The following is a 121,896-nucleotide window of genomic DNA, read 5'->3' as shown; positions in this document are numbered from 1 at the left end:
CTTGCTCTACCCCATAAGCTAAAAGCCCCTGAAGATCCTTTTTTACATCTATTCCCTCAACCCGGCGTTGTGTCAGCCAGGATGCAAATAAATCATATGCTGCTTGCCTGTCCATACCTGAATTTTTCCGTTGCAGCCTTTCCAGGTCTCGGCAGCACGTATCAGCAGGGTTCACCTCTTATGACACCCAGGGCGCGGGCTTTTTCTCTTATTTCAGTCGCCTTTCGCCGTCCTCGCTGCTTAAGGACCTGAACCACCTTCTCTGGTCTTTATCCTTCGTGGTGCCTTATACGTCCTTTGGCACGTATCACGTCGCGGTCACCATTTGTTGAAAGAACGCAGAGGGAGCCCAGCCATCATTTAATGCACAAAGACTCAACTTTATTAGTACTCACACTTCTTTTATATCTACAATAATTAGTTCATACATATTGCAAAAAGCGAGCTCCTTATAGGTTGCTAAGGTTAGATACCTTGGTTGCTAAGGTTAAATACCAATCCCACCCCTTATGATTTCTACAAGGCCTTCTACATAGACTTGCTTCTGTTCTTTGTTCTTCTTTGATACTTTTCGGTATTTTCCCATCACGTCGCCGTTGTCAGCAGTTCCTCGGTGCTGTGCCCTTTCTCACGTAGCCAGTTGTTAGCAAACTGCTCCACACTATTGTTGTGTTCAACCCTAGGCATCACCTTCGGACCGCTGTCAGAAACAGGATACTGAACTACACAGACCTTTGTCTGACCCAGTACGTCTGCTTTTATTTTCTTAAATATTCTTGAATTCTGTTAGGAAAAGGCTCTTCACTTGAAAGGGTGGTCAGTCACATAGTTATGGCGAGAGAAAGAAGGCATCTGCCCTTTCAGCAGCAGCCTTCAACTAAATTAGCTTAATCTGAACACAAATGTGTGGGAGAACCTTGGTACATTTTATTTTGTGCAGTCTAGAAGTGGGGCTTCACCAGATGACCAAGGAGATCTCTGCCAACAAAAGGGCATTTCTGGCATTTGATCTCTGTCTCCCTGCATTGTATGCCCTGGCCAAATCTGTTTGCTATAGAAATGCTAGAAATAGTTAATTTTCTGTGAAATTAGTGAGCTGAGCTGGCTCACTGAGAGGCTGAATAGTGCCAGACCCTGGGGGAAGCCCTGGAAAGCAGCGCCCAGGTGCACGGTGTCAGCTAGTGCGTAGAGCATTTCATGTCGTTTCAGACAGCACACAATTCAGCTCAGGTGACAGGCAGTAACTTTTTAAGCTGTTTTAACTTAATTACTTTGATCCATGTGACCATATTAAGGCTAAAAGCATAATTCCCAAGAGGTCTTTTGCTATGCTGAAACCTGTCTCTTTTATGAGAGGTGTCACTAAAATTTTTGAAGACCCAGCTTGATTATTATATTATTTTTATTGCATTAAAATAAATCAGCAATGGATTAATACTTAGCAGTTGTCAAAATCCAGTAATCCACAGCAGCACTGCAGGCTCAGAAAAGCATACCTCTTCCAGTGTCTAATTGTACCCTATCTGTATGCCAGCTTGGAGTGTTTCATTTTCCTGAGATAGCTGCTTTTAGGCAGGGTTACTGTTCAGACAGTGGAAATCTGGTTGTTCAGCTGGTCCCAAATAAACATCAAAAATATCAAAAGCCTGAACCACAGCAATGTCAGAGTGAGTAGCGCATAGAGAGGTTAACAGCTGCTCCAACAGCAGGGTGCTGGGTCCCAGCTCTGCGCAGGGCAGCGGGGGCTGAGGGCAGAGACTCAGCGTCGCAAACCCAGAGACCAGGTAGCTCCAGTGTTTAAGTGGCAGCAGCTGCTCCAGTGACCTGTGGGACTAGATAATCCTTGTCCAGGATTGCTGTACCTCATCGCTTGCTGGTGAAGTTTTTGCTGCATTTCCACTGTATTTATTTATTTTGCATATGTTTCTGTTTGACCTAGGCTGTCTTCTTGATCAGATGTTATGGGGCCTTGGGCTGCAGCAGAAGAACTGGATGTTCAGATCAGACATCCTGTAAGAGACGTGGAATGTCTCACAGTGCTACTCTTCAGAGTGCATGGGGAAGAATGGCGCTGTGAGTTTATGTAGTGCTGTAATTAGGTGTTTTTATTTGGGTGGGACAGGTATGTGTTAAACACCTTGCCTGTGAAAGTCCCACTGCCTTTAAGAAATGCAAAGCCAAGGACAAAGCCTTGACATGGTAAGATTGTGAGGTGTTTGTGTGATGCTCCTAAATTAGGTGTGTGCCCAGCCTACTGTTATACTACAGGCTAGAAATGGCAAAAGGAAAAAAGGAAAACAAAAAAAAAAAAAAGAAAAAAATAGTTTATTGTGACCCATTGGTGCAACGGGGTCTGTATCTCCTCTCAGCCTCTGAGAGAGAATCAGACTGCGCCGTGTTCCTGAGGATAACCCACAGTTGCTCTGATGCCAGTATCCTCTATAGCTGCAGTTTCCTCACTGTAAAGGGTGACAGTGGGAGGCTCTGCCAGCCCCTGTAGGGGACATTTTGTACAGGATGTTTCTGGAGTGACCAGGAAACATTGCTGTGATTCAAAGGGATCCCTTCCGAATTAGCCAAGGATGTTTCTCTTGCCAGCCAAAGGGCAGGCGAGGGAAGCAGCCAGGTAGTTTCTGCAGCCTCAGAGTGTTCAAGACAGGTGAAAATCTTCAAGAACTGAAAATAAAAGCAGATCTTCTTGCTCTCCCACCTGTTTCCCTGCCGTGTACTGTCTCATGGGGAGGGGCTGGTTTATGGAGTAGCTCTAATACAAACCACAGCCTACTTGTAGCTGCCTTAGTCTGAACAGTTTCAGCTACAGTTTAGCCTTAGCAGTAAAGGGGTGAGGGACAAGATGATCTGTTTTCAGAGTTCAGCAAGCTTGGCCCTGCTCAGAGATGGGCACAGGAACGAGTAGTTGCGCATGGGGCTGTTCTGTGCTCTGCATTCCTTGTGAGTAGCCGAGGAGGTTGGTAACAGCTCCTGCTCATGTGGAATTTGTTGCAGATCCTTTGTCTGCCCTAGAAGTACTTGCTGTGCTTTCAGCCACAGGCAGCCTGAGTTCTTATAGCAACACCTCACCAGTGCAGAGCCCAAGAATTGCTGTGGGTTAGTCCCTTTGCATGTTCAAATTGTTAATCTTTTGGGAAGGGGCAGAGAGATTGATTTAGAAAAGGGATCAGCCAAAGAAGTTTGTTACCCAAAGCTATGGGTCAAAAATGCCAAACATGTCAAGTCCTATAAAGATGGAAAGATGAGATTCCTGTAAAACTCTGGACATGGCAGAGACTGGTCTCTCAGCAAAGCAGCAGTGCTGTGTTGGGATCCCGTGGTGGCTGACAGCTTTGTGCAAGGGGCAGGAGCAGCTCACGAGGCGTTTGCTAACTTTGGGCCAATGCTAGATTAACGCCCAGGGCAGCGTTCACTCCCTGCTGGGAGGTGCAATTTTGCAGGAGCGTGGAGTGCAGGTGCATCTGCTCTGAGAGTCTGCCTGTGGTGTGAGCAGAGGGAGCTGCCGTTTGGCAAAGGCAGCAGCAAGGACCGTGCTGGGGCACAGTGTGGGTGCTGCTGTGGGTGCTGCAGCTGGCTCGCAGAGTTGAGCTCCAAGAGGATGCGCAGACTCTGGGATGTGAGCCAAGAAGGTGGGGTGTTTCTAAGATAACCTTGCAGCAGGGGAAGCCTTTCTTGGGTCCCAGACTGGAAAAAGATTTAGTAATCAGCCAGTCTGCATCTCTGTTGGATTTCTCACTGGCATTTTTCAGGGATGATTCAGCTGTGCTTGCTGCAGAGGTGGTGTCGGGGACAGGAGGTCTCCAACTGTGCCCTGTACTTGCTGTAGCCCCTGGGGGAGAGGGGGCTGCAGCAATCCCACCGCTGGGAAAGTGCTGAGGTCAGTGTGTCCCAGAAATCTGCCCTCAGGATTGCCCAGAAATAATCCAAACTCTTTCTGTTCCATTCTCTTTCCCTCTGGGAAGTCAGGTAATTTTTCCCAGTCTGATTTAGCTTCTTCAGTTTCAAAGCCAGCTTCAACCTTGTGGGTTTTCTGTGTGTGTATGTTACCCTTTTGCCTGGAATAACTGTCTAAGCACGTGTTTGGATTTGAATATCCAGCCAAAGGCAGATCCTGGTGCTGGCAAACTGAAATTTGTGATGGAGAACTGTGTTAAATTTTAAAAGAAAGTCATTAACTCCCAAGCCAACCAGCTGAATGTGCAGTTTGCTGGAGACTCTAATAGAAATGCAGGTTAAGGTCAGTCCCCTGGGGTTTGAATGTGAAGAGGAAAGTTAGAAGGAGTCAGTCCCTCGCTGCTTGGAGCCAGTAGAGGAAGGGGCCGTTGCCTGCGCCACTGCCACCATCTCTTCCCTGCATGCAATTTAGTTTGTAGCTTCCTAGTCCTGGAGCTCTGCTCACTTGGGACATTTATTACTGTTTCTTCCCCCCTCCTTTTTGGTGGTGCCAAGGTCAAAGGCTCGTGGCAGCTAAATCACAGCTTGAGTCCAGGACGTTGCTGGAGAGAGTGAGGGTCCCGCGTGGGAGTGATGGAGCGGCTGGGAGAGCCAGGGCTCACGCATCAGTGCTCAGGTGATTTCTTCGCTTAGTTTGCAGTTCTGTTCTGTCTCCTGGTGAAGGTTGGATTATGACTCTGCAGGTGCCTGGTTATCACCACTGAACCAGATCCTGGCTCTTGGGGGAGATGAGGGACTGTATCTCCCACATGCCCTTTGTGGGGTGTTGGAGATGCCCAGCTCCTTGTGTTTGATCTTGGGGCTCTCTGCTAGGGCCTTGCGCTGCAGGATGGAGCAGACTTGAGTCTGCTGGGTTTGAGAGTTAGGAGTGATTTTTGCAGACAGTGAGCCTCAAGCCCTCTGGGAGAATGGTGTGGGGGACTCCCATGGCCGTAGAGTCCTGAAGTCCCGCAGAGACTCTTCTTTACCTTTACTATTATTTTTTATTTATTTTGAAAAACCCTATCTCACAGGATTCTTTTACCAAAACTTGTGAGACTGCCTACTTTAGATAGACCTTTTACTGTTTGTTACTGCCTTTTGTTACTGTCCTGTTCATCTTTCCTCTTGCCTCTTAAAAGCATTTTGCAATAACGACATGGAGAGGGGAGGTTTTGTGTGAGCCTGGGGAGCTCCTAGCAGACAGGGTGGCATGTAAAAAACTCACCACTCACTGCATGTGCTGGGGAGAGCTGCAGGCTTGGCAGTGCTGGAGAGGAGCAACACAAGCCGTAGTCTCAATGCTGTTGTGGGGATTTGCAGTGGAGGAGATAAGGGCACAGCAAGGCTGGGCTGGTACACACTCTGCTTGCATCAACAGAGGTTTGGGGTACCTGGGACTGCTGAGTGTATCATTTTCTTGGTGTGGCATGTCCTGTGGGTTGAGATGTGCTGTGCTGGTCACTGGGAGCTGGGGATGTGCACTGAAACATGCAATCCAGACTGTATTTTTTTCCAGGGGTAAGTAAATTTTCCAGGATAAAGCTTTAATTTTGATGGGTGGCAGATGGAGATCACTGGGAGTGTCAGCAAATGGATTCAGCTGAACAAATGAGGGGAAGAGTTTCTGATAAGCCTGAAGGGAGGAACATTTTGAAGTGCCTTAGAAATTACCCTGTATCCCTGAACAGTGCCCATCCCACTTGTGTGCTGGTTCCTCATTGTCCAGGACAGTGCTTTGACACCATTTACGTGTGTCTGTGGTGCTCAGGCATCAACAGGGCTTCTGGAGGATGTGGCAAGGGATACATGGGTGATGGGAACAATAGCAGGGTTCTTCTTCAACCCTCCTGTCCAGGAGGTGACAGCAGCACTGACCGTGACCCCAGGCAGTTGGGGGCCTCTTTCCTGGGACCCCCATCTGCGATCTTGCTGTTAGACACAGCTATAAGAGAGGGGTTTTGAGCCTTTGTGAGGTTTCTCTGCAGATCCCAGGGCTGGGATGATGAGGGGTCCCCAGACCCTCCCTGTGGGGAGGAAGGGAGAGCTCTTGTAATATTCTGTAACATTGTGACTCAGTTCCTCTCCCAGGTTCATTGCCAGTGCTGCCTGTGAGGTCAGGGGATGAAGGTGAGGATGGCGTGAAGGTGTTCATCCCCTTCTCAGCTCTGTGTTCAGAGCTCTCTTGCATGCCAGCAGATGTGGTAGAGGATGTGACACCTCCAGTTTCAGGTTGTTACAGTTTGGGTGAGCTCAGATGTTGGTGAGCTCTGCTGGAGCTGAAGGCTTCCCTGCTGGGGAAAGCCAGACCTGCTCCGCTGGCTGTACCCATGCCTACGAGAGAGCACAGAGCAGGCCATGAGGACATGTTTGTATGCCAGGGTGAAAATATCTCCTTGGGCAGCTGGGACAGGGAACTGCAGAATGTTGTGGCATAGGCTGCCTGCTTGGCCAGGTCATCTCTTCACTGGAGAGCCTGCATGTGGTGTGTGGGTGTACTCCTGGCTGCTGGCAAAGGACCTGCTTCCTCTCTGGGACTCCATGTTCCCCTCTTCGTGTTTGTGGGTTTTGTTGACTGCATTAGTCCCTACCTCACACAAAGCCAGGTACTTGTTATGGGCAGAGATGCTTTTATCACAGAGCCCCAAGAGCTGGAGCAGCCTTTTCCCTCCTGTGTCCCCCATGTTCCACCAGGCTCGCCTGAGCTTGCTGCTTCGAGTCCCTGTTGAAGAGGCTGGAGCCAACAGCACTGGCTTCCCCAGCTGCCTGTGGGTTACTGGGTCCTGAAGGATTCAGGTGCTCTGAAGGCTCCTGGGAGCACTGGGGCCACCAGGCAGACAAAAGAATTTAGTTGGTGGCCCAGGCTTGCAGGGTTTGGACCAGTGTCACCAGGATGCATCTTCTGCTTGCCTCCCACGCCTCTGACATTGTCAGCCTTGCTGGGAAACTGGGATCCGTCTTTCCCCTGTACTCAAATCCAGCAGTATTGTGAGAAAAGACAGATGTGCTGGAGCTGCAGCTGAGCCGTGTGCCAGGGGTGACTCCCTCTGAACGCGGGTCTGTGTTCTGCTGTGACACTGCATCTACTGTGTTGCTATCACTCCTCTCCCTTCTGTGCACAGGCGGGGCTGGGCCGGGGCATGATGGTGTGGGACAGATGTGCCATGCTGCCAGCATGTGCCACGTGCAGGGCTGGCCAGGGGAAGCTCAGTGCAAGAGACCTGGCAGTGGGGTATTCTCGGGAAGGCTGGGGCAAGGTGGAGACATACCCCTGTGGCAGGTAAAACGAAGGGTACTATGATGTCCCCTGTGTCCCAGCTCCCCACCCTGCCATGTCCTGTTCTCATCTCCTCCTTTCTCCAGCAGGGACAGGGCAGAGTCCCCAGCTGCTGGATCTGGAGTGTCTGCCAGCGCTGGTGAAGGGGCGATGCGGGGCTGTACAATCCTCCCTGCGGAAGCAGAGGGGACCATTGGGGAGCAGAAGGAAGATCAGCCATGCACAAGTGAAGGGGAAAGGTAAGTGATGGGCATGTGAGAGGGGCTGTGGGCCAGCCAGTGGCTCAGCCCTGGTCAGGCCTGTGTGGAGGGGTGACCGTGGCGAGGAGTGGCAGGCGTGTGTGTCCAGCACCCTGGACTCTACAGGAGATCTTGTCCTTTTCCATCCCAGGGAGGTCACTATATTTAGTATTACTTCAGCTGGATGCAGGCTGGGAAATGGAGGTGCCTGCACAGCACTGAGAGCAGCCATCCACACTGGCAGTGCGTCTGCACAGAGCCTGCGCTGGGCTGCACCCTTGTCTCTCCCGACCTTCACTTGTCAGGGCTGAGCTCCCCCATTGCCCACCTCTGCCTGGGCCCAGGGCAGCAGGACCTCTCAATCGGCCGCTCTCACCCTGCGGGGCTGATCCAGGCTCACCACAGGCCCCCAGGTTGTTTTGGATCCTGTAGCCTCACAGCAGTGCCACGAGGAATGGAAGTCATTGAGCAGGGCGTTCCCTGCAGCACGGGGTGGTGTGGGAGCAGGTCCACTCTGCTGGAGATCAGTCCCCCATGGGGTCCTGTGCCGTGGGGAGTAGGGCTGCACAGGTCCGTGGGGGGGAAGCAGAGAGTCCTGGGACAGCCCAGCATTTGGGGAGGGTTTTTTTCAAAGACACCATCTCCATCATTCCTCCACAGTCTCCAGAAATTGTGCTCGGCCCTGAGTGCCTCCTGGTAAGCTGTGGCACAGCATCTGGAGGTGGTGGGTGCATCACCAGCTCCCAGGTGATGGAAAGTGCTGCTCTGGGGTCTTGCAGAGTGACCCCATGAGCCTGGGGGGGCTGCATGCCTCTTTCCTTGTTACATGAGAGCCAAGCAGGTAACCCCTGCCCTGCCATCCCTCCCTTTCTTGGCTCACCAATTCTCCTGCACCCTTTCCTTGCCTGTAATAATTTCCCCGCAGTGCTGTGAATGCCGCTGTCCCTTGTTGCTCTGGTGGGACAGTTCCCCGAGCAGCTGAGCATGTTCCAGCAAACCCGATGGCACTCACAGTCACGGGGATTACTTACAGCCTGGCACACTGCGGAGAAGAGGAAACGTTGCAAGGTTTTCCCTTTTTCCCAGGAGCTCATTCCTGGTGTATCAGCCGTGGGACGGGCGCGGGTCTCAGGCCTGCGGGTGAGGGCAGAGTGCTGCCTGCATCCTTGCACGTGGCTGTGGCGTGAGGCTCGGGCCTGTTTGCTCAGACAGGTGCAGTCCCCGTTCAAATCCGCGGGGCCGATGGGAGCTGCGCCGTTCAAACATGCGGCGGTTGGACGCGCGTCCCATGGAAACCCGGCTGCACGGCTGCCTGTCACTGCCTGCTTAAACGGCTGCTTGGCTCTCCCGGGCTAGGCAGGGCGGGCTCCAATTACTGCCTAATTAGAGGTGTCCTGCCATGGAGCCCGGCAATGTCCACAGAGTCTCGCTCTGCACCCACCAGGCTGCCCCCCTGGGAGCTTCTTTCTACCTCACCACCTTCGGTAAGCGTTGAGCCTGCAGCTCCGGGGAGCAGGGGGTGCACGCCGTGCCTGGGGGATGTGGCCATGGCCGTGGCCGTGGTGGCCGCCGGCAGCTGCAGCAGGTCACAGCCAAAGCCCGGTGCGGTAGGAACGGGCTGGAGAGCTGCTCCCCGAAGGCATTAACGCTGAGCGGCAGCCTGCTCGCTTCTGCCTCGCTGAGCCAGAATAATACGTGGCTCCATCGAGCTGGCGGGCTGGGGAGCGCCCTGAAACCAAGCTGCAGCCGCTGTGGCATGCTGCGGGAGTCAGCCGGATGCCCAATACCCAGGTTGTTTTGCCCCCTGGATGGGCACAAGCTGGGATGCTGTGTAGGGCTGGCCGGAGCTGTGGCCCCCATTACAGCAGAGCCCCAACTTCTTTCTTTGCTCCTTGTGGGTCTTTCTGTGGCTGCCTCAGTTTTGCCACATGGACTTGAAGGAGCCCATGGGCAGTGGTGGCTCAGCTCTGTGGGCTGGAGCCAGCCCAGCGATGGCTATGAACCCTGTACACCTGCCCTGCGAGCAGGGGAATTTGACAGCAAATGTCATGGCCATCACTTGTGGTATGTGATGGCTTGTCAGCAGCCGTCTTATGCAGAGGGAAGCTGGGTGCCTTTCCCGGGTGCCACTTTTTAAGCAGCAGTTTTCTTTCAAAGCTTCTGCTTGTTCTGGTGAGCAGGGCAGGCAGTCATGCAGTGTGATGTTAAAGAGGCTGCAGGGAAGCAGAGAGGGTTATGTGAGTGGAGAAGGACGTCCCTTTCCTGGGCAGCCGGGGATGCTGCTCCTTCCCCCCTTTGATTTGTAACCATCAAACTGCTCAGGACAGCCTGGAAGCTGAAATCCTCCTGTTTTTGTCTGTATGACTTATGCATGTCAAGTAATGTGAGTTTTGCGGTGCCTGTAACCAAGTCCAGGCCAAGCATCATCTCTGCAGCTGCAGTTCCCTTCATGGGGTGTTGAGATGTGACGTTGCGTGCTCTGAGCAGGAGAGCAGTGGCAGGACAGGGCCAGCACTACCCTTTCCATGTGGGTGACCAAGGAGAGGGTCTTCAGAAGGGCTGGTGCCAGGGCCCGAGGTTGCAGATGGTGATCTCGGGGTGCTCTGCCTTGTGCATGGGGACCTTCTGCCCAGGCAGTTATCTGACACTGCTTTCCCCTGTAGGAAACCCCCTGGTGTGTGCACTGATGGCTCTTGGCTGTGCCAGCCAGGGCAAAACCTGCATTTTTCCTACAATAAAACAGAAAAGCATTTAAAGAGCAGAAACCCAAATTTTCCATTTGTCGGAGATCATCAGTAAGAAACAGATTTTCCTGCCTGCTAGTTCTGCTCCCAAAGGACAACATTCACTTATCCCCTCCCTTAGCCTGGCAAACTTCTCTCATGGGTGGGAACCTGTTTGATTACCATCTTGTGCTTGTTCATGCCCTGCTCACCTTGTGCCAGCTTTGTTCATCAGCTTGAACTGCCTCTCCTGGCCCTGTGGATGGGGCCTGGGCACCCTCCCTGCTGCAGCCCTGTGAGCCCGGCTGAGCCCTGCTCTCTGTGATGGGGTGTGCACCCAGGAGCTGCGTGTGGGTCCTGTTGTGACATGAGCTGTCTGTTTTTTTGTCTCTCTCCGGCCCTTCTCTACACCTATTTTCATTCGTATTAACATTTATTGAACACATGTGACCTGGACAAGCTGTGTCAGGGCCTCTCTGCTGAAGCTATTTCCCTTAGTTCATGCTAGGGATGTATCAAAAGAGAGAAACCCAGGGGATAATGTTTCTCTGACCCTCTGCTCTTGGAGTGAGGTGGAAATGCAGCCCAAGAACTTGTCTTGACAGGGGTTGTGTTTCTGCCCACCCAGGTCTGGAGGAAGGTTACTGCTCCCTGCACCTGAGAAAATGCAACTGCTGCCACTGAGCTGGTCTGTCCAAGTGCAGATGTTGGTACAGCAAATCCCTTCCACCAGCTCAGGCTGGATCGGCTCTTTCCGACAGCAGCTTCCCTCTCTGATCCTGGCCCTGTACAAGCACTGGAATTGCTACAAAGCCAACAAGTGCTTCCCCGGCACGAGCGGGCTGGGACCCCTCTGGGGTCGGGCAGGCTGGCTGGGTGTGCGGGGTGTGTGATTTGTCCCTTCATGTGCTTTGGAGACGCTTGGGATGCATTAAGAGAGAAATGACATCTGTTGCTCATGGGAAGGAAAGGACCTTTCCCACCGACACTCCCAAATACTTTCTACTAGGGGCCAATTTATGGTACTTCTGAGAAAGGTGAAACTGCCCATCTTCTCCCTGCTCTCCTCTCTTTGGTGCTGGTGCAGCCTGCCCACAGGCACTGTCCCTGCACCAGAAGCAGCTCTAATTCACATGATGCAGGAGGCCGCGGTCCTGTCTGACCCCATCCCTCATCCTGCAGAAGCCTTGGCCCCTTGTGCTGCCTCGGGAGCTGAGCGGCCCCAGCCGCCCCCAGGCTAGGGCTGGGCTTAGCCTGCTCCCCCCCTGAATTACCCAGCACAAAAGCTTCCTTTCTCCTCCCCAGGGCCCATTCATTCCTGGGCTGACTCCTTTCATGCTTGGTTAGACAGGGGCAGTTTGCTTTCGTGTTGTAACGGTTGTTACAGGCTGACAGTGGAACAGCGAGAGGGTTCCCACAGCCTCAGAGATCTGGAGATAGCAGAAGGGTTAAAGCCTTGGTGCAAAAGGCACGATGAAACTGGGAGACAATATTGTCGCTGTTGTAAATCACTATTACCTTTAATAGAGCTGTCCTGATTTACCCCACCTGGCTCTTGTCTTTCTCACCTTGCTCTCACTTGCACAGGGATAAGTGCACATAAAGCCATGTGTTTCCACAGGTGCACAGACATGTGCTCTCAAACATGCAGATGCACACACAGACACCTGTGAGCTGGAGAGGGGTTTGAAAAGTTTCTGTTTTTTCGAGCGAAAAATGTGTTCTTTTGACTTGCTTCAGGTTCAACAATCCTGTAATATATCCCCACCCCAGCAAGCCTAAGCCCTTGGGTGTGTCTTTTGCAAAGTGGAATGTTGGTTTTTAGTTTGAAAGATATTTAGAAGTCTGTAAATGATATTTACTGTTTATTTTGTTTGTTGTGTTTTGTAAGCTGGAAAACAAGTGAAAATGGTATATTTTGCTTTGGACTAAATGAAACGTTAGGCTAATGATGCTTTCAATCTTTTGATTTTTGAGGAGGATTGAGAAATATTTAGTTTTGCGTTGGTCCAGAATTATTACACAAATTTCAGACCCTGCTTCACCCTTAAAATCTGCACATCCTATGCAGGCTGGCAGCCGGCAGCTCCCAGGGAACCTCTTGGGAAGGTGTTCAGCGGGGCAGAGCCCTCTGTGCCCGAGCGGGGCAGCGAGCCAGGGGCTGGCAGCCTGCTCTGCCCCCCCGACCCTGACAAATGCTGTCGGCGGAGTCTTTGTGCCAGTCTGAGAACTGTGGATAGATTTTTGCAGAGTCACTAGCGCATGGGAAAGCAAGTGCGTGACTAAGTAAGCTGGCAGAGCAGAGCTGCTGCCCTGGGACCCGTGTCCTTGCTCAGCAGGGGTTTACACGCGTGGCTCTCCCAGGCACTGGTCTCCTGTGTGCGGTCTATGACCAGTTGGGTTTTCAATGCCGGGAATCAGTTGCTGGCAGACAGGTCCAGGCAGTGCTGAACATCACAGATTCAACTGGATGAGCTTCAATAAGGCCAAATGCCGGGTGCTGCACTTTGGCCACAACAACCCCCAGCAGTGCTACAGGCTTGGGGAGGAGTGGCTGGAGAGCTGCCAGTCAGAGAGGGACCTGGGGGGGTTGATTGACAGCCGGCTGAACAGGAGCCAGCAGTGTGCCCAGGTGGCCAAGAAGGCCAATGGTATCCTGGCTTGTATCAGCACTAGCGTGGCCAGCAGGGACAGGGAAGGGATCTCACCCCTGGGCTCGGCACTGGTGAGGCCGCACCTCGATTCCTGGGTTCAGTTTTGGGCCCCTCACTCCAAAAAGGCCATTGAATGACTCGAGCGTGTCCAGAGAGGGGCAACGGAGCTGGTGCAGGGTCTGGAGCACAGGTCTGATGGGGAGCGGCTGAGGGAACTGGGGGGGTTTAGTCTGGAGAAGAGGAGGCTGAGGGGAGACCTCATGGCCCTCTGCAACTCCCTGAAAGGAGGGTGCAGAGAGGGGGGATGAGTCTCTTGAGCCAAGGAACCAGCGCCAGGACAAGAGGGAATGGCCTCAAGCTGCGCCAGGGCAGGGTCAGACTGGCTCTTAGGAAGGATTTCTTTGCAGAAGGGGTTGTTGGGCGTTGGAATGGGCTGCCCAGGGCAGGGGGGGAGTCCCCATCCCTGGAGGTGTTTAAGAGTCGGGTTGACCCAGTGCTGAGGGATCTGGTGGAGTTGGGAACTGTTAATGTTGGGTTCATGGTTGGACTGGATGATCTTCAAGGTCTTTTCCAACCTAGACAATTCTGTGATTCTGTGATTGCAGCTCCAGAGAAGAGCTGGGAGCTCAGGGATCTAACACGGGCATTTTGAAAAGCAGTGGGAACTGCAGGTTGGATTTGGAGCTGTGTAAGAGCTGAGTTTTATTCTTGGCTCTGTTTCAGAGTGGGCTGTGAGCAGTGTATTCTGCAGTTGTGGGTGCCGTGTTTGCAGGTGGTGACTTTGCCTGTCGCCAGCCAAAGGCATGTTTGGGATGCTCCTTCCTTCATTCTTTCTTTAGAAATAATCCTCCCATCTTGTCCGTGCACCTCTGCAGAGGGGTTTCTGGATTCAAAGGCCTGCCTGAGCGCCCCCTGCCTTTGTAGTCGGGTTTCAGCTGATCCTGTCCCAAGTAGACGAACTTCTCATGAGCACAGAGGTTGGATCTGCCCACATAGTCCACAGTGAGAGCAGGTCCCCACGGGGATATTCAGGCCGAGGTGAGTTACTCTGGTCTGCTCCCTGTGGAACCCTGGTCTGACACTTCCCTGGCTCCATCCCTCCCACCTCCTCTCTCTGCTCCAAGTCCTCCCTTCCTCTCTCTCACCTTAGGTAACTTAAAAGGCACTGATGGATAGAAACATTGCCTGCTGCCCTGCTGTCTTGTACAGGTGAGTGCTGCAACACCCATGAGGGACTGCCAGGTCCCACGGTGAGCTCTTGCTGCTGTGCTGTGCTGTGCCAATCTACATGGGGAGAATTCTCCTCCTGAAGGGCTGCCTGTGGAGTGGGTTAGGTCCCGGGTCCTCCTGCAACAAGTCAGATCAATCTCCTGATCCAAGAAAGATCCTATAATATGCTCCAGGCACCAAATCTTGGCACTTTGAGCTCTCTTTCTCTTCTATGTTATTCTCTGCCCCACTGAGGGGCAGAAGTGGATGCCCCTGTGCTCTCATTAAGATCTGCTCTTTTGGCCTCTTAATGACTGTTGGAACCATCCTGCCTTTGATCTTCTGACTGTGCTCCTTGCTCTGCTCATGATGATGATGGGCAGCAGGTCCCCTGCAAGGCTTGGCAGGCCTGGCAGCCGAGAGCTGGGCACCCCAGGCAGGCTGGCCCTGCTTCCCGGCTTGGTGGGTGGCTGTGGGTAAGCCAGTGCATCGGGAGCAAGGGTGGTCTCCATCCAGGCCAAAGTCATGTTTCTTTCATGTAGCTCCTCAAGGCTCTCCCTTATCACCACCTCCTCAATCAAAAGCTCTGGGTGCTGTTGTGCAGGGAGCCAGGCATTTCCCCAGCAGTGCTGTGTCACTGGGAACCAGGGGTCCTGCTTGGTCCAAGCCCCCCCAGGCTCTGTGGCAGAGGGATTGCAGGATTGTGGAGCACTGCTCTTCGCTGGGGCTTGGCTGCTCCTGGCCTCGTTGGCCACCTGACAATTGTTCAGTGTCAAAACACATGACTGAAACCATTCTTGTTTAATCCTAGATTAAAGGAAGTATTGACCCCTGTTTTTAGGAGATTACCTGACTGCTCACCAGTCCGTACTGTCTGGGTTCCCCAGGAAATGCAGGAGGCTGCAATGTGGGTGCTCTTGCTGTGCTTCAGTTCCTGGGGGCTGGGTTTGTGCTGCAAGCAGTGCTGCATTAGTCCTTGTTGTTGAGTCTTCTCTGCTCGATAGTGCCAGTGATAACAAACTGTTGCTGGATGTGACAGTCGGTGAAGGGGCTTTTAAGGCTTTCTTGTTTTCCTCAAAACCACCCTGGACAGATGAGACATGCAGTAGGGCAAGCAGGCGGGAGATGTGAGTGGAGCAGGGTCCCACAGCAGCGGATGGACAAAAGCGGGTTAGTGCCATGGCCCAGGGTCCCCCGGTGGGGCCAGCCTTGGCTGACCCTGTGCCGGCATGTTCCTGCCACCAAAGGCACCAGTTGTCCTTGGCATTTGTCCAGGCCGCCTGCAGCTTGGCCTGCTGTCACCTTCTGCAGGGGTGACAGCCCTTTGCTGTCAGGGGAGCAGCAAAGGGGAAGTTGAATCTGGGCTGGGGGCAGGATTTGAGCATGCTGCATCCCTCTTAAACAAGGGCTAATTCATCCCACAGCAACTGTTTCATCTTGGTGCTTCCACTTCCCCTCTGCCGTGGGCTTCTGCCTCCTGCCATCAGAGTTTGCTGTGTGCTAAGAAAACAGTACTCAGGTTTTCCTGGAATGTTTTTGCATCTGAAGCCGTAAGACATGGGGCATGTGTGCATGGGCAACCAACAGGAGGAGTTGGAAGCCATTGTGCAGTAGGAAAACTGTGACATAGTTGCCATCATGGAAACATGGTGGGATGACTCGCACAACCAGAGTGCTGCAATGGATGGCTATATCTCTTCAGAAGGGATAGGCAAGGAAGGAGGTGGTGGGTAGCCCTGTATGTTAGGGAGTGTTTTGATTGTCTAGAGCTTAATGATGGTGACGATAGGGTTGAATGTTTATGGGTAGGAATCGAGGGAAGGCCAACAAGGCAGATAATGTGGTTGGGAGTCTGTTATAGACCATCCAACCAGGATGAAGAGACAAACGAAATATTCTATAAGCAGCTGGGAGAAATCTCAAAATTGCTAGCCCTTGTTTTCATGGGGGACTTCAACTTACCAGATGTCTGCTGGAAATACAATACAGCACAGAGGAAACAGTCTAGGAGGTTGCTGGAGTGTCTGGAAGAGACCTTCCTGACACAGCTGCTGAGGGAGCCAACTAGGGAAGGTGTCCCGCTGGACCTGTTGTTTGTGAACAGAGAAGGACTTGTGGGTGATGTGATGGTTGGAGGCCATCTTGGGCACAGCGATCACGAAATGATAGAATTCTCGATTCTTGGAGAAGTAAGGATGGGGGTCAGTAGAACTGCTACCTTGAACTTCCAGAGGGTAGACTTTGGCCTGTTTAGGAGCCTGGTTGACAGAGTCCCTTGGGAGGCAGTCCTGGAGGGCAGAGGAGTCCAGGAAGACTGGACATTCTTCAAGAAGAAAATCCTAAATGCACAGGAGCAGGCTGTCCCCATGTGCCAAAAGATGAGCTGGTGGGGAAGAAGACCGGCTTGGCTGAACAGAGAGCTTTGACTGGAACTCAGGAAAAGAACAGTTTATGACCTTTGGAATAAGGTCATCCACTCAGGAGGACTACAGGAATGTTGTAGGTTATGCAGGGAGAAAATTAGAAGGGCCAAAGCCCAACTAGAACTTAATCTGGCTACTGCCGTAAAAGACAATTAAAAAGTATTTCCATAAATATACTAGGAACAAAAGGAGGGCTAAGGAGAATGTCCATCCTTTATTGGATGTGGGGGGAACATAGTGACAAAGGATGAGGAAAAGTCTGAGGTGCTTCATACCTTATTTGCCTCAGTCTTTAATAGTAAGACCAGTTGTTCCCTGGGTACCCAGCCCCCTGAGCTGGAAGACAGGGATGGAGAGCAGGATGAAGCCCCCATAATCCCAGGGGAAATGGTTAGTGACCTGCTACACCACTTAGACACACCAAAGTCTATGGGGATGGATGGGATCCACCAAGGGTACTGAGGGAGCTGGCAGAAGTGCTCAGCAAGCTGCTTTCCATCATTTATCAGCAGTTCTGGCTAACTGGGGAGGTCCCAGCTGACTGGGGGTTAGCAAATGTGATGCCTATCTACAGGAGGGGCTGGAGGGAGGATCTGGGGAACTACAGGCCTGTCAGTCTGACTTTGGTGCAGGGGAAGGTTATGGAGCAGATCACCACCATTGTGTGGCACGTACAGGACAACCAGGTGGTCAGGCCCAGTTCATGGGTTTATGAAAGGCAGGTCCTGCTTGACTAACCTGATCTCCTTCTGTGACAAGGTATGAGGTTCAACAAGGTTCAGTGCTGGGTCCTGCAGTTGGGTCACAACAACCCCATAAAACACTACAGGCTTGGGGCAGAGTGGCTGGAAAACTATGCGGTGGAAAAGGACCTGGGGGTGTTGGTCGACAGCCGGCTGAACAGGAGCCAGCAGTGTGCCCAGGTGGCAAGAAGGCCAATGGCATCCTGGCTTGTATCAGCAATAGCGTGGGGAAGTGATTGTGCCCCTGTACCCAGCACAGGTGAGGCCGCACCTCGATTACTGTGTTCAGGTTTGGGCCCCTCACTACAAGACAGACATTGAGGTGCCAGAGCATATCCAAAGAAGAGCAACAAAGTTGGTGAAGGGTTTGGAGAACAAGCCTTAGCCTGGAGAAAAGGAGGCTCAGGGGAGACCTTATAACTCTCTAGAACTACCTGAAAGGAGGTTGTAGCGAGGTGGGTGTCAGTCTCTTCTCCCAAGTAGAAAGTGATGGGACAAGAGGAAATGGCTTCAAGTTACACCAGGGGAGATTTAGATTGGATATTAGGAAAAAGTTTTTCACCAAAAGGGTTGTCAAGCATTGGAACAGGCTGCCCGGGGAAGTGATTGAGTCACCATCCCTGGAGGCATTTAAAAGACATGTAGATGTGGCAGTTAAGAACGTGGCTTAGTGGTGGGCTTGGCAGCGTTAGGTTTACGGTTGGACTTGATGATGTTAAAGGTCTTTTGAAACCTAAATGATTCTGTGATTCTATGACTTTTTTGGTAGCAGAAGACGTTTCCTCCCACCTCTTTCCCCTTGGCTCCCTGAGCGATGCCCCCATGCCCAGGGGTGGGGAAGCAGGATGGGTTTGGCCCCGTGCAAGCCTCAGAGCTGTGGGGTCCCTGTGCTGCTGAGTGCCGGCAGCGGTGGGTGAGCCCTGCGTCCTTCACTCTCTCCTCTCCTCTCCTCTCCTCCAGGCCAGCTGAAGCTTTCCATCGAGGTGCGGGGCCGGATCCTGGTGCTGCACAGTGAGTATCATCTTGGGGCGTATGGTGAGGTGGCCCTTGATGGGGACAGCACTTCTAAGCCTTTTCTTCACACTCTTTGGAGCTCTGTGGCAGCCATTGGGAACAACTCAGTGGTAGAGTGGTACGATTCAGGGCTCTTAGATTTAGAGGCCAAACTGAAATTTCCAGGTGACCACGGTGTGTTTTGTGTCCACTTGTATACATTTTTTTCTTTAACTCCATGTGAAGAGAAAAAAGGCAAATATAATTTGAAAAGGAAAACTTGAAGTTCTTTGTCTGCTCCAAAATGTCTTTTACATTGGCCAAAACTGTTTGCCAGATTTGCCAGGTTTTCCAAATAGTTCCATTACCTCTGAATGCTGCATTTTTTTAACACCAGCAACATTTCTTCAGCAAAAGTATTTCACCTGGCCCAGGCTGGGGTTGCTGCCTGTCAAGCCATGGCATGTCCCACTGGGGACACAAGATGCTTTTCTTTCTCTGGGCACTCAGACTTGGCATGATCTGGGAAACTCTCCATCGCAGCCATGAGGCAGGTCCCAGGGAACTGTGGCACTGCATGGTGTTCATTAGAAAGGCCAATGAGAGTGTGAAAACTAGCTCTTTTCTTTAGAAAAACCTGTCTGAAGATACTTAGGGGGGTCCCTTAGGATTGCTCCTGCAGTGAAGGATGTGTGTGTCCTGGTTTCCTGGCACAGAGCTTTCTACCAGAGGCTCATCAGGGCTTCATGATAAGTAAATGGTTAACAAAAAAGTTTGAAATGGTTAGAGCAAAAATTCCCTCCCTGTGAACACAGCAGGCTCGTTGCTGCCCAGGGTAGGGTGAAAGGAAACCAGGGCCCTGGGACTCCCAGTGCTTTTGGGGGTGGCTACCCTTTGTGGGGAAAGCACCCCTATCCCAGAGACCTGCACAGCAGGGCAGGAGGGATACAAAAGACTCTCTGAGCAACATCCCACCTTACAGCCTGGTCCCACCCTGCCTGGTTATAATGAAATGGGGGCAGAGGATGGCCTAGGCCTGGTGATGCTGCAGGGACCAGCCGAGCCCCACACAGCCCCTGTCCTCCGCTCGGCAGCCATGAGAGCTTGCTCCCCTTTTCTGGCTGCAGGCAAGTTTTTCAAAGAAACAACAGCAAAAAGATGTGGGTTTTATTTTTTTTCTTCTTCCACGCTGTGTGTGGTTCTGAGGGTCTGGCACAGGCTTTGCCCTAAATGCCTCCAGAGAGCAGCCCCAGTGTGAGCTGGGTGCGAGTCACTGTTTCGTTCTGATGCTGTCTTCAAAGGAGGGTCTGGGAAGAGGGAAATGGTCCAACAAAGAGGCAAAGGAGGCTCAAGGTCTGGAACTCGACATCCCGCTGCACATGCTGAGTGGTCAGGGTACTCGGTGTGGGCAGGAGGAGGCTGGGTGATGTGGGGTGATCCGTCTTACTTTTTCATTCTCCACCCCAACAGCTTTAAACCCAAAGCAGGTCTGGCTGGAGGAGGAAGCTCCTGGCGCAGCCTGTTCGGGAGGAACCTTGCAGACTGCTTTGTGAAGCACTAGAGGGTCTTGCAGAACCCCTTTCCCCTTATGCACTGGGGTGTCTGTTGGGCAGACCGTGTTTATTAGGAGCACATATCTGTATGACAAAGGCAAAGTCACTGCTGCCTTGCCAGGCTTGTTAGGAGGGAGCTTAGTCTCATTCAGGCAGCCCATCCTGGGCTATCCAGACTCCGCTGCACAGCTATTGCCTCCAGGCACACGGCTGGGGAGTGCAGGGTTCCCAGCTGTTGGCAGCAGTGCAGTGCTGAGTCCCTGCTGGCGGGGCTGCCATCAGGATGTGGCCATTGATATTTAACTTGATGATGCGTTTGGCTTCGGGGCAGGGAGCCCAGAGTTGTGTGAAGTCAGGCAAATGAAATGCAATTTGCCATCCGGATGCTGAACTGCATCTGCCACCAACCTCACCCACAGACGCTGGTATTTATAGCAAACACAATAAACTCCTTCACCTGTTTGTGGGTGCCCGGTGAGAGCGGTCTGCTGGGGAGGTGTGCGCGGGATCCTGTTGGGGCAGGAGGTGGGTTTGGTCCCACAAGGAGGGAGCACCCCGTGGAGCAGAGTGCTGCAGTGTAGGAGGATGCCTTCCCCGCTGCTTTGGAGCATCACCGTTTTGTTTCCTTTCCAGTCATGGAAGCAAAAGGTCTGATGGGAAAGGAGTACCGGACTTGTGACTCCTATGTGAAGGTGGGTTCTCCTGGGGCTTTGCTTGGGGAGCTTCATGCTTTCTTGGGATTTTGTGGTTGGGTCCTCCAAGCATGCTCTGGGCTGCCTGTCCCTTCCCTTTCCTCCTCTGTCCTGCTCTGGCTGAGCATCCACAGCATGCAGGGAGGTGGTTGGTCTCTTGCCCAGCGCTGGAGGGTTCACAAACCCCTCTGCATGGAGCTAGAAAAGCAAAGAACGGGACCCTGCTAAGGTCCGTGTCAGCCATTCATTGCAAGAGCATCCCACTGGGTGCCCAAGGACTGGTGGGGATAAGTGTTTGGCCAGCACAGTGTGGCTCTGGGCTCTCCTGGAGGTCACCTTGGCAGGCTGCTCCCACCGTGGTGTGCACAGTGCAGGCAGCATCACTCCTACAAGGGGGCTGCACATCAGACACCAGCCAGCAACATTTGTATGTATCAGTCCTTGACTTTTCTGCTCTTTTACTTCCCTTCCCTGCCCCGAGGAGTTTTGTAATACAATTACTTGACACACATAGTGTAAAGTGATCTAAACCACCCGTTAGCACAGGCTCAGCTGGATATTTGAGGCTTAGCCATCCATAAAAATGGCTGTGCCAGTCTCCTGCCACTGCGGCGGCAGAGCTAGTGTGTGCCAGTGCTTGCTTTGAGAGTGCTAACACGCTGCTTGTTTTCCTCTGTAAAGATGTCGATTGTGCCAGATGCTGACTGGAAATGCAGGCAAAAGACGAAGACTGTGCCAGACAGCAAAAATCCTGTCTTCCACGAGCACTTTCTTTTGTGAGTATGACAGCGCAGAGGTAGCTCTGACCCATCCACCAACTCCGTGTTCACACTGAGCAGTGAGGGACCCACGTGGCCGCTGTCCTGGGGTACCCTCTTGAAGCCAAGACCCCATGTTTGCTTTTGCATTATGGTCTATAATAAGCACGCATCATGCATGAACAGGTCTGCTGCTGAGATGAGGAGTGACAGGCATCATACTGCTGGTTTTTATAGCTGAAATGCCTTGAACTTTTGGGCAGAGCTCTGCAGAGGCTCACGAAGCTGTTAGCACACAGCATGGCAGCGACGTTCCTGCACGGTTGGACTTTCTTGCTGGTCAGGAGTTGGGCAAACACGCTCCATTTCCTAGACCTTACATCTGCAATAGTATGGGCATCGGTATGAATGAGGAAGGTAAAAGGATTTCCTTATAGCTACAGCATGTCTCTGCATGGGAAAGGAGCTGTATGGCTCGTGTTTCGGTAGAGCTGGTCACTGCTAGCTAACCAGTCTGTGTCAGATGTCTGTCCCCATGCAGCATTTAATCTGGCACAGGATGGTTGTTTCAGAGCATGGACTGTGGCTTGTTCCTTGCATTTACCCTTTGTTGTTGGATGTGTGTCTTTCTGCAAGATTATTTTTCCCCTTAAACCACCTGAGCAGTGTCCCCACTAGCTGCCCAGGACAGGTCACATCCCCTTGCAGTTGTCTGTCAGGAACGAGGGAATTAGTGCAACAGTAACTTGTTTGAGGAGGTTGCTATTTGGGGTGATGCTGCAGTGCTCTGTGCAGAGAATGATGGAGAAGACCCGGCTCTGAGGAGGGCGAGGGGTCTCCAGCCATGAGGGCAGCCCTTGCTGAGCCCTCCTGGGGAAGGTCAGTGCTCACGGGCTGTCCCCTCTGCTTGTTACAGCCTGGTGCAAGAGGAGCATGAACAGAAACGTCTCCTGGTCACAGTCTGGAACCGAGACAGAAATTCCAGGTAAGGGGCTGCCAGCCTGCCATGCAATCTGTTTCAGATGGGGCTGGTGTGGCAGTGAACCTGCCATCTGCTCTGGCCACCCCACGTGAGCTCGTCCAGCACCCAGGCCTCAAGGGCTGGCCCTGACGTCAGAGCTGCCCTGCATGAAGGCTGCAGGTCAGTGAAGTGGGGGGAGCTAAACAGCGGGGCTGGGACCTGCTGGCGGGGCGCCCCGGACAGGGTCATGCTCATGGGCAGCTCATGCTGGTGAGCACCACACCGCGTGCAGGCTGGCGGAGAGGAAATCCTGCCCTTGATGCTCTCTGTCGGCATTGCTGTGGCTTGGTAGCCATCAGCTGGACCGGTGTTTGAAAATTCTGAAGCCATTCATGTCTGCACTGCTGGATAAAGCCAAGTGGGGCTGGAGCCTGGCTCTGGGCTGGCCTTCCCTAACTGGGGGCAATGCAGTGAGGAGGGAAGCCCAGCAGCAAGGGGTCTGGCATCTCCCAGGCTGTGCTGCCTGCTCAGGCAAGTGGCATCTGCCTCCTTAGCCAAGCTCCTGCCAGCATCAGGTAGGCTGGGGGTGACCAGGATGCTTCAGCCCAGCTCCTCCTTGCCCCTGCTGCAGCTGAGCTGTGTGGTTACCCCATGCTTGCTCAAAGCATGGAGAGGGAGGCATGTCCCGGGCACTGCCTGACTCCTGGCGTGGGCAGGGATGTTTGTGGGGTCCCTTCGAAGGGGTGTATGTGCTGGTCCCTGCGGAGTTTTCACTAAGTGTGTGCTGACAGTCTCCATCTCTCCTGCAGACAGAGCGAACTGATCGGCTGCATGAGCTTTGGTGTCAAGTCCCTCCTGACCCTGGACAAGGTACCTCCGTGCCGGAGTGCAGCGCGTGAGGCTGGGGCCTGACTCTTGGGTCGGTGGGGGGGTGTAGTGCACCCGTGGGGCAGGAGCAGGCTTCTCCCACCCTGGGACAAAGATGCTCTGGAGGTGCCCAGGGAGTTCCCTGGTCCCATTCCCGGTAGGGATGGCCACTGGGAGACTGGTGTTGGTGTGGTTACTGGAGGCAGGAACAGGGAGGCTGTTAGAGGAGGGATCCTAGGACAGGGGATGTCACTCCCTGCAGGGACAGAGAGTAGTGGCAGCTGGGCATGCAGAGAGGTGGCCCCAGCGAGTGCTGCCTGCCCTGCTCGCAGCAGGGCTGCCTGGGGGACGGGAGCTGGGGCCAGCCTCGCCCAGCCGGCATGTGTCACATCTGACACGTGGCTGCTGGTGGGTGCGATGGTGGGGAGATGCTCCTCCTCCAAGGAGTCTGCCCGATTCCCTGCGTTCAGCAGCCAGGGTGAGGTGAGGTGGAGGTGGACAGGGGGCAAATGCAGAGGTCTTGGGCTGTTCCTGGAGGCAGCAGTGCTGCCAGGATCCATGGCCCCACTGCTGCGGATTTGGTCACAGTACTGCTGCCCCAGCCTGGCTGCTGCTTGGTAATACAGCTTTCACATCAGCTGGGTTTGCCTTCCTAAAGAAGCCTGCAAGGCTACTGCTGCAAATGACTCCTGCCGACCCACTAAAACATGGCAGTGTTTCATCCTAGCTGTCAGTGGTGAGGGATTTCACCCCTGGACAGCCCTGGTCATCTTCTCTGGACATCAGAGTATGTCAGCAAACTGAAAGTGTTTTCTGAGTGTTAATACATCACCCGAGGTGTGAAAATTTACTCCCTAGCAAGAGGTTAGAAAGGAGCTATTTGTGGCAATGACCTGAGAAGAGGGTAAGAGGTAGCTTGAGCATGGCCTCCTCTGAAATTTGGACAAGTGCAATGCAGCTTTTTCATAACAGTGAAGGTAATTAGGCAAAGCAGCTCTAAACTGCAGCTCTCCCCAGGAGGGGCCTCTGCTCTGGTCATATTTGGCCTCCACAGAGATGTCCTTTCCTTCTCAGATTTAGGCAGTGAGTTTCCCAAAGTGTCATTGTGTACAGAGAGGATGGAGTGTTCATGTGTACAGCACCCATGCACAGCACCCTACTCTTGCAGGGAAGGGAGGAGGATGCATGTGGTCCTCCTGGGACCTCAGGGGGGACTGAGATGAGCTGACCCTGTCTCCTGGGTGCTGCATGATGTTGCTGGATATCGCCCCCTTTCCTCAGTTTCCTCACTGTGGATTTAAAACACTAATTTTAAAATAGGCTCCTTTCTCTGGCCTTTGGGAGCATGGTTCCTGCAACCCCATCTGACTCCTGGCCTTGGTCCAGAACGGTTGGTCTCTCTGGCTTCTGCCCAGGGAGCAATGGGAGACAGCAGCAGCTCCCTGGAAGAGAGGCAAGGGATCACCAAGGTCAGCTCTGTCCTCTTGGCTGCCCTGGCCACATGGGTAGGGGACAGGGGCAAAGGCAGCCCACTGCAGAGCACCCAGCACTGGTGAAGGCTGGTTTGGGCATCCTCCTCTGGTGATAAGGCTGGAGCCGTGTGCTCCCCGTGAGACTGCCAGCTGCTGCAAACATGATATGGACAGTTTTACTGGAGAGTGTCTGCTTTTCTGCACCTTGTCTCCCTCTAAAAACCTAGAAGCTTGCTACTTCAGTGATGCTTGGTCCCTCCTTGCAGGGGGATGGAATTTTAGCTGTTGCTGCATTCTAAGAGAAGGACTCTGGGCTGCGCCTCTGTGTGCAAACAAGTCTGGGGCAGCCCCTGCAATGGGACCCCTCTGGGGTTAAGCGAGGGTGAGTATCAGCCCCTGCACTGACAGCTTCTTTCCTCCCACCCAGGAGATCAGCGGCTGGTACTATCTCCTCGGGGAGGACCTGGGCAGGACCAAGCACCTGAAGGTGGCCATGCGGCGGCTGAAGCAGAGCAGAGGTGTGTCTCCCCGCTGGGATGTCCCAGGAAGTGCTGGCAAGGTTTGGAAGAGGAGTCAACCTCGCGTCCGTCCCTGTGCTGGCATGGAGCAGCCCCATGGCCCCTGTGCTCCCATGGGCACTTCTCAGCCCTGTGATGCTCAGCGGGCACCGGGAACCCAAAAGAGCGGTGTCAGGGAGACCCTAGCTGGTTCAGCAGGCTCTGCACAGGCACCCAGCTCTCCCCTTCAACCCTTGCTCTGGCTTACCTGTGCCTGGCTGGGGCTCTGTGGGGATCCCAGTATTGCAGCCCGTCTCTCCCTCTTGCTTGTCCTTTTGTCATGCTGATTCCTGCCTCTCAGGCTTGGGGCTGAATCCTGTTGGCTCCTGGGCTCTGTGCAGGGTGGTGGGGAGCTTTTTCTCCTGCCTTGGTCTTGCTGTGCTGCCAGGGTGTGTGGAGGAGGACAGGCTGGCACAGGGCGGGGTGAGACAGCAGTGCCTGTCCCAGATGTGCAACCACCCCACAGCTGCTGCCATGCAGGGCTGCCCAGCCTGGAGGAGATGTGCCCATGACATGTAGAAATCTTATATATAGTGTTTAGATGCAGTGTGGAAGAAAAGGGATTGTCAGGAGGTGTGTGCTGTTGGGCTGATATGGCCTTTTTTTTTTTTTTTAGAGCCGATGCTGGGAAGTCAGAGTGCGGCGCAGGAGAGCCAGGATGCTGCTACCATGAAGCAGGTGAAGGTAGGTGTGACAGGGCTGTGACCCACCAGGGGCATGAAGACGTGGGGTCAGGAGCTGGCTGCCGGCAGAGCCTGCATGGAGGGGTTTCAAGCGAGCCAAGGGACAGAGTATTAGTGAAGGTGATGCTGAGGTGAGAGCTGTGTCAGTCTCCCTGTCAACACCATGATTTTTACAGGCAATTCATTAACCCGATCAAACAGCAGCTGATGGAGGTGAGTGATGTGGGTAGTAACCCCACACTCGCTCCCCATTGCCATATGGAGACCTCCTGTTTTTCCAGTATATTGCCACAGAGACAAAGCACCAGCCATTGACTGGGAGTAGTGGGGACTGTGAGCAATGGGGACGGGGCTGGCTGGCTGCCTGCCACACCGCATCAGTCCCTGGCCGGCTCCGTGTCTCCGTGGACGGGTGCGTCTGCTCCCCTCCTCCTTTCAGAGCCATTTGCTCTGGGAAGGGAAAGGCCCATGGTGGAGCCTTGGTGATTTATAGGAAAGGCAAGGATGGGAAATGGGAGCACAAACACATGGCTTGCATCGGAAATTGGGCTCAGCCGGCCCCGTGATTTATCTGTGCCGAATTCCGCTTTGCTGCTTCCCTCAGCTGCATTTTCAGTTATTTGTTTTAAAGCGTAAGATTGAGCAAGACAAACAAAGCCAGCGCCCCTCTCCTCCCTTCCTCTCCGGCAGTCGCCACTGACTTGAAAGATGGTGGCTGGGAAGGAAGATCGATCCTCCTTCCAGCTCAGCCTGGCGGTGCAGCGGGCTGGGACAACGCGCCCGGGCAGCCTCCAACGGCCCCGCCACGCTGCCCGGGCTCCTCGCGCTCCCTCCCCAGCCTCCCCTGGCCCAGCCACCCCAGCTGCTGTGCCAGGGAGCCCGGGGTTTGGGTTCTCTTGAGCCTCTCCTCTCTTTTCCATCCCCATGTAGGGGTGTGGAAGGTGCTTTCTTCTCCGTTGCAACCCCGTCTCTAAGGGGTTGCGCTGCAACGCTGGCAGTCGGGGCTGCACCGTGCAGACTCACTGAGTCCTGCTTTGCACCCTGCTGCTGGCTGTGTTAAGAGTTGCTCTTTGTCTTTAATTCCAAAATTACACCATGGGTACAATTCAATTGACCTCTCTGCTTCCCCCTCCGTGACTCTGTGAGCACAAAGCATCGGGACGTGCATATCCTCTGGGTCTGTGCTTTCAAAAACAAACTCTGCTTTTTCTTTTTTTTTAAATCCCTCTCATCCTTTACGAGTGTAACCAGTGCAAGCCGTCTTTTTAATGAAGTGAAGCTCGCACAGCCGGTGCCTGTGAAATGCCGCTTAAACATCCTCAAAGTGTTTGTGAGAACATTGCAATAACAAAGTGCTCCGTGCGGCTGAAGAATGCCGCGGGAACAAAAGCCACATCAACAGAGCAGGGACTAGGGAATACTAAAGAGTTGACAGGAATTTTAATATAAAACTCTCTCTCTTCCTTGTCAGTTAGGGGTTTCAGGAAGCCCTCTGGCTTATCGTAAAGCGGCATACAGCCCAGACAGGGGCTGGGGAGGTGAAAGGTGGCTTCCTGCCATTCTTCTCTGGAGCTGGGTTCCCATGGGCGGTCATGCCAGTTTGACTGTGGTTTGTTCCACACTTGTGTGATACAAGGAGATCGGGATTACGGCTGCTTCAGGGGACTGGATTTTCATGGGCTAACGGCGAGTTTAGGGTTTTCCAGCCATGAACCGCTTCAATGGACTCTGCAAGGTGTGCTCGGAGCGGAGATACAGACAGGTCTGTATCTCCCATGGAAAAAAATCCGTGTGCCAGCATGTGTGCGCGCGTTGCTGCAAGTCTCAGTTAAGTTTGAGTGTTTGTGGGCTTTCTTACCATTTTTGGGCTCTGCGTTTGCTGTTTCTAGGGTGTTGATTTGCTATCATTAATAAATGATAATATTGGGAATACAAGGAAAGCATCTTCAGATAGGTGTCTAGCTGATCTGCCCATTGCTGTAGTGTGTAAATGGGGATCGAGGGGGAGCATTTGCTGTGTACCTTGAGGATAGCATGCTGAGGATGAAGGTGCTAAGCTGTGAGGAGCTGTCTCAATCTACCACTCATTAGAGGAGACGCAGGCACAGCAGGCAGCTAAGGCTCTGCCAGGCTGCTGCTATCTCTTTTCAAAATTGTTTTAATGTGACGGTATTTGGGAATCAAGTGTTGCTTGAAGCTACTTACAGCCAACAGTGACTTGCTTTATGAGAAGTGGATTGCTGTGCTCCATAAAAGCTGGTGCAAGTTCTCTTGGACCCGCTCGGTGTGCAACGCTGGGTGCTGGTTTTACTTGTGCAGGTCCCAGTCTCCTACATTTTTGAACATAATTTTCGTCCCCATGGTCTGTGTTGGGGCTCCCAGTTTATGGTCAGCTTTTCTCTGTGCTCCTGTGCTAATCTTTCATGTCACGCTAAAGCTGTGGTGGGGGACAGTGTATATGGGGAATTGCACAAAGAACCAGCTTAACTAAAAATACCCACTTCTTGTCAGGGCTATTGTGACTGTCTCATGTAGGAATGCTGCTTTGCTTTGTATTAATGACAACTGACTGTGATTTATTTCTTAGACCTCCTCAATTCTCTATTTCAACAATTTCTTCTGCATTTTTTTAACAAAGTTATGGGTACAGTGAGCCTCCGTGGTGCTGGAGTCTCTCACCATCTTACCATCCACCTTCCAGCTTATGTCAGATGCTTGTTTCTTAGTTCTGTGCACAGCAGCAAAAATGGATGTTTGACTCCCTGTAACGGCTGTGGTGGTGGGAGCTGAGGAAAGTGAACCACCAGCAGTGAGAAACTGCTATTTAGTGGCACAGGGAAGGTGTCTCCCTCCGTTGGTGGTGGACAAGAGCCAGCCAGCTCAGGGAGAAGGAGTGGGAGACCTCTCGGCACAGGGGAGCTTTGGGCTGGGAAGTGACCGTGGAGTGTCCTTGGTGGGAGGGATGCTGGGCTGGCTCCCGAGGTGCCAATGGTAACACTTCTGCAGGACTCGGATCCCCCGGTGCTGAATATTTGAAATGTGAGGTTGGTTTGAAGGTGCAGAGCCACAAGCAGTCTCCTCCCCTGTTTGAGGATCCAACAAACTCCAGAGAGAAAAATACTCAGGGTAGTGGGACTGGACCTACTTTTTGATCCCGCCAGGGAAAGACAGTTTCTCTTTTGAAGCCTGATTTTACGCTGAGCAATCAAGCAGGGATGAGGTGCAGAGAAATGAAAGCTCACTGCATTTGCCCTCCCGTGGTAAAGGAGCGAGGAACCAGTTCCCCTCCTTGGCAGCTTCTGCTGAATTTCTTGTCTTCTCTCTGGCTGTTTGTTCTCAAAATAATACAGGTCAGATGTTGGATTTTTTCTTTTCTTTTCTCTGTCAGTAAAACAAGTATCTTGACAAATGTCTTGGGGGGATAATCAGGTATTTACAGGAACTGTCATGCTGAGCTGCTGCTGGAAGCCAACATCAAAAAAATAAATATCATTTTATTAATAAGCTCAATGCTTCTTGAATCAGGAGGAGAAATGAGCCTCAATTAACACAGCATCCATCCTCTCCAAACTCAGCAAGAGAAAACACACTCACCCCAGCTAATGGGGTGATGCAGACAGAGCCTGCTCCAGCACAGCTGCCTTGCAGACAGGAGTGTGCTGATCCTCGCAGCTTCCTCTGGAGCAGGGGAGTGCTGCTATTTCTGTACTACCCAACTGGAAATGAAATGTTTAAGTGACTTGCTTAGAGAAGTCGTGTTAGAAATCAGTGTCAGAGCCAGACTGCCACATTTTCCTTTCTAATGGCTTATCAGACCTTTCCTTACACTTGCAAGAGTCACGAGTGGAGACTTGTGTATGCTCCACAAACACTCGTTTTGTGGCATTCCTCTCTGCTGATCCTTGGCTCGATTTTGCATTGCTTTTTAGCACCCTTTCCACCCCTCTTTGGCTGCAGCAGGGGAGAGACCCATTGTCCATGGGGTTCACAGAGTGACAGTGTTCATCACTATGACGGTTCCTTTGGGCTCTGTGACCACTTCTAGAAATGCCGTGTGTCTGCATTTCCAAAGGCTGTGGGGCAGCGTGTGGGTGAAAGGGGGGATGCTCGCTGATCACACACAGCAGCTGCTTTCACACTTAACAGGGTGACTCCGGTCTCTCTCTTCAGATTACGATCCCTCGAGGAAGTGATGGGTTTGGCTTCACAATCTGCTGTGACTCCCCAGTCCGTGTGCAGGCAGTGGACTCTGGTAAGAAATCAGATCATTTTTAGCCGTCTTGATTTAAATGAATGACTCTGCTCCTTTTTTGCTTTCCAGAGCATGTTGTGATACAGAAGCTCCCATGCCTTGCAGGACTCTGGGCACCTCCAAGAAGCTTCACTTAATTAATTCTCTGTTGCCTCTAATGACGTCAGAGGCCACTGTGTCACTATTTTGGCAGTGTGTTGCAGTAATTTGCAGAGATTTTGTTCCCTTCCCTCTCCAACCTGAGGAGCTGTCTGGCTGGTTGGGAGACCTATGGGAAGCATCCAGGGGGGTGTTTCAGACAGGGGCACAGAGGGGAGCAGGATCAAGGAGCCCTCAGTTGCCTGACTAGATCCCAAGAGGATCTAGTCTAACCTGCAGGATGGACTTGGTGTCTCCATTGTACCCTGGTGCTCTCCACTGCACATGTGAAGTTCATGCAATAGCTCTGAGAGAGCTTTTATGACTTTGTCCTGGGTGCTCTGCATGTGTGTGCATGTTGGAAGGTGAAGCTGCAGGCTCTGCTAGCCCCACTTCATTTTCAGGTGTGGATGTGAGGGGAAACAGACTGGCTTTAGAGGAGTGAGTGGTGCAAGCTGTGAAGCAGTGCTATTTGGGTGTTCGCTAGCCCCAGCGCTTCTCATCCCCCTCATACTCTCAGCTCTCTGTCCAGCAGGTCACTGGTATTTGTCTCTTCTCTCTGCAGGTGGCCCGGCAGAAAAGGCCGGTCTGCAGCAGCTTGACACGGTGCTGCAGCTGAACGAGCAGCCTGTGGAGCACTGGAAATGTGTGGAGCTGGCACACGAGATCCGGTGAGTGTTCACCCAAAGCAACAGTGCAGGGCTCTGGGAGAGATTGTTTGAGGGAGCTCAGGGCAGGGGAGCAGAAGCTTTGAGTGGCTACAGGAAGGGGAAGGCTTTGAGGTTCAGGAGACTGAGAAGGGACTCTGGAGTGGAAGAAGAGAGGATACAGGGGCAGAGGTGTTAGAAGGAGGAAGGACCGCAGGGCTCATGGCTGTTTGAAGGACATGGGGTGCCTCACTCCCTGCTGCTCCATCTCTGACCTGCCCCATGCCATCTCTTTCAGGAACTGTCCCACTGAGATCATACTGCTGGTCTGGAGGCTCGTCCCGCAGGTCAAGCCAGGACACGAGGGCATGATCCGCAGGTCATCCTGCAAGTCTGCCTATGACCTCCAGTCACCACCCAACAAGCGGGAAAAGAACAGCACCATGCCTCCACGGCCTGAGCAGCGCCGGAGCTGCCACATACTGTATGACGGGACTGATGGGCTGGTGCTGAACAGCTGGGAGAGGTACACGGAGATCGGCAAGCGGAGCCAGAACACCATGCCTCCCCTATCCCGGGTCCCCTCCACGGCAGACCAGAACTACATCATCTTGGCGCCTTTGAACCCGGGGAGCCAGGTAGAGCTGCTTTCCAGCCCCACACTCAAGTTACTGCATGTGGCTGTTGGCTGTGTGTGCTGGATCCTCTCTTGGCCTGTGCTTCAGCCTTATCGAGCATCATCTCTAAATGTTTGCTAGAGCACATGCCATTTTTATAAACCCGTATCCCTTAGTGGAACTTTCACTAATTTCCTAAAACATTTACCACTAGGACTGTAGAGCTGGGGTGAACGACCTGCTGCCTCCTCTCAGGGCTCACTCAAGGAGTAATGATGTGGGAAGTGTTCCCACCGCGTAGACCACAGTGCAAGTCATTGCTCTTATTTTCTGCTGGCAATAGGGCAAAAATGATTCTCACCTCTCTAGAATGCTTTGGCTTTCTGGGTTTGGCATGCTAAAATTTACAGTTGGTTGTTGTAAAGTCTACCTCAAGCCTACTTCAGGTGACTGTGTCCTTTCTGGGTTGTGTTTTACAGCTGCTGAGGCCTGTCTATCAAGAGAACAACACTACTGCGGGTAAGTTGCCAATGTGCTGCAAACACTGCTCAGAGGAGCTAGGCATGGTCTTTCTAGCACTATCAAACCCTTGCCCTTAGTCCTGCAACAGAGTCCCTCATGTTTTGAGGACCCTGGCAGAAGCCTGGGGCTTTTGGGTACCATAATCTTCCTAGTCTCTGTGTCAAACAAGAACCCTACCCCTAGGCCCAGAGGAGAACACAGCTCCTAGTGTCACTGGATGAGCCTCACAGTGAGAAGGTCTCTGTGGGAGCTCGCAGAGCTGCTGAAGGGAGGCTGGTGGCAGGGACTTTCCATCAGGGGCGCGATGAAAGCATGAAGTGTGAAAGTGCTAAGCGCTGTTGTTGTGGCAGTTCCCCAGATGTGTCTGTGGGCCTGTCCGTGACGTGTTTCCCTTCTTGTGCATGATGGCAAGCTAGGGGAGTGCTGATACTCTGACCCCTGCTTTGAGGTTCATTTTATTAGTAAGGGAATGAGGATGGCCATGACAGGAATTTGTACAAAGAGTAGTGCAGGTTGATGTGCCAGATTTGGGGAATACTCATTTCCAGGGCTGCTGCAAGGTCTCTGGCAGTCTCTGGACCAGCTCTTCTCAAAAACCCTTGGAAGCATAAACTCATTTTCTGCGACAGGTATGCTGGGGTCTTCCGGAAGAACCAGGTATGGTTGGGCTTGCAGGAAGAGTGGGATGAGGTGTGTGGCAGGGCTGGGGACTGTATGAATCCAGGTCCATGCAGAAACGCCTGATCATTGGTTTGGGAGCTTTGGGAGGCCGCGCTTGCACCCTGGTCTGTTAGGATGCCCTTAGGATGAGCTGCATGGCCGTAGCAGAGGTGACCTCCCAGGCGTGATCTTGCAGGAGTGTCTTTAACTTAGCAGTCCCTCCCTGGTGCGGGCACAGCCATCAGCAGCGTTTCCAGCTAGAAAATATTGTGCTGCCTGTAAAGGTGGGGCAGCGTCCATAGAAGGCAAAGTGTGGGGCTGGCAAAGCCGTGGTGGGGATGCCGGGGGGCAGGGGGGAGCAGCGTGTGTCTGTGGCCCCTGTGCCGAGGCCTCTGCAGCCAGAAGAATTTTCCACAGCTCAACTGCAGGGGATGTTTTGTACCATGGATAATTGCAACTCTTTCCTGCTGCTTGTGGATCCTGTGAAAAGATGAGCTGGACCGTGAGCACTTGTTCTTACAGCAGGGTGGAATTTGAAAGACTCAGGCTTCTTCCCATAGCAACTTTTAGTGATTGTTTTCAGTTTATTTAATGTTAAGTCTTGAGAGGGAAGAATGCATTAGTTAACCTGAGCAGCGATTAAGCGCGGCAGTGCAGAGCTGGCCACCAGTCACACAGTGACAGGAGCTGATGCTTCAGGCAGGCTGGATATGTTTCTGTGCCAGTGTGCAGAAAACAGGACTTGTGCAGGTGATGAATTTCTCTGATAAAATGAGGTTATTTAGGGATAAGAGGAAAAGCAGATCCTGAACAACCCAGACTGATTGTATCTGTCCTGTGTTGAGCTGTCTCTCGTGCTTTGATTTTATCTGGCAGTGCAACCATGAAAAAGGGAAAAGAAAAAATGTCAGGATTATTGCACTTAGAGGTGGAAATAACCTTTTAGGTCACGAGGGCCACCCCCCTGCAAAGGCAGGCTGTTAAAGCAAGCAGTAAACAGCAGGTCTGGATTGCCAACAGAGCACGGTCTGGCTCTGCTGGTGTTTATCTGAAAGTAAATGCGCTATTTCCTGATACTTAATGGAATATGTAATGTTGGGTAGATTCGTATATTTGCTTTGGACGAGACCTTATCTGCTCCGAGCCATGTTCAGAAGTGTTTTGGCTCATTTCTGCTTGGGAAGGTTATGGGTATCCATTACAGTGCAAAGGCAGAAGCCACTGTGCAGAAGCCTGCTGTGGTGGGAGCAGAAACTCCTGGGGCTGGGTGGCTGGAGGGAAGGATGCTGGGGGGGTCTCTGCTGGGACACCCCTCTAGCAGGGAGCTGCAGGAGGGTTTGCTCAGGCATGTTCCTGAGACATTGCTGTGGGGAAGAATGGGCTAATGCTCCAACTTCTCACCGGGATATGTTAAAATCCAAGTGGAGAGGTCTGCCTGCTGGACCCGAGCTGGCTTGGTTCATCAGCTTCAGGAGGGAGGGGGGAAGGAAATACTTTGTTTTTTCAGTGCGGTTTCTTTTGAAGAAGGCATGAGGTTTTGGTTAAAGAGACATTCAGTTCCTGTTGGAGTTGTTTCCTGAGAGTTTTAGGACAGAGCACAGGTTGCAGGACATGTCTGGGGTTAAAGGCTCGTGGAGGACACGGACCTGTCCCACCTTCTCTCCCCAGCGTGGTAGGTCCTGTGATGGGAGTTTGTGTGTGGCAGGAGAGACGTGCGCTGTGGGCCTGGCGACATCAGGGATGGCCAAAACTGTATGCTGGGGTCACCAGAGAGTGCTGAGGCCCTTGGGTTTAATGGATTAATATCATTAACGGGAAATATTTCACAGCTGCTCCTCGCTCAGCAGCTGCGCTGTCCCGGCACACCTGAGAGGAGAGCAGCCCAGTGGGCAGCAGCTTGGCAGCTCCTCGATGGTTCTGGTCCTGTGTGTTGGTCTCATCCCGGCTCCATGTGATGGGTCTGGGGAGGAGGACGCATAAATCCATCCTTAGCACTGCTGCCTCCAACAGATCACCCACCAAACCCTCTAGTTGCTCACAGCGAGTTGTGCGCACTGGCAGCGGCTCCCAGCAGCCTGTGATGCTCTCACCTCGTTGTGCTGGTGCTGAGAAAATGGTACTAGCTTCTATCCAGGCAGAGCATCTTCAGAGAGCCCCACGTCCCGTGCCTGCACTCGTGAGACAATGTGCTGGTGGGAGCTTGCTGGATGTATTCAGAGGCATTCCTCTGGGCTGGGAGGAAAGGGCTTGGAAATCCTATATAGCAGCAATTGCCCGGCAAGAGGGGAAGGAAGGACTCACTCATGCAGCAGCTAGCAGGGAACAATGATAATTGTTGATAATTATCAATAATGCTTTTAATGACAGGATTATCAATTACATTAAAGATTCTGGGACTGGTTTGACATATGACCTAATGTCTCCTGGCCTCTAGTGATGCAGGTGTGGAGTGGCCGCAGTAGCTGGTGTTGGCTTGTTGGGAAAAGTCACAGCTCTGCTTGACCAGCTGAGACCAGCTGCAAAGGAAAGCTTCTGTGTAATCCCTCCTTTGAACGAGGATAACGGCTTTCTGCGATAAAGGACAGAGTGAAAAACCAGTCAGACTGCTCAGACTTTTTCCAGCACTGAAATGTAATGCTGAAAAACAGTGGATGATGTTGTGCCAGCCTCAAGCGAAATGAGATCATCCTTTATAAATACACCCCCAAGTCTGAGTAACCTGGGAGCGATTTGGAAAGGCCTGGATTGATCCCATGCGCATGAATGTATTTATCACTTCTGTCCCTTTCTCTGACACCTCCAATCTTAGTATCTTCTAAAAACTGTGATTAACCCGCCACCCAGTGCCCCATGACATGAAATTCCCACACTTTGCTAACTCCCATGCCCGGAATCCAGGGCAGGAAGGGCTGAGGTGGATAAAAACGTCCCAAGGTTTAAATTTCCAGTGTTGGTTTTTTCCTTCACCCTGAGTTAGTCACAAGATGGTTCTCCCCTCCCTGGAAAGGGAAGGGTTATATTTCAGTGGTGCAGTCAGGTATTCCCTGACGGTGGGAACCTCCTTGGTGCTTCTGTGATTTAAGACTGATCATTTAAAGTCATGTTTGGGGTTGTTCTGTATTTCTTATTTTGTACTTTCAGTACTGCATAGGGAGTTGCATATAATAGTACCACATCTCTTCCTTCAAAGTACTGTATTCATAAATTGTGCAGAAGGCGGCGTACACCCAAACAGAGGCTGATGTGCTGGCTTGCAGCTGAGCTTGCTGTGACTTCCTTGGGTGTTTCTTTGTACGTACATAGATGTGTTTGTGCTGCTGGTGTGATCCAGTTAAATCCTTGGTCCAGCAAGCGAGTAGCTCTTGAGCAGAAATGTCAAGGCACATCTTATTTTGCATTAGGAAAAATGAAGTCAGTGCTGTTATTTCATGAATCCCTGGGAAACTTTGATAGCAGGGTGACGAATGTCCCTGCAACTCTCGGCTCCAGCTATTCCCCTTAGGCTTTGTGTGTCCTCCTCCAGCCTGCGAGAGCAGGAACCGAGCTGGCAGCGTGCAGCAGCTCTGTGGGAGCTCTCTTCTGATTCTGTGTTTCTTTCTGCTTCCTCTGTCGCTCCAGGAAATGCAAGTAAAGGGAAATTGCACATGGGGTCTGGGAGAAAATCCAGGCTGATGAAGACTGTGCAGACGATGAAGAGCTATGGGAACTACCAGAACTGTACCATAGTGAGGCCACACGTCCCGCACTCCAGCTACGGCACGTATGTGACGCTGGCTCCCAAAGTGCTGGTGTTCCCTGTCTTTGTGCAGGTAAGTGCAGCTGGAAGTGAGGTGTTATGGATCTGATGTAATCAGGGCCCAGCCCAGCAGGCTGTATCAGAGCTTGCTGCTGTAGGTTGGGTCCAGGCTGTCATGGATATATTTCCCAGCAGTATACACCATGAATGTATGGATGCCCTGTCATCATCAGCTCTCTCCTCTGGAGCTGGTTGTACTCAGCACAGTGCTGGGTACTTTCCCAAAGGGAATTGTGTCCTGTCCAAATGATTCTCTGTTGGAGTTTTTTCCCTTTTCAGCTTTCAAATCTGGTCCTCAGGTGCTTGCTTGTCAGGAGGTGTCCCAGCTTCTGGGCTTCAGCAACCAGCTCTGTGTAATTGAAGATCAATATGGTTTCTTCCCGTGGGTTCTTTGTGCTGCTAATTATAGTGTGCAAATGAAAGTTTTTTAGTTTAGCTTGTGGCCAGCACTAAAATCGTGGATGAGGGTCCAGAGCAGTAATGGCTTAACAGAGGATGTTCTCACTCCTCGGTTCTATAAATGGTTTTCTTAAAACTTATCCCTGAATTTGGTGGTAGTAGCTCTAACTACCTCTGTGTCTTCCATTTTGTCCTTCATATGGCCAGAACCCCAGAAAACCTCATCTGATCCTGTATGTTTAAGTACGTTGGTGATGAATACCTTCATCTCTGAGACCGTGGGGAACCATCTGTCCTCCCCTGCTAGCAGCAATGGCACTGTCATGTCAGCTCAGACGGGAGATGTCCTTTGGGCTGAAACCCATGATCTGTGTTGTCTGTCACTCTGGCCTCAGCCAGCAGACTGCTTGGGGCACATGTGGGGCTGGGCTGGTGCTGGCGGGCAGCCTTATGCTCACCTCCATCCTCCCCAATCGCAGCAGGTGGCTGTTCATGTTAGCACCAGCGCATTCACCAGCCCTGGCTGCGTGCACAGCTTGCCTGTTGGTAGGAACACAGCTGGCACTTCTGCCTCTGCACTCCCCAAACTTGTGTCTTGGATTGAGTCTGGGGTGTTTCTGCCTCTTAAGGAACTGGTTTTTATGCTTTGCTCCTGCTGCCAGTCAGAGAGGGACCTGGGGGGGTTGATTGTCAGCCGGCTGAACAGGAGCCAGCAGTGTGCTCAGGTGGCCAAGGCGGCCAATGGCATCCTGGCTTGTATCAGCACTAGCGTGGCCAGCAGGGACAGGGAAGGGATCTCACCCCTGGGCTCGGCACTGGTGAGGCCGCCCCTCGATGAGTGGGTTCAGTTTTGGGCCCCTCACTCCAAAAAGGCCATTGAATGACTCGAGCGTGTCCAGAGAAGGGCAACGGAGCTGGTGCAGGGTCTGGAGCACAGGTCTGATGGGGAGCGGCTGAGGGAACTGGGGGGTTTAGTCTGGAGAAGAGGAGGCTGAGGGGAGACCTCATGGCCCTCTGCAACTCCCTGAAAGGAGGGTGCAGAGAGGGGGGATGAGTCTCTTGAGCCAAGGAACCAGCACCAGGACAAGAGGGAATGGCCTCAAGCTGCGCCAGGGCAGGGTCAGACTGGCTCTTAGGAAGGATTTCTTTGCAGAAGGGGCTGTTGGGCGTTGGAATGGGCTGCCCAGGGCAGGGGGGGAGTCCCCATCCCTGGAGGGGTTGAAGAGTCGGGTTGACCCAGCGCTGAGGGATCTGGTGGAGTTGAGAAGGGTCAGTGTGAGGTTCATGGTTGGGCTGGATGATCTTAGGGTCTTTTCCAACCTGGATGATTCTGTGATTCTGTGATCGTCCTGGGCTGGTTTTGCAGGGTTTGTTCTGCAGCTGGGACAACTGAACCTGTCCTGTTCTTCTCCAGCATTAAACAGAGGAGGTGCTGACTGGGGAGCTGGATAGGCAGCGTGGCATGAGAAAGGGCAGCCCCGTTAAAGTTGCTTTAACTTACTGCAAGAGTAATCCATAAAATCATGTAGCAAATATTCTTGCCTGAGGGACATGAAAACCTAACCTGCCACTGTTGTGGTTGTGTTTCCTGCTAAAAAGCACCCATAACCAAGCCTCTGTGCAGAACAGTTAACGTACAAAGAGGCAAGTGGCTGATTGTCTTTTTATAGATGGATCTGACGTAGGTGTTAAGCGTAAAGCTTTCTTTTTATCGTGTAGCTGGACTGCAGACTTTCTGTCCTTTTGAGCACAGTGTGGGGTGGCTTCTCCCTGAACGAGTTACAGCTTAAAGTGAAGACAAAGTGGGTTTGGTGGGCGGAAAATTTTTCTGACAAACCACACTTCTAGTGGAAGGTTTGACTGTTTCTTTTTCTTTTTTTTTTTTTTTTTTCATATGTAGCCCCTAGATCTTTGCAACCCAGCCCGGACTCTGCTTCTGTCAGAGGAGCTGCTTCTTCATGAGAGCAGAAGCAGGACTATACAGGTAAGACTCTTTCCGTGCTGTCTGAGCTTTCTAAAGGTGCTCTTCTGCAGTCTTATATAGTAGATTGAGAAGGGAAATACTGTGCACTACTTATGATATTTGGAAAAACTTGTAGTTTCATCGTGGATGGGATGAACTAAATATCAAAACTCTTCTCTGCTAGAAATCAACTTTTTTTCTTGTCTTCATGCTCACGAAGAAGAAACTGCACATGGCAAATGTGTGCCAGTCACAGCCCAGCAGTTGAGGCCACTGCTAGACTCAGAAAGAGGGAGTTTAAGGTTATTTTGTACCAGGTTAGAGAATTAGACAGAGAACTTGTTACAGGGGTTTTCAGAAATTTAGTTCCTGAAATGGTCACATGTTTTGTCCAAATTCCTCTCTTTTTTCTTACTTCAGCTTCTTTTCTGCAATGTTATTGGAGGGCTGTTAAAAATCTGGGGAAACAACTAAGCTTTGGCTGCTGAACCTGTGTATGTGACAACTTTCAACATCCAAACTGGCAGTTTGGACGTGTTGATATTTGCTGCTGGCTTCACTTGCATCCAACTGTAAAGTCTGCAAAGCCCTGGAATTTGGGACAGAGGAAGCAGCAGCTGGGAGAGCCCACTCATGCATTGCTCACTAGTGCTGGAGGAAACTGCAGTTTCTTTTGGGGCATTTTCAGATAATCTCACCACTGTACAGAAAAATTTTGTTTTGAATTTAGTTGGAGTGAACCATGTGTCATCTTCACAGAACCATAAAGAAATTTTTACTTGACTAATCTTAGTTTCTGGGTAGCACCTTCTGGGTGGCTGACAGCAGAATCTCAGAGACACGTCATACCGCTGCCCTGTACCAAACAGTACAAGATTATGTTATGTTAAGTGACTCCTCTCTCTTCCTGGTTTTCAATGTGTAATTCATCCCCTGCTTTGACTTGAATCACTTTTTTTTTTTTTTTTTGGCCAAAGTACATGAAAAATCGCATGATCAGTTTGGAAACTTGCCACTGATTTGTAAATAAAACTCTTCCCCTGTCTGTCCTGCTGTTCTTTATCGCTCAGGGTCTTCTGGGCACCTGCATGAATGAAAATCAGGTAAACACATGGCTGTGTATCACGGCTGTGCTGGGATGGCTTGGAAATATGGTGGTCAGCCTGAGGTCAGGATGCTTCTCCTGGGTGGTTTGGAGTTGTTTGCTTTCAGGTCAGAACAGAGGTCTGTAGTAGCAGCCAAATGGGGAATAATCATGAACAACTAATGCTGTTTGCAGCCTTGGGGGGAGCATGTGTGAGTATGGGGGTGTTCATATTTAGACAACGGAGAGCCTCAGGACGAGCATGTTTGGAAGAGGTGTGCTTCTGTCTCTCCAAATGGCCACATTAGCCATTTCAGAGACCCAGCTGTGGGTAGGATCAGAAGGATGTCTCAGGGAAAGGACTCTGCTTACGATAAGGATGAGCATGAGGCTGGAAGAGGATTTCCCAGTTGGAGCTGCTGCCAGGAAAGGCAGGATGCTGTACGCTGGCCAGGAACCTGAGACAGTGTTTGATGGTGCCTCGAGGCTGTGATGTCTGTGTAAGCCTGGCAGAGGGGCAAGGCAAGAGGTTGTGACTAAGCATAGTGAAAAAATAGAAGCAGTGAATGGGAACAAGCATGTGGCAGCATCTGCTTTGGAAGGCAGGATTCTTTCCCTCGGTGTGAACCCAGGCGTGGTGCTGAGCCCTGTATTGCTGGGAGCTGACTGTGTAGGTAGCAACACTGGGACATCAGCCATATCCCTGGAGAAGGGCTTTCTCTTGTCTGCAGTGTGTCACAGGGTCATGGCAGGATTTGCAGAGCTTCAAGGAATCAGCGCAGGTCTGCTTTGGTCCTGATGGGCTCTGAGACAGGAGAATCCAAACTTCTGAGGCCAGCAAGACCTAAAATGGCCTGGACACAATGAAGCTTCCACTGGTAAAGAAGGGCTCTGGCTTCTCTTTTTGCTGGACTTGAGCTCACTCTCTCTCCAGCCTTCTCTGCTGCCCGAACAGAGGCTGCCTTGTTTGCGGTTGGTCCTTTCTTCCTTGCTCCATGTGGTTTTCCATTTTCCCACGGCTCTTCCCACCCAGCCTCTCTCAGACTGAACTGCTGCTCCTGTGCTTTGCAGGACTGTTTTCTGTATGTTATTCTGCTTTGGCTAAGTGGCTTGAGAGAGTAGGGTACAGGTGCAGGGGCTGGAGGTGGAGGTCCCATTTAATTTTTTTCTCAAAAAACCAGAATTTTTTCCCCTTGGCGGTTTCCATGTCAGGCACTGCATCCTCATCACTGAGCAAACTCTCCCATCTCCTGAAGGAGTCAACCTATCTCTCTGGAGGCTTGCCAGGATCTGTCCTTTCCCTGACCTTACCTCTGGGGCAATCCTTATTCAGGCCTTAATCACATCCTGTCTAGACTTTGTTGCAATTCCCGCTTTTATGGTCTTCTGAAATCTATCCCTCCAGCCTGCCAAGTGCCAGAGGAACCAGTGTGGTGCAGGTGATTGTGCACAAGGTGTCTAACATGGACTTAGTCCTTGTTGGTCCATCTCTAATGTGCCTGGAGGCAACTTTCCAAAGCCCTAAGGTACCTTCACAGCATGGGCCATGCTCACCCCCTTCTCAGCTCTCTCTTCTGCCATCCTGTCAGGGTCTACAGATCAGGATGGTTCTCCCTTGAACTTTGAAAGCCCCCAGCTCTGTCAGGAGTCTGGAGGACATGGACTGACATGCCCAGGTTTTATGTTCTTCTCTGCAGAGCAAGATGCTCTTCTCTCTCATCCCAACTGTTGCCCTGCAAATTCCTGGCACTCCTGGCCTGGGATGGGGTTACCAGCTCCCTGTTTCAGTGGGTGGCTGAGTTTGGCCAATGCAGTGGGTTGACCAAAACCCTACTCCCTGGCACCAATGTTTCAAGATCTTGTTTTCAGCCTTTTTTAGACACTTTCATTTGGGTGAGAATACCAGAAAACTGCACTGACCTTCTCCCTCCACCACACTAGTCCCACTTAGTCTGTCCCTTCTTCTTCACTGCCTCTTAATATCCTTCTCTTCCTCATTTTTTACACCATTTCCCCATCTGCACAGCCACTGCTTATGCTAGCTTACCCCTTGAGGTCTTCAGTGCCTGCTCTCCCCTGATGCTTATGGTAGAAGAATGTTTGACTTGGGTAAGCCAAGGTGAGGTTCAAGGTTTACAGCTAAAGCCTTCACCACGGATCTCCTTTTGGCAAGTGTGGTGATGTATCTTCAGCAAACTCTAGCTGAGCATATTAACTCCTTCCTGAGTGTGTAAATTCCTTGCCAGTAATTCTGGCAGAAAAAAATGTGTGAGGTGGTAAAGGAGGGTAAATGCATTGTGGGCTAAAAGACTGCTGAGAAGCCTTGGAGAACATGCATTTAATATGGATACATGCAGAAGTAGAAATCCAGGAGCAAAGGAGCAGGTCATGCTTAGAGAGTTAGGGTTGTAGCATGGAAAGCAATGACTCAAAGGCTTCAGTGTATCACTGAAGGGTGGGAAAGTTTCCCTGACCTGGGAAGTTCATGCCCACCTTGGAAGTGCCATGCCTGTGTGTGTGCACCTACCCCACCTGCAAAGCCTAGACTGCTTCTCTTTTTAGGCTGGGGCTCAGCTGACTGAGATGCTAATGTACGAAGCTGTGGTAACTGGATTACTTGTAATCATGTTCTCCTGCTGCTGTGGTCTCTGTGAAAACTGAGTAACTGCCAGTGCAAAGCTGTAGCCAAGGATGTCACCACTTTGAAGCATACGATCAGGGGAGCACTGAATAGAAGTGACTGGGTGATACCACCCTGTATGTGGGGAGCTGCATCATTCTTGGTCTGATGAGTCCAACAGTGATGTCTGCTTCGTAGAGGATGCTGAGAATTTAGATGGTCTCACAAGAGGGCTACAAGGATAAATCAAGATCTGAAAAATTTGAGGAAGATTACGAAAGCTTCATCCATTTAGCTCAACTGAATGAATGGGGACACATGAGCTCTGCAGGTACAACCCTCTTACTGCTATCACTGGAGTTTCTCTTTGGGGTTGCACCCAATTCTTCTGGAGAAGAATCCAGTACTGGGAAATAGAAAATGTGTGTGGCTCAGTCCTAGGGGTGGATACCTGTCTTAAGAGCTCCCAGTCAATGATTACAGGATTTCTGTAGCCAGCTGCAGGCAGCATTCTCTGGCCAGCGATGCAGGTGATCATCACCATGTTCTCCTTTTGCCATCTGACAGCTCTATCATAAAAGACCTGCCTCTGCTTCACTCTGCTTCCTCAGCTCCCTCTGTTTTGCTGGGCACAGCTATGAGACTATTGCTCGAGAGAGAGAGGGCGATGTCTCGGAAAGCATTCACTGTCTCAGGCTTTTCCTCACGGGCGCTGGGACAAGCAGGCAGGGTTTGCTCTGATCCGTTTTGCCGGTGCCTCTGCTGATGTGCTGCTGCACTTGCAACGTGCAAACTCCTCCCTGCTGTAACCCAAGTGGTGGTGGCTCTCTGCATAGGTGAGCAGAAAAGGATGGGGTTAGGAAGAGAGTTAATTATTCTTAAGCTTGAATATGAAGGTACTTTGGCTGCAAGGCTTAATTTCTGAGCACCTTTTCATAATGTTTTTGTTACCATATTGCTTTACAAAGCATGGTTATCGCTTCCTCCTTCCTGTGGTGGGGCTTGGTAGCAGTCCCAGCGTTGATCTCCTGTTCTCATCTTGGGGAAGCACACTAACCTACTGCTTTCCACCTTCCCTCCTGGCTTTCATTTTCTCTTGTTTTCTTTTAGAAGACACTTTAAATGTGCCCCTTCCTTCTGTAACAGTGCTTTGCCAGTTATATTCTGTAGTTAGTTAAATCTATCAGAGAATAGGCTTTGCTGTTTGCCATGGTGCAGAGCACATGCGGATGAACATGTTCAAGACATCAGTGTCAGCCTCTATGATCATTTTTTGTTTCCCTGTAAAATCTATTCACATTCCTCTAAAAGGTCTGTGTGACAACTGCTCTAGCAATAACAACACAGGTGTGCCTATCTCTGTCTTCAGAGAAGTCCTTTCATCATGTCAGGTGTTTTATTTTTGATTTTTGGGGTAGAAAATTAGTTCTGGGAAATACACAAAGTTACTCTGACTCTCCAAGGAGCAACTCTGGTGGATTCTGTGTCTTGCCTGGATGAATTCAGGTGCTACGTTTCTCTTTTGTTTGCTCTTTTGCTGTTATGAGCCCTGTGATTTGTCATGGTAGATACCAGATCTGTTTGCAAAGGGCTGTTAGAGACATGTTACAGCTTGTCAGTGGTGTGATGGCAACTCTAGGCAGAGCTCCAGATTACTCACTCCAGCCCTCCCCTCTTATACCTGCTGGCTGCTGCCTTAGGGTCATCCATGATTCGAGTTTCCTGTGCTCAGCTCTGCAGGTGGGGTCCCTCTGTGAGCAGGGGCTGCTGGAGCCCTGGGCCTTGTGCTGCTGGGATGCTCTTGGCAGGCGCTGGCTGGCTGGGTGGAAGGGACACCCTTATTTTCTTCCTCCAGCAACTTGGAGGAGCAGAGGGACCTCTGTAAACTGTTTTGTGTGGAGCTGTTCTAAAATCAAGTATCTTTCTGGAAGCAGCATCTAATAGAGATGCTCTTATGTAACCCACACTGCCTGTGCTTTTATTTATCTACATCCTGAGTTCAATCAGTCCCATCTTCCCATAAAAGCACAATGTTACCTGTAAATACTTTTTGTGTATTTCTATTTCCATGATTCCCTATTTAAATCTGCTTGGTTTAGAAGTGATTTTTTTCTCCTGCTGCTCCTTCTAATCTTTTTCTACCCTTTAAACTTCCTTGTGTATTAGGTCTTAATTTTCTTTCCTCCATTTCCAGCATGACCACTTGCTGATCATGCTTTTATCTCCTTCACTTTGCTGAGCTGCTCTTCTCAAAATCCCTGAACATCTCTTCTCTGAGACTGAGGGACCTGGGATGGCACCAGTCATGTCCCAGAAAAGTTACCTTTTGGAATAAGATGGGTATGGGAGAAAGTTTATAGTGCAGTTTGTTATTCCTTCTATTAATAATAAGCTCAGAAATAATGAAGAGGGTGAATGTGGGCACTAGGCCAACTGTATGTTGAGAGCAGAGGAAGGGATTTTCCAAATAATACAGAGAAAAACAGACACTCCCTGGTTTCATTGTCAATTAAAGTTATGCCAGTAGCTTTGTGCTTATTAAGAATCCCACAAAAATGAATTTGCCCAGCAAGGAGAAATCCTGTGGCAAGGGCTTGATTTTGGTTTCAAAGCCAGATGCTGCTGCCGTGATGTGAGACTCACCACCATGAGATAAACTGTTACCCAGCTTGTCGTCCTCCTGATGTGTGTCTGTCGTGGGCATGGAGACAAATTGTACTGGCAGTGTGTCCCTGTAAACAGTGACTCAGTCCCTGTCCAGAGCAAAGTCACCTTTCAAAGGGTGGCTTGGTGGTGTCAGAGGTGCCAGCTCCCAGCAAGGCCCTGGGATTCTGAGATGTTTGCTTCTTTTGCAAAAGGTTTGCTAAAAGGCCACAAAACCTTCGTTGCTGTTGCTCAGTAATGCAAAGCAGCTTTCCCTTTGCTGTGCGAGGTTTTGGGGAGCATCTCTAGGAGCAGCTAAAAGCAGTGCTCATATGCTGTGTCCTGTGCTGAGAGCAGGGTGTGGTTTGGCAGTCCAGCATCCAGTATGCCCATGGGCATATTGCAGACACTTCCTGGCATCTTCTAATTTTTGCTGCATGCCCCCAAGTCCTGCTGGAGAGCAGGACAGGCTCAAACCTCGACTACCAGCATAGTGATTGCACCAAGCTACTCACCCCCAGCAGGCTTCTGGGTCAAGGATCTCCAGCACGGTGGAGAAGCTCATGCTTCTTAATGACGCTAATTTGTACTGATTGAACTCAAGACCTCAGGCAGAAGCAAAACAAAATCTACCTTTCGAGTTGTGAGCACTTACCACTGCTCCGGAGTAGCTCCCAGCTTCTAGGACATTTGAGTTGCTGCTCAAGCACAGAGCTGGGCAGACACTGGGTTCAGTGTTTGCTTTCCACCCGTCAGCATGGTTTAAAGGTGTCAAGTTTGTTCTCTGCAACTGCTCTCATGGGTTCTGCTGCTGTAAAAGCCGAACTGTTATTTTCTCAAAGGGAGCGAAATGGGGCGTGCAAAGACTGAGAATAGTGAGAAGCTCTTTCGTGAGTGTGTTCAGGGAGATCACGTTTGCTTTTAAGTTGCAACTTCTATAGTGTGTTGGGATTAGTCGGCAGCTTATTCCCTCCTCCTGGTCCTCTGATTTATAACTTATGTAAATGGGAAGTTACACGAGAGCAGAGAGGGTGTGTTTGTGTGGCGTTAGACTGTCGGGCAGGTTTATCCCTCTTGTCACGGGACTCCACAAGCCTCGGTAGGTGGCTGCCAAGTGGGGGGAGCCTCGTCTGAAGCTTGCTGGGAGCACCCTGAGGGGTGTAGCAGGAATCAGCCCCTTAGGGAAGGGGTGCCTGGGCTGACTGTCATGGCTGGTGAATCTCCCCAGGGTAGAGGACCTTTCCAGGACATGTCTCAGTGCCAAGAGATGAATTCCTTATAGCTGCTTTGCTGCTCTTGTGCTTCCAGGTGACCCTCTTTGTCTACTCCGACCTGCTGCTCTTCACCAAGGAGGATGAGCCTGGGCGCTGCAATGTGCTGAGGAACCCTCTCTACCTGCAGAGTGTCAAGCTCCAGGAGGGTGAGTGTCTGCAGCAGCAGTTGGAGACATTTGGGGCATTTTCTGGGCTGCTAGCTATAAGGGTTTCTGGCCAGCAGCAGGACAGCACTCCACTAACAGTAGCATCAGCACAGTAGCAACAGTAACGGTACCGTCCAACTGGTGCTGGCAGATTATCCTTCCTTGGGCTGCGGGGCCAGCATCACCCTTCCCATCCCTGCATTAACCCAGTCCCCAGGAGCTCCATCTCCTGGGATACCTCAGGGCACTCAGGTAGTGCCAATTTCCAGGACTTTTTGGGTGCGTGTCTCAGGGATTTGGGGCTGGCATTCCTCAGGGTCTTGCTGTGCTGGGCTGTTCCCCTTGCTGGTGTTACGCTGCCTACAGTGGGGGCTTGCCAAGGCTGAGAAAGGGAAGTGAAGTCTTGAGGTTTCCCCCATGGTGCCTTGAGAGAGTTCAGAGGTTGTCTCCAAGGGAGTTTGGCTAAGCCCTACTGACCTTTACTTTGCTACTTCTCCCTTCAACCACCCACGGTTTTCCTCTGCACTAGCATCCCTCCCCCACGCACACCCCACTGGTGAGGAAAGAGCAAACCCGGCCTTGGTGGGAGGCTGCAGACCATGCCCTTACTGTCTTCACCTTGGCTGGGCTTTCACATCCAGCTGAGGGAGTGCTTCTAAGGCAGGGGGGTGACTTGGAATCAGTTATTTCAGTTGAAATGCTGAGACTGTATAAAAGATGGCCTTTAGCTTCTCAGGGTCAAAAGAGGAACAAACCAATTGCTCTACCACATCCTATTTGCTATGGTGGCACCACTTCTTGGCCCCAGGCCCAGACCCACCGTGTTCCTTTTATGGTGAAGTTGCTTTTTGTGTATGGGCGTGTGTACTGTTGCTCGACTGCCTCAGCGTGGGCCGATGCCCTGGCTTCTCCTCGAGCCCAGGCAGCACCTATCGCTGGACCAGGACCCCACATGGGAAGTCGTGATTAGATATAAGGAAAAACTTTTCTATGGTGAAGTTGGTCAAATATTAAGTTGCCCAGAGAGGTTGTGGGACCTCCATCCCTGGAGGTGTTCAGGACTCAACTGGTCACAGCCCTAAGCACCCTGATTTGAGCAGGGGCTTGGACTAGAGACCACCAGAGGGGCCCCTTCCAACCTGAATTACTCTGTAACTGTATGAGCTGGTATCTTTATGCAGTCTCATAGCCCTGACCAAAAGGGATTAATCCAGATCTGGGCTGCTTCTCCAAAGGGATCATTTTCTGGATGAATTTTGCCACTTCCCATGACTTTCCCCAGAGGAGCTGTGAGCTCTGTGGATGAGCTGTGTCTCTCCACGTGCCCCACGTTGTTGTGAGCCTCAGTGCTGGGGATTTGCAGCGCTGTGCCAGACACCATGGGCTGCCTGTCAGTTGTTATTTCCCATTTTCAACAATGTTTTTGCTCCGAGATTTATTCACTGACCCATTTGGTGGGGGCAGAAACACAGTGAGGGAGACGGGGCACCACGGCGTGAGCCATTTAGAAAAGCCATTGAAGCTTCCCTGGGGTTTGTTGAGTTTGTTCTCAGCGCTGCTTATTTCTAAGAAATGGACAAAAGAAATTGTTCCTTGTTGAAGTGCTTGTTGGTCAGCGTCTGCTCCTGGAGTGCACGCGCGTGTTGCCCCTGGCTGCTCTCAAAGGCTGTTGAATAACCCTGCTCTTGTCCACCTCCTTGAAGAAACCAGCTTCCTCGGTGCTGGTCCCAGCTCCGTGCACGAAGGTCTGTTTGCAGCTTGGCACAGGCTCGGTGCCTCCTAACCTCAGTCAGAGCGGTTGGATTTTGGGAGTGGTTTTCTGCCACTTATTTCCTTGTTGCCATAATAACTTGGCTGGATCACATCTGGAATAGCTTAACAAGCCTCTCTGAAGGGGATGTTTGTCTCTGCAGCACCGAACCACCCCTTGTACGCTGGGAATCCAGCACAGTCGGTTTTCAGGCAGCTCACCCTCCTGGTTTGGGCAGGGCTGCTTCAAAGGCGGGTGGAAGGAGCAAAAAGATGTCCGTCCCTTTTGGCAGGGATTTTCTGTTGGTCTCCTAAATAACTGAATGGCACATTAATAGGAACAGGCGTATTGCTGAGTATAACAATTGAGACATCTCCGGTACACTGAAGACCATTGTGATGTTTCCTGTTTCTGCCGCTCGCTGCACTGTGCGAAAGCAAATCAGTATAATCTGCTTTACAATGCTCTGTCTTCCTGCTTTAGAAGCCGAGCATGGCTGATGAGCACCACACCAGCCCATGTTTCCAGTGTGACAGGGCTGGCTTCCTCACTAGATACAGTGGGAATTTCCACGTGAAGGTCGCCGCCTCGCTGGGATCCTGGCCCCCCTGGGCGGGTACGCTCGGCTTTGGGACAGAGAAGAGCCACTCTTGTTTTGCAGCCGGAGTGAGGACCCCCAGGCTGTGAGCCCCATCCCCAGCCAGGATCCTGCAAACAGGGACCTCTCATGTGCTGCTTTGCTGTCCCTGACATCCCAACCCACCATATCTTATAGCAAACAGCTCCAAGATAGACAGAGATTATATTATTATTAAAGTCTGATTCATGAGCCTTTTGCCCTACCATGGCTTCTCCCTGCTGCCCCAGGGATGCTGGGAAGCACCCAGGGCTTGCACCCAGGGACACGTGCCACAGAGTGTGACAAGCTCGCCCCATCTTGGCAGCCAGGTTTGGATATGCATAAGAGCCTTCCTCTTGCAGCCAGGGCCCCGCAGCACCCTGCCCTGTGAGCTCCTCTTTGGGTGCTGGATGCGGTCCCGTCCTCACTGAGCAGATGCAAGGAAGCAGGATACCTGCCCTTGCCGTGGGCATTGCCACAGTCCTCTGGGCCATGCGAGGAGCAGGACCATCTTCTCTCTTTTCCCATCTTTTTGACCCAACACCCAGCATGCACCACCCAAATCCTGCAAGCAGCGGGTGTTTTTCTTGGGTTGCACAGGGAGGTGGGCAGAGCCAGGGCGGCGCTGACAGCTGCTGCTGTGCCGGGAGCTGTGTAAGTGCCTGCCCCGCGCGTCAGCATGGGTGTGCAGGATGAGGCTTAGCCAGGGAGGGGGATGTGTCCCCACAAAACCTGCACCCTCCTCTTGTCTGTGCTGAGTGTACGCAGCAGCCTAGCCCTGGGGCAGGGATGGTCCAACTTACTCTGAAAGACAAGCCAGTCCCCGTCACAACACATCAGGAAGAAACTGAAATATTTTCAAGTGAGTTTTTTTTATTCCTGCTTATTTCCTTTTAACGTTTCACTTAATTTGGCTGAAAGTATGTGCTGTTCAGCTGTCAAAAAAGGCACGGATGTAGTGCTGCGCAGGGAATGGAGCCCCAGGTCAGCCTGGGCAGGTGGCTGCTATCTCCCCGGTGCAAGGTTGTGCCTCTCCTCTTCTCTTTCGTGGCCCCTGTGATCTGCGGTGCAGGAGATGAGCAGAGCACGTCACACGGCTCCGGGGCACAGCAGGCTCCGGCACTCCAGCCTGACCCTCCAGAGACTGGAAAAAGCTCCAGTGGAAGAAATCCTGGCAAACCTGGTTTGTGCTGAAATCTGCGCTCGGGTCTGCCTTTTCTGGCTCTGCCATTGCTCTCCTGCCTCCCCTTGTGCCTCGCTGGGGATGGGCACTGGCTCAAGCTCAGCTGCTGGGCTGGGCAGACAGTCTCTTACCTCCCATTTGTTTTCTCTGTGAAGGCAATGACTGGTAGAAAGCGGGATTTAAGCAGTTCCTTAGCTTAGGCTGGCTCCCTGCTTTGTGTCCCGTAGGCGCTGGGCTGCTTGGCCATGTGTAACAGTGAGACTTGGAGGGACAGGGGACAGGAGCTGCTGGTGGTGGAGGTTGCTAATGCCAAGATTCATAGCTCAACAGAGAGGAATTTGGAAGGGAACTTAATTTTGATGGTTTTGGGCTTTGTCAGGATCACTTGTTGTTGCAGAAGGAATAAACAGAGGCCCAGGAGAAGTGGGGTCATTCCCAGGGCTGTTACACTCTGACGTCACCTTTCTTTGCTGAGGGTGCGTGTCTCTAGAGGGTGACTTGTTCCTCACATCAGCCAGGAAAGCCTGGTTAAAGGTCCTGAGGGAAAGTGGATGGAACATGTTGGTCTTCTGCAATCTTCTTTGCAAGGCAGCCTGAGCTTTGGTCATGGTGCAGGGAGGGGCAGACAGCCTGGCTGAGAAGATGGGGTGGTTTGTGTACTGCTGACCACATGGGAAGCAGAAGCAGCAGAAGGGGAGGGTGGACTTGTGGTGTGCCGGCAGCAGACTCGGATCCTGCCTCCAAACCCTCCCACAAGGGGAAAAGCACTGGCTGAGGGGCTCCTATCAGAGGCTTTGGCTTTGCAAGGAAAATGCTACCTGATGGTCCTGCTGGGATTTACGGAAGAGGGTGCTGGGAGAGCTCGGGCACTCCATGGGGAGTGATGAATGGCTTTCCTGTGGTACAGGGGTGAGACATGGGCTCCCAATGAGGCGCATTCAGTGTGTGCTTTCAGGGTCCAGCATCACTCCCCTTCTGTAAGTGAAGATTTGGAGGGGCCCTCGGGCCAAGCAGATCCTGACCCTCACATTGCCCAGGGTGGAGCAGAGTGAAGGTTATGAAAACACAAAAAGGCTCCTCATCCGTGAGATGCACAGCAGTGCTCCTCGTGGTGCTGGACTCCGGCAGCTGATGTGGCATGGTGTTCTGGTGTCCCCATAGTGATGTTCCATATCCTGCAACGTGCATTAAACGTGAAGCTGGCAGCAGCAGCAGGCCTGCAATCCCCAAAGGGCAGCTGGAAGAGACATCCAGAAAATGGCTCCATGCCACTGCACTTCTTCATGGGTTTCGCATTGCCCATGGAGTGACTCAGGAGGCATCTGAGTCCCTCAATGGATCACAGCTCTTATCTTGACATTTGGGCTGCTGCCTGTGGCAGAAGAATTGCTTTCCTCTAGGGAACAGGGTGTTTCCACCACTGTACAGAGCCTGTTCCCATCGTTAGCGCAGCTCAGGCTGTTGAAATGAAGCAGAGCTTGTGCTGACACTGCTTTGAATAGGATCTGCAGCCATGCCCAGACTGCGGATCTGATCTCATGGCTGGGATAATGTCATTAAAAGGCTTATGAAAGCTGCACTCCAGCGGTGCTGCATGCTGCCAAGGGCAGAGCTGGTGCAGGGCATGCTGGTGTGAAGGAGCAAGCTGGCTCCAGGAGATGGGATGTCCTGCTTCAGAGCTGAGGTGACCCTGTCCTGTGGCAGCTTCGTGTCCTCCTGTGAGGCTGACGTATGCCAGGAGCTGGCTTCCTTGGGGCTGTGGCACTTGTGTCTCACCAGCTGGGATCGAAGACCAGGGCAAATCTTCCATTTGTTGGATACAGGGAAGGCTAGTCCTGCAGGAACCAGCCTGGTGGAGCAGCTGGAGTGTACCACATCCCCTGGGATAGCTTCAATAAGGCCAAATGCCGTGTGCTGCACTTCGGCCACAACAACCCCCAGCAGCGCTACAGGCTTGGGGAGGAGTGGCTGGAGAGCTGCCAGTCAGAGAGGGACCTGGGGGTGTTGATTGCCAGCCGGCTGAACAGGAGCCAGCAGTGTGCCCAGGTGGCCAAGAAGGCCAATGGCATCCTGGCCTGTATCAGCAATAGCGTGGCCAGCAGGGACAGGGAAGGGATCTCACCCCTGGGCTCGGCACTGGTGAGGCCGCCCCTCGATGAGTGGGTTCAGTTTTGGGCCCCTCACTCCAAAAAGGCCATTGAATGACTCGAGCGTGTCCAGAGAAGGGCAACGGAGCTGGTGCAGGGTCAGGAGCACAGGTCTGATGGGGAGCGGCTGAGGGAACTGTGGGGGGGTTTAGTCTGGAGGAGGCTGAGGGGAGACCTCATGGCCCTCTGCAACTCCCTGAAAGGAGGGTGCAGAGAGGGGGGATGAGTCTTTTTAACCAAGTAATAAGCAATAGAACAAGAGGGAATGGCCTCAAGCTGCGCCAGGGCAGGGTCAGACTGGCTCTTAGGAAGGATTTCTTTGCAGAAGGGGTTGTTGGGCGTTGGAATGGGCTGCCCAGGGCAGGGGGGGAGTCCCCATCCCTGGAGCAGTTTAAGAGGCGGATTGACATAGCGCTGAGGGATCTGGTGGAGTTGGGAACTGTTAATGTTGGGTTGATGGTTGGACTGGATGATCTTCAAGGTCTTTTCCAACCTAGACAATTCTGTGATTCTGTGAGGAGCCATACTGGGCTGCTCCAAGGTTTAGCAAGATGCGGATCGCAAGGTTGGTGATTGCATTGCCTCCAGCACCAACTCCTTTCCCAAAGTTGTGGAAGTGCACATCCCTTGACCAGGTGTCCTGAGTGGCACCACGCTGGTGGGACCTTGGGGAATTTGCTCTCAGCCCGATAGAGCAGGATGAGATCTCTCCCCTGCCCCATGTCAGCTGCTTCCCATTGCCCTGGGATTCAGCTCCACCTCCTTGGAGAGGCACCAACCCCAACCACTGGCACTGATGGAGGCTGGGACAGACAGCACTAGACAGAGATACCACCAGCCTTGCCAGGGGCTTGGGGCAAGAAGCTGGGAATAAACAAGGACATAGGAATAGGAGCTGCTCTGGTTAGTCCTCCTGGGAAGCATCCACAGAGGTAAGATGAGAGAAACCTGACCCCAGTGCCCAGGATGGCTGCGTGGGCACTGGCGGGGCCTCTGCAGCCCCCGGGAAGGAATTGGGCAGCACATGGCCTCTGAATGAAACAAACCTTTTTCCAAAAGGACAAGCCCAAAGGAGAATCCATGACCGTGCAGTAAGTCCATGCAAAATACCATGCAGTGCAGCCTGCCCAGCGCATGGCCCCTGCAGATGCAGCATACATCACTCCCAGATCACAGCCTGGTACTGTAGGATGACAACAATAAATATTCATTAAATGCTGTCTCTTAGCCAATTCCTCTGCCAGTGGCTCTGCTTGCAGAAATGAAGTTGTAGCTTAATTATGATCCTGTTTTTTCTTCTTCATAGGTTCAGAAGATCGGAAATTCTGCATCCTTTACCTTGCAGAGGTGAGTAGTGCTGTTTTCCACATTAACTTTCTAGTGGGAGCTGAACACATACTAACAACTCTGATCCTTTCTGCTGGGGCAAGGAGCACTGAACGGGCTGATTTTAACTTGCTTTTAAACTAATTTGTCAGAGATCTGAAAAGGAAATGTAATGGCTGTAGCCAGAATATATTAGCGAGAAGCTGCTAAAAGGAATCTGTGAATGGGGAGGCTGGGCAGCACTGAGACAGGTTTGCTTTTCCCCTTCCCCTTGTACACACATTCCTTGTGGCATCTCACTTTCATTTTGTCTTGGGATTCTTTCACCTGGGGGCAGATATCCTTGCCAATTGTTTTGTCTCTATTTTTTAGGCATCTTGCTTTTCTTGTCTTCAAGCACCCAGGTTTGAAGCCCTCAAATAAAATAAGGAAGCTCAATCTAAAAGATAATTATAACTCTAAAAACGTGTGGCTGGTACATGGCTAAATGCTCTAAACAGATTTGGAATCACTCAGACATTGGCACAGTTACGTTTGTGTCGTGAAGCAGCCAAGGAGACTGAAAAATTGGTTCACAATGACTGGACCTATTTATTCATTGAATATTGCGGCTTTTTTTCCTTTTCAAGTGACTTTACAGTGTTCCTGGTTTCAAGGCCTTGTATTTTCAGAGGTGGAAATTTGGATCTGGGAAAGATCCCCAGGGCACAGAGGAGAAAGGCAAACATTGCTCAGCAACACCACGAAATAATAAGCTATTGTGAAAGTTGGATGAAAATGTTCAGAATGAAAGTTGTTCACCTTGAGTGACTGGGATTTGGGCCAAAGCACGCCTTGCTGTGTAACCATCGGCTGATGAGTTCTGTCTTACATTTCCCTCTTGTTTCTTCCTTGTCTCCTCTATTTCTTCCTGGGGTGGTGGGGCGGGAGCTGCCTCCTCGGGGTTTGCTCAGTGCGTGTCCCAGTGTGACATCAGACTTGCATGATGTCTCCTTACCCAGCTAATCCTGTGCTGTGACTCAGAAAGGCTGAGATGGGTGTTTGTCAGCGTCATCCTGACAGTGGGATGAGGCACTCCTGCGTTTTCTCATGCATTTGGAAAAATGCATTTGGAGCCTGACGTTTAATTTAGAAGTTTTGGGCCTCTAGGTAGAAGTGACTGAAAGAGAGCTGGCTGTGTTTTATGAGATCCTGAGAGGTGAAGACTCATCTTTGTCAAGATGTAATGAAGTGCTTGTCTTACTTCTGAGGGGCTTAAATGGCTCTAATAGCTCAGGTGATTGAGATCTGTGACATCCATTGCGGTTGGAGTGTAGTAGTTTTATGGAAAATATGAAACATTTGCTTTCCTACATGCATGCTCCCCCGCAGAGGATAGTAGGTCTGGACCGGCCACGCTTACGGATTCTGCAAACCCCCTCTTGTTCCTCCTGTCTGCTCAGGGTGTTTTGGAGCTGGTCGCAAGTGGAGCTGGCACTTCCCATCTGCCACATGCCCATACCCCAGGAGTGGCTGCTCACACCCTGCGCTGTGCCAGCCCACAGCTTTCAGGGGACATCGGGGCAGCCCCTGGCTCAAAGATGGCACCCTGCTGAGCAGAACATCCTTCCCTCTCAGAGCCCACGGGGTTGCTTTGAGGCTGGTGGTCTGCACAGAGCTGGGAGATCAGGCTGATGTGAGATCCTGCCTGTGGGGAGGTGATTCTCCAGCTGCGTGGTTTGGCTGGGTCGTTGCCACAAGGATGGGAGAAGGCGGCTTTTTTGTGTGCGCTGTGAGTACACAGCACAGATAGAAACAGCCAGCTTCAAGGTTAAGGGGACAGTGCACTTCCAGCTGTAAGTCTCATCAGACTCTCCAGTAATGGGCAATTTTGGTTCAGAAGGGGAAGCTGAGACGCAGAGAGGGGGACATGCCTGAGAGTCAGCAGCGAGCCAGCGCAGGACGGTGTGGCTTCCCGACTTCCCTGTGGCTGTTCTGGGAAACAGTGACATGCAAGTCACAACCCTGAGAGCCACGTGGAATGGGTGACGAGGCTGCAAGGACACGGGCTAGTCGTTAAAGCATGAGAGCAGAAACCCCTTGCTTTTGCAGCGTGGGGGATTGTGTGACTCAGTGAACTGTCCTCAGTGCAGGCAGACCTCAGCGAACAAAGATGGGCTTTTCTTAAATGATGGGATGCTGTCGTAGGAGCCAGCCTGGGAGTATTTAAGCATCTTCTTCCTACAGGGAAGCTAAGAAGAGAGTCACCTTCAGGTCAACTGTCTTTTCTTCTTTCCATTCACTTTTCAGGAGCAAGGCTTTAGTTAAAGGGTTGTGGGAGTGTCACCAGGAGGCTTTAAGTCTTGGCAGCCTGTGGGAGGGGATGGTCCCCCTCAAAGGCATTCCTGCAGGCTGGCTGCACACAGAGGCATTGCAGGCAGCTTGGATACCTCGCTGGGCTGGTGCGAGTACCAGTTTGTGGTGTTAAGGTTACTTTTGCAGCAGGGGGGATTCAAGGCGTGGCCTGCTGTCAAACGAAAGCTGGGATTTGGGCCCAGTGAAGTGGCACTCTCCTGTGGGGCTGTTGCGGGGGGTCTCCGGGCCAGCCCAGTGTGGCTCTCCCCATTGCCTGATGGCTGCGGTGTCCACTGGGTGCCATGCTCCCGCCTGCGTGACCTCCTTTTGCCCTGGTGCAAGGCTCAGCCTCCTTCCCGACTGTGGGAATGAGACGGTTTCCCTCTGCAAGGATGGCTTCCCATGGCAAGGGGCTGGCTCTGCTTCGAGGCCGTGCTCGGGCTGCCGGGAGTTAGGACGGGGGGAAGCTTGGGAGGGCATCCCTGGCAGGGTGCTGGTGCTGGCACAGTCCTGGCACCCCGAGGGTCCCAGCGATGTGGTGCAGCAGTGCCCTGTGGCTGGGTCCTGCTGGCGGACGCAGCTGTCCTGCTGCCCACCCCTGCGACTGCTCAGAGCAGCTAGAAAGCTTTGTATAAGGATGGATAAGGGAAGGATGCTTGTGTGGACATGGCTTTTTTGTCCCATGTCACCCTGAGGGGTCTCTCCCCATCCTGATCTGCTCCTGTCCTGCTCTTTGCAGCAAGTGCTCCATCCCTGGGCTTCCCAGCAGCACTTTACCCTGCTGGGAGTGTTTTGCTGGCTCAGCTCTGCAGCTGGTCCTCTCTGGGGTGGAGGTGATGGGTCCGGGGACTTTGGTGATCATCATTGCCCGAGCTCTTCTGTCGCCATGATCTGGGCAGACGCATCCATTGTGCTGTCATGATGGGGCCTGGGAGGTTGGTGGAAGCTCTCGTTCTGCTGTTTCTTACCCACAAATCATCTGCAATGAGCAATGATGTATTTAGTGCTGCTGTGAGTTGAAAGGGAGCCCACAGGGCCGGGCTGACTTTGCGTTTGCTGTGGGAATAGCTCTCTGCCGAGGCCTTGTGCTGCAGTTTCCTGCTCCTTCTCATCTGGAAGGTTTGTGAGTAATGTTCTGACCCATAAAGTTGCATTTTTGCATTCGGATCTGTTGTGATCCAAAATAAAAGTATGTTTCCGTGTCTGTGAGTTGCTTATTTTAAACAAGAAAGAAAATTCCAACCTTCAGGGAAAGCGGAGTGTCATAAAAAAGCTACTGCTAGTGATCCCATCTAATCACATGTAAATAAATCACTTCACAGAGTTTAAGTCGTGTGCATTCTGGTTATTTACAGTCAGATAGCAAACAGTAATCTTTATAACTTGGTGTAGGTTACAGCAGAAAGGGTGTTTATTTTACAGGCTCTTCAGCATGTGAATTGCAACGCTTGGAGGTCCTGAGTGCAGGTGACCCTGATCCTGGTGGGGCACGTGGCCTTCTGGAAGGGAAGGGCTAAATATAGGTTGGTGTTGGAAAGAATGCAGAAATAGAGGAAGGTTCTCCCCTGAGCTGTCCATTCTTGGTGGTTTTGTTCCTTGTGGTGGTCATGGAGTAGCACATAGGCAAGCCAGCATTTTGGAAGTGAAGGTGGTACCTTTTGATCTGAGGAATAATGTGTATTCCTGGAAGCTTGCCTACTTTTTCTATTTGCAAATTGGTATGTGAATAAGTACTACTAATGCATGCAAACCTGGTCTAGTGTATGTTTCATTTCATTTTTTTGGGCTGATTCAGTGTGGGCCCATGTTTCTGCACCCTAGTGAATCTGGAGCGTGGGGGTTTGGCCCCGTTTCGCCCCTGCCTGCCTGCCATTCCTTGCAGCGCACATATACCTTCTATGATGCCATGTGTAAAACCTGTCAGAAGAAAACGTTTGCTGCGTGGTGGGAACTGGTAGCCTCACAGGGAGCCAGTCCAGAGATGTGAATGTGGTCTGGGGCTGTATTCACACCCTTCCCTGCTCCGGAAATATCCTACTGATAGGAAACTGCAGATCAGTGTTTTATTGCATTGTTAGAAGTTTTTTTATTTGAACCCAACATATTCAGACCAAATTGACTTAAAACCAAATAACTCAGTAAGTTTTTCATTTGAAAAGCACTAGCAAAATCGATCTTTTTCTCTGGAAGTTTTCATGTGCAGACACTGGAGTTTCTCTTGGGGAACTGCTCCAACAGAAAATCTTTCCAGTAGCAACTTCTTGGCCTGATGCAATGACCACACTTACAGACCTGAGCAAATTAATGCTGTAAATCTATGGTTGATCTTGTTTAGCCTTGGAGATGTGCATCCTAACTCTGCACAGGAGATGCTCTAGACAAGTATCAGAGAAATGACACTGTCCCCCTCTTTGGCTCCCCCACCCCCGGCCATGCCCTGGCTCTATGTGGACACATCCCTGCATCCCTGCACCCGTAGGGTCCTCCGTGGGCACCATTCTGGTTTGCATCCTCGAGCTATGTCCTGGCTGCTGCCAAGGGCGTGCTTTGAACAAATGCTCTTTAAGCTGGACCACAACTTTAGTGAGGGGCAATATTGTAGCTTGTGTCAATGTGCATAACTCCATAGTCTTCGCTGGAGATGTCCCAGCTTACTCCATAGGAGAGTTAATTTCCCAAAGTGTTCTCCTAATTTAATGCCCTTAGGGATGTGGCATTTCCATTTCTGTCTTGCAGGGAAAGAGCAGGAATAACAGGGGCTCCTGTCTCCATACATCAAATCTGAATGCTGGAAAAACAATTTACTGATGGTACTTTAAGTCTCAGGGACATGCTGTGACATGGCAGATATTATACACCTGTGTAATTTTGAAGTCAGCTGTTTTGGACGTGTCATCAGAAGAGTTTGCAAGGAGCTTTTTTGGGCAGTGTCCTGGCAGATCTAGAGGGCAGATGGTTTGGTTATAGGGAAAAGGGCAAAAGAACTGGCCAGGGGTGACATCAAACCTACGCAACCAACTGAACAGCTAAGGTGAATTTGTTTAGTAAATAATTAAAAAAGTAATTCTTAATGAAAGATAGATAAAGAGTACAGATGGAGCACAACTAGAGCAGACATCCTCACAGGCACTTGGCTTGATATGACACAACACTTGGCCTGAAAACCTGGAAAGACAAGAAATTGCTGTGGTGCTTAATAAATAGTTAAAAACTCTGGTCTGAAATCTCAACATCATCTTCCGTGAGCATTGCTCTGCCAGGGAGGGCTTGGGAAGCCTGGCTTTTGCTTAATTGCAGACAGTCATCATTGACATGGTAGTAAACAGCAAATTGTGCCTGATAAAGTGTGCACATGACTTGAAATTTGGGGAAGTAGGAGATAAGGAGGTGAGTTCACTGATAGAGCAGTGAGGGTTAGTTGTTAAGGTGGGTGAAAGCTGATCATGTGTTTTCGTGTGATCGTGGGGAAAAGAGGACTGTACACACAGGTCTGTGAGGGTCAGAAGTGACTGAGAAAGGCTTGTTGGGGGAAGGATAATCAGCAGCCATGAGCTCCTGCAGCGGAAAGACAGCATCAGTAATGATAAAAGTTTGGGATTCAGTCAACTTTCCCATTCCTCTGTTCTCTGACCCCAAAGTGATAGATTTGCATTTTGGATTGAATTTGTTTCCATCCAAAATGGGATGGTTTTGTCAGGAGGCCAAAACAAAGGAAGTTGTTCCCCTTCTCCTTTTTCCCAGCATTAAGGAGGATCTGGTGCCCTGGGCTGGGCTCTGCTGTTGCTGTTTCCCCCCCATTCTGGTTACTCTTCTTCTTAGTGGGGCTTGAGTAGCCTGACAGATGTTTTGATCCCTCCTTTTCAAATGCTCCAGCTATACTTTTGGTGCTTAAATACAAGAAAATACCCACAAAATGCAATGACAAAAAGGCCAGTTTAGAGACAGAAAACCTTGAGGCTGTGAATGAGACATGGAGCCAAGAACTGTGCCCAGCTCTGCCCCCAAAGCAGCGCTGGCCAAAGGACACGGTCTGCGAGACCCCAACACAACTCACTGCAGGAGGGGTTTAACCACAGCCACTTTACAAAAAAGAACAGTGATTTAGCAGTCACTCAGCCTGGCCAGAGCACAGAATCCTGAATTTTGTGCTGTGATGGTCACCCTGCAGATGCCAGAGCACCACAGGGTGGAAGTATAGCTGGGATTTAAATTCCTGGTAAGAGAAAAATCAAGTGTCAGCTGGCATTGGGTGCTGTGTTCAGGATGGGAGAAGGTAGAAGAGGTGAGCGTTTGTCTGTGAAGTGGACTATGTGCTCTGTTGAAATTGTATCTCAATTTCCTCTAATTCATTCCTCATAATAGGAAAAGAGATAATTGTCACATTTATGGACTGTTTTTGTCAGATGGGCTTGTACTGCAGTAAGGTGAAAGATCCTCTGGGCTGTAGTCGAGCGGGCAGTGCAGACGAGGCTAGAAGTGTTGGGATCAGTCATACCAAAGGACTTCAAGTAGGGAAAATCTAGACACAGTCCCTGCTGCCTGCTCTTGCCAGTTTTATTACATGAATTTGAAGCACACTGAGAGAACATGAAGTGTACTCCTCTGCATTCCTCCTCCTGTACCCAGTCCTATTCAGCATAAGAGGGGACTCCCTCTCCTCCAGCTGCTCTGCTGGTGGTGGTCAGGAGATGTTACCAGATGCCCTCTGACATTTCCTTTGCTTCTTCCGTGTCTGGCAAGCAGTGGCTCATTTCTGGGATGCGGGAGAGGTTCACCAAGCGGGGCTGTGTCCCGTGCTGCAGCGCACTGGCACGCGTTGCTTTGAGTCACCCAGCTCACGTGAAAACAGGACACACAATCTGCACACGCTGAATCCCCCTGCCGTGTCACGCCTACAGCAACAGCTTAACACTTTCCTGAATAGAGCTTTCCATTTTCCTCCATCCAAAGGATGGCAGGTCCCAGCCACTGGATTCCTCTGTGTGTGATGCTGAGAAGTCCCAACTGCAGCCTGGAGGCGCAGTGAGATAACATTAGACCAAGACCACCAACATTCTGAAATGTGCTTCTGAAGGATGTGACATGAGCCCATGTGCAGATTACCCCAAATGCCAAGGCATTCCTGAAATGCAGCCCTACCCAGCAGCCCCATGACATGCCTCAAATTTCAACCGCAACTGAAACGTTCATCTGGTTCAAGCCAGCACTCTAGTGGCACGTGCCCGGAGCCAGAGCGTGCAAAACGATGGCTCTGGAGCTGGTGGCCAAGCTGCTTCTCTGTGCAGACAAGCCCCCGGGCTCTGTCTCCTCTGCCAGCACACATTTACCCAGGTTGGGTGATGTGGAATGACACCAGTAGCAGAAGCCCTGGGTTAGCATAACCCACAGCCTGGGGACAGGGCAGCTCCTGGGCACTGACAGCTCCCAGTTCAGGTCTCTTCAGGCAGAGCAGGGAGTGTTTGTTCTCACTTGGAGAAACAGGTAAAGGGGGGGTGCTCTGCTTCCCTGGTTTTGTGAATCTTTACACAGTTCAACCTAAATATGAGTTTTGAGATGACCACAAAATGTGCTTGTTGGAGCAGAAATTCTTCATTTTTTTTCCCAGCTTTAATTCTGTGGTCACATTTCCCAAATGTTGGCAAAAATAAGAGCCAATATGATGCAGTTACAGTACTAGAGAGATTTTTAAAAGACCCAGGCACCAGAGAGTGATTTTGGAGGCAAACTGCTGTTCCCTGGGGCTGGCTCCACAGGCTGGAGCTTGCTCTCTTTGAGGCTGTGCTGGGGGAAGAGCCAGGGACAGCTCTGGGGCTGCATTTGCAGCGGGTGGGTAAGCTTAGTCTTACTGTTGCTGGGGCTGCTCAGCTCTGAGTCCTCTTGCCTGAGAGGAAAGCATGTTTGCAGAGTGGGAAGGTGGTGGACCTGCTCTCTGTTTGCCAGAGTGATGTTTGCAGTGGGAGCTCCATGCCTGGCTAGTCTCAGGGCTGGGGATTCCTGTGAAGGCTGTTATCTGATGAGCCACTTAAGGACAACCGTCTGGCCTGCGAAAACAGACCAAGCCCCGTGTCCTTGTTGGCTGCTCCAAAATGGGTGGAAAAGGTTATTGAGGCTGGCTTTTCCTCCTGGAGGCTTAGCATCCTCCAGGCTGTGCCATGAAACAGTGCTCCCGTGGCATTACTTCTCCATCTTCCCCCTCCTTAACAGTAGCATCTAAGTGCAACAGGGTCTGTCTGGCCTGGAGTGAGTTGGAGCCACTGGTGGCTCCGCACCATGACGTAGCAGGTCCACTTTGCTATCTTGGTGCCTCTCCAGATTCATGGGTGTCTGTAGGACAATGAAAACCCATTTCCTAAGAGCCAGCCCTTGGTGTCATGAGGAAGGATGGGCACATCTATCATTCATCTTCACCTATTAGAGTGTCCCTGGCCCGAAAACAAGCCACACAGCAGTGAGCGATGCTTCTCTGCCGAGATTGCTGTGCCCTGCAAACGGCAGCTCCGTGCACATCATCTGTGCAAGCACCTGTGAGATCCTGTCACCTTTTGGTCACCCCAGCTTTCAATAGGGCCCTGGCTGTTACTGCCAGTGTTTGGTTTTTGGGCACCACCAGTGTGTCCAGGAGTCCAAAAACCACAGGAAGAGACATGGTCCCCTGCACCCCCCAGCACAGCTTAGCACGGGAGCAAACTGAACTTTCTTATCAGACCTAGCTCTGTGCGTCTTGAAATAACCAGCCAGCAGTTGCCCATGTTTTGTGCACAGGATATTCCCAGGGCTTGCTGTTTCGCTGGTGGAAGGTTTGCTCTGCGTTTTAAAAGCTATTGTAGTCTGGAGCCCATTTCCGAGGAACTTCCCCTCTGGGATCTCTGCTGGGTTTGGCCACGGACCAATGCTCTGAATGTTCGAGGCCAGGGGCTGGGCAGAGCTGAGCCAGGCTGCCAGCCCTGTCCCTGAACCACTTTTCCATAAACCCTGCAGAGGAGAGGAGCCTGGGGAAAGGAGCAGAAGTGCATCCCCCTGATCTGCGGGGGGAACATCCACCCAAGGACCTGACCACCCCCTGGGAGCAAGGTCTGCTAGCACAGCTGGGGGAGGCAGTGGTGAGATGAGATAGCCCCAGGGCCAGGCTGGTCACCGAGTTCAAGGCATTGGAGGTGTCAGGCTGAGGCTAGCTCATTGTTGTTGTTAATCTTAGCTTTGCAGTGTCATGTAGAGCCACACTTGTGTACCAGCTGCTGTTGTGCTGGGTCCTGCACAGAGGGGCATGTCTGCAGTGTAGGGTCTTGCTACGTAGGGTCTGGAGGCCTCTCCTGCGGTGTGGTGCCATTCTGTGGGAGGTCCTTGGCTGATCTATGGGCTATGGAGCCAACAGTCTCTCTTTGGTTGGTGTCTGCTGGGGTACCCAGGAGCTCTGCTTGGGCAGACCCCTTGCCTGTTACCTCCCCGTGCTCCTGGATGCAGTGGGGCTGGGTCTCAGTCTGGGGGAGCGTCCGCAAGGGTGAGCTTTTCCCATGGAGCAAAAGGAATATTTTCCTGCAGATAATCCCTGGCTGTAGCAGGGCCCGTTTGGGGCTTGTGTTGGCTAGTGTGCGTCCTCCTCTGCGATACATGCCCTGTGTTTTCCTCCTGCTCTCCTATGGGCAGTACTGGTACTGGGTTTTGTGCTGGCGCAGGGTCTGGCACTGCCCCGGAGCCGTGGGCTCACCAGAGGCTCTCATGTCAGTCGGCACGCAACACCTGCAATAACATGTTTTTCAGAACGCTGGAGTGAAGGCAGGCAGAAAGCAACTGGCAGCCACTTCAGTCATTCGCTTTATCTAGTCGCAAACGCCCCCTTCACGCCATCTGCATCCTCCTTTCCCAGCACTGTGAGATTAAACCCTGTTTTCTCTTTGTAAATATTGGCAGGCAAAGCAGCAGCCTCCCTGAATGAAAACAATAGTGGGGAGGTCTGTTCCCAGAGTGATCCCTGAGCGAGGCAGCGTGCGCAGGACATGGCGCAGCCCCTGTGTTAGCCACCCTCCCTGCTCCAGCCTCCCCGGTGCGCCGGAGTGCTGAGCTGGGCAGGGGATGGGCTCCTGGGACACGTGCCATCGGTAGAGCTTTATCCCGTAGAACCATCAGTCCTTCACGTGTCTGCCCTCCGTCTGGCTGGATCCCAAAGGACTTTGCAAGCCGGAGCCTGTGCTTTAGAGGCAGCTGGGAGGTGCTCAGCCCCTGTGGGTTGGGCTGCCTCTTTCCCCAACTCAGCTGAACGTTACTGGGGGGAGCAGGTTGATAGAAGAGAGAGAAACAGAGCTCTTCCCCTGGGAAATGGGTGTTGGAGAGGTTAAGTATCACTATGAAGGCGTAAAGTGCTGAGGTCTCACTGCTGTAGCACAGAAATGGTAGTAAAATGTGTACAGATTGAATAAATGCAATTTTGGCTGTTCATGTTCCTCCTCAGCCTTGCCCAGGACACACGTTGGGCTAGTTGACTTTATCCTCTGACTTTTGGCCAGAGGGCAATCTCCTCTCCTGGCTTTAATATTCTGAGGCGGTTGGGGCCAGGGAGTCTCTCTGGCTGGCTGAGGCTGAACCAGGGGGAGAGAGGCACTTTGCTCTCAACAGCCAGTGCAGGCTGAGCACCGCTTTATGCTAAATTCAATCAAAGAGATGGGGACTGTAATTGAATCAGCACGGGGCTGCAGAGCAGGGGTAGGTGAGCTGTGCATCCGTTACAAGCAAGGGGATATGAGATGTCCTTGGAATTGCTTTAAGTCTCACAAAGGGGGAAATTGTAGAAGCTTGGTAGGGACAGGAGTGTGCAGTAGTTACAGCATCAGTGTGGACGCTGGACTCCTTGCAGCTGTACTGATCTTTTAGGGTCTGCTGAGACCTTGCTGCCATTCACTTCAGGCCCCAAGTGCGGGGCGGGGAAATGCCAGCCTGGATTTCCTCTGAAAGCAGGAATGATGAGGGACCTTCCTAGGGACGGGTGGATATTACAGTGGTACAGCTGGGACTGGGAGAGACTGAGACACCTGGAATGAGAAGGAGCACTGTGATGCTCTGGGCGATTCTCAGAGCATCACTGCAACTCAGGAGCTGGGGGGCAAGGGGCAGCCCCACCACCTTGTGTCCCTGAGTCACAAACCTCTCTATTCCATTTAGATAGTTCTCAGTAAGCCCAAGCATGCATCTTCTGTGTTTAAGAGTGTTTCGGCTGTAGGAATAGATGTGGTGATGTCCAGACTAAGAAAGGTCAAATCTTTTTCCTGGAAGTCTCCTTGGAGGGGAAAAGGACTGAACTAGAGGTAACATGGGAGGTTGCTTTATTTACTGCTTTAGTAGGGATTTTGGGTTAAATGTGAATGAATTAGCATCCAATAAAAACAGTGTTTTAAATGGTGTGACTAAAAGGCATTTCCCCTTTTGCTTGTGTTGTGTCTTTGGAGTCACAAAGCTGCAAGTTCCTTAGTTCTCTCTGACCTTTCTGGGAAAAACAGTCTATTGGAGACCTGCCCTTCTGGAAGGAAATCCTAGGGGGAAATGAAAGACCTTTTTCATGCCCCTTTAGTAGAAGACTTTTTTCTTTCTTTGCAGTTCTGTACTAAAGTTCTGCTTTTTTTTTTTTTTTTTTTTTTTTTTTCCCATATCTGGCCACAGAAGGAGATGATCCAGCCATGGAAATTTCTGGACCCTTTTTAAAGCAAAACCTGCAAAATTCCAGTGGGCAGCAAATGTTACTAATGCATAATTTTTAGCACAAGAGATGAGCGATATAAGGGCTGGGAGACACTTGCTGAGAGAAGTTGGTCAGAAAGTTTCTTAAATGAGTGGGATTTGGCCCAAAGAAAACTGTCCAAGAGGATCATGCCCATATCAAAAAGGGTGTGTGCAGGGAAGGGGCTAGGGCATGAGGGAGGTGGGCTCAGCTGGAATGAATTCCCATCATTTCTGTTAATTCCTTCCTCACTGCACGTTGCTCACAGACAGTGCGTGACCAGAGCTGGAGCATCATCCTCAAAACAACCCCTGATGTGTGCTCTAAGTAAGGAGCAGAACAGGCGAAGCTGGTCTGGAGCATCTCCTGAGGTCTGCTTTCCTCCCAGCCCCGCCCAGCCCAAAGGCGCTTGTTTTCATCAGTTCATGCGAAGGCGCCTCATTAATGTTTGTGTACAGCATGGAGCAATTTCCACCCTCTAAATTAGCTTAATAGACACGTTTCCACTGTGGTGGCAGAGGGTGCAGAATTGCTGGTGCTCTGCCCGTGCCTTACTACTCTGCTCCTGCTTATTAAAGCAGAAGGCTGCTGCTCTGCACCACAGCAGCTTTCCACCCTCTCTCTGGAGGAGATGCCACCGTGAAGCTGATTTCCCTTCTATTTTGCATTCTCGTGCCCAGAGCAGAGTACACTGGTGTGAGCTCTCCCATTATACTTACGTTCATCTGATACAGTGTGTTGGAAGCAAGTAGTTTGCAAACAAAGCCAGGCCCTGCGACACATAGCTAATGACCTTCTCTCTGCCTGTGTTTCCTTTACGTCAGAAGTCGGAGTGCTTATTAAGTTTGGAGGCTTACTCCCAGGAGCAGAAGAAGAGGATCTGCTGGTGTCTGGCTGAGAACATCACCAAGCAGCAACATCCGGCATCAGCTCCTACAGAGAACAAGGTAAGAGACCCATGCGGGAGCTTGAAAACCCCACTCAGAGCATTGCGGGGCTCTGCCTGTGGCTGGGGCTTTGCTCCAGTGATGCTCCGGCCAGCCAAGCTGCTCTGGGGGCTGGTTTTTTGCCAGGTGAGAAGCGAGTTTGTACTCAGGCACTGCTGCGTCTGCAGCTTCCTGCCCTGCTCGGGGAAGCAGATACTGCGTTTGCATCCGCTGACCTGAGTCGAGGCAGGCTTCAGTGAGCAGGCTGCTTCTGACGCCTCCCAGCATCTGTATTTGGACAGCTGAGGCCGTGCAACCCGGCGTACGGCCTTCCCCCAGAGCTCGGCTCTAGGGCAGAGGACTGAAGGCAGAGGAAGAGCTTCAGGCCGTGATCTCTGGGTTCTGATTAAAAGGCTGAGGTCATGGGATTAGTGGTGCAGAGATTTGCCCCTTCTGTGCACTCAGCTGGGCTCAAGCGTTTGATCTGGACCCCACAGACAGCCTCAAAGCACAGAAAGGTCGTTTGATGAGTGCTGTTTTTCATACCTAGCGAGACAGCACCAGCACTTTTCCCACACTGAAGAGCCTCAGCCTGGCCAGAGAGCTGCACTGGCAAGAGAAATGTGTGCGTGGAGCAGGTTTGAAGCACTGTCGGGCACGCCTGCCCTGCGTGGATGTAGTTAACACCTCCCATCTCCCTGGCTTTGGGGCTGGGGCTGCCACCACAGAGTTGTCTGGGACAGTGGCAATCTCTGCTGGAGTCATCTCATCCCCCAGGGATTGGGTTCGGACCGTTGGTGGGTGACCCTCTGCTCTGGGAGAAGAGAAACACCCTGTGCTGAGTGTTTAAAGAGCTTTAAGTGAGGCAGATGGGGATCTCAGGGGTAAAGGCAGCCGGATACGTCTGATGCATGGTGGTGAAACAGCTCCTGCCCCACGTTGATGGGTGGATGCAGCCTTGGTGCATGGTCTGTCTCAAAGGCAGGCGACTCACTCTCACCGTGCTGCGGGCAAAAGCAGGAGCAGGCGACTGCGTTGCTGCACAGGTCCGGAGGCTTTGGCTCTGCAGCGTCCCAAACTGGGTCAGCACAAACATCTCCGCAGGAGGCAGAGCCTCCAGATTCCTTTTCCTGCACGTTTCAGACATACTAAAATAGCAACAACATACAAAGCCTGAGAACCTCCTTACCAACCAAACCTCTAGAAATGCAAATAGCCCAGGGCAGCTAATTCAACGAGGTGACAAGACTCTGCCATCTCTCTTATTTTCCTGTGATGCATCTTGCTGCCATGACACAGTGCCTGGGCAGGGGTCCCAGGTGGCTCAGCACTGGGGGGGTGCCTGTGATGGGGCTGCTGCTGGGGGCTTGGCACAGCTCTGCTCTTGGCTGGGTGTGATCCCACCATGGGCTGGGGGATCCTCCAGGATGAAGCTGTGCAGGGACACGTTCAGATCTGAGCATCTCAAATAGATCCTAAACTGGGGGGATCTTGGCGACTCTCCATCTCAACACGTGCTCTGGGACCGTTTGGGTTTTTGGGTGATATTGCTGTTTGCTCTCCCCACCCCAGACCTGTGTTCATGGCAGGGTGTGGGATTTTGGCACTCTGCTAGACTGACAAGTGCTGTGGCTCACAGCAAAGCCCTGGAGAGTGTCTGCTCCCCACGTTATGGAAGGAGCCTGGCTAATGAACAGGTGACAAAATACTCTAGAAGACAACACAAAGCTTTTTAAGGCTTTTTTGTGCCTCAGTAGCCAAGAGGGTGCTCCTTGGGTGCAGTGGAGAGCTGGTGTGAGCCCTCTGAGGTTGTGACAAGGAGGTTTTGTCTCAGGTTACCAAAGCTGATGGAAATCCCACTGGTGGAACATGGCGCCAGGAGGGAGAAAAGGAGCATGAGAGCAACCACCAGGCACTTGAGTTCGTAGCACCATTTCCCATCCCAGCAAGGTACAAAGTGCCCAGGATGCAATTTTAAAGCAAACCTGATCCCAAAATGTGGGAAGGAACAGTGTGGGGAGGGAAGAGCAACCCTGTATGAGGCTGCAGCTCCTGAGTGGACAGGCAAGGATGCTTGGTGGGTGTGCAAGCTTGGAGTGGAGTGGGCGGCTGCTCACAAGGTCAGGCTGCGGACAGAAGCCTGACATGGGTGAGCTGCAGCTGGGGCTGCTGTGACCAGGCTGCACCGCAGCTGGTTTGTCAGGGCAGATAATCTTTGGGGATGCTGGAAGGCAAGAGCTGGGAAAATCAGTCACTTTTTGCAAGGGAGAAGGGGTCCATTAGCTTTGCTTGTTGCTTACAAGTCATTTGATACTAGGTCTATTTAAGGAAACAGAACAGTGTCTGTGCTCTGTGAACAGACAAATTAAGCTGGAAATACCGGCCTCAGCATGGCTGATTTCTGCTCCAAACAGGAATCTGATTTGCAAAGCCTTCAAAGCTGCTCCAACTTGGCAAGAGGCAGCTCATCTCCCCGCAGCCAGACCCCAGCTGAGGGTATGTGGGCTTTGCCGTGTGATGGGAGCGAAGGGCTGGCGCAGCCTCAGTGCCAGGCAGAGATGTGCCATGCGCCAGCTGTGTGCTGGAGCCAGAGAAAGGGACACTGTCTGAGCAGAGAGCAGCTCCTCAGCAGCCTCAGCAACTGCTGCGCCAGCGTGAGAGGTGGGAACGGCTCTGCCTTCAGCATGTTAACACTGCTGTTCATGGTGCCCCTCCGTCCTTCGCAGAGCAGACAGCTGCAGCGGGGCAGAGGACCCCCAGCAGGATGGGCACAGCTGGAGAGGAGGGTCTGGACTGGCCGAACTGAGGGAGGAAAGTTGTGTGGTGCCGACTTCTTGGAGCTGTGGGAAATCAGACAAATTTTGGGCTTTGGGATGGCACCTCTTGTTTTTCAAGGCCCCCTGAGCCATGCCCAGTTAGGGCAGCGCTAAGGGCAGGAAGGTCCTTCTGGCTCCAGGACATGGCTCTGCAGAGCTGTCACTACCTCCAGCAACATCTCCTGGGAGGATGGTGACAAACCTGGAGGATGCACCCTGTATGGGGCCCGTGTTGGCACGGCTGCTACTTTCAGAGCAGCTGGTTTTAGAGCAAAGCTGCTCATTTCTGGGAGACACAAGCATACGGTGAATGTAGCATCCACTTCTGGAGATGTAGGAAGAGAAAACCATGAGGGACACAGCTGTGATGGTCCAGCCATGCTCCCATTGGGCTTTTCCTGGCAGAGTCAGTGCAGGAGGAGCCCTGGGGATAACCGTGGCTGTCGGTGTGGTCCTGCTCTCTAGCCCTGGTGTTCAGGAGACATGGTGGAAGTGGGGCTCCAGTGGCTTCTCTGCTGCCCCTGTAAGACTTGGCTGAACTTCACTGAGTGATGAACTCATTCTGCCAGCTGCAGCAGGTCACAGGAGCTGTTCTGTGGACATTTTCTTCCTCTGCAGAGCCTTCCCCACTCTCATCTGCGGGTCTGGGTCTGCCCTGGGAGGCTACTCCCTGCTCCTTGGCTGTGCTGAGCAAGGATCTGTAAAACGCATCACCAGGGTGACCCAACTTGGTGACATATGTCCCCAAATGGGGAGGCGTGGAGCCTGGAGGTGGGCTGGGGCTGGTGAGGAACCACAGCGGTGGCAATGTGATTATAGTGAGAGCAGCTTTATGAATTAATCGAGTTAGTGAGGCTGCCTCCTTGGGCCAAATAATGACCATCTGCGCAGAGCATGGTGCTTTTTTTGAACCTTGCATCGCTGCACTGGTTCTGTTTCCAGTCTGGCCCCGTGATGAATTGCATTAGCACGATTGAAGAGATGGCAAACTGCAGAACAGGGGCAAGGATGAGATGCCGGGGATTGGAGCTGCTCCAGCTGGTTTGGCTGCCAGGGAAAAGATTAGTGCCACAACACCCTGCTTATAATGAACCTGCTACAACCATCTGATTCTCACTGCTTGTTTCTTTGTGTCTTCCACACTCAGAACGGCTGATTACTCTTCCTTCTGACTCCGTGACCTGAGATTACCTCGGAGATGATGGCTGGCTCTATCTGAAAGATATAGATTATCCCTAAACTAAATAATTACGGACGCTTTGTGCTGTGGACTTTGGGCCGTGGGAGTCCAGGACGGGCGCTCCCCTTGTTTCCCATGGGAGGTGGTGGATCCTCAGCACTTTTCAAAGCCCGGCTGCCCGTCTCTCTCCCATGGCTGCTGACGGTGTGAGCAGGCGTGGACCGATCCTGCGCCCCGGCCCTTCCTGGCAGCGCTGGCTCCGGTGCTGGGAATGAGCTGCCGGCGAGTGTGCGGCCAGGAGGGACTGGCCGGCCCCTTCCTGGCTGTTCCTCTGGTCAGGAAGGGCAGAGCTGTTTCTCTCACTATTTACAGTGTGCTTGACAAGTGCAAGTAAATGTGCTGTCAACAAGAGCAAACAGCGTGTAATCGAGAGATGATTGAAACCAGGGCCCGCGCGGTGGTGCGGGGAGGGCTCTGTGAGGGCTGCCGCGGCGGAGCAGCAGGCGGAGGAGTGGCTGCGCTCCCCCAGGTGCTGGCCCCAGCTCCTGCAGCGTGGGGAAGGGGGAGTGTGGGTGACCACTCTCCTGTCCCATGTCCTGCCTTCTCTTCCTCACCCCGAGCACCCTGGTGTGTCCCAGGCACCCACCCCGCTATGCACCCATGTCCCTCTGCAATCCCTGTTCCCCAACACCTCGCTGCCTTCAGCAACACCCTTTGTCTTTACACTGGGTCATTTCCCATTGTACGCCCTTGAGCTGGCACGGCCAAGGGACCACTGGCATTGGGGTGGCTGTGACAAGCACTCAGGCTGGGGACAAGTGGGGCGAACCTCTCTCTGATCCAGCGTTCACGGGGTGCTGTGCTCAGCAGGAGCATATTCAGAGTGCGATTGGCTGTTTGATGGGGAAGGAGGGGAAGAATTTGCACCTTCTCACTTTATTTTTGGCCCAAAGCCCTTCCATTTTGGGCTAGGAACCCGCTGCCCTGTCTGTGCCAGCTCTGCTTCAGAGAGTCCTGCTCACCTGCTGCTGGGGGGCAGACCGGGCAGGGCATGGCCAAGGCTGCAGGAAATGCAGAGCTTCCCCAGAATCTGATTTTGTTCTACAGTGACAGTGTGAGAGGCTGGGCAGGGCTAAGCACATCACAACAGCACCTGGAGGGCCAGCCTGACCTAGGCCATACACCCTCACAGCACCTCACTCATGCTGTCAGGGTGCCCCAAGAAGGGTTAAAGCATGAGCTGGCAGTACTTATGAACCAGGTTACAAAAGTAAAGCAAATAAGTGTGTTGTTCCATGCCAGTGAGCACAGCCCAGCTCTCACCCTGGGCTGGAAAATCTTGTTACTGAGGACAGCCAAAGGCTGCTTCAGTAACACTGTGAATTCGGGAGGGTGAGGGACCAGAGGCACTGTCCCCCTGTGAGTCAGACTCCAGTTCAGCTGTGTCCACTTAAATATCTAGAGGAAACTGTCCATGCCAGAGATCCCCCTGCCATCAGAGTGAATGGGACCCTTGAATCCACATTGGTGACCTCGATGCATGGTGGCATGTAGATCCCACCCTCGGCACCCGATGGGCCAAGAGAAGGACAATGTGTTGACTTTAATTCAGCTGGGACAGGAGTTGAAGAGGTAGCAGTAGGTGTGAAGGAGGCTACAAACATAAAAGAAGTAGATGCAGTTTGAGCTACCCCGGATCGACCCATCCTGAGCCATATTCTTGCTGGGTTTGTAGCCCTCTTTCATGGGAACAAGCCCCAGATGCAACCACAGCATTGAAGGCTGTGCGGGGGAATTTTACAGCTCCCTGCGAGGCTTCAAAGCATGTCTCAGATGTCCTTTTATGAATTTAAAGACCCTCTTTATGCAGTAGCCTGACTGTTAATTCCCTGCAGTGCAGGTGAGCCTGGGTGAGTGTTGAGGGGTCCTGGGGCTGATCTTTCATGTCGTCATTCCCTTCTTGCACATCAGTTGTCTGCCAGTCCTAAGTGCAGGGACACAGCACAAAGCCCCGGGAGGCTGGGATTCGCCTGGCCGTTTGCGTGGGGCTGGACGGGATGTTGGGTTGGGGTACTGGGCTTTTTAACATCTCCCCCAGCACCAAGCCTTGGCTCCATCAAGCTCAGTTTCCAGCCCTGCCAGCTCTTGGTACTGGCCCAGGTGGCATGGAGGTGCTGGGGGCTGCTAGCCCAGGACAGCCACTTGCTCGGCCCCAGTGCCGCTGGCTTGTGGGCTCCCAAGGCACGTGTATGCTGGGAGCCAGCGGGGAGGGGTGATGGAACAGATGGGCCAGCTGAGAGCCGCAGCTCCAGCTTTATTTGTTCATTTGCTTAGCTGGGCTCCAAAGCCGTTAGGAAAGCAGACCTCTCCCCTCCGGCAAACACCGGCTCCTGTTTCTCTGGCACTGTGCGATGTTCTCCCGGCCATGTCCAGTATCACCAATGATCCTTCCCACATCCCCCCTGAGCAGGAAGGTGCAGTGGTGTAGCGGGGGTGTGAGCAGACGCCGGCACTTTCATCACGCCCAGAGGCATTTTTGCCCTTGAAGACCCTTGAAGGTCTGTTTCTCATGAATCCCCAGAAGGGCTGGTAAGAGCAAGAGTGCTGGCAGGAGCGGCGCTGGCAGCCCGGGGGGGTTGAGTGGTGTGGAGATCATTTGCACGGGGTGGTCAAAGGCACAGACTAAGTGGTTTAAGCCAGTGCTGCTGTGATTTAATGAAGGCACTGGAAGTGCTTTGACACAGTGTTGCCTGCGAAGGGGGGATGCTGCCTGTGCCAGGTAGGGCTGGCACTGTCCCTCAGGTGGAGCACTCCTCTCCGGTGCCCAAATGACTCTTGTTTTGGGTAGCTGCCTCTTCCCTTCTGGTGTGGTAGGGGACTGTGAGCATGTGGTCAGGCAGACTCTGAAGCCAAGCTCAGGTGACTCCTTGCAAAAGTTACTTAAACTCTGATATCTTTGCAAAGCCAAAGGACGTGTTTGAAATGCCCGGGGGCTCTGGATGGTGATGCCCAGAGTGGTGTGGGACTGGGAGACATGGCTTCATCCTGCCCTCGTGGGGTCCCCTGGCCCTCTATGAGGCTTGGCATCCTGCCCTGTAACAAGAACCTTCCTGGTGGAGTGGCAGGGCAAGGCTTGACAGCACGATTGCAGGAGGGTTGCGTTTGGCCTTGGAGCCACCAGTGTTGGTTTTGGACTATTTGGGATTCCTCCGTTCTGTGTGTGGCTCATGGCCCTGTTGGTGCCTGTCACAGGCAGAGCTGCTCTGCCAGGTCCTCTTCTTTTGGTGGTTGTTTCCTTACTGTGATCTGTGCTGGCAGCAGCAACGGCTTCCAGTGCCGACCTCATGGTTCTGTTGTAAGTGATGTTGGGATGAGTCCTTCACTCTGCAGTGGCCAATTGCATCAACTCAGGCTCCTGCTGTCACCTCCCTCATCCAGCACAGGGGACAATGCTCTGCCCCTGCACAGAACACTGCAGAGAGGTTCTACTGCTGATCAGCACCATGTCACCCCTGTCAGGGAAAGCATGCTGAGGGTTGTGGGCTGAATGCCAATGGCAGGATCCACTCCTTCCCCTCCTTTCCCACCCCTCTGCTTTTTTATTGCCAGGGATATTTATGACCCAGATGCCATCTCACTAGCCTCCAGCACCAGGTCCCGCTGCACTCACCCTGCAGAGGCAGGTTACCTGGGCCAATGAGGCTGCAGGCAGTAGCTGGTGCCCAGCTTGGGAAAACTGGAGCTGTATCACCAAAACGATGGACAGAGTGCAGTGGGTGTGTGCAGGTCTGGATGGTGTCAGGGTTCGCTCAGCTCTGTGGCCAGTGAGAGTGGGTGAGGGAGCTTTTACATTTCCTGTACCACTGCAAAGTTGTGGCTACCCACAAGGAAGAGGAGGCAGCACATTTCCCCTCCTCCATCCCAGGAGCATCCACGAACCTGAAGCTGCCTGGGAGCAGGGGGACATGTGTGTGCCTGAAGTCCATGCTGGGGGAGAGCCAAGCACAGCTTGTCACCGTGGCAGTGAGGACCCATCAGCAAATGGTGGCCAAGGTGCAAATAACCACCGGCAAATGGCTGTGACAGTGGCTGTGCACACACCCCCCGCTGTGCTCTCTGTCTGTAGCCATCAGGGCAACTTGCCTGTCTTGGTCAATAAAATGTAATACCAGGAGGAGAAATGTCCAGCCAAGGCAGTTTGGTTCCCGACCCAGTGTGTATGGGGGTGTCACAAGAGGGCACTGGTGCTTGCAGGAGAAGAGAAGGGGCAGATGGTCATGCACGGGCTGTCCCCTGGATGGAGACCCTGTATATTTTTTCTTCCTGCCCATTTGGGTAGAGCCGCTTGTAGGGGATTGCAGTGCAGAGGGCAAAGTGCCGTGGTGCAGAGCATCTCCCACTTCAGAGCTCTCCCTTCTCCATAGAAAGTAGTTTGGGAAAAAACCCAACTGGGAACTTGCAGCAGGGATTCATTTAGCAGGAAGCACCGAAATCGGTCTGTGGCTTGGTGTCGCTTGGGGGCAGGACAGGGCAGGAGAAGGAGAGCTGCAAAAACAAATGTGCCAGGTTTCAGGGTGATACATAGCTCTTCCTCAAGGCAGAGCGGCCATCCACTTTTATCAGCAGGTAATAGTACCTCCAGGGATTGCTAGCAGAGCCGTAAATAGCACAAGGGGCACGAGGGAGCGGTGTCTGGGAGAGGCTGGGGCGGCTTCAGCTGCCGCTTGACATGAACATTAATAACCGCAGAGGCAGAGCCAAGCACTGCGCTAGCATCTGCCGAGCCGCGGCTGCGGGCACATGTTGGGGCCGGGGCTGCCGGAGAGAGATGCTGCTCGCTTGGCCCGTGCTGCTGGGATGCAACTGAGAGCCCAGATTTGGTAGGTTTTGCTTTTAAAGATTGCAACCTGGGGGCTGTACCCTTCGCTGGGCAGGGTCTGGCCGCAGGTTGAGGAAGCAGCACAGTGCCGTCGGGAGCGCTGATGTCCTTTTAGATCAAAGGCATCTACTCCGTTCCCCACGCTGGTCCCCTGCACCCCTGCGCTGGGCTGGTCCCCGCTGTCTCCTGGGGAACCTGTGGCTCCTGACCGGCTTCATTTGCCACCAGGCTGGGCCTGAATGGTTGGTAGCAAGCAGCATCTGGGGGGATCAAAGGGGTCTTTGTAGCAACGGGGGCTTTTTGAGGTTCTCTTGCAAATTTGGGCGGTGTGTGGCTGTGCCATCTGCATCGGCTGGCTCTCGCTGCGGGAGCAGCCTTGCACTGTGCTGGCAATGTGAGCTTTCTGCTCCAGGACTTTTACAGCCCTTTGGATACCCCCCGTTTACTGGCACTGGGGACCAACCAGCAATTTCAGCCCGTACCACTGAAATCAGAGCTGTGGGCACGCTCACAGCCTCGGTGGGGATGGAGGGCACCGGCCAGGGGACAGGCTGGGGCCAGGTGCTGGGACTGCCGGGGCAGCTGCGGTTCGGGGGCGGCAGCTTGGTGCTGTGGTGGTGGCAAGGCTGTGTTAACTCCAGTTGCTCGGCTGAAGTACGTGGCGTGGGGAGGTTTTATCCCAGGTTGTTTGCTGACACCTTCAGCAGGTGGTCGCACCGAAACGCGGGGCGCGAGCTACACCTGCAGAGCGGGCTCCTTCCTGCATGCCCTCTGCTATGGGCAAGGCTGTTGCCCTCATAGATCTGGGGGTTCTAATTGACAAGCAGCTGAACATGAGCCGGCAGTGTGCCCAGGTGGCCAAGAAAGCCAACGGCATCCTGGCTTGGATTAGAAATAGTGTGACCAGCAGAAGCAGGGAGGTGACAGTCCCCCTGTGCTCTGCACTGGTGAGGCCACACCTGGAGTGTTGTGTTCAGTTTTGGGCACCTCAATACGAGAGAGATCTCGAGGTGCTGGAGCGAGGGCAGAGGAGGGCAACGAGGCTGGGGAAGGGCCTGGAGAATAAATCCTGTGAGGAGCGATTGAAGGAGCTGGGACTGTTCAGTGTGAGGAGGAGAAGGCTGAGGGGAGACCTCATCACTCTCTACTGCTCCCTGAAAGGACGTTGTAGAGAGGTTGGTGCTGGTCTCTTCTCACAGGGGATTAGTGACAGAACAAGAGGGAACGGCTTTAAACTGCAACAGGGGAGGTGCAGGCTGGACATGAGGAAAAACTTTTTCCCAGAAAGAGTGGTCAGAGAGTGGAATAGGCTGCCCAGGGAGGGGGTGGAGTCACCATCCCTGGATGTGTTTAAGGGTCATTTAGATGAGCTGTTGGGGAAATATGGTGTAGGGGAGAACTTTGTAGAGTCAGGCTGATGGTTGGACTCGATGATCCCAAGGGTCTTTTCCAACCTGAATGATTCTGTGATTCTATGATTCTATGATTAAGCACTGGCTCCTGTTCACTGCTGTGCTGCAGGGAGAAGAGCGGCTCTGGGGAGAGGCGCAGAGTGTGGCCACTGCCACATTGGGGCTGGGCGATGCCCCGGTCAAGCCCTGTTTGCAGAGCAATCGGTTGGGAATGACAGTAACGGGGTAATGGGATTAGCGCAGGCTGCTGACAGGGGATTGTTTCCTCCCACAGAGGAGGACTTCTCCTTCCAGGGCTCGGAGACATTTCAAGCCCAGGGTTTTTTGTGTGGTATGAACATTCACACGCCCACAGGTGTCTCATCAGAGGCCGCCCTGCCCAAGTGCACTGTTGGATCCTGCTGTTTGGGTTTATACATCCGCACTTGCTTTTGCTGTTGCACTAATTGCTCTGTATCAATTATTCATTGATTCAGTAATGAAGCAGGGAATGGGTAGAAAACCCTGCTGTGCAGTAAGCCCTGAGCTCCAGCCGGCCTCACAAGGTTGCTGTGGCTCAAGGAGGGCAAGGAGCAGAGCTGCTGGGGGTATGCTCCTTGTGAGCACTTTCAAAATGACTCCCATGGAAATGTTCTCAAGTTTTGGTAGTTCTGCTTTGCGTTTCTGGCTTAATTTTCTTCCTCTCAGCCCCATGCTGTGTACTTGGTTCTTAGCGGTCGCTTTTTAAGTCTCAAGGTGCTCATCATCAACAGTTTTGGTAGCGCTTCACAGGGCCAATTAGAAGTTTCTGATCTGATGGATCTGGGCACAGTTTGTCCCATGCTAAGAACTGAAATTGTAATTTTTTTATTCCACTTTAAAAAAACCCTACTTTCGAAATGTTGATATTTCCAAATGGTGATGTAGGTGCTGTTTTCCCCTCATCCTATCTGCCCTGGGGAGGGATGTTACCTCCTCACAGGGAATGCACTGCCAGTAGTGAAGCTGGCTGCATTCTCCCTAGAATTCCCCTGGATAGGGACTTGGTCTCATTCCCATGGAGCTAAATCCTTTTGGGGACAGGTGAGGCACCTTTGAGCAAAGGTCGATTTAAGAGCAGCAGGACCCAGAGAGGTTCCTCCGTGGGACGCGTGGAGGATGGGGCTGCCATGGTCTGGGGACAGCCCATGAGAGCAGCTCTTCCAGCAGTAGCTCGGGAGATCCATTAACTCCTCCTGGGCTGAGAGCGCAGTTGAGCAGCACGTCCTTCACTCTCCTGTTCATCTCGATGTCCAACAGTCTGTTACGTGCAGGGATTTTCCTGCTTTTCTCAATCTCTGATTTTGGCTGAGGATCTGGGTGCAGGGCAGTTCTCCCAGGGGTGTTTAGCCTCCTCTTCCCCAGTATTACTGCAAGAGAAAGATGTGCATCACAAAACCTGAGCATCCACATCAGGAGCCAGGAAAGGCTGAATTCAATTTTCTTGTGTCCAGGCATTGCTTGAGCCACAGTGGCTCCATGACTGCAAGGAGCAGAGGTTTTGAAATAAGAAGCCTCAGAAAAATCCCTGACTTCCCAGAGCTGGGGATTTAAGGGAATGCCACATATCACAGTGCTTCTGGCAGCGTGAGAGCTGGCAGCACCAGGGGAAGGCCAGTGCAGGCATCAGCTCACAGCTGTGCTATCTCTGTGGCTGGTGTTTTCCCAGCTGGAAGTCCCAGTTGTGGGCCACCAGAAAGGGCACATTATTTAAAGAAATGCTGGAGAAGTTGAGGCTGCACTGACAAACCCACATCTGTTAGCTGAAATTTGCTCTGCTGGCAAACTACAACAGTTCTAGTTGCTAGCAGCAACTGAAGAGCAGCTGAAGAGCAGAGGGTTTGCAGTACTTTGCCGCTGTCTTGGTTTCAAGAAAACTTGTGAGTCAGTGAGTAATGCCCAAAGGCAGAGGGAATCCAGGCAGTGGGTTACAGGTGCAGAGATTGAGGATGCAGGAGCAGGCAGGGCAATATTTGGCCTTTTTGGGGTATGTTGAGGCTTGTTCAATGGTGAAATCAATATTAGGGACTCTATTGCTGTTGCTCTGATCTCAGACCTATCATCCTCCTTCCCTAAAATTACCCTTGATAGTCATCTTGAGGCTCAGAGGCAGCTCTTTCTTCTACTTTCTCTTCCCATTCTTGGGACATGCTGCCTTGGCCACTTAGTCTGAGATAGAAACCGAAAACAGTGAAGTGTGAGGTCCTCCAGGGAGGGTGTAGTAAAGCCCTGAGGCCTTCCTGGCTCAGGACAGGGAAACCCAGATGTTGAGGATGGGAAGATGCAGATGCTGAGAACAGGGAAACCCTCATATTGAGAATTGGGACACCCAGGTGTTGAGGGCAAGGAGTCCCAGGTGTTGAGAGCAGTGAGACCAAGATGTTGAGGATGGAGAGATCCAGATACTGGCCTCTGGCTCCTGAGCTACTGCTGCTGGCCAAGGGAGAGGGACCCATGCTGCAGCGGGACCATGGGATGTTTTGGATGAGCCCTTGAGGTGGAAGGACAGCAGCTCCCTGCTCAGGCAGCATCAGCACTGCCTCCATCTGCTCCCTCCTCCAGCAGCCCCTTGGCCACAGTGATGGTGAGAAGGACACCTGGTCACATCCCTGTCCTTGCTGGCCCAAATCAACTTTGCACAGCAGGTGGCCCTGGGCTCCCTGATGAAGTCCCTGGTGCCTCCAGCCACGATCAGGCTTGTTGGCTGGCTGCAATGGCCTCACTGCTGCTTTCCTTCCCTGTCTTTCCCCCCCACCATCAGGTGATGTTTAGCAGAGCTCAGCCATGGCCCTTTCTGCAAGAACAGGATTTCACAGCCTGGGTGATGCTTTCAACCAGAGATGGAAACCTCGCTTGGTGGTGAGGCTCCTGCTCATATCCTCTGTGCCACTGAAGAGCAGCAGAGTCTCTGATTGAATTAGTGCAGGGATTTAATTTAATCCTCAAATGTCTCTCATTTTAGAGGAGCCTGTTCATTTCCTTCTAGAGCCTTATCTGATGTGGGCAACCAGCAATATTAAGCAGAAGGACTGGACAGACAGGGAGTTGTTGGGGAGGGGGAGGGCTTTGTGGGGAGTGAATTGAGGGCTGCGTGGGTTTTTCCTCTAATTATTTCATGAAATAATGATGACAGTGATTGCAATACAAACAAGACAAAACCAGCATCATTAAAACACACACTGGTGCAAATAGCATCCTTGCATGGCAAGTCTGGAAACATTCCCTTTTTACAAGAAATTATCAGGGCAGGAGTGAAACAGCCCCAAGGACAGGGTAAACTGAGCATTTGCTTTGTGCCTCCCACCAAATCCAGCAGTTTTGGGGACAGGGCAGACGTTGCAATTGGGACTGAGAACACGATGGTCATTTTAGTCCTCAGAGTCACTGGGGCAGTTCAGGTGATGCTAAATTGCTGCCTGTGGTGAGTCAGGCTGGGACGGGACAGAGCGGGTCCTCTCCATGCTCACGGGTGTAAAGGGAGCCCTTTTGGCATGATAAAAAAAGGACAAGGCACAGGCGGACACGGGTGAGCTCCTCTGCACGCTGCCCAGGAGGGAGCTGGCCGTGGCACTCAACTCAAGCATCCTTTTGGAAATCTGGCCGGCTTTTTGGACCCGTTAGCTCAGACGGGTGCCTGCAGATTCTGCCAGGTGCTGTGCGGTCTCCGTGCCATCCCCTCTGTGCAGAGGATGTTTAAGCTGTGGCTTAAACACCTTCAGGGTATTTCCTGGGGATGACAGCAGCTTTTGCAGCCCAACATCTCCATACAGCTCCCCAGTGATATCCAGTGGCGGGTCATGATCAGTGTGCGCTGGCTCTGCAGGGTGAGGAGGTGTTTAGCAGCAGGTTGGCTGCCCCAGGGGATGGCTTGCAGGGGTCTGCTGCCACCAGCTGGGACCACCACGGGGATAGACCCTCTGTCCACACCCATGAGTGCCTCTTCCCAATGGGATATGAGGCTGGATGGGCTGATTCCTGGGGCCGCTGCTCTTTTTTGAAGCTGAAGTCTACCTAACTTAGACAGGGCTGGTAGCTTTGTTAACTTCAGCTTTCTGGTTGCCACTGGGTTCATGAAAATGCTTGGATCTTAATTGGGCATACAGCGACATTTTTTCTGGGTGACTTGTTACCTGGGACTGATCCTGTGTAATAACCCCTGCCCCAAGCCTACAGGATCTGCATAGGTGGGAGCTGCTTCCTGGAGGGAGGATTTTTCTCTGCTTTGGTCTTTCTCCCCTGCTGAGCTGGTTTTGCCCCTTTGGCTTAGATGGGCCCTGTGCAAAGGGAAAATCACACAGAAAAGAGGACCCAGCTCTGGCAGGAGGGGCTCATCACAGGCTCCCCCAGCTCATGAAAAAAACTTGGAGGTTTTTTCCCTTGGGCTGCTCCAGGCTTTTCCCTTTGAAAGGGCAGAGCTTGCTCAGGCCTTTCCCAGCTGCAGAGGAAAGCTGGCAAAAAGCAGCCCTGAAGGCTTAGAAAACTGAAAGGGGCTGGTAGGAGTGGTTGTGGTTTTGCAGGGCCACATCTGCAGGGCACCCGGTCAAGGAGCCTGAGCCACTCGTGGCTGCGGCTGGGCCGAGCTTGGGCAATCTGCAGATGAGCAGAGCCCAGCGCTTCCCTTCTGCATTTAATAATGCGGTGCAGGAGGGGCCGGAGCTGCTGGATGAGAGCTGCTGGTTTTCTCTGTCACACTCGGGGAAGATCTCTGCAGGGCTGAGCTGCCCCCAGCTCCCTGGAGGGCAGTGGAGCCATCGGGGTAAGGATGATGTTACTGGCTCTGCCTCTGTGGCTGGAACTCAGCCTGGCTGCACCCACTGCACTGCCAGGCTGAGCCACCTGCCACCGCCCCCCCCACCTTTCCTCCAAACCTGCCGGTGCTGCCAGGTGCTGGAGGGGGGAGCTGGGTGGCCCCGTCCCGTTCCTGCCCCGTAGCCAGCAGCTTGCTGCTGGTGGGGGAACCTGGGGCTCCAGGGATCAGGACCAGGACTGGGTGCTGTGGGAGTGATGGGCAACCTGCCAGCACCTGGGGACATGGGGGACGATGCTGTCCCACCCCACCAGAGCACCGTTAGGGCTGTACCAATTGGTGCCAGCCTTGTGGTTGGGGTGTTTGGAGCAGAAAGGCTCCCCAGGAAGGTGGCCAGTGAGATATTTGGGGTGTTTCTGCCATCATCCTTCTTTATCTTCTCTTTTGGGCAGATGCTGGAGACGGACGCTGAGAAGCCGGGGCAGATGCACTCGGAGGACAAGAAGGTGGCAGCGGATGATGCTCCTCCAGCCACAGAGGCACCAGCTCCGGCTGAGCCCTGGGAGGCTCTGGGAGCCACCCAGGGTCCTCTCCTGGCAGAGAAGCAGCCGGTGGCCACTGAGAAGAGAGAGGAGCAGCCCAGCTCCCTGCCAGCCTTCATCATCCCCGAGCTGCGGCTCGACAGCACTTTCAGCCAGAGCGCGGCAGGTGTAGCAGGCACCACCACGGATGGCGAGGAGGAGGAGGAGGAGGAGGAGGAGGAAGAGGAAGATGAGGAAGAGGAGGAGGAGGAGGAGGAGGACAGCGACGAGCAATACTTGGAGAGGAATGAGGCGAAGCGCAGCAGCATGATCGAGACCTCAGGCTGTCAGCCCGTCTACACGCTGAGCGTGCAGAGCTCCCTGCGGCGCCGGACCCACAGCGAGGGCAGCCTGCTGCAGGAGGCCAAGAGCCACTGCTTCACCTCCGACACCACCCTCAACTGCTCGGACAGCCAGGGCACCAAGGGACACTGGGCCCTGCCCTCCCCCAGGACCCTCAAGAAAGAGCTTGCCAAAAACGGTGGCTCCATCCATCAGCTCACCCTGCTGTTTTCGGGCCACAGGAAGGTATGTGAGCTGGCGCTGGCTCCGCGGGGCGGCCGGCTCCTGCTTGGCTGTGGCGGTGGGGGAGCTCCTGGGGTGGAGGTGTCCTGGCATGTGGCCCCTCTCTCCATGGCCATGACAAAGCTGGCATTTGAGGGTCTGGGAAGATCCCTGCCACTGGCAGTCAGCTCTGGGAGATGCTTAGCACCCAGGGGATCTTCACCCAGAGCCAGTGTGCTGGTGCTGTGGGTGGGCATCTCTCCCCAGTGTGATCCTGCAGGGTCTCATGTCCTGGAGAGTCGCTGTCTCGCTGTCTGCTGAGACCAGTGGAGGTAGAGGTGCACCCAGGTGTCTGCACTTGCAAAGAGCTGCTCGCAACGGCAGGGACAGGAGAAAACCAGGCTCCAGAGAGCCTCTGGTGACAGAATCCCCAGTGTGCTGAAGGATGCAAGGAACAGTGTGGCTTTCTGTCCTGGCTAGCCTCTTTCAGGGCTTTGATCATTGTGGAGGGCCCGTCTCAGAAAAAGGTTGACATCAGCAGTGATTCCTGACCCTGACATGCAGAAAGGAGGAGCAGCGGAGGGCTGTGCCACAGGAACTCTGCACGGGGCTGGCCTGTGCTCACAAGCCCGGCAGTCTGGGGTGCTTCCCGTGTCCCCTGGAGCAGAGCTTGCCTTGGCTGTACTTTTGCAGGAAATAATGTGCCATTGCAGAGATTGCGCGTGAGAAGTGCTGCTTGCCCCGTTCTCCCCAGGTGAAGCCTGGCTGGGCACTGAGAGTGGCCACCTGCCTTCCTGCGGCGCTGGCCCAGCACCCTGCTCTGCCCAGCCAAGCTCACGCCAGCTTGATCTCTGCCAGGGTCTGTGGGTACTGCTCTACCTGGGGCTGTATTGCTTGGCTCAGGACCATGCTGCACTGCTCAGGGTCGTGTTGCATGGCTCAGGACCATGTCATGCTGCTCGGGACCACCCTGCAGAGCGCAGGATCACATTGCATGTGGCTGGCTCCTTGACAGGAGAGGCTGGTGCAGAGCCCTGCATGCCACCAAGCATGTTAAACTCGTGATGGGGTTAACCCTCTTCCTGCCAGGCTCATGCTGCTTGACAAGCCATCTCTGATGCTGTTTCCAGGAGCACTCTTCGGTCTCAGAGTCCCTGGCCAGCTGGTGAGAGCCCTTACAAGTCTGACAGGCCAGTTAGACGGGGCTGCTCTGCAAAAGGGGAGCCCAAACTCTCTTGGAGGCTGATGCCAGCAATTGTGGGATGGGGGGTTCAGACCTCCTCCCCGATCCTATCGAGAAAGGACACCTTTGTGGCAGGGACACCTGTGCTGCCCTGCACAGATGCAAGGGAGGTGGTGGCAGTGTCAGTTCCTGCTGAGAGTGTCCCATTAGGGCTGTCGGTGACGAGTCTCCTGGAAAGAGGTTTCACAGTGCCGCTGTGTGTGCAGCCTGGGAGCGTGCAGCTCTGCACCCAGAGGCTGCTGCAGCACTGGCTGAGACCGAGTGGGCTGCGTGCCCACTGCTGGGGGGAGACCTGGGGAACGTACCCCACTCCTGCCCTGGAGAGCCCCCAGCTGTGCTTTCTGGGCTGATCTGGGTGGATGTTTTTCAGCGGAGGTAAACTGAGCTCCTCCTGGATTAAACTGCTCTGGTGCAGATGAGACTGGGTTTTTTTGGAGCAGGGACTAGGGCAGCCCGTGCTGGCAGTGAGGGCAGCGTGGCTGCTGGACCTCCTGGTGCTCCCATTTCCAGCCCTACAGCAGCTCTGTCTGTCTGGTGCCTTTACCCCCTGCCCATATGTCCTCCTACCCGCCCCCCCACCCCCCGGCCTGCTCCCATTGCCCTACCTCTCCAGCTGCCTGCCCAGGGACCGAGGCTGCCTGTGGGCTGTAGCGGGCAGGGGAGCTGGGCACAGTGCTGGGCCACCATGTGCATGGGGTTTTGGGCTACTGCCATCCCCTTGCCTACACTTTGGAGGGACTTTTGTTGGGCTGTGCCTTTTGATTAGTTCAAGGAAACCCTCTGAGGTTTCTGGAGCAGGACACTGATGTACAATTCCCCTATGGATCCTCTCCAATGACAGCACCAAGCTGCCAAGCACCAGCAATACCTGCACACGGTGGCCTCAGTGGCAGGGCCACAGCATCCATCAAGGTGTTGGGGTTTCTTTCCCTCAGGGAATGTTTCAGAGGGGCTCATTTTTTTGGCCCTTTTAATGCCCACCATCTCCCCTCCTTCCTGCAGTTGGGGCTGGGAGGTGGTTGTTTTAAGAGCATATTGTGGCTGGGAGAGCTGGGACTCCTCAGGCAAGCTCTGCTGCTGCCTTTTGTCCCCGAGCGCGGTGGAGCCTCTCCAGACAATGGCAGGAAACGTGCTCCGGCTGCGTGTCGCCCCGGCCAGCCCGCCTGCCGGGGCCCTATCTGGTTGGGGAAGGTGCTTTGCAAGGGCTGCATTGTTTGGGGCCGATAAACTCCGGAAACCCGGGTGCAGAATGGAAGGAAGTGTCAAAAGCCTCGAGCCCAGGGCTGTGGGGCTGCGCAGCGGGTTCCCACGGCACAGCCGCAGGGCAGTGATCCTGGAAAGCGCCCTGCAGCCCCCAGCAGCGCGGGGCTGAGCTTGGTGTGGGGTCGAGCTGGATGCAGGGCCAGCTGCAAGCATCTTCCAGTCTCATGCAGTAATGGATGAATTACTAAAGCCCCTGAGCTATGGTGGTCCCAGGGGTCCCCATGCCTGGCCTCAGGCTTCATGGCTCAGAGGCTGCATGGTGCTGCCCCAAGCTCACAGTGCATCCGAGGTCCCCTTGGTTTGCCTGGGTTGCCCCAGGGTGGTGGTCAGGGAGTGGAGCCCTCTGGGGACTACCATGATATGATTAAATTATGGCTGAACTGCTCTGATTTTTCCTGCCTGGGGACTGCTGGGCAATCCCTGATTGATTCTGCGTGCCCAGCCTGGTTCTGCGGGCACAAGGTACTCTGCGGGCTGGGGAGGGGTCCCTGTGCCCACTCCAGACAGCAGGAATAGGAGCATCAGGAAAGGAGATGCGGATGTCCTCACCACTGTCAGCATCTTGAACCTGGAGGGGTACCTGGGCCACCAGCCGTGGCATCTCCTCAGATGCTCTGGGGACACCGTGGACTGGAGATGGCATAGGACGGGCAGGGGGAGGCAGGTTCCCATGCTGGAGCGGGGAGGAGCTTGTCCCATTGCATTGCGGCTGCCAGCCGCGGCTGTGGGGAAGGGGCCCTGTGGATGGTGTGGCTCTGGGCTGTGTGGGTGTGGGGACCATGGGCGATGCTGGCAAGGCTTGTTGGTGACATTAGAGTGCCACTGTGGGCATGCACTGGCACTGTGATGCAGACACTGTTTTTCTGTCCCCTCCAGCTGAGCGGAGCTGACCCCGAATGCAGCTGTGATGAAGGGGATGAGACCTCTCGCAAGAAACGGAGCAGGAACCTGTAAGTGTCACATTGTGGTGACATCAGAGTGTGCCAGGGCTGTTTGCCATGGTCAGACACCTCAGCTGAGCCCCACTAGTCCGGGCAGCCCTTAGAATCTCCCTGTCTTGTTTCCCCAAGCTTTTCCGGGAAGAAAGCAGCAAAGACTTGCATGAATGAAGGGCACATTCAGACAGGGAGTTGTGATTTTCAGGGAGGAGGGTGGCAGGCGCACTGGGGGCATTGCACAGCCAGCTGGGAGCAGCCCCTGTTCGCCTTGCTTTGGCAGATGGGGCGAAGGAGCCAGCTCTTGCTGGTGGTGTGGGGAAAAGAGCTTCCGTGGTGCTGGCAGAGCTCCACTCCGGTGGCGCCGGGTTCAGGGAGAGGACATGCAAGGAGTGAAACATGAGCTGGGGGCCTCCTTCCCACTGGCCCCATGCCGGGAGGAGAAATAGGGAGTTTTCCCACTGGGACAGGCTCCAGCCCTTGCAGCACAGCGCAGCGTGTGGGCAGTGTGACTGGAGCACTGGGAGCAGGGGCTGCTAAGGGACACTCGCAGACTCTCTGCCTCTTCTGGTAAGGCTTTGGGGCTGCCAAAAAGCGGGTCTGGGCAAGGACGAGGTATCTGTGGCCTTTGCTTCCCATGAGCACAGCTGCAGCTGGGTGGGGGCAGGTGAACCAGCAGGGACCAGAGAAGATGTTTTGGAACAAACCGCCTCTGGTTTTGCAACGCGGGATCCAGCCGAGTGTCAGGGCTGCAGGGATGCCTGGGGCTGGGTCCTTCCCTGCTCCACGTGGCTCGGGGCAGGTGGAGAAGCTGCACGTGGTTTGAGCGGCTCAGGGGGTGCGAGGGGGCCAAGGGCACTGGCTGTGCACGCAGGCTCGATGACTTCGCTGCATGTGCTGGTTGCCAGAGAGCGGCACTGTTGTCCTGCGCGCTTCCTAGCTGCAGCTGGCTATTTTTAGCTCTTTTTATTATTTCCACCCTCCTCCCCCTGACACTTGAAATGAAAATGATTCCCTCGCAGTCTGCAGCGGGGACGTCCCCTCATCCACATGTCCCTGCTGCGGCACTGAGCCGGGGGAATCGGGCTGGCGGGGGGAGGCTCAGCCACCCCCAGCTTAGCGGGGTCAGGGGCGGTTGCAGAGAAGGTTTTCTCCTCACCTTGAGACAGCAGTGGATGCGCTGGGGAGCCTCTTGGCATCACACCGGCCGGCTATTGGCTGCGCAGCCCGGTTGCCAGCTGCCTGCGGGGAGTATTTATGGTGCAAGTGGCTGGGGTTTGGCACTTGCCTCCCCTCCCGGCACCGGCACGCTCTGCCGGCCACGCTCGCCTGCTGGCGCTCCCCAATGTACCACGCGATGGTGGACTTTTCTGAAAAATACCTGGAAAGGTAGGACTTCAGCATCCTGCGAAGAAGGGTGACGTGCTTTGCAGGGGATGGTTTGGAAGCAGCACAGGGCGATGGTGCTGGATGGGGCCTCATGGCTATGCTGGAGCACTGGGGGCAGATCACTTTATAGGGGCAACTCCAGACAAAAACCAGCAATTTTTTATGAAACATTATTTTTGCTGTGGCATTTTATACTGCATATTGGCCTCAGCTGGAGGCTGTGCATGCCCATGGCTGCTGCAGCCTGGTTTCGTGCCTCTTGCTATTTATTTGCAAGTGTGTGCGAGGGGAGCAGCGGGTTTTAAGTTTGGGAACTTCCTCAGGTGGTGCTTGCTGGCGTATTACAGTTGGCAAATCTGCCCACGAGCCGTGGTCACCTGCGAGCCCCGAGCCTGGTGTGGGGCAGGGCTACCTGCTGCCGCTGGCTGGCACGCAGAGAGGGCTGTGCAGGTGGAGGTGGCCCACGTGTGCTGGAGACGCACAAGGACTTTTCAGTGCTTTGAAAGCCCCGCTGGGTGCCGAGCTGTGGCGGCTGCCTTGCTAAACTGGGAACACTGCTAAAATTGTTGCTCAGGGCTGTGTGGAATGGCCCGTCCTGTGTGGTGGCTGGTGCTCAGCTGCCGGCGTCGCTGGCAGCACGGTAATGGGAGGCAGATGGTGTTTGGAGTGTGAGGCTCCGTGTTTGGATCCGCTTCTCCCACATTAGTGCTGAGCTGGTGCCTGGCAGCTGGCAGCAGTGGGACACGTCTCCTGCTGGGACTGCAGCCCAGAGGATGCAAAGGCAGTGACACCGTCCATGGCCCCCATAAGGGCATGGATGGCACCAGGGACTAGGGGGGGAAAACTGCCCTCTAAAATCATTCCATGGCTCAGGGTGCTCAGCCCCTTGCAGGACTGAGCCCTGGGGTTGTTGCAGCTATTTTTTTTTCCCCGTGGATTTCTGTATTTTACCCTCCTGGGACTGGAGAGATCTGTGGGTTTAGATAGCATCACTCGAGGTGGGTACACCCTTGCCTTGAATCCCACTGCCCCTCGTGTCCCTAGCCCCTAGGAGCCAGAGGTGGCTCCTCCGAGCATCCTTGCATAGACCCGCTGATGTGGGACCTGCGGGGGGTTGCGGGGTGGCCTGGCCATGTCACCCTGGCGCCCCGTCCACCCTGGTGGCACGGTCAGCCTTGGTGCAGGATGAGCATCCCATGCCACTCTGTATGTCCCCAGCCCCCCTTCGTCGCATGGTGTCATGCAGGGGCTGTGCCACGAGGGGACAGCATCGTCCGCGCCTGCCCTCGCCCGTCACCTCTTCCACCTCTTGCTCCCCTGCCTTGGCCCCTGGGAAGACCTCGCAGATCCAGGCTGGGGCTGAGCTGGGGGGGTCTCATTTTCCCATGACACTTGCCAAAAATCTTTGTCCTGCATTGTCCTGGTGGCAGTTTCCTGGGGGAACTGGAGCCCTGTGTCCGTGTTACGTCAGTGTCTCTGTCCAGGGAGCGGGGACCCATGCAGGGTGGCAGCCTGGGGTGTCTGTGCCCCAGCACCCCTCGGTGCCACACGCTGCCAGACCCAGCCACCCCGTTATGGAGGTGTCCCCGCGGCCATGCCTGCCCCAGGCTGGCACCGAGAAGTGCGAACACCAGTGGGTCATGGGTGGGCTCCCAGCTCTGTCCCCGCAGCAGGGAAACGGAGAAGCGCTGCTGTTCCCGCTCTGCTCCTAACCCCCCCCAGCCCCGCCGCCGGCCCCGCTGCCTTCCCCGGGATGCCTGCGCTCTATAAATAGCCCTCGTAAATCCCCGCCGTGATTATTTTCCCTGCCGTCTCTTGAAAGGCCCCACTATCCGCCCTCGGTGATGATTTTTCCACCTTTCCTTGAGTTTCCCCAGCAACGGCGGAGCCGTCTGAAATAGCAGCGGGGCTGACACAGCCCTTACTCACACGCGCCTCGTTCACCCCACGCTGCATTTAAAGCTCCTCCGGGCTGAGCCCTCCCACTTCCGCGCTGGCCGCATCGGGCGGGAGCGCGGCACGGAGCTGGCGTCACAGCACCCGAGCGTCTGGCCGCGCTGGGAGCCGCTGCACGGGCTGTCCCAACAGCCATGCCCTTTTTCCGCGACCTTTCCAAGCCCCAGCCGCTGGAGTTTCACGCAGAGATGCTGCTGGGCGTGCAGAGACCCCACAACGGCAGCCTGCAGCGCCGGCACACCATGAAGGAGTAGGTGGTGGGCATGGGGCAGTGGGTGACGCGCAGGACGAGGCTGCTGGCGGGTCTCCTGGGTGTCCCCCCAAACCCTCGCATGCCTGCTAAAACTTGCTCTTCCCTCTAGAGCCAAGGACATGAAGAACCGGCTAGGGATTTTTCGGCGGCGAAACGAGTCCCCAGGGGCCAACCCCTCCGGCAAGCTGGACAAAGTGCTCAAATCACTCAAGTAGGTGCTGTGGTGTGGGGATCGGGGGCTGTGGGGGCTTGGGGATGAGCTGTGGTTGGGCTGAGCATCACCACCAGGGAGGCTGGGGTCACCCTGTTTGGGGCAGCTGTGGACAAACCGTTTTTGTAGCCGGAGGAGCATCAAAAACTTTTGTTGGCTGAAAACTCCCCCGCAGACGGGTGGGAGGTCTGTGCTCGGGAGGCAGCACAATGGCAGCTTGGGCTGGAAATTTCCCTGACGGCTGCTTTCTCCCAGTGCCTGTATGTGAAACTTTTAACTGGCCGGAGGACGGTTTGAAAAAACACTTTGCTCTGGAGATGCTCCAGCAGCCAGAGACGAGCCCTCCCTACTCTTGTGCCCAGCGGCTTATCTGGCTGCTCAAATGCTGTGGCTGAAATCCCTGCTGTCTCGCAGCCTCCTGAGCTTTGTCTGGGGCTTTTCTAATTCTTGCTCAGACACCCCAAGTGGCGCAGCTACCCGCACAGACCTCCTTATATCGGATTTTCTTCCTGCCAGTTTCAAGGCAGAGGTTTCCTTCCATCAGAGCCACTGCGGTGCTGGCTGGTGCAGAGCCTGGCTCTGCCTGCAGATGCTCCGGCAGTGCTGGTGCCAGCGTGGGAGCCAGGGCCAGCCCCGCTGGGGCACACAGCATTGCTTTATCAGCTGGAAATGTTTTGCTCGAGCTGTGTCACGGCAGGCAGTGAACACAGCTTTCACAGCTTCACTTTGCCAACGTGCTGTCCTTCTCCTGCAGGCCCACTCCTGAGGAAGCTCTCAAGTGGGGGGACTCCCTGGAGAAGCTGCTGCTGCACAAATGTAAGTGTTTTCCCATCTCTTCCACCTTTGTTTGCTGCCGGGGGAATATTCAGACACGTGCAGGGATAAAGCTGGGATTTCCTCTTAATCCCTGCTGGTGTTTGGGGGTAGACAAAGAGGAATGAGGCTGCCCCTTGCCTGCACCCCTTATGCTCTTGCCTGGCCCAGGGGGGGATTTTGTGATAGGGGCTGGGGAGAGCCGTGGCTTGGGGCTGCAGCCCTGCTCCAGCTTGAGGGGGGAAAAGGTAGTGATGTGTGTCTGTGCCCGATTCGGAGCTGTGCAGTGGGTCCATGAAGGAGGAGCTGCTTTAGACCATTCCCCTTCTCGTGTATCACAGCTGAGGCATCTCACATCATGAGCCTGTCCTACACCCGGCCCCCATAGGGGTGGCCAGGGGGTCCTCTCCCCGTTGCTGTCCCTGCTCCAAGTCCAGCCTCCCTCTTGGCTCTCCATGCATGCAGCCAGGCTGAGGACTGCAGACTCAGCACATGGATGGCTTGTGTTGCCATGCTTGGCCTGGCAGTGTCATCGCTGCCCACTTTGCACAAGGGCTCATGAGGGTTTTTTAGGGGACGCTGCGGGGAGGAAGTTTAGGTTGCACCTTTGCAAGGTCATGGGGCTGTTCCCTGCCTGCGAGCCGGCAGTAGAGATGTGTCTCTGTCCCCACAGACGGGCTCGCTGCCTTCAGGGCCTTCCTGCGCACCGAGTTCAGCGAGGAGAACCTGGAGTTCTGGCTGGCCTGTGAGGAGTTCAAGAAGATCAAATCCCAGTCCAAGATGGTCTCCAAGGCCAAGAAGATCTTTGCTGAGTACATCGCCATTCAGTCCTGCAAGGAGGTGAGGGCTGGCACCCACGCTGGCGCGCGGCTCCATGGCACGGCAGCTGCCTGGGGAGCTGCTCACCAGCGCTGGTCTCTCTGCCTGCAGGTCAACCTGGACTCCTACACACGAGAGCACACCAAGGAGAACCTGCAGAACATCACCCGCAGCTGCTTCGACCTCGCGCAGAAGAGGATTTATGGGCTCATGGAGAAGGACTCGTACCCCCGCTTCCTCCGCTCTGACTTGTACTTAGACATAATTAACCAGAAGAAAGGCAGCTCCCCACTGTAGACCCAAGGACTCTCTCGGGGCAGGCTGGGAGCTGTGTGTTTACATGAAATCGGGTGGCAGAGGCCTTCCCGGGGGACGGCAGGAGCGTGCCTTCTCGCTGCCATTTGTGCCCCCAAGCCATATTCCTGCAGCGGATGGGTGTGGGGCAGCTGAAGGCACCAAGCATGAGGCTGAGGGGACCAACAAGCCAAGCAGTCTGGTACTGCTCCATCTCCCCATCTCACCATCGCTGGTACGACGCCTTCGGGGTGACTTTGGCATGGATCCTAGCCAGGAGGGAAGCTCCCACAAGACTACTGTGAAGCATGTGCCTGAGCTGCGAGTGTTGCTGGAAGGTGACGAGTGATCCCGACTTGGTGAGGAGGAGGAGGACTTGTGCAGGGCTCTGGCAGGGGGACAACAGCACCGACATGAACATCGTCCCTGGATAAAAGACTTCTGAACTGGACCAGCCCCGTGATGCTGCTGTGCTTCCCTGTGCCGGTGATGCCTCCCGGCTCCCCCAAAGCAGCTATCTTGCAGGAGCCCGGCGCTTCCTTCGCTCGTGGCGGGTCCCCCCGGGAGCAGCGAAAGCCGGGTCCTTCCCCTGCTCTGGAGGTGTGCAAGCCAACCGCCTCTTGCTCCCACCCCTGGTTTATTTATTGACCTCCTATAGCTGGACGCGTTGCTGTGTAATAGGAAATCCTTGTTTCCTTTCCTGTTCTGAAATTACAAGTGCAATATTTGTGTGTGTCGCGGCGGAGTTCTCCGGTGGAGTGGATGCCTTTTTTTTTCTGAGTGCGTACATTTTCTAAGTTAGCAGGTTTTATCTGACAAAACGCGTTCCCTAGCAGCGGGCCGCTGGGGGAGCCTGGGTGTATATATCATGCCCTGACGACGGAGGGTTTGGTGATGGAGAAAAGCAGCTCTGTGAATCAGACGCTCTCCTTACTCTGGATAACAATATTGTGTTTTGAGAAGCGGGGGTTGTTGCTGAACCTGGCAGAGCTGGACGGACTGCCTGCCTCCAGGTGCCCAGTTTACAGTGCGAAGCATCTCTGCAGCTAGCAAAAATACATTGTCATGGTCATAGGTAAATAAAAGGAGAATATAATTTCTTGTAGCTGCCTTTTCTTCGTGGCATGTTTCTCAGCACTGGCAGAGCCAGGTGAATCCGGCTTCACCGAGGAGCATAAAATCCTGTTTTACTGCATGGCTAAAGATGGGAAAATCTGATTCCATGAATTTCTGAGCTGTTTTTTATGATGGAGCAGCTGCCAGATGTTCCTGAGGCCAGGCCTGGGTGTAGCCCCGCAGGAACACAGAAAGTTTTGCCCAAAACGAGTCTGTTCCCAGGGACAGCGTTAGCTGTTTAAACACAGCAAGGCATGAGCCTCTGAACATGGAAATGCCCAGAAACATAAGTGACCTAGTGTAGCTCCAGGTCCCTCTGGGGACACACCAAAAGAAGAAACAAAAAGCCCAACAGTGCTATTTCAGGTCCCGGCTGCACAGCTTGGCAGGGCTGCTCCTCCCCTGGCAAAGGCAGTGCTTTGACAGCTCTGGTGTATGATGAACGCATTTTGTAAAGGCTGTTCATGGTGTGTTTGGAAGCTGAAATGTCTTGTGCCAGTCACCTGCTTGTGGTCAGCCTCAGAGGGCTCAGAGATGTCTCGGGGCTCGGGTGTCACCGGGCCATGCTGGGCGGTGGGGCGGCGTGGCACAGAGGTGCTGCTGGTGATGCCCAGGGATGGAGGTGTGAGGCTGCCCCAGCAATCCCGCCCGGGCACAGCTCTCCCTGGTAGATACAACCTCTTCTGTGGAACTGTCTGTATTTCCCTCTTTAAACAACCAGCAGGTTATGGACAGGTGGGGAAACTGAGGCAGAGCTGAGAGGACCCCTTGGGGGTTGGCTGGAGACAGCAGGGCTGGTGGGACGCCTGTGTGGCTCTCCTGGGGATGCTTTCGGCACCCTGGGGTTGAGGCCTGTGGTGTTCCAGCTGTGACCTGGTCACTGACTCCAGAGCTGCTGGGACCCAGCAGGTCAGTGCAACCTCCCTGTGAGTGCTGCCACTGTCCTTCAGCCCAGTCCCTCCTCTTTCTCCCAGCATTGCTGAGAGCCTTCATCTCCTTTTTCCCAGATGGGAGGCCTTCCATTCACATCTGGCCTCAACACAGGTTTTCTTGCCCTTTCCCCACATCTTTCCATCACCCACATACTCTTGGCCTCCTCTCACTCAGTCCCAAGCCATCAGTGTTAGGAAACTGTTACTACAGGATCACTTTGTTGCCCCCCCCACTTCTCCGTGTCCCTGGGCTCGCAGGGGGAGCATGCAGGGAACTCGACTCGGGGACTTTGTGAGTACCGGACAGCTCGGTACCTGCTGTTACCTTCTCTCTGCCCCAAACGCCAGGTTCAGCAAGCTTTCCTGTGGCTGTTGGTGATGCTCAGGAGCACCCAACCTGCATAACCACGCCTGGTTTCAAGCCCATAAGCTGCCTTGCTTACGTGAATTATGTGTCAGGGCAGGCAGCAAGGGCTGGAGCTGCTGCGGGACATGCGGTGCAGGAGGCTGGTGCACAGCTTTGAATAAACGCCACCGACCTGCCTGCAGACAGTCCCTGCAGGGGACAGAGGCACCAGTGCACGCAAAAGGTGGAGAAATGGGGACCTGGGGTGACTTCCTGGAGAAAATGGAAATAACCCTGCGTGAGCGACAGAAATTTCATTATTGGTGTAACAGAATTTATTGCCGACCTGCCAGGTTGGCATGAGTCACTCTGCAAGCACCATCCCCACGTGCTTGGGAGGCGCTTGATTTCTGGGAGAGGCAGGGCTGGGCTGGGAGGTGGAAATGCCGGGTGCTTGTTCCATGTTTTCCCAGGACAACCAATGCCCTCTGCAGCAGGACAGGTCTTATCATGGACTCTGCAGTGACACCAAAGCCACAGCTTTGTCCCCTCCGTGCTGCAGGAGAGGAGCTGTGCCTCCAAGTCTCCAAGACTGTGTCTCCGAGTGAAGGGTATGAGAAACTTGGAGCATCTGGATGGGAACCGGATGGGGGGACATCAGCTCATGGAGGGGATTTGTTCTGGGGGAGTGGTGGTTGGGAGCCCCACTGCTCTGAGCAGCTCCTTCCTTTTCCAGGGGGAATTAGGGGATGGGGAGCTGCTAGGGCTGTTATGGGGTCATGGAGCTTACAACACAAGCAGAAGGGGGACAGAAATGTCCTTGTTTAGCACAAAATAAGATGGCCAGGACAAAATCCAATCAGGCTGCAAGGGATGCAAAGAAGAAATTACTGAGTTGTTGATGCCAATGCAACAAGCCTGAGCAATGAAAATGGGAATTAGGTATTTCTGATTCCTAATTTGAGACACAACCTCAAACCAACCAGAATTGCTGACAGCTGGAGGGATGTTCCCACGGCAGCAACGCTGAAATCACGAGGGGGTCGCCTGGGTGGGGATGGCCCTGGGGAGGGAGAAGTGGTCTTTTGCAGAGAAAAAGCCATTACCTGCACCCAAGCCACCCACCACCGAAGCCATGAAGGTGGTGGGTGGCACAGAGTGGTGACAGCGAGAGTCACTGCCTGCCTTGAGCTCATCCCGAAGCTCAGGTGTGTGTTCAGCAGCTGCCTGCGGACATCGCTGCTGCCACGCTGCCGTTTCACACAGCGGCCAAAGGCAACTTCCCAATGCGGAAACCGGTGCCTTCCAAAATGGGAGGATGCTGTAGCGGACCTTATCTCAGCAGATAACAAGGATTTATCTCAGGGCTTAAAATTAGTGGTTGCTCAGTTGCAAGTAGTCACAACTCAGCTGTGTTTTTCATGTGCAAACAGGATAAAGTCCACTGAGGCGTGGATGCTCTCGGTTCATTTGTGGGACAAAGCTCACCAGGCTGAAGACAGCCATGAGGCAAAGCACCCCAGGGAAAGAATTTAAAAGGGAAAATGACAATAATCACCAGAAAGTGCTGAATGCTTTATTAGGTTCAAAAAATGCTGTGACCCCACTGGGAAAAACATCCTAAGGTCCTGGGTCTAACCTCACAGTTTCCTCACAGACCTCACACAGACAGGACATGGGGAGGCTGGTAAATCAGTCTTACCTGTCCCAGGTGACGGGCCTTGACCCTTCAAATGTCCCTCAGCTCAGTATTTCATCAGCGTCCTAATGCAGCAGCCAGAGATGGATGCTGGGGTCACCTGTGATTTACAAAAGCAAATGAAGTTCTGAAAATAGCTGCTACATGAAAATACAGCTCAAGCTGCTGGGCACCTCTTGGATGAAGAGTTATTGGGAGAAGTTAATGAGCAGTGTGGGCATCCTCTGCCAGGGTTGTTCCAGCCTTGGCCAGCACTGGTCCTCACCTGCATGCAGACGAGCATCTGCAGCGTCTGGGGAAGTACAACTCTTCACAGCAAGCTGCACTCAGGTTGCAACGGGGCTTCATTTCAGAGCTGGCTAGAAGCTGTGAGCATAAAGCCTTTCTCTTGTTTCTGCAAAAATAAAAAGTTTGCGCTTTTTACAGGTGTGCACCATACCCTGAGACACTCTGGCAATGCACAGCCTTTATTGGGCTTTTCCAAGGCACCCATCCTGGAGTATAAACTTATCCAAATAAACATAACTTTCTACTGAGCAAAATAATTCCTTGGACCCTTGATTAGACAAATATTCTTAGAATAGAAACAAGGCTACTTTATAGCCATAGACTAAACATAGCTCAACAGCTAGATACTGAAACTGCAGACACAAGAATTCCCCTGCCCTGGTGAAACAGCTGACTTGCTGTGCGAGTCACTTAATCCCTCTCAGAAACTTATTGAGGCTTATCAGGAGCACAACGGGCTCTTATTTGGGTAGCCGAGATGACCAGAAGCCGGCCAGAGACCCACCACGGGAACACCCAGTCTTTGATCGTCTGCACAGCGGGGATGGAAATCGGGGTTAGTCTGGGTTTGTCTGGGGACTTTTGCTTCCACTGGGTTTGATAAGGGCCAGGGAGTACAGAGATGTATTTGAGGACTCTTGTCCTTCCAGATGGTGACCGTGGGGCTGGGCTCAGAAAAGCCATATGGGTCAGTTCTGCAGTGCGATGGGGGTACCCAGCTCAGCACTGCCCTGTGTGGGGTGTCATCCTGCCCAGGGGAGCGACAAACAGTGACATCCTTCAGATTCATCATTGAATTGAGACTGTAAGGACAAATGCCACCAACCTCTGTGGCTGGCATTAGCAATGTCATTCCTAAACAATCCAAGGGAGCAAAGAAGGAGAAAATAAAACGTTTCTGAAGTAAAAATAAAAATAGGCAGACTCACACGCTGTCTGTCAAGGAAATAAAATATGCTCAGCTAGGTTGCTGCCAGGACAGGAAATCCAGTGGTGGTAAGAGTCCCCTGGGTGCCGCTAACTCATTCGGGAAGCATTGTTACAACCCTCTCATTGCTCATTTTCTGATTCTTCTCTGCATTAGGTCATTTTCACTCAGCTCATACAGCTCACACATTCCCTGGTGCTGGGGAAGGAAGGCAAATAATACCGACTCTTGGCCAGACTTGAGGCGCTGGGGAAAGCTGGAGAAAAGGTTGCTGAGCAGACCTGCAGGGCAGTGACACAGGGTGAGGATGAGGAGGACCTTCTCCCCAGAGTGACCCACCAACATCCTCCCCCAGCCTGCTTTGGGTACCACTGAGCTGTGCATGGGGCACAGGCAGAGACAGAGGTAATGAAATGGATTCTCACCTTGGAAAGATCTGGGACCCCCCCTCTTCCTTGCCTTCATCCCTTGGCAGAGGGCGAAGACGTGGGGGAGAGGGAGAAGAGCCAAGCAGGAGCAGGTGGGGACTGGGGAAGGGGTGTTTGCATAGGAGCCATTTGCAAGTAATTTCTTGTCCCTTCCTGAACTAATGGGGCAATTATTTCAGACACGTGTTTCTCATGGAAAGTTCCACCCAGCCTGTGCGTCAGTTTGTCAGTGTAGCAGCCCTGTTCTCCTTAACGTGATCACAATGTTTCTAGACAAAGACAAGTGGGTGAAACCTCCTGCTCCTGGGACCGGGGACAGCAGTGACCGGTCACAGAGTGCCAGACAAACCTCCTGGTCCAGGGCAAATCAACAGCTTGGCAGAAAATGGGCTCACATGCTGAAAGCCAATCTGCAAAGCTGAACAAACACCACTCTGTTCTTTGATGTAGCTCCCATGCTTGACGCTAGATATTTGGACGAGTGCATCTGATTTCGTACCCTGTTCCCTCCAACCAGCTCAAGAAGGATGTGGAGAAATTGGAGGGAGTCCTGCAGAGGCTACTGAGGTGGTCATGGACCTCAGGCACAGGATCATGCAGAGGGATGGAGTTCTAACAGCATCCTACAACTTTGGGAAGGACAGCTACGAAGGTGATGGAGCCAAACTCTTCTTGGTAGCACCAGTGACAAAATAAGGGGCAACAGCCACAATATGTGACAACTTTCAGACCTTCAGTCTGGAAAAATATTTTCCTTGTAAGGCTAATACAGTAGAAAAACAGGCCCCCAGAAAAGTAGAGGGTCTCCATTGTCGGAAGTGGTCAAGACTTGGTCAGACAAAGTCATGACTGACCTGATCAGGTGCTGGCGATATTCCTGGTCTGAGGGAGGGTTGGACTGGAGACCCCCAGGGATGCACCCCTGGCACACCGAGGAGTCTGCCCCTCGTTTGGCTGGTGGACGTGGGCAACGTCTTCCAGGATACAGGCACTGAGCCCATGGGAGATGTGGAACAGAGGTGCAGCAGACCAAAGTTCTCATGGGAGCAGTGGAGATGAGTCCTGTGTTTTTGTACAAGAGAAAAATTAATTTCCATGGCTTGGGGATGGGCCTATCGTGTCAATGTTTGAGCTGAGGGAAGAGCTCCTTCCTTTTGCCCTCTGACCAGCTCTGAATCTGTTTTATTCTGGGTAAAAGATGAGAGCTGAGTGCCAGAATTTGGGCTGGATTGGGCTGTGGGGTGATGACGTAGAGCTCAGGGTGACGTCTCTGCTGTCTGCAGCTGCCCTGTCCCCTGATTGGGCAAGCTCATCTCTCTAAATGATGTGACTATACAATTTTGATCTCCAGATTATCGGGTTTTCCAGAACTAATTTTTAGAATTTTTTTTGGTGCCACAAACATGCCAACCACCCAATGTCTGAGCAGCAACCTGATAAGTGTGCAGGGATCAGATGTGCGATGGGGCTACTGGGTGACTCTTGCAGCTATTGCCCAACACATTTCATTTAAACTGTCATTTGAATGCAAACAATTGACTTAATTAACTAGATGATTTTTCAGGTAAACAAAGTGTTGTTACAGGTAGGAAGTCTGATAAGTTAATACAGACAATCATTCCTTTTCTAAAATAAGTAGAGAGGAAGGAAGTAGGATGGGAGTCCTTGCAAATCACGTTTTAACGTAGTGCCAACTTTTATGGCTAAACCATAAAATAGTAGTCTCTGAAGCACTGGCACAACATTAATTAGATGAGAATTATGGACACACTCATTACTGCAGCTTCATTACAGCCCAGGAATCGACTCCGGCAATGAGCGTAGTGGTTCCTGCTGTGCCTGCACTCATTTGCTGCCAGGTGCCCACATGTCAGGGAAATTATTTCCTGGGAGTGCTCACCACCGCTCTGCATGTGCTTCCCACCAGCTGAGGGTCCAGCCAGGTTGTTCACAGCAGATTGGACAATGTTCTGGGTCCATGTGGGCAGTTTTGGGATGCACGGTCTCACAGACCCAGCATGGGGGCTCTGAGTGCAGTTGCAGACTGATCTCACAGGAGGTAATCCTTTCTGTCCTCTTTCTCTCCTACCAGAGAGGAGCCTGAGAAGCAGCTTTAGGGCCACCACTTGAAGATTCAGAGGAGTCTCAGCTTGGACCTGCTGGTCCATCACTGCAGCTGAAAAGGCTTCAAGGGCACTGGCCCCTCTGCAGAAGAGCATTTTAGAGGGATGGAAGTTTGCTGGGAAATGTAGCAGCCCTTGCTGGCTCCTCATTCAGACATGCAGGTCTCCATCTGAGCTGGCCAACCAGAGACCTCTGTGATCTGCTGAGAGACACAGACCCCATGAGAGTTATTTACTCTCCCCCACAGGCACCTGTGTAAGAAGAGGAGACTGGTGTCTTGGCATGCTGCTTTGTCCCCACAGACCAGGACAAGAGCTTCCAGTTCTCCTGGGTCTGGAGAGGCAGAGTCTTCCATGGAAGGTGGGAAGATACTTTTCTGCCTGTGTTATTGGCCACATAGGTCTGTGGAGGTGATCATGTTACCTGTCAGCCAGCCACTATGGTGGGGCTCAGACACTGTAGGTATTTTCCAAGCTCTAGTTTGGTTGGTCTGTTTTCTGGGTCCGTCCTCTTGCGCTGTTCATGTCCTCTGCTTCTGGGGATGGCTGAAGCTCCTGCTTGCTGAGAAAAGACAGGTTTGGGAGATTCGGATGGTTTTTTACCCTCAGGGTCCTATGTCCCCCACATGCTTTCGTTTCTTCAGCTGGATTTTTGAACCCATTGAATATGGCTCCTACTTCTTGGCTTGAAATCCTCTCTGCTCTGTGCTGTGTTTCTCGGGCTGAGGTTCTCTGGATGGGCATCCTCACACCTGGGCTCAGCCTGCCTGTGCAAATAATTTTCAGGACTGCCCTGAGGAGATGCATGGGACCAACTCTTGCTGTAGCATCTCACTGGAAGTGATGCTGCAGGAGGCAGTGGGACCCAGCAGTGGGGACAGGGCTGGGTGAGGTTCAAGCCTGGATTGCAGCAGGCAAATGTGGGCTGGCGGCCACAGACAGAGGGAAAGCGCCAAAGATGTGCTTCCTCTTAGCCATAGAGGTGAAAATGAGAAGGAAATACTGTTGCAGATCTGCTTGGAGGTGTCTGGTTGAGCTGGGAATCACACCACTGCACCCACCCTGGAGAAGGCTGGGCCCTGAGGCTGTTCTTTCCCCTGTGGATTGAGAAGTAATGCAATTCCTGTGACTCCTTCCATGGCTGTCATAGCAGCACAAACATGGGTGCTCAGGTGTGGTATGGAGGAGTGTGGAAATTGTTCATCAGGGGGGTCACTGTTTCCTACTGGTGTGGCTTGGCCAGTCCTGCTACTTCATCCTCAAGCACCCAGGAGATGGAAACAGGAGCTTCGGTGGACGCTTACGTGGTCATGACCAGGTAGGTGGAAAGGGGTTGAAGCAAACATGCTGGTGACGCAGACCTCCATAGGACATGCCCAGTCCTTGGCATGATTTCTCCATCCCCAGGCATCAGGGCAGAGGTTGGTCAAACTCATTCCATATGGGGCCCCCCAGCATCCATTGCATGGAGCAGCTCCTGGTCTTTTCTGGGTGAGGGGGGTCCCTGTTGCCTGATGCTGTTCTGCAGCATCCATCTGCACAACTCCTCCTCCAAACCTATTGCCATTACGTGGGTGAGTGCTGAGCCTGGGGGTTGGACTGTTGGACTGTGATTGGACGCTGGGCAGAGGGCTAAGCACTGAGGAGCTTCTCCCCCTGGTTTAGAGGCAGGGAGCTGAGACACAGAGAGGTGAAAGTCAAAGGTTTTCCTGCTCAGTGTCCAGGGCTTGGCTGTACACACACCAAGCAGGAGGTTCCCCCAGCTTATGTCCCCATGGAAGGTGCTCCATGCCAGGAGTTGCCTTGCTTGGCAAGTTGGGTCCACCAACTGACTCAGTCTCCAGGGAGCTGACCCCAAAGGGGTCCTCTGAAAAATAACCCTTTCCCACATCATGCAGCCAGCTGCGACAGTCCTCACCTCAGAGCTGGACTGGGACCAGATGGGCGATCTTTATTCTGCAGCTTTGTAATTGCTCCCTGCCTGACATCACATCCCCGAGGAGTAATTTTAAAGTACTTCCCCCCCCCCCCCCCCCCCCCCGCCTCCCCCCAGCAATATCCTTGCTGTTAGTTTTCAAAGGCATGTGGGCAGTTGTCCATGTGGCATCATGTAGGCCTCCCCATGTTTAAACCTCCAGACTGGGAGGCAGAAAGGGGCTGTTCTCCCTGTGTTAGTGGCATGTGCAGAAGAGATACTCTGCTGGTGGGGTATTCACGTGTAGAGGTGGGCCCAAAACACATAGCAGTGGGGCAGACTTGGCCAGGATGCTTCAGAACAGCCTTGATCTCCTTGTCCAGCTCCTCTCCTTGTCCTCCATTCCAGTCTTCTCCCGGTTCCTTCTCTCCACTCATCTTGGTGGCTTCTCCCCACAGCCCGCCTCTGCAGTGTCTTCATCCTTGTCTGTCTCTGACTACTCTGCAGAAAGGCTCTGGCTGCCATATGGTCCCTGGCATTTCTTCTCCTCTTCCTCCTCCCTGGTCCTCCTCACCCTGCCCAGCACATCCTGTTGCCCCTGCCCGCCTCCTCCTCTGTCTCTGCCCACACACGTGGGCTCTGAGCTTCTAAGTCACCTATGATAAAAGAGTTGGTGAACCCTGGTCTTACCATGTGAGATGTGGGAATTCTCATGCTTGCAACACTGCAAGCCCTCCCAACATGGCCTTGCATCTGGCAGCCACATCCAGACTGGCCAGGGACACTGCTGGGCATATGTCACAAGCTTTGTGCCTGCAGAGGTTTGTCTTCAGAGCATCATGGCCTAATTTCAGATGGGGCTCAGGATAAACAACAAGCGCCTGGGTCCTGGTCTGAAGCCAATCTCCATCCCCAGCACTTCCCCCAAGCACCCCAAATTTGAAGCCCTCTTCTGTCAGGCACCCCCTTTGCTCTGCTCTGAGACCATCCTCCTCCTGTTTCCCACTTTTCCATGGCTGCACGGAGTCGTTAATAAATGTCAGACTCCTCCAATGTGAGGACACAGCAATGGAAACCCCTGGGCTGGAGAAGGCAGAGCTCCACTCAGCTTCCCGTGCTCTTTTCTGTGGCGCTGCACTCGGGTATTTCCAGCTGTGGCTTTTGGAAACCTTTGGTGCTTCTGCCACTTTTAGCTCTGGCGGTTCAGTAACTGCTCCTGGCAGAGCTGCCGCTCCTCATTTTCTGGAAAAACCTTAAAATGCTCCAGAGTGTCAGAAGAATGGCCAGCTAAGGAAAAACAAAAAAACAGAAAAACAAAACCCAGTCTTTTTCCAGTCAAGCTACAGCATTGTTGTATTTTTTTCAAAGAAAAATATATCTACTTTTTTCCTGGATCAGACTAGCCCCTGCAAATTCACTCCCCATTGTGCCGAGCTCCTAAAATAACTGCAGTTGTTAATGGAAATAAAGCCCTGGGAGAATCACTCGTTCCTGTCTAACCATCCAGCCTGCCTGACACGCTGCAGATCCCTGCGCTGGGTTGCAAATCTTTACTGTGGCAGTTCTTGTGTGCTTCAAATCGCAGCATGGCTTTGTGAGGGGCCATCCTGAGACGTTTATCTTCAAAGGCTGGCATAAATCAAATGCAGCACAAGGACGGCAAACGCTGGCTGGCTGGGCTTGTCAGTGTATCCCAGCAGTGTTTAACCTCTTCGTCTGCGGGGCTGGCAGCAGGACACGGCAGTGCCCGAGCCTTGGCCAGGGTGTTAAGCATCCTGGGGGCTGCACTTGGGCGTGGGGTATTTGCTGGGCTCCAACCCATTTTAGCACATACAGCCCTTGGTTAAGCCAGCCATTCCCAGACTAATTTGGACATATGAGTGCTGAAGATCTGCATGTTCCAGGTCAGGAAAACAAACGGTCACAGCACTCATTCATCTGAAATCCCTCAAATAGTTGTTTGTTGCTTTTTAAAAAACAATTTTCACAAATCTTTTCCTAACCTCCTGCTGCCTCTGCGAAGAGGTGACCTGTAAGCTCAGGGGCTGCAAGGCTGGGAGGGGGCATGCACCCACCTCTGGGTGTTGGAACAGCGGGCAGAGCCAAAGCGGGTGGCTCCAGAGGTCCGCTCTGCAGTGGGGTCACCAGGCTTCATGCTGAGATACCTCCCCGAGAGAGGAGGGAAGAGGAAAGAGAGGGTCATCCCGCTGATGGATGGTGAAAGTGCCCTTCTGCCTTGCACTGACCCTCCTGGGAAATGCCCTTTTCACAGTGGCACAGGTCTGCAGTCTTTTCTGGAGATGTGCCTGGTGAGCAGAGCTTTCTTCCGCTCTGCTGCTCCATCCGAGTACTGCTCTGAGCATGGCTCGCTGCATGGATCCACCATGAAGGGCTGTGGGAGCCCTGCCTGCAGCTGCCTGTAGCATTTCAGGGGCTTTCAGGGGCTTTCCCATGCAGCTGTGGCCTCATCCCAGAGTGGCAGCAAATGTGTCTCACCCCACTCCTGACATCTCCGTGGGGGATCCCCACGTTCTGAGCAGGGGATGGCTCAAGCTCTGACCCTCTCCTCCGGGGCTGGCCCTGCTGCCAGCTCTTGCACAAGTACAGGTATGTTTATGGGGGCTATTTTAGACTCATTTTTCATTAAACTACAGAAATGCTCCAAAAATGCAGAGTCAAGACTGGCCTCTGCTGAACCCCCTGGAGAGGATGCCCTGGTTTGGGGTCGCAGCAGCTCCAGGGCATGGCTCTGGTTTCCCATGAAAGGAGTGAGCTCTGCCAGCTCTTTTGCAACCAGTCGTGGCTGCTATCAGCAGCGCTGGGAGCCAGGGCCGGTCCAGGCTGACATCAATCACAAAGTGTGGGCGCATTTCACTGCGTTGCTGCCTTCTGCTCCCGCAGCCTTATTGGCACTCACTCTTCATCCCGTCTCAGCTCGTCCTGTCCTCCGTCCCAGTCTCCCTTCCCCGTGAGATGGGAGGGCAGCTTGGCACAGTGCAACCTTTGGGGGAGGCATGGTCCATGGGTGGAGGAGTTAGGGCCAAGTGTTGTCCCCCCCAGGCCTTCAAAATGCAGGGTGCAGCTCCCCAGAGCATCAAATTGCTGAGTTTTCTGCAGGGGCTGGTTTCATTTAATTTTGAGAGTTTATGGGTCCCCTTTTCCACCACTTTCTGCTAACCCAGGTGACTGGGGACCCATCATATGGGTAGGAATGGACATGCCTGCTCCAAATGCTGGGGAAACTCACAAAAGTGCTGGGAGGTGGTATGGAGAAATGTAGCTTTGTCCCAGGCTGACCAAGGTACAGTGTGATGTGTTGTCATGGCAGGTTTTGAGGTGTAAGCAAAGGACAGACCTGCCTGCGGGCTGTGTTGTGGCATGTGCCACTATCCTGCTCCATGGGAACCCGCAGGGTCTTCACACCTGGCCCTTTCCTGGTGGACCAGTGTGATGAGTTCGGAAGTTCTCAAGCCTGCGTCATGCAAACCCAGAGGTCTCATCACAGCCAGTGCTGAGGCCTTGAACACATGTCCTCTGGAGCAGGTTTTGCGTGGGCCACCCATGTCTTGTCCTCCAGCCAAGGTCTTTGGGAGAACAAGGTGCATGGCAAAGGGCTGGAGCTGCTCCTGAGGTGCACCGTGGCCAAGGGCTGGAGGACTTGCTGAGGATCTGTAGGAGCAGCTTCTGGTGATTTCACTTCTCTGACAGTTGTATTTCTCTACGTAAGGGGTAGAAGCCAGCTGTGGAGAGAGCAGGGGTGGCTGTTTTCATCACAGCTGCCTCCCTTTTGAGGGTGGCCATGAGGACAAGGAGATCTGGGTGGCTCTGTCGGCCACACAAACTCAGCTGGCGTGAGGACATGGTTCCCCTACCCCTCCGTTCATGCCCTGACCCTTCTGAAGCAGCCGTGGTCCTCCTGGGAGCAGTTGCTAGTTTGGGACTGGATCCAGTCCATTGCAGTGTGTTTCTTAGAAATCGCCCCAGCTTCTGTTTTAGTCATTTCCCTGCCTGCGTCACTCCTGCCTTCCAGCCCATCTCCTGCCGCCAGGGCTGCGTTCATTTCACACAGTCTCATTTCTGCAGTCCTAGGTCGCTTCTGCTCCTGCAATGGCACCACCGCAGGCTGCTGTGTGGGTGGGGGAAAACAGCAGTGACAGGAATGAGCGAGGGTGAAGGGCTGAACCTGCTGGGACAACTCCTGCCCTCCTGTCCCCAGGTGACGAGGCTCCTCCTGGACATGATTAAGGGTGACGACACTCTAAACACCCAAACCCTTCCTATCCTTTGACTGTCCTTGGGGTGGCTGGCCTGCAGCAGGATGCTACCAAAGCACAGGTCAGTATTGGCATGAGGCACAGCTGATATCACCCAGAGCTAGGTGGGGAAGGGAGTGGCAGTCCTATCAGGTTCTACCTGGTGACACTGTGGGATGAGTGGGATGAGTCACAAGTGGTGTGGCATGCCCAGGTTCATGGGGATTTGGTGATTCAGCACCAGGAGCCTCTATTGCACTGCATCCTGCCACATGGCCAGGTGCTGGGCCAGGACACAGAAGTGTCCCTTGACCTGCAGAAGACCTTCAGCAAAACCACAGCCAGACCAACATGGTGGTGCCTGCAGGATGGACACCAGCCAGGACTGAGGACAAGGACTTGCACCAGGCTCCCAGCGAGGATGCTGAAAACTCCTAAGTGAATCTTACTGGAAGTCATCTCCTGACCACCCTTCAATGGAAAGCACTGATTGGGGTTTTTTTTCTCCTTAAAATGATGGGCTATAAATTGGGGTGATGACTGGGCTAATGCAGGGGCTGAGGCCAAGGTCAGTGGTCTTGAGTGATTCTCAGCTCCTGAGCTGGCTTATAGCCTACATGAGGACACAGTGTCCTGGTGGGTGCATCCTGAACAAGGGTTTGATGCCAGCACCTCCTCCCAGGGCATGACTGAGGGGAGCCTCTTCTGATCAGCACATGGGGGCACTTGGTGGGATTTGGAAGACCAGGTCCTCAACACATCAAGGAAGCTTTGTGGACCATGCACAGAACAGCACATTGGCTGGTAGGTTGGAAGAAAAGGGAATGGGGCTTTCTCAGCTGAAACCACCGAGAGTCTGAGGCAGCCTGATGGTTAGAGCAGGGGGAGGTGAATTCTGGTCCCTGCTCCAGGGACTTCCAGCATCTTGTGTGCAGCCCTCACTGGGAAGTGTTTTGCAGTGTGCTGGCCCAGCTCTGTGCAAGAGGATGCACTGTATGTCCTCCTTATGTACCCGTGCTCCAGGAGGAGCAGCTGAAAGGGACCACACCAAACACGGGTGACTCTCAGCCATTTGACCCAGCAGTGTGGGCAGGAGATGTGTGCTGCAGATCCCCCTCATGTTGGACCTGCACTGGACGGGGATCCACATGTGGTGTCATCCCCGAGGTCCCTTTCCAAACATCAGTGAAGCAGCAGGACATGGCAATGCTGTAAGCTGTGCCGCGGTGCAGACATGGCTCCAGAGCCATTCCCACTTAGATCCATTAGCCCAAGTGAGATCTGAGCCCATGTCTGGTAACAACCTGCTCCTACCGCCATCCCTCCATCTGCTCTCTCTTCCACCTTCCACTTGCTGCTGGGGGTGCTGCTGTCTCTGTCCTCCCTCACACCACTACTGCAGTCCATGGACTTCTTGTCCCGGGGCTGTTCCTGCAGCCTTCTCCTGCCTTGCTCAGTTTCTTGGGTTTTTCTGGAAATGTGAGCCAGGGTGGTGGTTTCCCAGGGGGTTTCTGCAGGGTGGAGACTTCATCATATCATTTTCTCATATTCTGCTGATGGCAAGTCTCAAAACCTTTGGAGGTGAGGTTTGTGTTTGAATGTTACCAGAGCAACCCCTGGAAGGCTGAGGAGCCTTGCCTGTCTGCGGCCACATCTGTCTGACATCTGTTTCCAGGCAGTCTGTACCTGCGGGCTTGGTGTCTGCCGAAGCACGGGGCTCTGGTCTGCAGGGTCCCCTTCAGAGTGGGAAGCCAACAAATGGCCCTTGCATTTGATTCCCTGTCTGCCTCAAGGATTGGACCAGGCTCTGGAAAGTGAATTTACAGAAAAAAGCTGAACTCAGTGTAACTAACTGAGGTACAGGCAAAGGGAGTGGGACAGTGCTGGCCTTGTACGGCCAGATTCAAACACTGTCCACAGCAGAGCTGCTGCCCAGAAATTACATTCAGTCAGCTCAGTGACTTTTACCAGACTTTTGGGTTTCCTTGTCAATCCTTTCTTGGGACCTTGAAGCTCCCTTTGCAGCACTTTCCAAAAGCAATAACCTTGAGCTTTGCAGCTAAACTCCAGCTAGGCACAAAATGAAAATTATGCTTGGGCAAGAGGCCAGCACAAGGCTCCAGAGCATCCTCTGATGCTAACCCAGCACATGCAGGGGAGATGACTGGGAAATAGCCCTGGGGGTTTGGGCCTGTTTGTGGCTGGGACCTTGTGGGAAAATTCCCTGTAGTTGCTTGACTCACAGCAGTTTTCCAAAAAAGCTTGCAAGCAGCACATGCCATTGTGCACATGCAGGAACCAAATAAAGCCTGGTCCTGTGTCTGCAGGGGAGAAAACAGCCCTGTTCCTCTGGCTGTTTCAGTTCCCAACAGTATGGAAGTGATTTAAAGCACATGCCACCAGCTGCCGGGGCTGACTGCTGTGGAAGCTGGGACTTGCCTTACTCCTGCATCCAGGCAGGGCTGCCTGTGCCTCGATGGGTGCCTGTGCAAGCTAGCAGGCAGTCTTGGTGTGTGGGGCAAGGTGGCCCCCTTTGCCCCATGGCAGGGCCTGTAAGTGGGGTGCCAGCGTGGGACTGGCCTTGCCAAGCTTCACCTGTCTCATACAAATAGATTCCTCCCCAGTGGCCCCACTGCTCTGGGCTGTCTTCTCAGGGCTGCAGCAGCCAGGCTGGTTGTACTGTGAGATACACCTCCACCATGGGAGGTGGAGCTGGTTCCTGGCTTGCCAGAGCAAATAGGGATGTGTAATCCCTGTTGGGCAGGTGAGAAAATTGCTCTGGGCTGGATCTCTCTGTGCTTCATGACCCAGCAGGGCTGCAGGCAGGAGGAGAGGGCTGAGCTGCCTGTCCTGCCTGCCCTATCCCACCTTGCTGGGGCTACTCCAGAGGAAAGTGCTGCTTGGTCAGGTTGGTTTCCTGGGATGCTGGTGTTGAGAGAGCAACCCTTCTGGTGGAGAACAGGTCTTCAGCAATGTCAACGTGCCCTGGACTGCGAATCGGATTTACTGCAAGGGATGCAGAGGAAAAGACTTCTAACAGTATCTCCTGGGAAGGAAGAAACGTTATTCACAGTCACTTTCAGATACTCAGCTCATTTCAAAGAGGTGCTTGTATACGATGTGAGCCTGTGTTTGAGCTGGAGCAGGAGAACCACTGTAAAGGAACAATTATAAATTTTTAACACCAGAAACTCAGGGGATGGAAAAAAAATTACCCTCAATTTCTTTGGGCTCCATCCCAGCTCATGAGGATTCACTGGAACCAGCCAGGACAATTAATTCTGCATTTCTCCTGAACACACTGGATGTTCCCTTCTTCTGCAGAGACTGCAGAAGATAAGAGCCGTGACCTGGCACCGACTCTGGGAGCTGAGGAATTTTTAACCTCATTTTCTGATAACAGCTGTGACAAAGCCTTCCCCGGGATGGTTTGAAACAGTCTATTTTAATGGATACTATGCAAGGGCAAGTCATTTAGCAAGGACCACCCCACAGTTATGCTGAACAGACCAAAATAATGATGGGAACAAGGCTATGGCATTGCAGACCCTGCAGTTCATGGCAGGGAATGGGCTCCCCCCTGGCAGTTTAAGCAATATGGAGGCCCTCCTCTCCCAGGAGAATCAGAGGGAAGGAAGGGAGTTCAGAGATGTAAAACTGCTGAATGAAACATGCACATTGTTCCTCTTCAAGGGGAATGGACTACTACACCATGAGTTGGTGTCACCCATCCTGGCCAGCAGAAATTGGCTCCCATGTGTCTGGAGCAGAGCAATCTCTGCTGGCTTTAGGCTTGATTAGAACCTGGAAACAGACTAACGGTCCCTTCCCCCAGAATTTTGTGAACAAATCCAACATTTGCATCTTCATGAGGGGAACAAGTCGGCTCCCCTGAGCAGGGTGAGGAATAGGGAGTTATCTGGCTGAGCAGAGCTGGTGTGTGCCATCTGCTGCAGATTGATAACCCAATTTCCAGCTCCAGCCTCCCATGTGTGCTGCATCAGGGCTAGCGTGATTCAGCTCAGGCCAGCAAACTGACTCGATTACTTATTCCTTAAAACAGCATCTTCAGAGATGCCCTGTCTGCCCACAGCTCTGTTGCAGAGTTGAGCTGACTGCTCTGTGCTCTCTCTGTTTTCTTGGGGCAGACAGCTCGTGTAGAGCAGTGCAATGATCCCGGCATTAGGACAAGTCCTGCAGGCATATGCTGAGTAGCAAAAGATGCCTGGGCTGGATGTCAGGGGAAAATCCTCCCTGTTGCAAGATGCAGAAGGGAGAAGCCAGAGCAGGCAAGAACAACAGGACACGCCAGGGTCATGCGTTGCTCCCTCTTTGTGGTACCATTGAAAGGTGTTGGAAAAATACCATATCCAGCAGGCCTGTTGCATCCTGGAAAGCGTGGTTTCCACGCATGTGTACCTGCCTATCCAGCCGAAAAAGGTGTTTGCATCTCCAGAGGACTGGCCATTTGGTGGAAACTTATGCAGAGGAGGACAGAGAGTCACCCCCCTTCCAAAGCTCTCAGTGTGTTTCTTAAAGGGGCAAGAAGAGAACATATGTGCCTTGACTTGCTAAACGAACAGGCACCCACATGAGAGGCTACAAAGACTGGGTGCCACCCTGCTGTGATGGCTGATGACAACTGCAAAGGAGCAAAATGCAGCAGAACACCTGGGTCCCCAGGAGCGGTCCTGTGAGGGTTGCGAAAGGGGCTTTTGGCACTGGCAGTGCTTTCTACTGCACACAGGCTGCTTATTTAGGAGCTGATCCAGTAAAACACTTGAGCACAGAGGTATCATTGAGTTCAGAGGGACTGTGCACCTCCTTAAAGGAGGTACTTGTGTGTTTGAGGCTACGGACCCATGTAAGTTTGCTGGATCGGGGGTTTAGGGTGTAACACAGACTGCAGGATACTGAAATGCTTCAGGGTTGAGATCACTCTTGGCCCTGTGAAATGACTGCAGAAGATTTATTGACGTTTATCTTCATTGCTGCAGAAAAATGAGTGGTGTGTTTGGGCCAGAAAGCAAAAATCAGGCTCTTGGAAAAGCAACATAAAGTGTTTCCAAAGCTGCCGTGTACTTTAACAAAGAGCTTCCCCCACCCTGACCCATGCAATGCTCCTGCAGTAAAGTCCCAGCTGCGCAGCTGGGGAGTGGGTGGGCAGGACCACGGGAGCCATGTCTGGAGTCAGGGCTGCCCAGAGGGGCTGAGGCTGGCTCTGATGTGCCACTTCCCTGGGGGCTGCCGTAGGACTTGGAGGCCCAGTGAGACCCTTCCCCTGCAGAGGAGAGGTCAGGAGACCCCATCAAAGGCTGCCCTGGGAGGGGGGAGTCACACTTGACTTCCCAGATTGCTATGAAGAGTTCATGTCTTGCTCTTCTGGGGGATGGACCTGGGCAGAACATCACCAGCACCATGTCCTGGGCAACCTCTGCCCTCTAATGCCAGGGTTCAGAGCAGCTCAGAGGCTTTTGGCCATGTGAAGTGATGACCTTAAATTATAGACAGTTAAATAGTGTAAAGGAACAGCTGGGAAAAGGTGGGGGAAGTGGTTCACAGGGCTTTAGTTGATGGGAGGCCACAACTGTCATGTGCACTATTTGTAGGATGCTCCCTGGACTTGGACAAAGGGTGAAGGGCACCTCTGAGACTTGCTTGGGCATGGCTAATACTGACCTGGTTCCTTGTTCTCCCTCCTGCCAGGTATGGTACATGGCTGTGGAGCAGGGCTGGCACACCCCACCCCCCCAACCATTGGTGCTGGGAGGGCTGAGGGCTGCTGGTAAGGAAATGTTGGACCTCATGCCAGGAGGCTCTCTGGGTAGTGGAAAGGTCCCCAAGGGTGGGGTGCTGTGGTAGATGGAGGAGGTGGTTACAAGGAGAGTGGCTGTGTGTGTCCTACATGGCCACTTTGGCCTCCAAGGGCCCATCCTGCATCTGAGCAGCAAAAAAACCCATTTGGGTTATTTGGAAGGCACAAACGTTTGGTCTGAGTGCTCTGGGATAGCCAACCAAACCACAGTGATGCAGCCTGCCTGGCTGGAGGCTGTTCTTACCATGTACCTTGGTTTCCTTTGGCTGTCCTCCCCATCTGTGGGGACCTCTGAACAACCCCTGAAACATGAGACCCCACCCCAGAGACTGCTCTGAGGAGAGCCCATACTGATCCCAACCCCTCTTGGTGACTCCCTGGTAGAGAGCCCTGTGGTGCCTGTCAGTGCCCACCCTCTGCTCTGTGCCGTCTGCGGCGTTCACAGGGCAAATGTTTGTTGACCACCCTCAGGGGAGCAGAAGTGTGCTACTGGGAGGGGGGTGTCTCTCCCCCAGATCAAAAGGGGCAAAGGGGACTCTTCTCCATAGACACACCACCCTGGGCCTGACATCTATAGCAAACATCTGGAGATGCTCTTGAAGTGTGGTCTGTTGCTTCTGCATGTCTGAGTGCTTTGCTAATGCCCTTTGCTGCTCTTGTGACGTCTCGTTGCTTCTTGCTCCAAGGCATATTTTTAGCACGGAGCTGCATCTGGTCCGGCTGCGGCTCTCCTTGTGAGTCCTCCAGCGCAGATAAGGAAGCACAGAGGAAACAATTGTGGCCTCGGTTATTTTTGGCTATGAGAAGATCCTTATTAACAGCGTGACTTTTTAATAAACAAAATACCCCTTCATTCAAGGCAAAGGGGAAACAATCGATCCATTTATCCCCTGCACTAACGAGGCTGCATAAAAGGAGCTAATGGGAGCTCAGTTGATGAAGCAGACAAGGGGCTGCAGAACAACAGAGCTATTCTGGGAAGGGCAGGAAAGGCTGCCGGGACAGGAGGCTGAGTTTCTTCTCTGTCCCAGGGTCCTGTTCCTGTCCGCTGGTGCTGCCTCCCTGGCTAGCTGGGAGAGGGCAGAGCCATGGACGTCTGTTGGAGCCCACCCACCCTACACGGCCTGATTTGTTGCTCTAAGTGGTTTGGGGGACGGACAGCCCCTCTGAGACCCTTTCCCACCCTGGCACAGTGTGGGCTGGGGCCAGCAGCACTGTGGATGATGGCTGTTTGGTCCTGCAGGGATCTCCCTGCACTGGAGGGTCTCAGACATCCCATGCTTCATTCAGGGCTGGATGTTGGTATGGACAGACCCTTGGAGCCTCCTGACTGTGCTCACAGACCCAGTACTCCCAGTACACCCCACAGACTGGGAATGACTGACCTGCCCATGGGGTCATCCAGAGCTTGCCTCTGACCTCGGCAGCTCTTCCCTGGCTTGGCTGGACCTCGCTCACTACTCCTGTGTCTAGACACTTGCCCCTTGGGATGTCTTGCAGCAACCTGTTGTGGGAGGCAAAAGGACACAAAATGTAGGAAAGGCCCAACCTCCAAGCCTGATGCTGAGCCAGAAGTGAGGGGATCATGCTTTTTTGGAGGCTGCAGAGCACAAACAGCCCCTCTGCTGTCCTGCAAGTGCTTCAGGAGGTGCAGGCACCCTGGACCTGACTGGTGGAACCTGTCAAGGTTTTCTTGGTCCCTCTAAACCAAGGGTCCCACCATGTCTGTGCTGGAGGGCTGGAATTTGCCACCCCTTTGGCTTTCCTTTTCTTGCCAGTGATCCCCTGAGATGCACTGCAGCGTGGTGCACAGGGCATGGTGGCATGGGCGCTGACAAAGGGAGCTGGAGGTCCCCTCTGGTGACAACACACCATTTTGAGGACCTGCATCTGGAACAAGGTATGGGAGTTGTGGCTGCAATGCTGACCAGCAGCGACAAGATGACTGGAGGGGGGGCAGGTTGGTTCTCTGCAGCTTGCTGCTGCCTGGGACTTGATCTGTGATTTCAGACCAATATGCATGCACTGGTTTGAACCCTGTGGACTGGCACAGGTGGGGAAAGAAGCAGCTGCCATGTCTCCTAAAGGGCTTAGAGGACAGACCCATTGCTTCCCTGAGCCCTTCTGCCAGGTGGGACTGCACCATCTACAGCTGGCTGATGTAGACTTCCCATCGTGTAGCAGAAACCTGCCTCTTGTGCAGCACTGCAGAAGTGCCCCCAGGATACGATCTGGGGAGATTTAGGCTCTGCAGTAAGAGGAGCCAAAGGAGGCTGGGTGACTGCTGTGGGTGGCACAGGTACATCGGCCAGGAAAGGGCCAGCTGAGGACAGGACCTCTTACACCACTGCCTCCCACAGGGAGGCTGTTCAGCTCCCACACTTGTCATGCTCTTAAACACTGGGGCAGCTAAAAATTATTTTCTGGCACTTCTGATGAAGCAGGCTGGATTCTGGATAGCAAGAGTGCAGCCAGGCTCAGGGCAGGCCAAATTACTGTATCGCTGTGCTTGCTTGCCTTGGTTATCTGGAGATTTTAAGATACCCTGTGGTTTTCTTTTCTGTGTTGCACAAGGGAATGGATCATGAAGGAAACACAAGATGGGGACCTCTGATAAACATGTCTAATGGTGAAGAACTCCAGTTCTGGAACTAGGTTGTGTGGTCCTTGTGAAAGTCCTCAGGAGATGCCCTTTTTGTCAGTTCTGATGTCATGGGGCTTTGGCTCTTTGCCCCAGGAGCCAGAGCAGCAAGAGATGGGGTCTCTGCTCTCAGCATCAAACTCAGATCTCTGCTGAGTTGCACGACTCTTTCCTGTGCAGTTGGCCAGTGTTAAAAGAGGAATAAAATCTCCTCTGGAGAGATGTGGCAGGCTTATTTATAAACATTTTCAAGTGCTCTGAGCTCTGCAGATGAATGGGGCTGTTAAAGTGCAAAGCATAGTCTTCTTGCAGATGCATTAACTGGTTTTTTCTGATATATGGCTCAATTTACCCTGCTTTCCAACTCATTTTGATTGTTCTGACAGCTGATCACTGCACTCGGAAGGATATACAATCTTCTGCAGCAGTAACAATGCACTGCAGCAACCAGCCTTTTCCTTGCGATCTCAGTTCAATGGTGGTGTCCAGAGATGGCTGTGTTTCCTGGGAAAGGGTGCACCTTGGAATAAGAAAGGCAGCCAGCCAGGATGATAAAACCAGGTTTTATTTGTATTTACATGTCAAAAATGGTACAGTGGGGTTTTTGGGCTGCAGGAGGTCATGGTCAAATTGTCTGACTCGACATAGACTTGGCATCTTTTCTGGAGGAACAGGCAGACCCCAGACTCACAGATGGGACTCACGACAGTGCAGGACCACCTCTCAGGACAGTCCCCAGCATTGTCGTCCAGCTTCTCCAGGCATTCTCCATGTGTTGGTAAAGCTGCTCTTGCCATGAGCTGTTTGGGTAGTGACAGCTCTTCCAGCAGTGACCTCTTTCCATGTAACATCTGTGTGACATCTCCAGTGAAAGCTGGGGTCTGCCACAGTGGCTGGAGTAACAGAGAATTCAAGTAGGGCCTGAACTGTTATCTGTTTGCATCTACTTAGTCCTGTGCTATTCTGGGAGTCTTAGATGTGTCTAGGGCTCTGGAGGAGGTGGGGAGACCTGGCAGGCAGACAAGAATGACTGGAGCTCTGGGGATGTAATTTCCAATCAAGTGATCCCCCACAAGCTGGGTAAACATCCTTTGATTTGAGCAATGCTCCAGCAGACAAAAAGATCCTGTCATTGTGCTGTACCGGCTCAGCAGGTCTCAGCACCATCACGCCGTTGTTCAAGTTCCAGCTCAACCCAAATCCAACCCTCCCAGTACAATCCACAAAAATAACCCTGTCGGACTCAAAGCTGCTAGGTTAGCTGTAGAGGGAAGGGAGATTTTTCTTGTTTTTCTCCCAAAGGGGTAACGAATGGGGCAATGGTGTTCAGAAATGTGGCTGGTGGTGTGAGGGGGCTGAGCCAAGGGGCTGTGAGTCCACAGCCCCATGGCACACGTCTCATGGCCACTCATCCCTGGAAGAACAGATGTTTCCCATCAGACAGTTGGGATGGTGGCTCGGGTGCTCCTGTGCTTCTCCAGGGCAGTCTTTTCTCCTGGTCCTGGCTCGTGTCACCTTTCTGAAGCCTCTCAGGGTGCTGGGTGGGAGCTGGGGCAAGCCTGATGTGCCCCACTCTGGGGCTCTGATTTTGACAGGCTGAGCCCCTGCCTAGAGGTTCCTGGGTCGGTCCTGATGGCCAGGCTGTCAGTGCTACCTCCTGGCTTTTGTAAGGTGACCCACGGCCATGAGGATAAGGACAACCTATATTTCCTGCGTTTTGCCTTCAGCTGGGGATATTTGTGCTTGAACATGCCCTTGTACCAGACTGTTTCACCCTGTGGATGTTTCTGTTCCTTCTCTCTCAGCTCCCATCGTGCTGGCTGACCTTCACCCCCAGCTGAGGAGGAAGCTGTGCAGTGCAATGCAAAATACCAGGTGGGAAATAAGACCAGGATAGGAAAAATACCACTGCTCTGTCCTTGGGGGAGCAGAGAAACACACTCCTTCCTCTGAGACCCTGGCAGGAGGCCACCTTTGCAGAAAGAAAAACATGCTGTACATCCATGTCCAGGGTGAGACCTGGGGTGGTGATACAGCTACTGGAGATCCTGCAGTTAGGGCGAATAGCTCGGGCATCACTCCCCATGTGTGAAGTGAACACCCTTACAGGACAGGGTCTGTAGGGTATCAGCAAGGTTTCTTGGTCCCTCCACTTTGTCCTCCCTCAGACAGGAGAGGAATGGCTCTCCTGGAATGAATGGGCAATAAACTTAAAATAAAGGAGAGGAAATATTTCTTCATTCAGCACGTGCACAGCCTGAGGAATACACTGCAGAGGGGGGCTGGTGATGGATGCTGTCTTTGGATTGGAAAGTAGGTTGGAGCCTTTAACGTTGCATTTCTGGTCCCACAAACTCCCAGAGGGTTAATGCGTCTCCTGGCCATGACTGGGGAAGAGGGTGTCGCTGGGAGCCCCACAGAGAGAAGCATCATTTCTCCGCAGAGTGATGCATCAGCTGGTGTCACACCATCCTTCCAAGGTCGGGTTCAGGGTCAGAGGCTCTCATCCCAGTGTCTCCAGAGAGTGGGCGATTGCTGTCACAGCTGGTCTCAGGACAGAATTGTAGGAGCCATCTGGCTTAGTCCCATTTGCAAGAGTGCACAAAGCACAGTTGCTGAATTATGGGGTTTTTATGAAAGGGCGGGCACTAAGTGGGGAAGGGTCTGAGGTGCAGCATGAACGTGGTCACTCAGGTGGAGAGGGACATTTCCAATCTCTTGTTGATATGTCTAGTGAAGCGCGAGGGCAGTTGATAACCAGATGTGTGGAGGTAGGGAGCAGTGCTAGAAGCATCTCCTAATTAACTTCCCTTGGGGAAGTGGGTAGATGTTTCCTGGGTTTTCATTCAGACTCACCTCAGAGAAGGGAATTTATATAAAGGCAAGGGAGCAATCATAATCCTGGGTCCTGCTTAATGACCGTGAGCTGGAGAGCAGAAAGCCTGTGCAGGAGAACTGGCCATGTGCTCAGGCACTGCATGGCCAGTGGATAGCAGAGAATGAGAGAAGCCTTTGGCTTATCTTGGTAGAGTCAAGCCTGATTTCATTTAATTTCTGTCTCTATACCATTTGTGAATGTGTGGCTCCCATTTGACTCTTGAGAATAGATATTTGCTTGCACCATAAACCTGGCTTACACTAATGGTAACTTCCCAGCTGGCTGCCAGACTGTGAGTCATTCTATCCCTCCTGGCACAGAAATCCATAAAATCAGGGACTGGGCCTCTCCTGCAGCCCCACAGGCCAACACTGTCTATTGTGGAGAGGCAAAAACTGTGCCCAGCCTCTGCTTTGGGAACTCAAATGCTGGTGCTGTGCAGAAAAGGTGCTGGGACGGGAGATCTTGACATTCAGCAGCTGAGCTGCAGTGCAGGGACAGGGCATCAGGGTGTTTTGGGCTTGCTCAGGACCTTGGATTCCTCTGTGAAAGCTTTCTGGAAGCATTCTAGCTCAGGTACGAGCCAGTGGGTGCCAGGAACAAGACAAGCTGGGCTGAGACTGCCACCACCATCCCCGTGAGTCATTGCTGCAGCTGCCTTTGCTCACCCTGGCTGGCACTGGGAACATTTCCAGGGGCTGCCCAGAGGTGGAGGAATGAGAAGAGATAAAGCCCAGCACTTTCCAGAGGAGATGGAAGTCTTGGCAGCTGTGGGAAAGCTGGTCACAACAGGGCTGAGCCGTGAATGACTGTTGAGGAACAGTGCTATGGGACTGGAGGGATGTCTCCGGCACAGCCTGGGCCTCTTGCTCCCGTGTCACTGCTTCCAGCTGAGAATCTTATGCAATTCAGAGGCATGTGATCTCATTTCTGGATAGCCTGGGGATGTCTCAACGCAGCACTCAGCACCGTGGCCATAGGTCTGGGAGGAAATAGGGTCAGAGAGGAGGATGTGACAAATATCCAGCCAATTTCTCACAGCCCTGTTTCCTGAAGCGTTGTCCCATCGGGACTGGAAGTGGTGAGCCTGGAGAGGAGTCCCAGGAGTATGGGATACACGCAATGCAAAGGCAGCCGGGCCTTGGCAGGATCCTGGTTTTGAGTGTTTTGTGCCACTCCAGCACGGGCATAGGCAAAGAGATAAACTGCAAACTTTCCAATAGTTTGCACCAATACATCACCTTTCTTTTGTGAGCAAGGAGACAATTTTAGCAGTGATACGCTTCTGCCTGCTCATGTTTTTTCATGGATGCCACGAGGGCAAGTCTTTCTCTACCATCACAAACCAAAAAATGACATCTGATGAGAGGACAAGCTGAGACTGACATGCAACAACCTGTCCTCACACTGGTGCTGCCTTATCCCCTTAAAAATGGAGGCATAATGCAAGTAAAGGCATGAGCGCCAAGAATTCCCCCAGATACTTTAATATCCATAAAGCATTAAGACTATTGTGCCCAGAAAAAAGCATGAATGTTGTGTATCATAAGGCACCAATTGTGAGCATCATAATGACAACCAGTGCTTTTTCATTTGGCTTTCTGGATGCAATATGGCAGATACAAACACCCCAGCAGTGCCGCAGCAGGGTTACAGAGCCAGCTACTGCAAGGGCTGAGTTCAAAGGAAGGGATTTCACTGAGTCCCTGTGCAGGGCTAGAGGCTTGGTAACAGATTTGCAGTTAAAAACTGTGTGTCTCTTACCATACAGCAGCTGGTATGGCTCAGGGATGCCACATATCATCCATTTGTCATGTAGTTTGTTAGCCTGTACAGCAGACCCAGGCTTTAAGGCTATCATATAAACCTGATTTCCTTGTCAGGGTATTTTGGATCCAGGTTCACTCAGCTCCGAATGTGTGGGACTCTTAAGGATGCTCGGAACTGAATTTCCAAGCATATAACTTCTAATGAGTGGAGAAAGCCCCTTTCGTATGTCTCCCTTCATTTACTGCTTCTCTGCCAGTTAAAACTAAATGAAAACCATAATGCCATAAAATCTGGGAAATATCCAGAAGAGGAATTATGAAATCATTTCCTCTTGATTTAAGTAAGTAATCAATCTCTCTCAGTGAAACTACTTGTAATTTTTGTATAATTACACTGCTTTTCATGATGCTAACTAACGATCCACAGCGTATTTCCTGCCATGACTCTGGCTTAATATTGCTTTTGATGTGGGAATCTTTTCTATTTCTTTTGAAAATGAGTAAGTATAATTCTATGGTTGGTTTGATACACAGATTCTAAATGTTTATGTATTTCAACAGCAGTACTTTGTTTTTCCTAAACTTTATATCATTGCAAATCATGATTCCCCTCATATACAGCCCCTCACTCTGCTTTCTACACAGAGATGGGCACTTCTGTCTTATTTCTCCCCTGGTGACTGGTCCAGAACATGTCTAGCAGCTACTGATAAAGCTGAAATAATAAACACCTAAGTTAGTTATTATAGTGCCAAGGAAGGTTGCATAAGGTCAGCAGCAACACACCAGGACTCTGAATTCAATTCCTGGCCTCTGGGGGGTTATATTCTCAAAAATACTGGGCAGCAAGTTGTAGAGGAAAAAACAAGTGTCTCAGAGATGAGAGTCTCTCACGCTGGAGTGCAGGATGCTGGATGGGCTGGGATGTTTCTGCTGATGCACTGAAAATGCAGGGTGTGAGCTAGAGGCTTTCTACTTGGTGCTTTCTAAACTCAGAGCTCAATTCAAGAGCTAAGGTAGGGCACTGTATGGAAATTTAATCATTACTTGGTATGGTGTTCGGAAAGATGATGTCCCAGACTGCTGGTAGCATTTGCTTCCAATCAATAAATGCAGATTTTTATGCTGCTTTGCTTCGTGGCGTGTCTCTCACCCCGGACTTCCTCCGTGTAATTTCTGTCTTTTTTCCACAGCTTTAGTTTCAGTCTCTTCCCTCTGCTGAGATCAGCTGGAGGCTGAGATGAAGGAGAAAGGGAGAGTTTGGGACAGAAGAAAGAGAGCAAATGGTTGAAATTATAATTTATGTCTCTAAAGTAGAGGCACAGGGGCAGCTCTGAGGTCTGGGATTTGGAAAAAGAAGAACCTGGCCAGAAATCATAACTGTTGATAAACAACAGGAGCCAAAATAAAGGTAGTTTTATTGTTATTGTTACTGTTATTGCTATTGTCATTGTTATTGCTATTGTTAGTGTTAGTGTTAGGTTATTTCCAATCAAATCCTGCCAGCCCTAGCTACAAGAACTCTGGCCCCACAGCTGTGATTGTGTCTGTTGTGGCAAATCTCTACACGATGCTCTTGAATGACCCTTTGCTCTGCCCAGCAACTTCAACTCTGAGGCTGCATCTCAGCACCACAGGTCATCTCACACGTGAGTGCTTAACCCTCTGTAGGAAGCCTGGGAGCCAGGGGGTCCCACGGGCATTTCTGGGTACATTTGTGGTATCTTTCCCCTCTTCCAAGTGTTGGTAGCCTGGCTCCATTCTTCCTCCAGATGACTCTTACTCTTCATCCTTTTTGCAATTTATTCCAGAAGATTGGTCTGTGGTTTGGGTTTCTTGTTGCCTTACACGTCATGCGAGTTCACAAAAGCTGCTCTGCTCCAAGCTGGGGAGTGAGTAGATGCTCGTGTCCCTAGTATCTATGTTTTTCAGGCCAAGATATGATTTTAACTCATAATGATTTTGATTCAAAAGATGTGATAATCACTCTGTATTTAGTATTGGTGTAGCATCACCTTGAGTACTGTGTGCAGTGTTGGGCTCCACCATTTAAAAAGGATGTTTTGGTCCTTGAACATGTCCAGAGGAGGTCAACAAAGCTGGTGAAAGGACTAGAAAGCCTGTGCTATGAGGACCGGCTGAGGACGTGCCTTCCAGCCCTGTTTGTCTAGTTTGGAGAAAAGCTGCATCAAAGGAAATTCAGACTTGACACGACGAAACATTTCTTTAATGAGAGGGTGGTCAAACGCTGAAACAGCCTCCCCAGAGAGGTGGTCAGTGCCCCATGCCTGTCTGTTTAAGAGGCATTTGGACAGTGGCCTTAATAATATGCTTTAACTTTTGGTCAGCCCTGAGGTGGTCAGGCAGTTGAACTAGATGTACGTCCCTTCCAACTGGACTATTCTATTCTATGACTGAGTGAAGTTATAAACCCAAAGGAAAATACAAAATGTTGACATTTACCCCAGAACAGATATGATAACGGATTTCCACTCAGTAACACTGAATTGTTTCTTTCTGTTAACGTCAGAACATAAACATTAATGGCATCTCAAGTCTATTTAGCATATACCCAGAGCATCAAATTTAATATGCTGTATTACTGTTGAATTAGGACATTATTACGAAACTATTAAAACACTGAAATGCATAGACTATAAACTCAGAATGAAACTGCCCTGCCACAAATGAGAAATTAGAAATCAGTCATTTTATTTTGGCCTGCTCTTAAGAAAAATTTTTGGTTCCAGTGTGACCACACACTCCAGTGGGAAACTTTATCCCAGAACAACTTGACTGCTCTGTGGTGAAGTTTTATCCTGAAACCATTTTCCCACGTTCTCCCTTTCTCACTTTGTGGCTCCACCTGAATCTCAGGGAGGGTCTCAGGATGGGGGTTGGTTCACTCTCTAGTCCTGCAGCTATTTCTGCTAGTGGTGATCAGACTCCTC

General features: G+C 52.7%; 1 protein-coding gene and 1 long non-coding RNA gene across 5 annotated transcripts; both read left to right on the top strand.

Annotated features, from left to right (window-relative positions):
- Nucleotides 1-4,364: 4,364 nt before the first annotated feature.
- RGS3 (regulator of G protein signaling 3) lies at nucleotides 4,365-92,910 on the top strand. Of its 4 annotated transcripts, XM_074891144.1 has the most exons (24): nucleotides 4,365-4,582; nucleotides 7,309-7,461; nucleotides 18,174-18,224; nucleotides 20,393-20,451; nucleotides 21,133-21,227; nucleotides 22,126-22,194; nucleotides 22,980-23,040; nucleotides 24,937-25,027; nucleotides 25,683-25,750; nucleotides 29,920-30,001; nucleotides 30,705-30,810; nucleotides 31,085-31,424; nucleotides 31,883-31,922; nucleotides 36,204-36,394; nucleotides 38,681-38,764; nucleotides 46,399-46,510; nucleotides 53,516-53,556; nucleotides 66,400-66,522; nucleotides 82,006-82,662; nucleotides 86,021-86,094; nucleotides 89,787-89,888; nucleotides 90,643-90,704; nucleotides 91,375-91,541; nucleotides 91,632-92,910. In XM_074891144.1, exons 1-24 carry the CDS (start codon nucleotides 4,540-4,542, stop codon nucleotides 91,815-91,817), a joined length of 3,057 nt encoding a protein of 1,018 aa, XP_074747245.1. In that variant the 5' UTR covers nucleotides 4,365-4,539; the 3' UTR covers nucleotides 91,818-92,910. The 4 variants fall into 4 exon arrangements, with proteins under 4 accessions (XP_074747245.1, XP_074747246.1, XP_074747248.1 ...); XM_074891145.1 differs by lacking the exons at nucleotides 4,365-4,582; nucleotides 7,309-7,461; nucleotides 18,174-18,224; ... (4 more) ...; nucleotides 24,937-25,027; nucleotides 25,683-25,750 and adding an exon at nucleotides 27,370-27,511; XM_074891147.1 differs by lacking the exons at nucleotides 4,365-4,582; nucleotides 7,309-7,461; nucleotides 18,174-18,224; ... (15 more) ...; nucleotides 82,006-82,662; nucleotides 86,021-86,094 and adding an exon at nucleotides 87,060-87,468.
- Nucleotides 92,911-96,693: 3,783 nt separating this feature from the next.
- Nucleotides 96,694-98,194, top strand: LOC141953177 (uncharacterized). Its single transcript, XR_012631875.1, has 3 exons — nucleotides 96,694-96,751; nucleotides 97,280-97,528; nucleotides 98,002-98,194. It is a non-coding gene; the product is annotated as an uncharacterized LOC141953177 (long non-coding RNA).
- Nucleotides 98,195-121,896: the final 23,702 nt, after the last annotated feature.

The sequence above is a fragment of the Strix uralensis genome, chromosome 21, assembly GCF_047716275.1.
Source record: "Strix uralensis isolate ZFMK-TIS-50842 chromosome 21, bStrUra1, whole genome shotgun sequence".
Taxonomy (NCBI): Eukaryota; Metazoa; Chordata; class Aves; order Strigiformes; family Strigidae; genus Strix; species Strix uralensis.
Note: the sequence above shows the minus strand (reverse complement) of the source record. Positions and strands in the feature narration are given on the sequence as shown.

What these genes read in the sequence shown, in the direction of transcription:
- RGS3 (XM_074891144.1), top strand. Translation starts at nt 4,540, where the DNA reads ATGGAGCGGCTGGGAGAGCCAGGGCTCACGCATCAGTGCTCAG. An exon ending in TGCACAAGTGAAGGGGAAAG is followed by an intron (nt 7,462 to 18,173) that starts GTAAGTGATGGG and finishes CCTCTCCTCCAG; the next exon opens with GCCAGCTGAAGCTTTCCATC. An exon ending in TGTTTTCGGGCCACAGGAAG is followed by an intron (nt 82,663 to 86,020) that starts GTATGTGAGCTG and finishes TGTCCCCTCCAG; the next exon opens with CTGAGCGGAGCTGACCCCGA.